The 117,592-nt window shown below is 38.8% G+C and overlaps 3 protein-coding genes across 4 annotated transcripts; 2 read left to right on the plus strand and 1 right to left on the minus strand.

Moving 5' to 3' along the window:
* Nucleotides 1–15,190: 15,190 nt before the first annotated feature.
* PPIC (peptidylprolyl isomerase C) lies at nt 15,191–23,808 on the plus strand. The gene is made up of 5 exons (XM_051789482.1): nt 15,191–15,337; nt 19,490–19,603; nt 20,088–20,181; nt 21,791–21,975; nt 23,245–23,808. Exons 1-5 carry the CDS (start codon nt 15,230–15,232, stop codon nt 23,371–23,373), a joined length of 630 nt encoding a protein of 209 aa, XP_051645442.1. The 5' UTR covers nt 15,191–15,229; the 3' UTR covers nt 23,374–23,808.
* Nucleotides 23,809–25,403: 1,595 nt separating this feature from the next.
* Nucleotides 25,404–113,873, minus strand: SNX24 (sorting nexin 24). 2 transcript variants are annotated; one of them, XR_007904793.1, is made up of 8 exons: nt 113,737–113,873; nt 68,400–68,483; nt 61,522–61,626; nt 32,596–32,690; nt 31,458–31,490; nt 30,532–30,596; nt 28,347–28,468; nt 25,404–26,251 (listed from the first exon to the last, which is right to left on the minus strand). XR_007904793.1 is itself a non-coding variant. In XM_051789492.1 (7 exons), the coding sequence occupies exons 1-7, from the start codon at nt 113,869–113,871 to the stop codon at nt 26,181–26,183; spliced, it is 588 nt and encodes a 195-aa protein (XP_051645452.1). In that variant the 5' UTR covers nt 113,872–113,873; the 3' UTR covers nt 25,404–26,180. The 2 variants fall into 2 exon arrangements, 1 of the variants encoding a protein (XP_051645452.1); XM_051789492.1 differs by lacking the exon at nt 28,347–28,468.
* LOC127471941 (uncharacterized) lies at nt 45,772–73,673 on the plus strand. The gene is made up of 2 exons (XM_051789477.1): nt 45,772–46,694; nt 72,177–73,673. Exons 1-2 carry the CDS (start codon nt 46,632–46,634, stop codon nt 72,768–72,770), a joined length of 657 nt encoding a protein of 218 aa, XP_051645437.1. The 5' UTR covers nt 45,772–46,631; the 3' UTR covers nt 72,771–73,673.
* Nucleotides 113,874–117,592: the final 3,719 nt, after the last annotated feature.

Consider the following 117,592-nt stretch of genomic DNA (forward strand, 5'->3'; position numbering starts at 1 on the left):
CAACTGCCAATATTTTTTATGAGAGAAATGGGACTGTGAGTGCAGCTTCTGCGAGTGTAGCTGGGTCTGGGTTAGAGGTGTCTGCAACAGTGTGCAAAGCCTTTTTCCTGCTCCTCAGTCTAACAATACTCTTACAGGGATTATAATAATTTTGCCTTTTCCAGGACTGGCAGCTGCCAACAACTAAGGTCTGGTACCCTTTAAAGTTTGCAGAGATAATGTTCCTGATAAAACAGCAAATAGCTTATGATCTATAGTTTTCTATGATCATTTCTCCTGAGAAGGAAGCTATTCTTTAAAAGACATCTTCTTCCGCCCCCAAGCTAATTTTGACAAACGCCTCCTTTGAAAGCCTAGAGTTTTGTAAACAAACAATTCTATACAATGACTTCCAAACACATTTGTTATTCACAAAGCAAAATACAGATAATTTGCAAGTGGTTAGTAGGCTACAATTTTAGAATCAGCAAGTCATTTAACTAAATTCAACTATTTGCCCAGAATACTAAGCGTGTGCTCAGTCTTATAGACATCACCTGCATAATATTGCTGACAAGTGATATTCCTCACAGCAGCTGTGATTGCTCGTGCCAGAATCTTGGTTTACTTTGTTGCTTTCCCCATTACCCCTTACAAGGCATCACTTTAGCTTCTGTAACTTTCAGTGTCTGTGAAGATCCTTTGAAAATATGCTTTCTATTAAATTTGCTTGTCTTGCTGACGTTACTGTTGGGTAGACACATAAAGGCAACATTTGCAGGAAACAAAAGAATGAGTCTGGGACAACTGTTTTCTACCTCATTCCACTCATTCAGACAATTCATGACTTTGAGGATGATTCTACTGAAAAAATAGATGCAAAACTGGATCGGAGCTCAGTGGCTGACGGGCTCATCACAGCCTCAGCGAGCCAGCTTCCATTGAAGCAGCCGAAATTGTTCAACATCTTAGCAAACTTCACTGCTTGCTTTATCAGGCTTGCTTTATCAGCCCAGCAGGAAGAGACAAAGTTTCCAAGCAAGACAAATGTTAAATAAAGCAGTTATAGATACTGATGCTGCCTGGTGTGCACCTGGTTATCCAGTTTCAGACAGGATGCCAAGGCTTCACTCAGTGACACAGAGCTCTGTATACTGCTGGAAATTGTATCTCAGAGAGGTAGTCAAAGCATCATCTCACAGCACAGTTTTGACATTACTGTGACTCAGGGTGAGCTAGTTGTACTTGATTTCTTGTCAGCATCATGATGTCTTAATAGATGAGGCAACAGCATCCACGGGAAGACAGAGACACAGTTGTCATTGTACTGCTGGAAGCTGCTTCAGAGGGGACTCACCATTCTCTCTCCCAGTGGTGACTTCTGAAAAATACAGATGGTGCCTGCAACTGATCCGCTGATTAGTGTGTAGAAATGAAGTAGTGATACAAGTCACTATGTAGACAGATGAGCTAAAATTTTTTGTAAATCTCTGAAAAATTCTGTGGGAAAGGAAGAGAAGGGAAGGAAAGGGAATGTGAAGCCTTAACTTTATGTTTATATGAACTCATGCCCATATTCTTAGCTGTCCTTCACAGATGATCTGCTCCCGTTCCAGCTTTCATGAGGACTTCTTTCTAATTATTTTATCTGAAAGCCGTGATCATCTTATTTTCCTCTAGAAACCAGGATTTCTCACCTCTCAATTTTTCTTATTCACATCATGGCTGAAATATGAGTTGTGATTGTACCTACAGTCATGCAGACCTATTCTAGATCTGAAGGAAGAAGCATGAATCACACCTCTGTCTTTGAACTGGCAAGAGTTCAGACACGGCGATGGATAAACTTCATTTAATCAGATCATAGCTGTGAAATGTCTCTTCTACCACTCATACCTTCTGGCAGAAAAGACCACATGTGGACACTCTTAGTCTCACTTGAAAAACATCCTTAGCCAAGTTGATCCTTACAGGCTGCCAAATATATAAATCTTACACTACCAAATGTAAAAATCCTACTCAGACAGAAAATGCAATTAATGGGGAAGCATCACAGACAGAAGACAGAGAGAAGAGAAGGTCAGCCAACAAGGACACCCCTGCTGGAATGCTTCACCAGAGCTGTTCCTGTGCTCTGGAGTATCCTGCTTTGACAGAGGCAAACACCACTTTGTAAGATCTGAGTTTACACTGACGTTAAAGAGGCAGAATAAAGATCCAAGTTGTAATTTACATTTCACTCACTTTTGTGGTGAACTCATTTTGCTTTTGTAAATAGTTTGAATCTAATTTTTTAATGACATTATAATTTATGAACCATACCATTAAAAGACAACACTTTAGCTGTGGATGACATTGTTTATCCTCTAGGGGAACATTTGCTGCATTAGACATCATATACATAGCCAATGTGTTTATGAGACAAGTACCAATTTTGTCTTCGTGTTCAGGAAGATTTACGGGTTCAAATTTACAGATTGGTGTCCTAAGTGTGAAAACAGTAGTTTGCACGTCACATGATATATTGGCCTATTTTTATAGCAATGTATAAGCACAACAGTTGTGAATAAACTCCGGATTAACAACACTACCGAGGTCTTCTAAAAAGAGCTACATATAAAGCTGTTACTTCCCTGACTATGTTGTCTGAAGTTAGAAAATTTTGACACAGAGCATTGCTAAATCTAAAAAAGTCCTGGCTTTTCTGTCAATAGGGAGAGAGACATAGCCCCAAATAGGAAAAAGCTTTCCTGGAACCGAATTTTAAGCATTCACTGTAATCCCTTGTCTTCAGCAGCAGCTACAACTGGCAATTTTAGGGCTGAATTTTTTTCTTACTTGTCAGGTTGATGGAAGGAAAGATGTGAAGGGAGAAATCTGTAAAAAGTGAGTTTCCTAGAAGCCCACGGTACCAATGAAATCATAAGAATGCTAATGTTTAAAGAAGCCTGAACATTTTGGAACAAAGCAATACATGGACTTTATCAATCTGATGTTTTAATGAGAAGAAAAATGCCACCAGTAGTTTGCCAAGCCAAAATTTCTCTATTTCTAAGAATACCATTGACATATCCTTAGATACAATCAGAGAAACATCTGCTTTGTTTCTACTGTGACTCTGCTTCTGCTAGAAACCAGGGCCATATTTTCAGATATGTAAAAACTGACATAAAAATAAATCAGCTTCCAGGTAGCATTTGTGGGATTCCATTTAAATTCACCAAGGTCTATTTTGAACCGAAAACCAATAATCAGTGAGGCCTCTAATGAGGATTATCTAGAATTTAATGCATTAAATAATATAAATGGGACTCTCTAATCTGTTTCACCATCCAAATCATTAGTCTGTCAACCAAAACTCTGTGGGATGTGCCATCCAAAACATTATGATATTAAGGAATGCTCCCAGACACAGAGAAAATATGGCATCCAGCAAAGTATAAGCAATCTAAAGACTGAAGGAATGACAATTATTTTAGCAGTGTTAACAGTTACACTAAGTATTTTGGCACATAAAACACAATGTGAAGTCATATTTCTGAAAGCATTTCCCAGTAAAATGCTATTATGATCCATAAGCTATTTATCCCAGGTTGTTTTGCTTGCAGTCACAAATTTGATTGCTAATCATAGAATCATAAAACAGTCTGGATTGGAAGGGACCTTCAAAGGTAGCTAGTCCAACTCCCTGCCATGAGCAGACATCTTCAACTAGACCAGAGATCTGCTCTGTTTCTTCAGACCAATTTCAATTTCCCAAACTGTTCCCACTTTTTCATGACATATTACAGTGCTTCATATTATTGGGTGACAAAACTAAAAACCAGAAAAATATTGAATCACAACATACCAAGAAAAAAAAATACTTACACTTAAGACTTAGCAGTCTTGCTTCACAGGAAAAATGGTAGACTGGTAAAGATGCTATCAGCATCAGTTTCTGATGAATTAAATATTGAGAAGTGACAGCAGCAGGAGGAAATTTTCATTCCAGATGATTACATTTCCATACATTATGCATATTCTATGTATTTCATAAGAAATTCTTGTTTTCAAATGCTTTGTGTAGTCTTCAGGGCTTAGGGGGGTTGCTGACACTTTAAAAAAATCATTAAACCACGACTCTCTAACTAGCTTAACAGTGAAGTCTAAAACCAATACTGAACATTTCCACAATGGCTGAAAGCTCCTTTCCCAAAAGTGAGTAAGGTGTTCAAAATCCCCAGCTTTTCATGTCAGACCTCTTGGTCCCTCTTTTGATAATGGGAATTCAATGCTGAGATTCTTCACATGCCTTTGACCATCAGAGTTGTAAATACATGTGTGTGGGGCCTGGCTGAGATGGAGGTAATGTTCCCTCCCTATGCTGTGCATTGGTCACTGGAAAGGTGTTGATGACACAGCGGTGCTCTGGCTCCCATAGCATCAGCACTGTCTCTCCAACATTCTACCTCCCTCAACTGCAAGAAACTAGTAGGTGTACTGAAGCCCTAATTCCCAGGAAGTGGCTGGATATTGCCTGCAGATGAGAAGTAGAGAATTAATCTTTTGTTTTCCTTTGCTTCTGTGCACAGTCTTTCCTTCTGTTTTATTAAACTGCCCTTATCTTAACCCATGAGGGTTTTTTTCCACCTTATTTTCTACCCTTTCATCCTGCTGAGAAGGGCAGTGATAGAGTGGCTTGATGAGCATTTTGTACCCAGCCATGGCCAACCTACCACACAAAAGGGTCCTATTGTCATCAGTGCAGCTCTCCAACACCAAGAATCATAATTATTTCCAAATTACCTAGAGTTTCTCTACCAAAAATAACACACTCATGCTACCATTCATTACAAGCACTACAAAAAAAGTCTATGATAAAACATAAGGGTGACTGCTATAATAAGTTATGGGCACAAAACGTAGAATTTGCAATTTCCTATAAAGTAAATTACTTAGAAAAAGGAGAATCAACTTAGCATAGACAATGGTAAGGGAAAGAAGAATGGTGTTAATTGGCATTTGTTAATGTTACAAAACCCACACAAACATCACTAAAATGTCACTACGTGCAGAGTTATTGTATAATGCTCATCAGAGTACCACTTTTTTTTTTCAAGTGGGAGAAACCATCACACTTTCCTAGATACTGTGACATTGAAATTCTTAATGAGGATTGGTGTACAGTGTGACTGTAACACTGTACAAAAAAAAGATATTAAGTAAAAACACCACTATATATACTTGCTAACATCATTAACAACTTTATGCTCATCTTGTAAGCAGGACAAGCATCTTTCCTAGATCCTTGCATAATTCTGGCAGATCCTGTAGATCCTTAGAAATCTGATCACTGATTGATAACATCTACAAGAACAATATTACAGCTCTAATAAAGCATTTACTTCAGTGTATATTGTTATAAAGACCTGAAACATGCAACGAATAGTGTGGTATCTAAGTCAAGTGTGTGCTGTTAATTGTATATAGAGGAATAGCATCTCAATCAAAGTTAAAAGTAAATATGGAGGTAAAGAACTGGACATAGATTTTTATAGGTAGCTTAAGATATCGTTTTTACATAGTGTAGTCTGTCAGATAGCAAATTAATACATCTTTTCAGTAACACTGCATCTTAATGATTAGAAACCAGAAAGAAACTAGACAGATGAGGTCCTTGACCAGACAATACTTTTAGCGGGTAATAGCTATGCAGAACTTCAGGGACATTGAAATTACACATAACTTTTTTCTCTGTATCTTCTAACCCATATTTCCTGTACTAATGAGGCCAGTTTTGTTCTTCTGTCAGCACAGCAGGCTCTAGAGTGAGTTGGAGAGAGAAATATCATGTATCCTCACCTTTCACTCATCTTGAAACAAACCATCAACATATTTTTCTCCATTTAAAACTATTCTGGCAGTAGCTTTCTCCGTTGATCTAGATACTCAGAACTTTTCTAAAATTATCTGTTTTCATATAAAATCTCTCTAAATATCTGACTGCTTTCATTATGATTTGTAAAGGAAAAACTCTTGTACTTGTCATTGTCACTTACCTTTTGAACAGCTGCAAGTTTCATTTTCCCTCTTGATTACTATTACAATCTAATCCGCTATTTGTAAGGTGAGGACCCAACCCACCCACATGCCTTAGCAATGCAGAGTACGTTCATCATCTTCTGAACGTTATTTCTTGGTTGCTATTTATCTCCTAAACTAGGCAGCCTCATCTCCTCGGATGGTAAGATTGACGGGGAGATAGACAACAGGTTAGCAAAGGCATATAGTGCTTTTGGAAAACTCCACAAAAGAGTATGGCGTAATAAACACTTGAAGAAAAGTACCAAGATCAGTGTTTACAGAGCCATAGTGCTGTCTACACTCCTGTATGGTTCGAATCATGGGTCATCTACCGCCACTACCTGCATCTCCTAGAACGCTTCCATCAACGCTGCCTCTGTACAATCCTAAACATCCACTGGTCAGATTATGTGACCAATACATCTGTTCTAGAACAAGCAGCTGTCACAAGCATTGAGGTCATGTTGCTGAGAACACAGCTGCGATGGGCAGGGCACATCTCCAGGATGAAGGACCACCGCCTCCCTAAGATCTTGCTTTATGGTGAACTTGCCACCGGCTGCTGCGTGAGAGGAGCCCTGAAGAAAAGATACAAGGACTCCCTGAAACAACATCTCAGCCTTGGCCATATTGATCACCATAACTGGTCTACTCTGGCCTCCAATCAGGAGGCCTGGAGACACACCATCTATAACGCTGCTGCTTCCTTTGAGAACACACGCAGGATCACTCTCGAGGAGAAAAGGCAACGCAGAAAGAACCATGTTTTGCAGAATACACCATCTAAGGAGTCCTTCTGCTGTGCCTTTTGCAATCGGATATGTCTGTCTCGTATTGGCCTCATAAGCCACCAGCGTGCCTGTAACAAATGTGGATAGAGCCTTCCCAAATCTTCGTTCGCGAAGCCGAGCCATGAATGAATGAATTTATCTCCTAAGCAATTAATGAGCTTTCACTGTTTCACTCTTTCAACTTCCTTCTTTCCCTGCCTTTACCTTGGTCCCCTCCTCCATCATCACCACCAATAATAATAATTGAAAATCTCCCATGAAAACAACAAATCCATATAAAATTTTAACCACAGTCACATGAAGGGATGTTACTTTTTCAATTAACTAATTTTCATTTTTAAGGATGGAATTATGTTTTTTCTTAAGAGCCAAGAGATCCGGGCTGTATATTCTGATTTGCACCTCTGGTTATTATCAGGCTAGAAGTATCGATTACTGGAACTTAAATTTATTGACAAAGGCATTCTTTTCAAACACCTATGTACTTTCCTTTAGGTGCGAGTAGTTCCATGCAAGAGACACCACAGCCATAGTTAAGGGATGTGCCATAGTGCTCGGAGAACTATAATCTTTATTGTAAGTAATAACCAGAGAAAGAAAAAAAAAAGGAATTTTAGGATGCTATGCAGTTTTAGATTTTTTTTCCCCCTCCTAAGTTTTAGCATTTTTGCCTTGAAAAAAAAAGAAATCTGATACTACATTTTCTTACAGCCAGGCTTTACTGCTAGTTCTTAAATTTTCCCCTAAGAGATCTTATGCAACCGCAGATGCTATGAATAACAGGCTTTAAATGAAGGACTATGTGCTAAATGCTCACTGCAGTGAGATGTGCAATTACAGATAGCTCTGATATCCTGTAAACATATGTGCTCAAAATGGTGCTGGCTCCAGCTGCACTATTTTGAAAACACATTGCTGGTATCACCTAAATAAATGCTTTGACCATTAGAGTGGAAAGGGTGACACTTCAAATTGTGTTTGGATACAAAATTTAAAAAGCTTAAAAACTATTCACCAAAAGGAAGACACTTATCCGGAGCATAGGACACATTTATTTTGCATAAGTGCACCAGATGACAGGAGAAGTATAAGCCATTTTACAAGTGGTTTAATAGAAGAGACAGCACATACAATACACTCCATCTTTCTGAAGTCACATAAAGGAAAAGACCAAAAAATACAAACAAAACTCCCCATAAACCTCTTTCTTCATTATTCATGAAGGCCATATACAGTGACTTACTATTTGTGGACCTTAAGTTGTTTTTTTTAACTGTGGTATCTTAGAACCATATGTAATCACAATGGCCTATATATTTCATGGCTTTTAACCATTTTATAATTCAGCCGATGTATAAGATGAAGTGGTGGCATTTCTGAGTCTTTATGGGATTAAAGTTTGGCTTTAAACATATGACTTGATTCTGCCAGTGATACATTAAAAACCCAGTACAAGTAACACAATGGCAATGTGAAACTATGTGGACAAATATCAACCCTGGGAGGGATGATACACTTTCAGTGATTCAGGCTTGAGAATCAAAAACCCATTTCAAAGTGAGAAAATAAAAATAAAAGCTCAGTTAGAGCACCCTTACAGGACACAATGCTTACTCCAAGTTTTATCCTGGCAGCTGTCAAGCAGTTAACATCAATGAAAGTGCCTATAGAACCATAAAACATTATTATTACATATATCATGGTCAGAATTCTTTTTACCTGTATAACGTGACATACTAGAGCAATTTGGATATGAAATATTTCTGTATCACTACAATAAATCATAGCTCATGTCATGCCACAGTGCTGAAGGCAAGTGCTAGAATTACTGCAATGGTAGTACTACTAGAAATCAAAATCTGTCAAATGCTATATTCTCAATAGATGTCTCTTCTGCACCCATTCTAAATGGTAAAGAGCCCATCAGAAGCAATGAAACATCTCATTACAGACACTATTACTTAAATTGAAGACTGTCAAACAGTTCCAAATTATTTTTTTAAAAGCTTAGTGACTTCAAAAGACAGCAAGCTCCAAAATAATGCATGTCTGCTAGCTCTAAAATACAATGTGTCTTGTGCACCATGTTACAAACGCAAGATAGCCTGAACATGTTCTTTGAATGGGCTACATAATTTTTGTCACAATAGCCTCATGTCACTTGATCAACTTTAAAAAGGAAAAAAAAAAAAAGCAAGAAATGACAAAATGCGCTTATCTGTAGCTTCTACTCACATTTAAGGACAAAGGTAATATTTCAACTGAAAACTACACAGCCGGATGACGCCTGCTTTAATATTTGACCCATGTGGCAAGATTGAAGGAATTGGGGTTGTTTAGTCTACAGAAAAGAAAACTGAAGGGAGAAATGATAACAGTCTTCAAATCAGCTGCACCGAAGAGGTGAACAAGACGGAACAGGAAAGAGCAGTTTTCAGTTGCAGAACCTCTACTGATTTTACACCTTTTTTTCTTTTTTTTTAATATGTGCAAAGCCATAGTGAATTCAGTGTAGTTCTCAGCAGACTGTATCCAGTTTGTGTAAAGAGTTTGCAAAGACCTCCAAAATATGCAAGATAATTATTAATACACAAAGCAGAAAAATAAAGAGTTTGTAACAGGTTTTACATATTGTTCCCTAGTTTCATTGCAAGGATTTCTTTCTTTTCACAGCTAGTATGAAGTCTACTGTTTATCTGGTTTGTGTGTACTTTCAGTTTGAAAGTCATGACATCAAATTCCTACAAAAAGAACAAGTACTTCTTTCAGCATCAGGAAGAGATTTTCTGTGTAAAATTGAGTTTTCATTGAACATATTAAGTTTCTGTCTCTTTTCAAGATTTCCTCTTTAAACATTGTTTTATCTTCTTCCAAAAATTATTTAGCAACATCACTAGTGTGCATAAACTTTCCAAGATAATGTAAACCAGATCCTGTCTCATCTTGCTGTTTTTAAATCTCCTCAGTGCTATCAGCCACTCCTTTAATTCTTCCTGCCTTATACTGCCATCTTGTACATGGATAAAACATATTTACACTTCAATAAACAGGGAAGTCGTCCTTGCAAACACCAACATTTTTATTGAGAGAGAGTGAAAGTGAACTCTGGGGGGTAATGTGGCTAGATAGTGCTGTTCAGCATACCTACACCAAATAGGCTCTTCTGTATTAAGGAGTATTAAATCAAGGAGCTGCCCAGACAGTCCATTTTTTGTGTTCTTCCCAGCTCCTTGCTTGTTCTTCTGCACCTCATGATTTGAATCACTGTACTGCTCTGAATTACTCTGAGACAATACATTCTCATCAGCCAGCACTGGTCTTCTTTCAAATTCAAAACTTAGAATTAGTCATGGCTCCACCTTTTTGCATATTTTTGTCAACATTCACCTAGTGACTTGCATGCAGTTGGAGTATCAAAAATATTCTGTCTCCTTCACTCCAAAACTAAGAATATTTCCTTCAGAGAGCTGAAAAATTTCAACATGCCCCCATATACATTTCAAGATGAACTTTCTTCCATTTTCATCATATTCCCCTGAACATCCCAAAGTCTGCATGGTTTCTTGTTTAGTGTGGGGACAGTGACTACAGTTTCAGGCCAGACAAATACTGAATATGTAGTTGTAACAAAGGTAAACTGTAGTGACAGGACTTGGGGAATGTCTTCAAACTAAAAGACTAAAAGATTTAAATTAGACTTTAGGATGAAGTTCTTCACTGTGAGGGTGATGAGGCACTGAAACAGGTTGCCCAGAAAAGTTGTGAAAGCCCAGTCCCTGGAAGTGTTCAAGGTCATGTTGACAGAGCTCTCAGCAACTTGGTCTAGTGTGAGGTGTCCCTGCCCACGGCAGGGGAGTTGGAACTGGGTGGTCTTTAAGGTCTTCTCTTCCAAACCAAACCATTCTGTAATTCTCTAAAAAGACATAAAAATGGTAAGTTTACACCTTCTGGGTTTTTACTATTGCTATTTAGGTGATTAGGTACATATGCGGACTGCAAAAGTTTTCTGTGAGTATTTAGATAAAATAGTTAACTATTTTAATCCTTAACTATTTTCTAATATATTTGTACAGAAATACAGACCTTTTATACTTTATTTCCAACTACTGCAACAAATCAGTAAAACTTTGTTACATTTCTGCAGTAAATCTTTACTCCAGAGTTAGTCAAACACCATAATTATGTGTTTGCACTGCATGGAAGGCAGTTGAATTATAATATTAAATTCTTGGTACCTTATCAAACTGGCAGAGAAAATTAACACATAGTTTACTCTGAGTAAACTCTCATACTCACATACTCATTGAATGTGCACTGACATATCAAAGAATCTAGCATAAGAGACAGTAAAGTTTTGGGCCTGTTTTGATGTTGAAAGAAGAATGTGACTGTGAAATATGATGCTCACCAGCAATGGGATCAGAGAAGTGCTTTAGCCATCTCTACAGACAAGAATAGTTTTGATTCACTAAAACAAACAGATCTAAATAGCTGCAGGATAAATGTCTTGAACCATGCCCTGAAGCCCCAGAGCCGTCAATAACCACAGTCCTCATGAGCAGGGCTCTGGTAAAGCCTTCAGTTTTACAAAATGCCAGCACGCAGATGAGGTGTCAAAGTTAAGCCCTAGATTAGTTCAGGTGGGTCTTTGACTCAGGAAATACAACTGCATGTATTTTATATCTCTTAAGGAAAGAGGATCTATTTGTATCAGTCATCAGTTAAGGAAGGTGATCATTTGGTGTTTCTGCTTATGTGCCATGTAATGTAGAATCAGTAACTGCCACTCTCTGCTCTGCCTGTGAAATTAATTTTTACTACAAACACCTGATGAGAAATCTCATTGAACTCAGATACACTAGTGTAGGCAGTATGTGAGGCAGAATGGAAAAGAGCAGAAAAGTGACATCACCCATGAAAAATAGCCTGTGACCACCCTATATTCAAAAATGGGCATTAGGGTACACCTATGGTATGTTTTAGACTGGATGAGGAATTAATTTTTAATTTTTTTCAACATGCCAACTTACTGTGTTTTGGTTTGTAACACAGGGAGGCCTTTCCATGCCCAAACCACATATCTGTCAAATGAAACTACACCAGAGGATGTGCTTCACAAGCATGCCCAGCACTCTTCAACTGCTAGTATGCATTTGATCAGCTGGACAGACCACATGAAAAGCACACAGTGCAGACACTGTCCCTTCATGGTTTGGACAGGTGCACCCTTTCCTGGGAAAATCTGGCTGGATAGCCAGACTCAGAGAGTGGTGGTGAATGAAGGTAGATCCAGCTGGTGGCCAGTCACCAGTTTTATTTCCCAGGGCTCAGTGTTGGTGATAGCCTTGTTCAATATCTTCATCCATGATCTGGACAAGAGGATCAAGTGCACTTTCTGTCAGTTGGCTGATGACACTAAGTTGGGCAGGAGTCTTGATCTGCTGGAGAGTGGGAAGTTTCTACAGAAGGATATGGACAGGCTGGATCAATGTGCTGAGGCTGATTGTATGAGGTTCAGCAAGGCCAGGTACTGGGTCCTGCATTTGGGCCACAACAACCCTGTGAAGAGCTACAGACTGGGGGAGGAGTCTCTGGAAAGCAGATCAGTGGAAAAGGACCTGGGCATGCTAGTTGACAGTGGCTGAATCCGAGCCAGCAGCGTGTCCAGTTGGCCAAGAAGGCCAAAGGCTTCCGGGCCTGTATCAAAAATTACGTGGCCAGAAGGACCAAGAAAGAGATTGTCCCTGTGTACTGGGCACTGGTGAGGCCAACCTTAAATCCTATGTTCAGTTCAGCCTCTCACTACAAGAAAGACATTGAGGTACTGGAGTATATTCAGAGAAGGGCAATGAAGGTGGGGAACAATCTGAAGCACAAATCTCATGTGGAGAGGTTGAGGAAGCTGGGGATGTTCAGCCTGGAGAAAAGGAGACTCGAGGGAGACCTTATTGCTCTCTACAACTACCAGAAAGGAGGTAGTTGCGAGGTGGGGGTCGCCCTCTTTTCCCAAGTAACAAGCCATAGGACAAGAGGAAACATCTTCAAATCATGCCAGGGGAGGTGTAAGTTGGATATTAGGAAAACATTTTTCCTGGAAAGAGTTGTCAAGCACTGGAACAGGCTGTCCAGGGAATATTTAAATACCCCCCTGGTATTTAAATGACCTTACAGGTCTTTTCCCACCTAAACAATTCTATGATTCTATGGCTATCAAGTCTACTCCTTGTGAACTGAGGCACAGACTCAAGTTGAGAGGTTCAGCAGCAGTGACAGTGTACATGCGGCAGTGCAGAGCACATTCTCTCTCGGGCACTGCACCTGAGCTCTGGGCTGGCTTTGCAACCAGCACCAAATGCTCTGCGTAGATGCTATGCCATACATCCAGAAACACAGCACTGCTGGGTTTAATCCCGAATGTGTTTAAATAAAACACTGCCAGCCTTCTGTTTGCAGCATATTGTTGGGGAACACAGAGCTGAATGGGAAGAGTTTCAAGCCTGGCGTAAGATCTACAGCCCTGAATGAGACACTCTACACTGGATAAGACACAACCTCACTGAAATGAACTTCTATTTACTGGATTTGACATTGTACCGGACTGGACAGTTTTCTTGTTATCCCCAGTTTTCCCAGTTTGTTGTTATACTGTTATATGGTTGTGTGTACCCCCAGTTGTTGTTTTTAAATTTACCCTCCATATTGTCTCCTTCTTCCCCTCACAGTTTTCCCGCCTTAACCCTGTTTTCCCGCTCCTCTGCCTGCCATTGGCTGATCTTTGGTGCAGTGCAGAGGCAGCTACCATTGGCCCGTTTCCCCGGTTACCCCCAAACTCCTCCCCTCCTTACCCAGTTATCCAATCACATTCATCCCTGAGTTGCCAGTCCTATGCTCCTCCCAAACCCAAACTCCACCCCTAAACTTACCCTTTATAAGTTACTGTTTCCCTAATGAAGTTTGGCATTGCTTCACGAGACTTTCTACTGTGTCCCGAACCCTTCTTGCAGTGCCGCGTCCCTATCCCTTTTTCCCCGCGGGTCCTGGCAGCATATCAGTATACATAACTTCTCTTTCCTATGCTGGCACTTGAGAGGCCACAAAATTTCAGTGTATGTACAATTTGCAAAAATTCTAGGGACTGCAGCAGCAACACTATTTGAGACAGGTTACGAACGCAAACAATTTTTGAACAGAGAAAGTAACAAGTCAAAGCCAAAGACAATTTGCCAGGTTGGGATCCCTCTTCCCCATATTGGTAGGTCATGGCCTGGGAGAGACATTTGTGTTTGATGAATTCCTTTAGTACTGCTGCTTATTGTTCAAAGTCAGGGATGTTGACATGGGTCCCAAGCAGTGCACTTCCACCACTAACACAAATGAATGCAGAAGCATTACAAGAGCCTCACAGACTCCTGTTTCTACTCAGCACATTAAATATACCAAACACCAAAATCACAGAATCACAGAATGGGTCAGGTTGTAAAGGACCATAGTGGGGCACCTGGTCCAAGCTCCCTGCTTAATCAAAGTCATCCTAGAGCACAAGGCACAGGATTGCATCCAGATGGTTCTTGAACATCTCCAGTGAGGGAGACTCTACAACCTCTCTGGACAACCTGTTCCAGTGTGTGGTCACCCACACAGTAAAGAAGTTCTTTTTCATATTCTGCTGGAACTTCCTGCACATCATTTTGTGCTCTTTGTCTCTTGTTCTATTGCTTGGCACCACTGAAAAAGCCTAGTTCCATCTTCTTAGCACTTCCCTGCATATACTTATAGACATTGATGAGGTTCCCTCTCAGTCATTTCTTCTCGAGGCTGAACAGGCACAGCTCTCTCAGCCTTTCCTTGTAAGAGAGATGTTCCAGTCCCTTAATCACCCTTGTCGCCCTTTGCTAGACCCACTCCAGCAGCTCCATGTCTCTCATACTGAGGAGCCCAGAACTGGACAGAGCACTCAAGGTGCGTGTCACTAGGGGTGAGTAGAAGGGTCACCTAATGGGGTGATCGCTCCCCCAGATGGGTGATCGCTGGCCCGGGATGGGTGAACTCTCCCCCCGGGTAGTTTGTCGCTGGCCCGGGATGGGTGACTCTCCCCCCGGCAGGTCGGTCGCTGGCCCGGGATGGGTGACTCTCCCCCCGGGAGGTCGGTCGCTGGCCCGGGATGGGTGACTCTCCCCCCGGGAGGTCGGTCGCTGGCCCGGGATGGGTGACTCTCCCCCCGGGAGGTCGGTCGCTGGCCCGGGATGGGTGACTCTCCCCCCGGGAGGTCGGTCGCTGGCCCGGGACGGGTGCCCGCCCTCCCTGCCGCGTTGCCGCTCCCGCCGCCCCCCCGCGCTGGGCCGGGCGGGGCCGCGCCGGGCCGGGCGCAGGCGCCTCAGCGCTCAGCCAGCGCCATGGCCCGCGGGGCGCCGGCGGCGCTGCTGGGCGCCGCGGCCTGTCTGTGCCTCCTGGCCCCGGCGGCACAGGCCTTCAGGAGGAGGGGACCCAGCGTGACAGCCAAGGTGACTCTCGCCCGCGGCCGGGACGCCTCGGGATCGGTCGGAGCCCCCCCGCCGGGGGTGTCCCCGCGGCCGCTGCCGGCGGTGCCGGGGTGGGTGGCGGCCACCCCGCTTCCACAGTCGGTCCTGCTCCGGCTCCCTCCTTCTCGCGCCGCATCCCGGGCACAGAGGGTTTGGGGAGGCTTTGGACGAACGCCGTAACTTTACCGTTTTATAAGGGTTGGGGGTTTTTTGTTTGATTGGTTTTTTTAGCCCCTCTGGGCATGCCGCCTTTCTGTAGGTGCTGGCACATCGCGCAGTTCGGGCCAGCGAAGCGTCCCTCTGTCTTGCAGAAATGGAAACCTTCACATTCCTTCCCCCGCCAGCGCTGCTGCAGCCGCTGCTGCTGCCAGGAGCAGTTCGGAACTGCTGGTGGTACCAGGCTGCCTCAGGCAGGGGCTGTAACCTGGGGGGGCTCGGGGTGTGCAGTGGGTTGTTTTCCCTCCTCCCTGCCCTTTTTGTGAAAGTCTTGGAGCGGGTCTAGCAGAGGTCACAAAATTGATCAAGCGACTGGAGCATCTCTTGTACAAGGAAAGGCTGAGGGAACGACTGAGAGGGACCTCATCAGTGTCCTTAAGTATCTGAAGGGGGGGTGTCAATAGACGGAGCAAGGCTCTTCTCGGTGGTGCCAAGCAGTAGGATGAGGCAACGGGCAGAAACTGGTGCACAGGAAGTTCCACCTGAATATGAGGAAGAACTTCTCTACTGTGGGGCTGCACTGAAACAGACTGCCCAGAGAGGTTGTGGAGTCTCCCTCAATGGAGATATTCAGGAACCGTCTGGACACAATCTTCTGTCATGTGCTCTGGGATGGCCTGCTTGAGGACCAGATGTGGACCACTGTGCTCCCTTCCAACCCGACCCATTCTGTGAAATGCTTGGTGTTGAGCTGACACTTTATTGCCCCCTTGTTTCCTGCTCCCTTGTCATTCCTGCTGGCGATAGGCTTGGATGCCCGGTGGCTTGGAGCGTGCTGCCAGCAGAGCCATGGGCAGGGCGTTGGCAAGGCTCCTTCTTAGGCAGGACAGGCTGTGCGCCAGGGGCACGTGTGGCCCTCGCAGATGGTGCTGCCCAAGAGATGAACTCGTGGGCTGTGGTGCCTGCCAGCAGGTGGGGATTCACCTGGTTATTGCAACACACCAGCATCTCTTTCCAAAAAGTATTTGCTTGGTGCAGGAGATGGGATGTCTCATCCAACTTTGGACAAAGCAGAGATTATGTGTTTTTGCCCCCAAGTACCTTTTCACCTAGACTCGAGACAATGCTCCCAAAGACACCTGCTGTCATGAAAATGTAACAGGGCAGGACAGGGGCAGAGCTGTTTCCTCTGGCATGGCCTTAGCTAAGTCAGGGACTATGCCTGTGTCTCTGAACTTCATTGCCATTGGTGTCTACAGCTGCCTGCAGTTTCATTACTATGGACTTCTAGACCACAGATTTGATTTCTGGGTTTGATAAATTTAATACACTTTTACCTTCAGGTAATCTTCTGGCAATATATTCAAGTTTAGTTGTGCATAAAGTATTTTCCTTCATCAGACCTGCCTGGGATATAATTTTATGCCCTTTTCTGATTGTTGTGGCACATCAAGAATCTCAGCTGCCAATTTTCCTTATCTTAGGCAGTGGTAACTTTATGAAGCTCATCAAATCGCACCAGTTTCTTCTCTTCCAGCTTGCATATAATCTTTCTTCATATAAAAGGTATTCCATATCTTTTGAGCATCTGTTCTGCTCATTTTTCTACATTTTTTAAGGTTGGTTTTATCATTCTGCAGTAGAGAAGCCAGAACTACTTGCAGCACTCAGGGTGTGAACACACAGTACAGAGGTATGCAATGGTGTAATTATGCTCATCTCCTGTCTGTATCCATTTTTAATTATTTCTAACATTCTTCTCTGACCTTCACAAGCCAAATTTTTCATTAAACTGCTCACGGTGACTCCAGATGTCATTTTTGAGTGGTAGCCAATTTTGGACCCCTTGTTGTGGCTGTATACCATATAGAGTATTTTTGCATTTATCAGGAGTCCATTTGTCATTATATTACCTGGTCTCTAAGAATCATGAGCTTATCCTTTCACAGTCAGCTTTTTTTTTTTTTTTCTGAATGATTGAATACTCTTGTCCATATTTTTCAATTAGATGTATACCATCTTGTCTAAGTTATATATGAATATGTTAATGAGAACCAGCCACCCTTACTGGTGTGTTCTTTTTTCATTTCAGTCTTGAAATTCTTGACAGGCAAATTGTAAATAAGATTAAATATTTTTATAAATATTAATAAGACTGAAAATTTATGTTTGTTTCCTTTCAGAGTTTTTGGTGAAGAATCTGGTCAGCTGTTTTTTGAGATTTGAAAGTGCTGTATTGACCAGCTCACTAGTGTCTACATGCTTATTGACTTTTCAGAGAACTTGAGGAAATATGCTTACATGGCTTTTCTATGCAGAAATAGTGTGTAGGACTACCAAATGCTTCTGTACTTGATTTTGTGGCCAGAAATGTGCACAGATACATAATGTGGTGCATAATTAAAAAGCTCATAGATTTCAAAAAATCACCAAGCGTGTAAAGCAGGTTTGTGGTGTGCTAACAGGAAGCCAGGAACTTGCTGTTTTTTCTCAAATGCAGAATAAGCTGAAGCAATGCTCTTTGGAAGTACTGGGTTTACTGCCTAGGCGAGCAGCAGTGCCATGTATGATGCTTTCTTTTGAGCTGGGTTTACAACATGTGATGGACTTGTCTCCGTCTGCTCTGTGAAAGTGCTGATGTTACTGATATCTGGGGTGATCATTTGGTAGCCTCAGTTGTGATAGTTATATATCTGCTTACGTATTTCAGGCAGTCCTACTAGAACAACATTTTCAGGCATAATAGGCTGCGTTTAGAAAACGTAGGCAGGCAATACCCCTTACCTAGGTAATCCTGGCAGCAAAATTCAGAGAGGCTTGTAGAAATGTTAAAAAGTTAGTGAAAGTGTGCTGTTAGTACTTTAGGAGCCACACATCTAAGGAGTATGTTATTAAGTGCCAAGGAAATGAATGAGGTGTATCAAAAAGAATTTTATTTTCTTTATAGTGCTTTTATAGCATTAGCCAAAAGTTCAACAGTCAAAACCACATGGAAGATCAAGAAATGGTAGAAATGTTTAGTAGGAGAGCGTGAAAGAGGCATTCACGTTGGAGAGACTGTGGCCATTTATTATCATTATTGGACTAATTTTTTAGCATTGCAGACAAGTCATACTTGGTTGAGTGCCACAAGGAACAGCAAATACCACATCATAGGAATACACATTGCTGTTTCCTAGAAGCTGTAATAGCCTTTATGTAACTTTTTCAGAACTTCAAAATGCCTCATTTCCTGACAGCTGTTCCTGTTTTCAGTAATTATTGGAACATTCTTGCACGTTCAAATAGGCATTCATAGATTCTGAACTATAAAAAAATGCCTTATAACTCATTTGCCTTTTTGAGCTTGCTTTTCAGCAACATATACATTGAAGCTTTTAGGCATTCAGCTGAATAATTTGGCCTGGTTATTTATTTGTCAGGTTTGAATTCATATTTAGGAAAGTGATGACTTGCTTGAGCCATAGGATTTTCTTTCCACTGTTTGTCAATTTAAAGAAATTTAGGCTTTTGTCTATACTTACATACAGGAGATGAAGGAAGATTATGAGTGGATAGCAAACTATCATTTGTGGGGAGTGTCAGTACTACAATTCCTTGTTATTTTTCACCACACGGGAATAGCATCATTGTTCTTCCTAACTTTCATATTTCATCTTTTCCATAGAGCTTTAAAGACATGCATGTCTGGGAAAAATCTTCAACACTACCTTCAAACTTCTGATACAGCAGTCCCACCAACCTTTAAAAGCAATAAGAATCAAACATAGAGTCACCAGTTCTCAAAAAGTTTTCTGTATAATCTGATTTTGGTGGCTCCGAAAGGATTTTTCTCAAACAGCATCCTTAGGAAATCAGAGGATACTATTGATACAGAACAGGCAGAAGTAGTTCCTTACCACCTGATGCTTTGAAAAGCTTGGTTGTTTGTTGCACTCACATTTGTATCACTTTTGTTCTCTTCACAAAAATATTCAGGTGTTCTTTGATGTGAAGATTGGAGACAAAGATGTGGGCAGAATTGTAATTGGATTGTTTGGAAAAGTTGTCCCAAAGACCGTGGAAAACTTCATTGCGTTGGCAACTGGAGAAGTACGTTTGTGGTTTTCTTCCACTGTGTACTCACTTAGTTTTGGATTGGGAAGGCAATGTGTGTTTAATGCTGTTTCAGTTGTGAACTGTTGATCTTATTTCACTGGAGACTGTGGAAGAGTGCCATCCCCAAGGCTGTGCACTGGTGTGTGTCTTCAGGTCCTTGGTTCACAAGATGTAATTATGAGATGCTGGATATCACCATCGCCATCTGTCCCTGCCTTGTAGGTCTAGCATGTAAAGTTACTGTGGTCAGATACCAGTGAAGTAAAGACAATGGCTTTGATCACCTGAATAATACCTGCTTTGTGGCAGTGCAGTCCAGCTGCATTCATCTGCACCTCAGTTTAATGTGTTTCTTGCCAGTATTATATCCGTTGGTGCTATATTCTATGAAATCTAGCCATTCACAACTTGTGTATTTCCATATGAACTGTAAGAACTGGATGTTATATTCATTTAAAGAATTATTTCATTTTCTTAGAGAGGATATGGATACAAAGGAAGTAAATTCCATCGTGTGATCAAAGACTTCATGATTCAAGGAGGAGACTTTACAGTAGGAGATGGATCAGGAGGTAACACGCTTAGTATCTTCCAGGTTCCCTTTCTTTGTTCGAATGTCTGCTGAAAAGACGGGCAAAACAGCATATTCCTTCATTCTTTCAGCTCACATAAATGAAAAAAAAAACCAACCCACATTTGTTTTAGAGCATTTAGTACTTTTCCAAGCATCTTGGAACATAAGATGCATTTATTTGGATTATCTGATTATAAGTATGTGTAGCTCTTCCTTTGTCCTCAATTTTTGCAGATAGCTCTTTTCTGTCTGTGACTTGTCCCCCTTCAAGAAGCATGGCTTTGTGTGCTGGGCTGGAGCCACGTGACCAGCTGAGCTGCTCCTACAACTTACCGTCTCCAAAAGATGGATGTCTCCACCCTTCCCCTGCTCTGGCTTTGTGACAGCGCTCCCTGGTTGCATGTGGTGAAACAGTGAAAAAGCGCGTAGAGGGAAGGCAGGTAGGGAAGGAGGAGGCCGTCCTTGCTGCCCTCAGCTCAGCCAGGTCTGAGGAACCTTCTGAAATGTGCTGCGAGAGGGAATTTCAGCACAGGGAGAGAAAAATTAGAAAATGAGGGTCATGCCCTCTCCTTTTTTTTCTCTTACCAGAATTGAAACCACAAACTCATTGGTGGTATGAGTCCTGGCTGTGTGTATCAGTTCTCCCTCCTGAGCCCCCAGGAGACCAGTTCAGTCCACTGAGGAGACCAGTCCCAGCTCAGCACCTCTTGCATTGCATGCACTCTGGCTTCGGATTTCTTCTCTTCCTTTCCGTGCACGTTATTCGCGTGCTACGAGTTGAACTGTCTGCATACAGTGCAGTGATTTCCCTGCTGGGGTAGAATGGAACACACATTCCTCTTCCTTGCAGCCAGCAATGGGGAAGACTAAAATACCAAAGACACAGTTTTAACATTAAAGATAGGCAGCGTTTATTTGCCTGCTGATGCTGTTCATTGGGACAGTATTTGATGGTGTTGGAAGCAAGGTCCCTGTTGTGCTAGGCACTGCATAAGTAAAGAATGAGACAGACAGCCTTCTCTTTTCAAAGTGATGGTGTTTAAATCATGAATGAAGTGTTTTCTAAATTTATTTTAGAAACATCAAAATCTTTATGTTGGAGTTGTACAAAGCCACACCCAGTATTTTAGTCTAACTTCCATCTGGTCTTCCTTTGTTTCTAAACATGTCTGAAGCAATTTCTTATTAGGAGGAAAAGGTGTAAATACTGAAATTGTCACAAAACACAGCAGCCTTGCTGTTACTGACCATAATTATGTAAGTTAAATTTGTTGAACAGGATGAAGTATATTATTGTTCAGTGGTGTCTGTAAGCACTGAAGATACTCAGGTTGCTTGTTAAAGTGAAAGGATAAAGCATCATCAGCTTTAACTATTCTCTGCTTATATGGGGTGGTTTAGCTTACTTTTATTTCTTTACAAGCAAATTGGTTTTAGTTATGGAATCACTGATGATGGAACAGTGATGTTGCTGTGCTTACTGAAACAATGAATCTTCAAGTCCTGAATTCATACTTTGTTTTTCCCCTTTTTGAACAAAAAAGGCTTTTTGATTGTTGTTGTTGTTGGGGTTTTTTTTAAGTTTGCTTTCTTATTTTTTGTCATAGGAAGAAGCATCTATGGAGAAAAGTTTCCAGATGAGAACTTCAAGCTCAAACACTATGGAATTGGATGGGTTAGCATGGCTAATTCTGGCCCAGACACCAACGGATCCCAGTTCTTCATCAGTGTGACAAAGCCCTCCTGGTTAGATGGAAAACATGTAGTATTTGGCAAAGTCCTTGATGGAATGGTAAGTTGAAAGTAGTGGCAAGGTTAATACAAAAAATCTGGACAAACTCTGCCACGTTATATCTGTATTACCATAACTTACACAGTTGTGGTTCAAAACTGTTGAGTGTTCATCTAATACGTACATGGTAGAAAATGATTGTGAAGAGCTCCAGCTGGACAATTTAGAACTGAAATAGCAAATGCTAACTGCAGAAATTGAAACTTAAATCATGCTTTTGGCTTTCACAGCCCTTGTTTCAGACCACTAGCTACTGAAATACACACTGACACCTTTACAGATTACAAATGGAGTAAGTTCAGGTCCTCCTTTCACTAACACTGTTAGCCATGAAATAACTGTATTTCTGCAAGCTAAAATCTGATTTTGTACATGTGCTAGTTCTGGGTAACACTTTCACTGTTAGGGTTTTTAGAAGCATGTGAATATAAAGTATAAAAACACATATATTCAGATCTCTTTAAAAAGAAAAAAAAAATCAGTTAATTCTCTGAAACTGTACACAGCTGCAAAACTGATGAAAGGCCAGACAGAATTTTAAGTTTAAAAATGGTACTTTCAACTGAATATATTAGGCTGGTTTTTCTTTTAAATTATTCCTTTTTAATCTTTGTTTTGAAATTAATGGGGAAAACGAGCTCCTGGACAGAACAGTTCTTTGAGGAATTTGAAAATCTCATCAGAACACTTGTCCCCCTCTCCCACATTCATATTGAATTCAATTTTCATGACCTACAGTAGTAGCTGAAAAATTTTGAGAAGAGACTTAGACTAAATTTTAGTTTAGTCAGATTGATGGACAAATATCCAAAGCCAGGTAGTCAATATACCTAACTGAATTTTGTGTGTGTCATATGCTAAAAGTAAAAGCAGTAAGCAGGAAGCACAGTTATGCTATACATTTAGAAATTATCCTTACAGTTAGATTATCCTTTCTGTATGTGCTAGAACCCTGTATGTGCTGGGTGGGTCAGCTAAACATACATTTTCACTTGCCCCTTCATAATGCTTTTGTTGGCTCAAAGTTCTTCTAGAGGACAAACAGCCTTCCCTGTCGACTGTGTGTGAGTTGCAGAGTGGCATAACTATTAATGTGGGGGGAAAAAAGCATGTGGGAATTCAGCAGGGTAAAGGTCTTTGTTCATAAGTTGGTTAATAAACAGCAATGCTGCGAGCACTTAGTTGTTTATGTGCTACCAGACTTCAGCCACTGGAGTTTCCTTGGCTAAACTGAACTCTTCTGTTTGTTTGTTTGTTTCTGTTTAACAGTCTGTGGTGCACTCCATTGAACTCCAGCAGACAGATGAGCATGACCGGCCCCTTCAGGACTGTGTGATTGTGAATAGTGGCAAAATAGTTGTAAAGGAACCATTTGTAGTTGAAGTAGATGACTGGTGAGATCAACAGAAAGAAAAGTAAAACTTAATCATTTTTCTTTAACACCTGTTTTTTGCTGATCTCCACTGTCCATTCAGTTTTCTTCTCAAAACATATGAGGCTACATTTAGGCAGTACTTAGCATTTGCCAAATACATAAAAGATATGACCATTTCTATAACAACTTGATGGAGCTTTCACTCCTTAAAATTCAAGACATACCCCACTAAATTCTAGACCTTGCAGAAAAAGTTTTTCATGAAAAAGTATAGCAGTAATTCTATTTTTCTCAAGGCTTAAAACAAAATCCTTTGTTTTCTTTGGAAATTTTAGCAATATTTGTTTCCATCTTTTCAACTGAAAATATGTTCTGTAACACTACCAGCATTTTTAAAAATTAAAAAAAAAGTAAAATACATAAGTGTTTTGAATAAATAAACTTTGATTTCAAATAAATATTTGAAACTCTTTTTTTTCTCCCCCCCCCAGTCTTTTTTCTCACCTCAGTTGATTCTGCAAAATATGCAGGGGGTTCTGCTTTCCAGAAGTATGGTTACAAGGTTAGAGCACGGATGGTAAATTTACCTAATCTTAACATGTCAGATAAAGTCCCTGCTGTCTTTCAAAGAACCACAGTGTTCAGATACCATTCTGTAATCAAGAAAGAGCAGCTTTTCTGTCTGTTATTCAATAAGATAATCAGTTAGAAACTGATGAAAACAGGGGAGTCCTTGTTTTATAGCATGGTGAATTTTGTAACCTAGCTGATGTTACTTATTAGATAGCTCAAGTGCCTTTTTTTTGGTTTTTTTTAAGTTTTGCTGTAGGTCAGAGATGCAACTTTAGGTTCATTATTTTTGTCATGCTTTGTAAGTAACTTTTAAGCTGACAACTTAACTGGTAGCTTTTAAACAAGGTCAGTGTAAGGTAACACTTTGAGACACCTATGTCAATTAAGTTCTTTAACAAGTTACATAATACTCTACAGGACAAGAGATGGGGATTTTTTTCTTTTGAGTTTACAGTGTTTTAGAACTTGACACAGAAGAGCCAATGCCAAATTTCATGAAGGACTCATCCCCCTGTGCAGCAGACAGCACACCACCCTCTTTGTTGTGACTAGTTCCTGAAGCATGTCCTGGAGTCCATGTGAGATATCCAGACTTTCAGTGGTGCAGAGTAGGAGCTACAGAACAGAGCTTGTACCTACTGACATTCCATCTGCAAGGAAATGGGAAACTGTTGGCAGGGATTTATCCCATGTCTTCCTGACATGTACTCTGCAGTTACAGGGATGCTCCTGGTTCATCATCCACAGCTCTGGGGCCTCTCCTGAGGGTAAATACTGACACTTATTTTCAGAGACCTGTGAAAGGATTACTGTCCTCTTTAAACAGAGCTAGAGGAGAACTTGGCAATGGCTCCTAAATTTGCCTAGTGCTAGGCAATCAAGACGTTCCTTTTACCCATGCAAGTTTTTCTTTCTACTAACTGTTTAAAGTAGAATTCTCTGAAAAGCAGCACTGGGAAGCAGGGTTAGGAAGTAGGAGCAAGAATGCCTCAGACTCCCGTGCCCAAATAGCTTTCTGCTAGTAGCTGAAAGCTTTCCTGGAGGTTGATCGTGCAGACAGCATAGAGTTCTGCTACCTGAACAAGTGCTGTAGTCACAGGCCTACCTTTTGTCCAAGTGCCAGCCTTTCACTCTCCCCAGGTGGCTTCCAAACACATTTAGTAGTCAGAGGAGGCAACCCTCATGTCAGGCTCCTGTTTGTGCTTAGGTTTGCCCTTGCTGCTTTTGTGCAACACTCCTTCCACCGATGAGCCCAGTGGCTAACTGGCTGTTCAATTACACTGAATTCACCACGATATAACACTTTCGTAAGCCTAGCATGGTCAGATGGTGTGGTGCTAAGAGCTTTAAATGAGCACACACACAGGTATTTTCTCATGCTTCACATGGAGACATCTGTGAGACCCATTTCTGGTGACAGCAGCTCAGAGAAATGTTTTGCTTCAAGAGAAAAGCACAAAAAAGATACCAAAGCAGTACATTCATGTCCTAGTAATTTATTTTGTAATGTCCAGTAGCACACATACAAATTTCCAGTTAAATCTGAACATATGTATCAGTTTTAGTTTGATCATAATCTTAATCATATTCTTGCTTCACTTTACCACAGAGTTGTATGCTCTGTGACTTATAAAATGTTAAGATATGGAATACAATCTGCAAGTTGATGTTGAGAGTAAACATACACACAGGTTAGATGTTGTAACTGGAGGGAGATACATAAATGCCACATGAAAGTTCCTGGTAAGTAAAATAATTTCAACTGAAATCTAGAAAATTTCCTCAGAGAGTGCCATGTGTTTCAGAATGTGAAAGCATGTTTTCCAATTCCTCACACACTCTCTTCAGTGCTTTTAATCCATTCAGTGCCAGCCATGGGTAATGCGTTTGGAAGAATTCTGGTGCAAAAAGGTTTAGTGTTTGCTTTGATAAAAATTATAGAAATAATTAGTAAAAGTTTTCAAAGGTTAGCGCAATTCAGTGTATGACTTAGAACATTTAGTGTTAAATAGTTAGAGCATGTCAATATATATAAGGTATAAATAACTTCAATACTGTTGTTTCCATATCTATTTTTTTAAAAGCAGCAACTGTAATGACAGTGATTTTATTTAAAAAGATACAATGCTTGAAATTAATCTGAGGTTGTGCCTCTTGCTTCTGAGCATAATTTTCACATCACAGAATTTTATTCCTGTTAATTCTATTAAATGTGACTCAGAGACTTGCTTCAGCTTCTTCTCCCCACACATCACTTCTACCTAGGCAGTAAATGAGGATAAAATATTCCATGTAGAATGCCATCTATAACTACGTTTGGGAAGTCATCTGAAAAAAAAAAGAAAAAGAAAAAAGAAATAAACTTACTTTCTTATCCATGTCAGTACAATATAAATGTTTTTGTGGAACTTAACTAGGCAAGGCCTGCTACACTTTAGGTTAATGTTTATCCATGTTGGGATGTGCTATTAGTAATGCTGTTTCAGCACTAAAGCCACTTTAGGGTAGCACTGGGCATTGCATGAATGCGCTGCCAGATTTGTAGCTTATTGATTTAAAGGGATGTTCTAATACTTAATGCTGCTAGGCTCCAGCTCTTTATCTGAATCTTTTCTCACAAGGAAGATGGATTACACTGGCAATTCAATTTCTAACAAAATCTCAATATACTTGAAGAAATTTCAAGATTGCTACTGGCAATACTTCAAAACTGTTTTTTTGATTGTGGTTTACAGCAGTGTTTAGACTGAGAAGACAGAGATGATTATTTGAGGCAGGAAATTTTCAGGTTGTCCAACATAAAATGTCACATGTTACAAAAAGTCATCCTATAATATTTGAAGGAAAAAAATCCCCACTATTTTGTTATCACAGATGCAGAGAAAACTGGCAGTTAATTTTCACGTTCAATTTGACATGAAAGAATTGACTGACAGAACACAGTAAAAGATCCAAGCAGAGGAATGGCAGGATGTACATCATTGAAGTGAAAAGATTTTTGAAATGTACCTGAGTTTTTAATGAAGGGATTACTTAAATGACCAGGCATTAATAGTAAGAATTTCTGATCACATCTTACAACCTTAAAATTGCTAGTGCACTAGGAAATGGGTTTGCCTTTAAGAATACACTATTTCTGATACAGAATTTTCACGCTAACCAAATCTTCAACTATCAGCTGACAGGATATTCACAAAGGGGAGGTCAAACTTTTATAAGAATCATTAGATACTAGACATATTAGATCGCCTAATGTGAATGGGAATTAGGTTTTGCCACTAATTCTTTCACAAAAATAATTTTGGGGGTAAAAATACGGAGCAAAAAGTAGATTCGGACTTTATTAAAAAAATCCTTATTAGCTTAAATATGTTATTTCATTGGTATTAATGAGGTGATTCTAGAGTATTAAAGATGTTACAAACAGATATTTTAGGATGTTTTAACAAACTGTAATCTCCACTGTAAACAAAACACACATAATTCTCCCCAATTTCTCACAGTAAGTCATAATTACAAATGACTTGTTAATATGTTGAATCCAGTAATGTTTCCTCAAATCGTGCAAGTTCAGCTGTCTCAAATTACCCTGGAAGAATAACCCTATGCACTTGTCATGAATGGTATTAAAAATACACTTGTAAAGGCAATCAGATGCTTTCCTTCTAAACTAAAGGCTGCAGTTCCAGAAGTCAGGTTTTATTGGTTCTTTTATAATGTACAGTATATATAGAAAAATAAAGATTGATTTAAAAAATTATACAACTCTGCAACATTAGAGTTACTGTGATCCTTTGCTGCTTAAAAAAATCAGGCATATCAATTCAAGTTAAATGTATAAATACATCAAAGCACAGTCTTACAGATCTGTGATATTTGCATGGCTTAAAGAATCATCATAATTTTCAAACAAGTGACAGTAAATCTCAGATTCCATTTTTTTTTAGCTTCTGAGGTATCATCTTCAATTTGCAGAATATTAGGTTTTTCCTTTATTTTTTTTAAGAATATTACTTTTTTTTTTTTCTCCCCACACCCTTACACAAAAAGCAATGTGCACCCAGACTGTTAGATACATCATGAAAAAGGGAATCTGAAAGTCAATGAGGTTTGTAACCATGAATCTTATTTTTGGAACGTTGTTTTGCAACTCAACAGTGCTTAAAGCTTGGTCATCAGAATAATGGCAAGACTATATTTTATAAAGACAAGTAACAGTGCAATGAGAGGGTAAAAATATCCTTGGAGCATTATGTTCCAGAAAGAGCTATTTATTTTGTTTAAAACTCACACTATTTCCTATTTTATGGAAATATGTTAACACAGGCATTCCTGTATCCAGGAAAGACTTCTGATTGAAACAATGGTTCACCTTCTTCAAAGAAAACATACAACAAATAGTTATTTGTTAATGGACACTTACTTTTGGTCATAGGTTGAACAACCTTGGCTGTTTTTACAAGGGAATCAGAATCTATCAAAGTAAGAACTGATCTGAGAGGGAAAATTTTAGAAAGCTCATCTATATTTTCTCTGTGCTGCAAACTAAAAACAAAGAAAAAGAATTAAAGGCAATGGCAGTTGTGTAAAATCTGTGTTTCTTTCTAACTAGACTTGAGTCAAGTAGTAGAGCCTCTAGACTTAAAATTTGGTTTTCTTCTTTCTTTTTTAAACCACAACTCACTTTCTAATTTGTGTTTGAATTCATTAAGTTAAAAATAGCTTGCAAATGAATTTGATGTTTTAGGGTTTTCAAACACAAGAATATTCACCTGCCATATAAAATTCTAAATATTTTGATTCAAGGCCAGAAAATGCCTTGGCAAAAGTCTGAAATGTCCATTGTTTCAGATGTCATTAAGGAGGCCAACCTTATAATTAAACATCTTACACATTAAAAGAAGCTTTTATCTTAATCCAAGAAAAACACTACTTAAAAGAATAGTTACAAAATGAATTACAAAATTAGGTTCCTAATGATTTCACAAAGAGGAAGCTTAGCCTTCCTTGGAGTACATGTTATGGAAGATAAATATCATCACAGAACTGCAAAATCCTGAACAGAAATCTTACAGCAAAATGTTACATGTGCGCTGCAAATATTAAGTACCATCACAGTTTTTCAGGATAACTGTATATGAAATCCATTTTATCTGTTCAGAATGGTACGGAATTAAATGATTTTCATAATTTATACCATGTTCTCAAGGAATCAAGTATGCAATTAGGAGGAGCATTAAACAGGTTAATACATGCCATGTGTCTCATTCATATGAGTAACAAATTTTAAACAGAGGTAACTCTGTGGGTGCTTCTTCATCACTGTTGTCACTTGCGTCAGAACTGGCCTTGTGAAGGGACCCTCTCCCCTTACTGTGCTTTGATTCATTGAGTTCGTGATTTGCACTCCAGCCTCAAATGGACGTTCAGTACATGTGAGCAGACTAGTGCTAAGTCAAAGTAAAAACTAAACAACCCTGTAATGTGTCTTCTAATGTGGACTGGGTCACAAAGGACTGTCCAGACAGCTTCAGAGTATCTCCAGGGATGGAGACTTCACCACCACTCTGGGCAAACTGTGTTGGTGAAAAAGTGCTTCCTCATATTCCTGCTATTCTAGTCCTGTCACTGGGCAGCACTGAAAAGAGACTGGCTTTGTCCTCTTTACGCCCTCCCTTCAGGTATTGATACGCATTTTGAGAAACTGCAAGCAAAAAAGTGTTCGTTCAAAAATTTACTCTTAAAAAATTTAATGATTTTCAAGGCAGTGCAAGAATCTGACTATTGATTTCTACACAGTATTTTGTAAAATCAAACAAAATGCCACATTAAAAAAGAATCCTAATGTACAGCTCAGGGAGAAAATTCTCTCATGAAAGCTATTACAATTTTAATAAAAAATTTAGTAGAAATAACAGTTCAAGCAAGTAAAATGACAAACCCAGGAGGAACACGCTCTGAAAATGGTACTTTTTTTTTCCCTGCACACATTTATTTAAGAGAGGGTAAATTTTCTGAATTAATAATTCAAAGAACTTTTTTTTTTTTTATGAAAGGGGGTTATAACAAGCTATTTCAAACACTCTTTTGAACCATGTATTATGAGATGAAGGCTAATGTAAATGTCCTGTGAAACACATCAATTATACTTAAAGTATACATTTTTTCCCCCGGAAAGATCTCTAGAGGTTATAAATGATAAGAAATAGTAATAATCCAAATGGAATTACAAACATGGTTGCAGAAGATCGACTGGTGTTTAGGGAAAAAGCACTTACAAAGGACTAGGCCTCTAAGTTCAAATCCTTCAGGCAAAATAGCCCAAAGGGTCAACAACAAGAAAGGAAAAGCAATGTTCTTCATCTTTTGATTTGAATTCTCAGTAGGTTTGTCTGGGAGAAAAACTGGGGAAGAAAATTCCAGCCTTTTATAAATCACCCATCCCACTTAGTGTTTTAATGGTTTCTTACACAAGAACTATTGTTTTATTGGCAGGTTATTAGATTTTTGGACCAGTGTCATTTGACCAGGCTTGTATTAATAACGTGGTTTATGTGGTGCAGGGTCAGATCAGCAAAGTTCTGTTAACAGATGACAGGTTTGATTACCGTTGGCTTTAGGCAAGACATATGGATCCCTTAGGAACAGCAGCACAGGCTGGTGGGACAGTTTGCTGGAAAGGTCAAGAACAGGGATGTCAGTATCAAGGGACACCACACAGAATATTCTACAAACTAGCTTTGATAAAGCGAGGTGGTCGAGCTGCACAGGAGCCACAAGGTGCATTTCCACACACCAGCACTGCCCAACAGGGCAGGCTCCGTCTCCTGGAAGCAAAGCTTGCTGGTCCTCAGCCACACAGTGAAACCCTCAACGTGAAGTTGGAGGTAAAGGGGCTGGATCCTGGAGGGGTGGCTTGCAGCTGGCTTTGAAACCTCCCGATCCTGCTCTGCTCCCTGGCACTTGGTGTAATGCAGGCTACAAGATCATCTGCAACCAGGCTCCATGTCTATAGGTTCTTCAGGACACCAAACAGACTCAAAATGTGACCATGTTCTTGCAGCCTCTAAAGCAGTAGCTGTACCCCTCACTCACAAAGTCCTTGTAAACCCCTCACAGGCCTGACTCCCACCCTGGTCATGGTACAGCCACCCTCTCCCAGCCCCCTCCTCTCTGCCTACACATGCCAAGCAGTGAAACCAGATACATACAAACACATCAAACACATCAGGAACAACCCAAACCTTTAATTTCTTCTGCTAAATCTTCTTGCTATGAAAAATACATTCCCAGGTATATTTCAGAGCTAGCAATATTCTACTAGTTTTATAAGGAATTTCTCAAAACTAGCATAACAATGCTCAATTCACACTACAAATGGACAGATCTAACAGAGCTGATGAAACTAGCCATTACATTTAAAAAACATATCTAATTTTAATGCTAAACTACTGCTAATTCATCAGCTGCAAGGACCAAATAAACTCCAGTAATTTCAAGTAGTTGTCCTAGAAAGAGTAGGAATCAAGCTCACCTTGATTCTTCAGATTCTGTTTCATCAAAAGAGCTGCAAGTAAAGTGAGAGAAAACTTTAGTTCCAACAAAATTAATTTTATAATTAAAAAACCCAAATTCTTTAAGAGTCACCAAAGGGAGTGATCTTTTTCTGGCCATTGGCTTTATGATGCAGTTTAACGAGATGAATATGGGAGATTGCATCATTTTACAACCACCACTACTTGAAAAAGATAGTAACAGGTTCACAATCATTTCCATCTATCTGTCTATGAAGTGTTGGGGTATAGTCTCACGGAGGATACTGGCTGATATCATTAACTACAAGTGACAACTACAAGTCTGTTAGCTTCTGAATCCCTCCAGACAATGCCTTGGGTCACAGATACCTTCAAGTGTAAGAGGGCCTCAAAATTATCTTCAAGTCAATTAGCCTTCGTGCCACTGCAGACACAAAGAGCCTCCTGCAAAGTGGAAGAGGGCCATGCAGCTTTCTGGGGATTCTGGTAATGCTTCTGGACTACCAACCACATCAGCTTATATAGCAAAAAAAATTCTCCCTACAAAGCTCACAGCTGCAGAGGTAACAGAGCTTCCAGTTACACTGTTTTGGGTATTTCTATAGTCATTGCACTAATCATACTAAGATTCCCTCCTGCCACCCTGATTAAGAACCCTTCCCAGGGGAAGGGCAGTTGGGTCATTGGGGTAGATGTCATCAGAAGGGTGAAAGACTTCATTTTTGAACACTCAGAGAGAGATCATAAAATGATCGCAGAATGAACTTCTTTTTTGCCCAGATACTATGACTCTAAAACACATGCACAGGCTTTCTATGCAATTTTAGTGAGTGTTTATGAAAATCTTACATTTCAGTAGATACTTCAAGATCTATGAGAAAATCATATTTTTCTCATCTAAACTTCTTTGCTTTCCAAGAATATTACATTAAACTTCACTTCTGTCTTTGAACTGTCTGGATTTATTTTACGACCATTTGGAGATATATAAACATACTTAACATGAACCTAATGCCCATTTATTTTACAGTGTTAAGAGCTGGCAGCAAGACCATTTTAAGTCAATGGAATTGCATCAGCACTGAGTGGATATGGGCCTTTTGGCCTCCATGTATTTTTCAGTAAATAAGAGCTTACCCACAGCTTTCTGCTTTTGGCAAAGTAGGTACATGGCGAACGTTCAGAAAATCAAGAAATATTTTAGGGAGCTCTTCATTTTCTAAAATGACTGTCTGTAAAAAAAAAAAAAGAAGGCAAAATAGAATCCTGCATTTTAAAAATATTTTAAATATCGCATACTTCCGTTCAAGCTACCAAAACATTTCACTCTTGCAACACTTTTCAATTGTCCATTTTTTTACACCTATTTTGGAATGCTTCATTTCAACAGGAAAACCACAGTTCTTGATGAATCACATTAAAATACATTCAGCTCACCCTACTAGATTCTCTTTCACCTGCCATCGCTGGTGCCAAGTTAGATGCCTCTCAAGCAGAGATGTCTGATTCTGGAACTAAGTTACTGGCATGCTCATTTGTGAATAAAATTCTGTTTATTTAAAATATAAAATAAAGCAGCCTCAGCTCAATGCTTTCATGCTCACCTCACAAAAGACTCCCCTCTGGCATGTGAGTGGAAAAAGGAAGTCTCCACTTTGTGCAGTTTTATTAGCGCACGCCTTGGTAAATGACAAGGGGAACTCTTTGCTTCGCCTGACAGGTCAGCTTACAGTGTGCTCCTTGTATCTGCACTGTGGCTCTTAATGACAAAGCTCTGATCAAGGAGTTGCTCACTAGACCTGCCACATCCTTCCACACCAATGACATACTGGCCACATAATGGCCAGATGCCATCCTCTGTTTTTTCACTGATGAGATTATTTACAATTTTCACAAGGCAAACAAAAACAGTTCATAAATTCAACCAATGTCTCACCTGAAAGATTAAGCCCCTATTTCTTTACGGTTCATATTGCCATACATTCTGAAAACACATGTACTTCACATGCAAATGAAAGCCACAAGCTCTTCCCTAAAGAGTTTTCCTTCATTAAGTCCTAACCCAAAGTGACTGTATGTATGGAAGAAACTTCACCGGATTTATAAATAGATCGACTCTTAGAAGTAAAGCTATTCATGTTCATCCTGTTCGCTTTCACACCGTATGTTAGAAGAAATACATGTAGAGAAGAAATAAGTCTGGTGATGGGAAGAACCATTACTCTGCTTACATTCGGGAGGTAACTTATCCCTGCATGTGTATTTTTTTTATATTTCAGTATCACAAGGGAGACACAATGATATGTAGAGGATAACAGGATCACAAAAAAAAAAAAAAGGTTGGAAGGGACATCTAGAAGTCATTTAGACCTTATAGCAGGTTTTGTAACAAGGTTATTGGTGTAAGGAAAACCCACTTAGTGTTAAAATTACTTAAGATGTGAATGGACTTAGAGAAAGTAATGCATTTGAAAACCAAGATATTTGAGAACCGGTTCTTTTTTTATGTTACATTTGCAAATGTTCAATTTGCAAATGTCTACACTTCATCAACAGCTGAGGCCATCACCAACAAATTTGAATAAAAGAACAGGGGAAAATGCAGCTTTTAAACTTTTCTGTTCTAGATTTTAATGGATGTAATGATCAAGGAGGTCTGAGATGCTGGCAAGTGTTAAGCCTTTCAGTTCACCTCTATATGAAGATGCATTAAAAAATGCCACTTCATTTGCATTCTGCAAAATCAGCACCTTGCTGCTGCAAAATTTATCCTGTTCCGCATTCAGGTTATGCATAAAAGGAGGGGTGAAGGTGGATGCATATTCAGACAGTGCATGAATTGCATAACAATGCATATCATTGGCTCAAATAAAACCATCTTACTAATTATATGCAATGAAGACCACAAAAAGTTGTATAAAGATGTTTAAGGGCATCCGGTGCTTATATGCAACCTCATACTTACACCTCCTGACTGTTTTTTCCAAAAGTTGAGCTGCCTGCTGAGGCTGCTGAACAGAACAGGAAAGAAGAGAAGGATACATCATTGTATAAAAGGAAAACTCTTGACAGCTCTTACAAACCTATTTGCTTCTACTTCCACTCACTCCAGATTAATACCTCATTCTATTTATTCTTTTTTTTTCACATGTATCAAGTCAACCCAAGTCCTGCTAATCCTGGCCTTGCTCAAATATACTTCACAAAAAGATGTAAGCAAATAGCATCTGTTTCAGTGTGTTAAGCCATACAGTTTGTTACCTGTCAATAACGCTGCTTTGGTGATCACTAAACTTGAAGATGTAGAATTTGCAGAGAAGTAAAGGCAATTTTGCACTCCACTGTATTTGTATGCCACCTCTCTTAACTGGGAATTTTGTCATTTCCAGAATTTTATGAAGGCAGGAATGACTGCATTGAACAGAGGAGAATTTTTCAACTGAGGTAATGTAATGTGACATGCACTTTAAACATTTAAAAAAAAAAAAAAAGGGAAGATACAAGTTATATATCCTAAAAAGGGGGCAAATTATCTTCTGGCTTGACTTCATTGGCTTCGATACAACTAAGGGCGAGAACATAATCTTGCCATTTAAAATACAAGGTGGAAACCAAAGGAAAAGAGAAAAAAAACCCCTGGGAACAACAGGATTAGGTGCATCTGTCTAGATACATTTCCTACCTCTGGTGGTGGCCCGAAGTGGACTTTTAGAAAAAAATGTAAGCATTCTCAACTTCCTATTTAAGTTGTTCCAAAGAATACTCTTAAATTAGAAATCAATGTTACCATAAGTGGCTTAATTTACCTGGAACAATCCTTAATGCAACAGATCTTTTATTTCTGTCTAAAAACTTGTAAGAAATACATATGATGATGATCTTTAAATGACAGCTGAGGAGGAAAGGAACCAGCAGGTAGAGTCTCTCAACCACTATCTATGATTTGTGATGTAATATGCTCAACTGTAGCACTTGTTCAAGTGAATATATAACACTGGCTTGACTACTACCTTGTTTGCTCTGCCATTAGAAAGTTATGAGAAAAATATTTTCAAAGAAATAAAAACTCACACTTAGTTTGATTTTAATGTGAATTTTTATTACATTCAAATTCTACCAAGAGCATAGCAATGAGTTTCAAATATGGGCCCCAGAGTGCTAAGTAGACTAATGTAAGGAAAAAACCCCAAGCATGTGTATTTCCTTCCTAAAATAAATGAAAAACCCCCACAAGTAAAACATCTAACATAACCTCTAGCAAATGATTTGGGAAGTGACTCCAGAAATACATTTTTCAACTCATTGATTTCAGCTGAACTAAGAGTATAAGTGCCATATTTTCTTAGAAAATTGTAAAGTGTTTATCTGTTACTGTCACACTTTAATGAACTACTCTGTGCTTCAGGAAAAAACCCCACAACACAACACAAGGGAGAGCCTGATGTTTACATCAGCAGAAATGTCTTTTTCACTGAAAGGGTGCAATTATTATTATGTAACACAAATAACAAAATCCTCAATTTTTCTACCTTATCAGTTTCATAAAATCATGTTCCCTAAGGATGTAATTGATTAGTTGCACGTTCTTTCAGTGACATCTGAAATACTTAATTGTCGGTTATCTTTTCTCCTTCAGTAAGTAAAATATAGTCACAAAATTGCAAAGGGACTTGTTCTGCCTTAACCTTAGCTAGATGCCATCATGCAGTGGAAAACAGTGCTAAAATATCACAGGATAATGCTCTCCAACAAGGGAGACATATAAACAGCATAATGATTTCCCACGAGTTTCCTTTTTAGAAAATTGTCACTAAAGCCAGGGTAAATGGTGACATATCTTCACAGAGGACACTGTGAAATCGAACACTGGCATTCTAGTTAGGCCCAAACCTACTCATCAGCCAATTATAACAGTAACTGAGCATCTTGCTGAAAACCTGAACAAGACCACTTCCCTAACCTTCAGAGATCATGCCACAGGAATGCATCGTTTCACATCGTTTTATTGTTGTTGTTTTCAATGAAAAAAGATTTTAAAATCAATGTCTTACAGTCATCTATCATACTTTCTTAAGGTTGCTGGAACAGCTGTTAGAAAGAGAGAAATGAGAGTGGGGAGCTGAGTTACAGGGTCCTTACAGACTTTTCCATTCAATCAGGTTTAGTTTGAAATGCAGTACTGTTAGGGTGAAGAAGTTCATGACAGTTTTTCCTCTCTTCACAGGGAAAGATGCTTCACAATACCTAATTCAGTGGTGCAGCTAAAATGGGGGAGAAGAAAATCAATACATTCCAGCTACGGTAAGTAGGCTAGAGTGTCAGTCTCCACTGGGACCAGAATCCACATCTTTTAGAACATTTTAGAGTCTATATTCTTCTATTAACCTGCTTTTCCTGAACTGCTTTACACGATCCCATGAAATGATATAAAGGTTATCAAAAGAACACATTAACTAAAAACCAAGTAGACAAAGGAAGCAGACTTCTAAGAGTAAGCTTTCCTTTTTTTTTTTTTTAAAGTAATAGCGGATAAAATCATGTTTTATATTACCCATTGTAAAGAACTATGAAGAAATTCATTCCCTTCTTCAGTAAGGGTGTTGTTATAGGTTATCAACTAGAATTATTTCTAAATAAGTTGTTGCCTAAGTTGCCATAGTAGAGACTTCCCACCTTTCATTACTACCAAAAATACTCACATTTGTAAGAACAGGAGGAAGTTATCAAACATGCCAAAAATTCTGTATAAAGACACAAGAAGCATGCAAACACACGTAAAACAACACAGAAGTGATGCTCCATATGAAGCACCAGCTTCATATGATATCAAAGGGCAGTCAACAGAAAGAGTGCCATCCATACAGTGGAGCTTGAAAGGGAATAAATATTGACTGTAGGTATTATAAGCCAAAATACTTCCAATGAAGATCCAGAAATTCTAAACCTAAACTATCTGAAAGTTAATGTAAAGTCACAAAAGTTAAAAAAAAAAAAAAAGACAGAGGGGAATTGCACGTCTGAACCTCAAGACTGAAGAATAGTACAAAAATTCCTAAACCAACTTTCAGATCAATTTGTTATACTTCCAGTGACCTTAAAACTTACCTGACAACTCATGAGTGACAAATCTATCTATCACAGCATTCTCAAGCAACATAGAGGATAAATTAACTAGATGAAAAGGAAGTCAAATCAGTTAAACAGCTACTGGATCATCACTGAAAATGTGTATGCAGAAATTCGTGTCTATAACTTATTAACATTCTTACTTAAGCGTTACGTAACCTTACGGCAAAGCACTTTACTCATTTTGATCAAAAATACCACATAGGTCTTAAGGCAGAGAGCACTTCAGTTAGAAAGCTCATTAAAAACACGTTTATAATTCCAACTAATATTTAACCACTAAGTGCAGAGTGGATTGACTTGAGGCTAAGTGTACAAATATAACCCATTTGATGTAAAAAATAAAATATTGAATTTTTTTCAGAAAACTGGTAACATAAATTAGTGGGAGCAAACAGTGAATCCCTCTTCAACAAAACAGGAGACTAGCCCTTGAAAGACCAGAAACAAAGTGCAACTACCGTTCCTTTGAAAAATAAGAATGAAAGGAAGCCGTCAATATAATTTCCTGAGACACTGCTGAAAGGATTGGAGGTTAAGACAAAGCTGGATGAGAAATGAAGAAATCAACAGAGCAAAAGGAAAAGAAGCAGAAGGGCAGGACAAGTTAATGATATTACAAAAAGTTAGTAGGAACAAGAAAGGCTTTTAAAAATAAGTAACAGGAAAAACTAATACAAAGAGTAAGTAGATCCATTAATGGCAAATACAGACACAAAAACAGATGCTGATTTCAAAATGTCTGAATTGAAGTGTCTTTTAGAAGTCAATGGACCACTAAGACAATGGACAATTAACAAGTAATTAAGACCATGTCAATAATGCTGGTGATAACAAACAGGTGCAGGAATACCTTAGACAATAATATAGATATCAATTAGTAGATCCAGAAAACACACATTCTACAATGGAACAGAAATTAGGCAGCTAGGCTTGGAAAAGTCTTCTCAAGAGTACAGGGGAAGAAGGTGGTAAAAAAGCAATCACATTTATAATAATGACACAACAGCAGGTTGCAGTACTGTTTTCTGAAAGCTCAAAGGAACTAAATGCAAATATGCTGCAGCGAAAAAAACCATCCAACATTCAGGGGAAGCAAGGTGCCTCACTCACCATGCCCTCTGCCAGTCCCTCTTCCAGGGAAAGCTCCAACAGGCAGTGTCACGGAGCACCAGCATGCTCACCTGAGACAAGCAGCATCTGAGTCGTCTTACACAACCCCTCAGACTGACATGGCCACTGGAAAATGCCAGAATTTCCTCTTAAAACACTGTAAATACAAAACAGCCACGAGAACTGCACACAGCGCAATTCACATCACCAGAAGCTCATGCATTTTCCGTGTTCAGGAAGTTTCTGTTGTCCACTATCAGAGCTTTATGAGACATCAGTTGTCTATAAATTACTGTTTGAGAAACATTAAGGAAAGGGACCTCTAAGACAACAACAACAACAACAACAAAAGAAATGCAATTGCAAACTACAACACCTAGAAAATAATTGATAGGTTTTTGTTTTCTCTCACAGTCAGGTGCTGCCCTCCTTCTATGCTGATCCTTGTGATCCTTATGCACTGGGAGGAAGGTTACATGGGAAAAAGAAACAAAACCCTGCAACATGATCTGATCACGTAATCAAATATGATCATAAATACATCATCTACTTTAACGAGGATAAGCTGGTACTGGAAATGTCCATTCCAGATTTTCCAAATTTGCAAGTCCTAACCTCTTTAAACATCAGGGTTTAGTGTATGTTTCTTCCTAGTATGCAATAATCCTTTCTTAGAATTGTAGAATCATTTAGGTGGGAAAAGGCCTTTAAGATCATTGAGTCCAACCCTTAACCCAGCACTGTAAAGGCCACCACTAGATCAAGTCCCTAAGTCCCACATCTAAATGTCTTTTAAACACCTCTAGCGATGGTGACTCAACCACTTCCCTGGACAGCCTGTTTCAATGCTTGAGAACCCGTTCCTTGAGGGAATTTTTCCTCTTACCTAATCTAAACCTACCCTGGCACAACAAAAGACCAAATCCTCTCATCCTGTCACTTGTTACCTAGGAAAAGAGGCCGGCCCCCACCTGGCTACAAGCCTACTAGAAGAGTAGCTGTAGAGAGTGATAAAGTCCCCCCCAAGCCTCCTTTTCTCCAGGCTAAACAACTCCAGCTCCCTCGGTCTCCCCTCATACGATCTGTGCTCCAGACCCTTCACCAGCTCTGTTGTCTCTGGACACGCTCCAGCACCTCAGTGTCTTTCTTGCAGTGAGGGGCGCAGAACCGGACACAGGATTTAAGGTGTGGCCTCACCAGTGTCAAGCACAGAGGAACAATCACTGCCCTGGTCCTGCTGGACACACTATTTTTGATACCAGCCAGGAAGCCTTTGGCCTTCTTGGCCACCTGGCCACATGCTGGCTCATGTTCAGCTGGCTGTCAACCAGCACCTCCAGGTCCTTTCCCACCTGGCAAATTTCCAGCCACTCTGCCCCCAGCCTATAGCTCTGCATGGGTTTTTTGTGACTTAAATGTAGGACTCAGCACTTGGCCTTGTTAAACCTCATACAATCAGCCTTGACCCACCAATCCAACCTGTCCAGATCTCTCTGCAGAGCCTTCCTACCCTCCAGCAGATCAACACTCATATCCAACTTGGTGTCATGTAAAAACTGACAGAGGGTGCACTTTATTCCCACATTTAGATCATGGATAAAAACAGCAAACAGAGCTCTCCCTGATACTGACCCCTGGTGATCAGCCACCAACTAGATTTAACTCCATTCACCTCCACTCTCTGGACTCAGCCACCCAGTAAAGAGTATGTCTATCCAAGCCAGAAGCAGCAGATCATAAAATACATAGAAGTGTGTTTGTTTGTTACAGTAACAAGTCAGCAGGATCACACAGTGATCAAAGGGCCTAAGAGAACTGAACTGATGGATTTTCTGAATTAAGAACTCTGTACACCATATTGTTTATGTCTGCTTTAGAACCAGAGAACTAAAAAATTTACAATAATGATTATAACAATGATAATGATGATGATGATGATAATAATAACAACAACAACAGAGTACCATGAGAGAACTGGGTATACCTGTACCAAGGAAGTTAGTAACAATTACAGTAAGGAAGACAATTATTGGGCACAAATATAAATATATCTTAATAGGGCTGCTATGACTGAAACAGAGACTCTGCTTAGATGGTTACTCTATTAGATATTTCAAAAAAAGAGACTCTGTTCAAAAACTTCCTACAACCTCTTAAACAATCAACAAGTACAGATAAAGGTGGCCCTGTTGATAGAGCCTACTTTCATTTCCAAAAGGCTTTTGTCAACCTCCCCCTCCGCCCCCAAAGGCTTTAAGGCAAACTCAGCAGTGATGATCCTTGTGAAGATAAATAAGTTGTTACAATTCTTGAAAGAGAGGACAGGAGAACACATTTCCATGTGATGCATATTGAAAAAAAAAAAAAACATAAAAAACCAGTGGTGGACTTCAGAATGACCATTAGTGATTGGAGGACTGAGATGCTGGGGGCTACAATAGCATTTTCACTTCCTTTTAGCTTCACAGGATATCTCCCACAGCTCTAACTCATTCTGCTGATTTTGCTGAGGAAAAGGAAAGAGTCAGATGGTTGATAAGGTGTAAGTTATCTATGAAAACAAGTCTTGCTCCCCACAAAATGACAATTTCATGCAAATGTCATATAAAAATTTCTAAATCATCTGAGGATGCTTTCCTCATCTGCATTGTTTCCACAAGGTACTGTAACAAACTGCTATTCAGCTCTACAATAACTTCTTATTTTATCTCTCTGATATTTTCTTGTCAGATGTTTTGGGTCAGAGTAAACTCTTGAGAAATGACTCGACATTCCCTTTGAAACTAATTAGACTAAGCAGCAGGTACCCACTCCAAAGTCCAAACAAAAGAATGTAGAAAGGACAACGAATTCACTGCATCTGGGGTTAATGAACTCAATTGTGTCATTTTTGAAGAGGTAAAGCGGGGTAACATAGCTGGTGAAATATATTTAGATTTATACAGTGGTGTTTTTTGGGGGTTTGTTTTTTAGTTTTGAGTGTTCATAGCCCTTTCAGCACAAAATTTGATGTTGAATAAGGACTCTTAAGTTATTCTGTAATGTTGGAAGAGTAATTGTGAGGAAATTATTGAGCTTTATTTTAAAACTCTGAAGCTTAATTAAGTTTTAATCAGCTCTATTTATTAGTAAAAGGAAGGTAAAAATCTGTGTGTGGGACTGTTTCATTTTTTTCCCCTTGAATAGTTAATATACTAGCAATTTATTCTGATATCCTAATTCTGTAGTTAATGAGGTGGTTGCTTACACAATGGCAAAGAAGCACAAAGTAAGTTTTGACCACTAAGAAACTCAGAAATGACAGAGATAGAGGGGCTGAAAAAAACTGGAGTCAGTCCTAACAGGAACAGAATAGATACCACAGGAATAGAACAAGAACATGGATGTATTTGTTTAAATTTGTTTAAAGCAAAGAGCTTTCTCATAGCAACACTGTAGCAGAAAAAAACTTGTTTTAAAACATATGCTTTTCCATGTTCCATTATATTACTTCTGTTTGTAAACATTCTTATGTTTAAAACATTTTCCTAGCCCCACAGGAGAGCAAGACCAAATCAACTTGGAACAATGTGATAAATGCTGTGCTGACAGCACTAGCCATTGATTAAAAAGCATCTGTTTTTTGAAAAAAATCACCAAGGTTTGTTTGCTTTGAAAAACACTCAAAAGAAATCTCTACTCTGGATGGAAACCAACAGGTTAAAGTCAAAGAATCAGACAATCTCTTCTTTCCTGTTTATGCCACAGGAGCAGCATAACAAACGGTCGAGATGTGGGGACACATAACAATATGGACATTAAAAAAGCTTAGACAGCATTTCATAAATTACACAAGCAAGTTGAAATCAATGTCAGAGAACAGAAATTTGAATAGATGAAGTAGGACATTTTTTAACAGACACTAATATGCATGTTTAAATTAAATTCTTGATAAATAACTAGCTACTAACTATGCCGTGAGAATGTTTTGCCAGGGGTCATATCTCATTTTCTATTTTCATTAAAAAGGAATACCACATAAAGAACACAGAGGACAGCAGGGCAGTCATAATGGAGTACACTATTTTATTTCCCCAAATAATATAAGAGCAGGAAGATGCTCAAAACTGTTCAAAAATAACAGTAAGCATTTCTGGCAGCAGGAGTCACTAAAGAACAGTCAGGTGGGCAAGAAAGGCTTTAATATGTGTTGTCAAAACACTTAACAGGTCCAGTTTTGTCATCAAGAGTCTAAATTTGTTAATTCTCATACTACCACACTTGTGGATGTTGACAGATGGGTTATTTCTGTGTTAAAACAGCCTGAATGAGGACTGCACACTGCTCCTCAGTACCACCCACCGTACTACTCTTCCAGAAATCAGACTTTAAATTATCTAAAATAATTTTTTCTAATAAATTTTTGTGTTAGAACAAACATGCCTATACTCTATTTGCTGAAATCCTCTTCTATCACATATTTATCTGCATTTCATTAAAATCTGCCAAAAAATTAAATATCTTGTTCATGCCAAAATTCTGCATTAAATCTCCTTTCACATAAACTTTAAGAGAAAACTGTGTTTGCTCTGTGTCTGTGTGTGTCCCATGACAGAAGAGATACAGCAGCAAATTATTAAATTCTGTATTCTTCAGTGAAATGAAGTGTTCGCAGAATCAAGCTCAGCACACTGCAGGATGATTTTGTCTTGCTACTGAATCAAAAGTAGGAAAAAACATGTAGAATTAAGAAAACACAGCAGCAAAGACTTGTGGTGTGGAGTTTGTGATGCTAAATCCTGGCTGCTTCTTAAAATCCTAAGTACTTGCTTGCTCATGGATTCAATTTGCATCATGAATTAATGCTACCAGAAGTGACAGAACTGAACAAAGTGACTTCCCTTCTCTGCAAACACAGAAACCCTGCTATCTGTTTGCACAGAGTTGCAAGGTTTTCCATGTTTTTTTCTTGTAAAAAAACATGTAACCCCAAAACAATCCTCCAAACCCTCCATCCTTTCTTTTTTCACTCCTGCCACCCTGGCAAAAAAATCTCACCTCTCTTTTAGAGAAATGAGCATGCCTTGTTACATGCTGCTCTGTAACTATAGGAGCAAATCAATAGCAGCTGAATGCCATCTGCTTCGGGCAGCAGAACAGCACCAAAAGTGTGAGCAATGCATCTTCCCTTATTGAAAGGTTATTTTATGCAAGTAAACAATTCATCGTCTTCTTGCACGCTTGATGCTCATTTACCACTTTTGATCAATAAAATATGCAAAACAACAAAAAAATTGAATCCTAAGAGTAGTTCTGATGCCAGTGTGATAGGTAATCAATAACAGGTTTCTGTTCAGTAAGGCAGGCAGTAGGGTAACTCCTTTATTGTATGAACCCAGGAGAAAGTGTGGAAATGTGTCTTGTTACCTAGATAATGCAATAACAGAGTGAGAAACACAACTTCTATTCTGTAAATTAAAAAAAAAGTGCAAAACAGGAAGCACTATTTTAATTGTATTTTCCCCCTAACTATGCAAAGGGTACTAATGCCAACTTGCTTGATCATTCGCTGCAAAGAATCTGCTGTTATATGGTTGATAGAGCTATTCTATTATTAACATAGATATAGAGCTGTTCTATTATTAACATAGATATTTGGTTAAATAATAGTCATTACGAGACAAACTTTGGCCAACAACCCCAATCTGTTTCTTTTTGAAGCTGCTCTACTTTATTAAGCCTCAATTTTCAACGTATTTATGTTTCAGGTGAACTCAGTTTTTCTGTTAAAAACAAACTGCTATGGGAATTTCTTTTGCACTGTGTTTCTTTTAGTCAGACCACAAACTGCCTTATTACATTAAGCCTCTTGACAATTGATTCAAGTAGAATACTTCTCTCCCAACAAAGAAAACGACATCATTTTTAGAGATATTGCAGAACAAAACCTCCAATTTAAACAGTTTCCTAAAATAACACAAAATACTTGAAATAATAGTTGCTACTCACAAAGGCTCTCTACTCTAGTGAGCCAAGTATCCTTATTAAAAAAAAAACCCTTACTCTCCCTTGAACAGTGATTTTGCAGATTGTATCACAAAGCCATAAATTAAGCTGCACGCTGTATGTTCTGATCTGCACTTAATACTGCATTTTCTTCAATCTCCTTTCCTGATTGTTTCTAGAAACAAAATTATTTGGGTATGTAGCCTTTACATCTGAATTGGTTATCTGAATTGAAAAAAAAGCTAAGTATTCTTCTGTAGAAGAATATCTTATACAGGGCTTCCATTTTAGAGAATTAATCAGTGCAAGACTTAAAAAACAAAAAACCTCAACACCCCTCTACTCCCCCATTTTTCTTTATATTTGCAATGAAAGACACTTCCCAATGTACTGGCCATGGACTTGGGGAAAAGATTTATTAAAGTGAAACCAAGCAATACTGAATAAAACCTGATTTCACCATAAAATTAGAACCAAACACTACCTTGCAGTCAAGCAGCAGCACTTCTACACAGGAAAGGCAAAAAATCTCTTGCTCATGGTTCAGTTCTCATAATTCTTGCAAAAACAAGACAACTGGAAGAGCATATCTATAAATCGACTTGTATAGAATTTTTAATGTACTTATTGGTAATTAAAAAAGAACATATTTGTACATATGGAAAAAGTCCTTCTGACCAACCTACGAAACTTAAGGAATATAAGATAGGTTTAGGTTTGGGGTTTATTTAAATCTATGAATTAGAGGCAGATTTGTAAGCAACAGTTCAAGATTTTTTCTTTATAACCTTGGAAGACCTCAAACATTTGTGATTCTAACAGGCAGCTGCCCTTGCTACATAACATAGCTTGGATCATGCTCCTTCTGCATCCCTTCTTCAAAAATGCTTATGAGTTTATATGAACTCCAATATACAGTTTGAACACATTTATAGAAGCCAAAACAATTTTGATCAAATTAATAATACAGAACATAGTAGTGAAAGTGCAGTAGCTTGGAGTCAATGACCCAACTAGCAGCAAGGGTATAATTTAAAGTCAGAAATTTCCAGTGCATGCACCGTTAGCCACAGTGAACCTGTTACTGCTCTAAAGGGAATTGTTTGCCTCTTATTAGATTTTCTACAGCACAGCCATAAGTGATAAATGTACTGCTGTACTCACTGTCAAGTTAATCAATGCTGCCAAAGTTTTGTTGACCTAACAGTAATCCATAAAGTGAGCGGCATTTTCTCTATCCCTATGACATCTCAGTCCTCAGTGGGGATACAAATCTTACAACAGCTTCTTAAAAAAAAAAAAAAGAAAAAACAAAGCAAAGCAGGGGGAAAAATGATATTTTCAAAATTCTGTCTTTAAATTAGCTGACTGTGAGAATGCTTTGCTTCTCTGACAAATTGCTTAAAAATGAAGCCCACACAGTGGATTCAGTTTGATGGCTAAAATACTATCAAATGGATAACTTCACAGAGGATAAAGTCTTGCCTACAAAAAAGAAGGTAAAAAACAGCTTCAGGAGTCTTTCAAGGAAACAGTTGTGAACAGGATTTACATGTAACTATAGATTAGTGTACTGGTTCAAACAAAACACAGTGTAGCAATTCTGAAGACAGTAATGTGAAAACAATAATAAAAAATCACCACCAATAAAACCTGTCTAATGCTGAGTCTAGCTGTGATTCACAGTCCATGAGAGGCATCACCACTGGAAAGAAGAAAAAGTCAGGAAACAATCCTTGGTAAAACAAGCTGCTCTATAAACAAACTGCTGCCATGCTCTCACAAGCAATTATAGACATATGAAATATGAATTGCCATTGATTTTTGTTCTAGAGGTCACTCTGCTCCATGTTTTACGAAGTCTAGGCATTTATTTGGGTGGCAAACTGACAAGTTTTTACAGAATTAACGGAGCAATGTAATCCTTGCTCAATTGCAGGTACTTCATTATGGCTCTGTTCCTTGACACTTGTCCCTCCCAAATCTCACCAGCAAGGGAGTCCTTGATAAAGGTGAGGAACAATGCAATTACTTGTGAAAAGAAACCATCCTAACTTGGTCAGTGAATGCTTATTTACCTTTTCTGTGCTGATGGCAGACAAGCAGCATCAGCTGGACGGCTGCATTTGTCACAGCCGTAGCAATTCTGCAGACAGTGTTCTGATCTGGCTAAAACCTCTCCACATTCTCACTCTTGAAAGAGATGACTTCTTCAGGACAGAGAAATGAGATTGCAATTTAGCTTGCTAACAGAAGCTAAATAACTATCTGTATTTCTCTTAAAAAAATATCATAACATTGAAATAACTGCAAGAATGCTAAGATATTCTCTATAAATCTCATATTTTTGAAGTTATATTCACACTTGGCTTGCTGTTCCTCACTCAGCAACCAGAGAACTACTTAATTACGGTCAGTAAACTCCATAAATGAGGTTGAAATTGAGAATCACAGATTCATGACACATATATACTGGCATTTTTAGACAGCAATCTTCTTTACTTCTATTGTTCATTTTGGCACGAATATTTGGCCTCTGGGTTTCCCATGCAAGAAGAATTTGCAAAAAGGCTGTGTTGCACCCCTCCTTCCCAATGGTTATTCTGTCTCTGAAGGCTCTGGTTTACCCTACCAGAAAGCGTTGGCAACTGAAGCTAAGGTTAAATTGTTATTTAAGTCACATTTCTTGGTGCTTCAATGAAAAGACAGAACAGTACTACCATACTGTGGTACAGAGAGCTTAATCAGACTTAGACTCTATGATGAGCAAATAAAAGTGAGTATGCCATCAGTGCAAGTATGTCTGAAGTATGGGTGCTGCAAATTCAAAGCAGATGTGGACATAATATAAAGGTTCAGAAACAATTTACGACAGAACTGAAACCTACAAAAAACCTCGCATTCTCTGTTGACTGGTCAATGAGATGGTCAAGACACGACCATCAGAAGACAATGCTATGAGTGATATGTAGATTGAATAAACCAGTCAAAGGCACAAAATTTAAATTTTAGGGGAAAAAACAAAACAAGAAAAGGTTGGAAGATGCAGTTGAAAGAATCTGAAATTGAAAGAATATGCTATATATATAGAAAGGATAATATGGTAGTTGTAACCAGTAAATATACCACAGGGAAAATAATCTACATGACTCCATCCACATATTAACAAATACAGCTTCTCCACGTGTCCTGTCTCACGTTGGACTTCTCTCTGACTTCCTTGGTGAACATCACCACTTTGTAAAATTGGACAAAAATAACTTACTAAACTAGAGAAATTTGGATTCTTTTTGTTTCCCCCCTCCCCACTAAATTTTATTTTCGATGCTAGGCCTGGCTGCTGGACCTTTTCACTGAAGTCTGTCCGTACTTGCACATTAATGATACTGTTCTTGAGTATCTGCATTGGACCACAGTTATCAAGAGCCTCCTACATCATTAGAGGGCAAATTCATCACAAAACCCACTAATCTTTATTTCCAATACTACAAAAAGACACCAATATATTACGGTAACTTACTCTTGCAGTACATGTCCTCACGATTCCCGCATTTCAAGCTGGATAACTAGTTCAGGTCACATAATTAAACTTGCCTGAATTTGATTAATTTTTTAAAAAAATCCACCTATGAAGCAGGTAAGCACTACTGCATGGCATATAAATACAGTATCATTACAAAACCACAAACTGATTCTTAATCCTGAAGTTATACAACTGCTGCTGTTCAAAACTATTAGCATAAATCACTGCACGACCTTGACTCAGCCCAAATACAGAGAAACATCTGATGGATGGAGATGTGGAGATGGCAGCTTAAATGCTGGTGGCTGCAAGATGTAGACTCTCAATCCTGTGCATGGTCTTTGCTCCTCTGTAATTTCCTCTGGCTTCATGAGTGCTTTTGAAATGTTGCATGAAGAACCTTTTCCACCTCATGAGGTGTGAGAGCTGGATTCCACTCTGGAAAGCTCACTTGGAGATCTGTATGCCTTGACATCTGGAGAAACTAGGAGAAGTTCCACTTGTCTAACTTCTTCATGATTATTTGGGGATATACAGAATATTTTTCAGAAGCCAGCATTACAGGGAAGTTTCTTGGAAAACCAGTTATTCAGAATACAACTGTGATGTAGTGGCTTGCCAGTAAGGATACAAAGAAAAACACCGTAAATGGCCTGTGTTGAAAGTGTCTGCTAAAGCATGTCTGTTATCATCAGTTCATGAGATGATATGAACCATACTATCACAGTTATGAATGCTGAATTTCTCTAATGATGATGATATTCTGGAAATAAAAAATATGAAACTCAAAAAATGGAGGATGAACTCCCCCAGTGAGATACACATAACTGGAATGACATTTTCTCAGAAGGTTTTATTGGGAAAGTTATCACTGACCTTTTCATTTTCCTAGAATAGACATACCCAGTGGGTTGCAACAGCATAAGAAATAAGATTTTTATCCAACCATTTTAAAACTCTAATTCTACAAAAGCAGACTCCAGCCACATTGCTGCTGTAAAGGCCAGAGATGCACCCCACAAACTGATGTTCTAAGAGAGAAGTTTTAAAAGTTGTGGCAGCTAGTATATTTGTGCTGTCAATTTATGTGAATGCACACAGAGCAGCAATACAACTTACCTCACCAAGGTAGCTCTGCAAAAACTGACTTAAAAATTAGTCTGTTTAGTATGTAACAGAATATGTGTGTCCCCTCCTGCTTTCTTCTTGATGGAGTACATTACTCCAAAGCAGAATATATAAAACACATATCAACAGCTGAACCATCATGTAATATTTTTTGAACATATTAATACTCAAAGCCTGTGAGTTTATTTTAATATCTAAGGGGGTAGAGAGGCATTCTCGTCATGCTGATGCACGCGTTGTTAAAAGGCTGGCACTTAAAGAGAGCATTCAGGTTGTTTTTCTGTTTTTTCATTATGAGAAATATATGGAGGACCCACGTGCAGAATGACGTTTACACCACGTGAAGCAATGCCATTTGGCATGCACAGACAGCTGTAAGAAAGTAACACCCATCAAACAGGTCTAGATACATATGATTAGGAATACCCACCCTAAAAGGGAATCAAAATCCAGTGCACCAGGGCTAACTAAGTCTCTACCGAACACAGAGGTTACTGATTACTAACATAAGCACACCACACTGAGAGATTACCAAATCTAAAGACTCAAACATTGTACTATATGCAGGGTTTTCTTATGCTTTAGACACAATTAGAGTAAATCTTGTGATTGGCTCTGAATTGTAGGATCTGTGATATTCCCTTGTCTTTTGTTTTCGTATCACAGATAAAATTTTCTCCTTTGTGCTTAGTGACTATTCTCAACTCTATTTTGTTGAATCAGTGCTTCTTACTGCTTTACATAAAATTTGCATTCATTGAGAATGTTAGTTCACTCTGACTGTTATACTGAGCTTTGAATTAATTGCTCTCAATTAATCTGTTCCACTCTTTGATAGCTTATTTATCAGATTGGGAAAGATAGATTTAATGGTGCTTGCTGGAAACAAGTTCTTTAATTGGAAATACCTGAGTGCTTAGCTCACTTTGTGCTCTAGCAATTAAGGACAATTTGGAAAAGCGTTTTTCCCCCTACTATTGTCTTCTTGATTAGATATCCAAAGAAGGGAGACAAAACAAATGACAACACCACCTAGCAATATTGGTTCAAATAAAAGCCCTGCAGCTAAATTACTTACTATGAGAAATGTGAACCATCCCCATCAATTCCAATGCTGTGTTACATTCATTTTGCTGTATCTTTGCCTCCCAAGTAGGTAAATGGCAAAATTTCTTTCAAAATGCATGGCTCTATGCTTGCCTCTATACAATTATCCCTTCCCACAAATAAGCCAAATCAACAGAAGAAATTATTTTTCTTGATTAAGCTCCCACATTTCTCTTGGGATGAAACAAAACAAACAATTAATCTTTCCTTATTTGTTCTCAGAAGAACCTGCATCCCTTAAATGTACGATACCAGGGTACCTGTGGCAGGCAGTCGGCAGCAATTAGGCTTGTGCTGAAAACGAATGGACTAGAGTCAGAATGCCTAATCTGCTGAGAGTTTCTACAGGAGGGCAAGGTTAGACCAGGAAAATTCCCTTGCTGTGGAAATACTGTTAAAAATTACCACCTGACTTCAGCATAATTAACAAGGTTTGGGAATTTATATGAACTGAGTAATTGAAAAGAATTAGCAAGAGATATATACATTAATCTTCACCAGTTACAACATGCCTAATGAAATTAAAGGTTCTACTTCTACTTCATGCTTTGTTTCTGAAAACTTTTTTCATCTAAAGAAGAATATATTAGATAAAGACAATGATAATTATTAGAAATTAAAAAGAAGAAACTACATCGCAAACCTCAATTTTTACATTAATACTTCTTGAACATTTTCTTATGTATAATTCACAGTATTTACCATAAGTGACTCTGTGAGTTTTTTATTTTGATGTCCATGTTTTTAAAGTCAACAGAAAAAATCCATGTCAGTAATAAATTTAGGCATTATTTGGTAATGTGTATTTGTTTGTAAATGTACCTTCACAGAAATTCAAGTCTCAGTCAAGAAATTCTACAAAGAACGGTTTTAGTGTAAAACAAGGTTTTTTATGCTTAACTAAATCCATATTATATTCAGATTACAGACACAATAAGCAGGTGAAAAGAAAAACAAAGACAATCAATGGTGATGTGTGTGGACATAGACAATGTTAGTGAAGATAACAAGATAACAAGATAACAAGCCTTTATTATTCTCCCAGGCTACCCATGAGCACAGGACCTTCTCCCCTTAGTTCACTCTAAAATCCTTCAACATATCTTTCAGAAAGGAGTCATACAGGATTGCATAAATGCCAAGAAAAGGCAGCATACACACATACACATGGGAATTATGTCTAATGCAGGAGAGTCCAATTTAATGCAGAACCAAAGGAGAAGGCTCACTGACCACCTTTCCACAACCTATCTGAGGAAGACTGGTCACTAGTTGTCTCCTCCTCCACTCACCTGTCTCAGCTACTGACAGAAGCTCTTACTTCTTCCTTAAGCAGCCCTTCTCACAAAAAACTTTTCTGTTCCTATGCTCTTTCCTTTCAACATGTCTAAAGCAGAAGGTCAGGAATTACTTATTTCAGTATCTTTCTGGAAAACCCTTGCGATTAGTCCCACAGGCTGGTTTTTTTTTCCTTCAGAATGGTCTGTGCTAAATGATACAAACAATGTTAGACAAAGTTATTATGGCACACTACAATCAAGCTTTAATTCAGCTTCCCTATATATAAGGATTTATTTAATGTTGCTTACATATGTAGCCTCATCCTATACTACTCTTTCCCCCCAGAATGAGTTCTTCATCCAAAGCACAGAATGAATGGTTCAGCATATATTCCATATTTTGTTTTCTTCCTCTGGCTTCCAAGTGTGGCCTGTGCCTTATGTGCAGATTCAAATCCTACTGTAAAGATAGAATTCTTCACTTCTTTATGAACTTTTTTTTTCCCCTGGCCCTCATGTGCAATTTATAATTGTGTAAAGAATATTTATGGTCGATTTTTACTCACACAAAAAGTGTATGCAGAATAACACTATCAAATTGCATAAAGTCACTGATTTGGCAAACCTAGGTCTAAACTACATGCTAATTTAGTGCTGTACACTACTGAACAACCTTAACAAAACACAGTGTGTTACATTACACATGCAATAATAAAATACTCTTTCACTAGAAAATAAATTTTTCCCTTCACTGGTAATTCATTAAGTAATTTTACAGACTAATTTTGAATAAAAAGCCTATAAGATTTAACTTGCCTTGAATGTCCAATTTAAAAAAGCAATAGCCATTCGCACACCAAAATACAAAAATTACCTTATGATAAACAACACAAAATAGGAACTGAAAATGTGTTTGAAATGCTATTGGTTGATTAGAAAGGTGGGAAAAACTTGAGTCTTTCTACCATATTTCAGGTGGTGATAATAAGACTCTGCAGGAATTACAGCTCCCTCCCCTCCCTCTTTCTTCACTATAATGGACAAAAATTTTTTGACTCCCCTCTGCCTTCCCCAGAGAAGTTCAAACAAATCTATTAAATATCAAGGAAAAAGAAAATTTAATGCCTACACATCAAACGAGGAGCTGCATTCAGGATAAGGAAGCTAATCACTTTTTCCTTCATCATGGCTAAATGAAATAAGTATCTCATACTTTATATGGCTCTAGAAGGAATTATGGCTATTAGAACAGTTGGTCATCAGCAGACAACAACAGTGTGCCAGCACTTGGGTTTTAATATCCCCAGCTCTGCTTTAACAGGCTGTGACTTCCTAGACAAATAATTTCTTTCTCCCTCTTAAAATATCTTGCAGTCATTCTGAGCATATGCAGGTCATGAAAGAGACCATTTCTCACTGTACAGAAATGCACAATTAGTACAGTTCGATGTTCATCTTAACTTGGGCAAAAGTATGTCATACAATATCATTATGACACACAGTATAATGAAAAGAGAACAAGCACTTAGACATGGCTTCTAAACCTGTCATGACTTCCAATGTAAATTCTGCATTTAACTGAGAAAAATTTATTTTGATCAGCTCTAACATGTAAGACTAAAATGAGAGAGAAGTTCATGCAGCGCAGTTCTATCCAGCAAAACCAAACAGACTATTGAAGACAAAGGAAAAAAAAAAGAACCACAAATCAAAACACAGCAACACTTGAAAAGCAAAAAAAATTAACTCTTAAAACACAAACCAGGCAATTTTCTAAGCATGCTTGAAAAATGCTTCAAATAGTTCTTCAGGAAACATCTCTGCAGACAAACAGTCTTTATAAATGTCTCTCCTTTAAATTATCTATACATTTATTTTGCTTTTCCGTTTTCTTTTGCTTTCTGCTTCTTCTTAACAAATATGCAATCCTGCATGTGTCAGGCACAGTCCTTTAAAATCTACAGACATCTAAACCCAGCTATGTATCTGTACCACTAAAGAAACACGTATGCACAACAGAATCTTAAAAAAGCTGGTAGCAGCATTGATGGATTTAAGTTATTAACCGATCAAAAAAAGATGGATGGTGGTCTGCTTTTCTTAATCTACATCATCATCTAGATCTATTTAAAGATATGTGGTACACTAACAAACTTAGTTAAGGTTTCGATAAAATCAGTAGAATAATCTGCCCTGTTACACTGAGACTGTATCGATCAATAAAATCACTTGTACTAGGAAAGTACTGTTAAGTACTGACAATCCCAGCCATTAATATTATTTAACACTCTGCTCACAATCTTTAATGAGGACAAAGAACATTTTGTCTTTTTATACTTATCATATCATTGCTTTTAGAACTCCTTACAGGTACGGTTCAACCTTGATTACTGCAGATTAAATAGAATTAGAGAAGGAAGACACTGAATAATTTTGGATAATAGAGAGAATTTTCAATGTGATTAATAGATGTGGGTGATTCAACAGACTTCCCAGTTAAACATCAGTTAAATCTTATTTCATTGAATCCAACTTTTACTTGCAACTTTGTAATGCTAGACTCTTTCTTCCCAATGTATTCACCTGAATTTAAAATAAAACTGATTTCCCGAAACAGCAATCAGGAAGATAAGGATCTGTTCTGGACTTGATGGGATTTATTTTTTTTTTTCTGCATATAAGCCAATTTGGTCTTAAATTAGTTAGAAATAGATCCCAACAGCGAATGTGCACATAGGACAAAGTGAAAGACTGCCTGTGCAGAAACCTTTGTGGTGCCTAATGAATGACAAAAGGAAGTCAAAGTGCTTTCTATCCAGCTCCTGCTCTGAGATATGGGGAATGGTCAAACAGAAGCCTAGTGGGAAAAGCCCACAGGTCAGGCACACACAGAAAAAGGTGAAGAAGAATAAAAATAGGCCCACATTTTGCACAAAAGTTTTATAGCTTAAAATTTCAACCTCTGAATTCAGCCTTTAAGTATATAACCAATTACCTCCCATGAGTAAAGTATTTAGTCTGAAAAGGTATTAGCCTTTACAAGGGGCTTTGCACAGTGGCATCTGACCTGCATATCTCTTCATTATATATATTCAGCTATGTCTTCTCAGCCATACAATTAACTCTTTTTGCCTTTACTGAAACAGAATACTGATACTGTTCATGATACATACAGGGTTTGGTTCTTGAAAACACATTAATGATTAAACAAACCTAATAACAAGCTGAAACACAAATATGTGTCTAACTATTTTAACTGTCTAAAATTATTTTAAGGATTATATAAGAAAGGTCATAATGGTTCAGACCAAAGATCCATTTAGCACAGTATTCTATATCCCAAAATGGCTACAAATGGATACCAAGGAAGAGTATAAATGAACAAGACTAACATGAGACATCTTTCTTTAAAACCCTAGCAGCCTTGAAAGTCATTTCCAGCTAGGGGACCTTCTATGCTCGATACAAACTCCTCCAAAATTTTGAACCAAGTCAAAATTTTGCATTCACAATACCCTTTGGCAAAGATACACAGGTATATGGGAATAACTAAATGCTTGATAAAGAATGCCTTTCTGAGAGTATAAAAGAAGAACAATTGTAATGAATATTAACACTGACAGAACGGATAAATGTGATGAATGTGAACTGCACAGAAACAGAATTTAAAACGCTGAACAATCATTGAATAATTTTAAGATCATTTTGCCGCTGCATTTTCAAAATTAAATAGTAACCCATTCAATTTATTTTTATTGGCCAAAAGCAAACAAATGTTTCATGAAAGTGCACGTATCACAGAGATCTCAATACTTCTAAACAGCTCCAACAGCACCAGTTCAAAAACTGCTACATCTACAGACAATACACTTTTTTTCCTTCTTTTATACTGAAAATGGAACATCAAGAACTGTTCTACTTAGAAAGCACTTACAGGTTGCTTCTGATCCTAGAGAGTTATGTCAGCTTCAAAGAAATCAAGATCTCCCTGTCTTTATATGGATCTCCCTGTCTTTATATGAAGTCCTAGTTTTTGTTCTGCCTAGCAGTGCTCAGGATAACTTTTATGTACTACTGTGGGACATTTTTTCCTCCACTTCACAAAGAGAAGAGAATACAGTGAAAAACCATGTACATTTCTTTTCCCCACTTTCTGATCCTACTTCAGACAAGAGAGCTCTGAAGCAGGATTTCAGCCACATTTCCAGAACAGGAGTAACAGGCCATTGAAAGGCAAAGCTCTAGCAAACACACTATGTGGAGTACTTGTAGACTGGCATCAGGAGCCTAGATGTCTCAGACCAGAGACATCTCCAGCCTTCTTGACAATGGACAAGGTTATAAATGGCTGAGTTCACATTCCTTCTTGTCACCTGCAAGGTGATGGAAAACTCTTTTTCTTCACAATTAGATAAAAAACCCTGAGAAACCAAATTAACTGAGTTCCCAGAATGATAGAAAAAAGGGGCAATGAATGACACTCAAAGAAAGCACAAGATTCTTATCCTCAGCTGCAATATGAAATACTGTACTAGCTCCAAAATGCTTTGCAACAAAGCAAAAGCTTTGTTCATACCTATTGTCCAGCCAGAAAAGACTATTTATTTATTTATTTAAACATTATTACAACAAATTCTGTATCAATGCTTACTGAAGTAATTAAAGAAAATCATCATGGCCCATGAAGAAATGACACTCTGGGCCAAATTTTCTGTATGATAGTTTTTCTTCTGCAGACATTAGCTACAGAAATAGCCCATTTGTCTTCATTTTTTTCAGTTGCAGTTGAACCGTTCTCCGAAAAAAGATTAAAAACTTGCAATATAATAATGGGTGCTTTTCTTCTTTATATTTCTGATGAACTTACTCGTAAAGCAACTACACGCTATTCATTACTCCATCCACTGTTTTCCTAACTCCACCCAGCTGGAAACTAAGAAAGTGAAGAAGTATAGGATTGGATTCTAATTTCTTAAGAGTAAAATTGTAACAGATATGGTTTTACTTATGTTTTTCAGGAAGGATTGGTAGTTAAAATATTTTTAAAGAGAATTGCATTTTGAAGAATACTGAAGTATAAGTCAAAGTGCTACTCAGATTTCCAGATTATTTCCTTAAATGGAAAACAAAACTCTAGTCCAGTTTCATAAACGCCATAATTCATTTTTAAGATTTGGATTCCTGAAACTGCTGGAATGCTGAAGTTCATCAAGTCTTCAAGTCTCACAGCCAAGCAGCACTTTAACCGACCTTATCTCCAGGAATCAGGACTATTCCCTTTGTAAAAAGTTCAAGGATAAATAAAAGGCAAGTATGTTTTCTTGACCTCGGCCAAGAGAGAAATATTAGCTCTACATATTAACTCTGGTTAGAGACATATGTACATACAGACCCTACATACATACAGAGCGCTTCAGAAGGTCTGCAACACACTGTTTTATATTAGAGCCTTGCCAATCACATGAAGAATTTCTCCAGGTCACCCAGACCACATGAAATGAGTTACTATCCTGAAGCTCATCAAAAATGGGCCTCCTTCAAAATCTCTCTCTATAAGGAAATAATTTCAGTGAAGACTAGCAGCAGCCACACAGTCTCATGCTGAGATATGGGTGCCACTTCACAGTGAATTCTGTTAAAGATGCCTGTTAACTTGTTGGACTGATGATATCAGCAAATGATGTGATTTCTTCTGCCCAAGGGGGCTAGAAAATATCTATTCCATTGAACTTTAAAAGGCAGACCTGTCAAAGGGCAAGTCCCTAGGGCAGACACACTGGATGGCAATAACATCCACCATCAGCTTACCGGGACAAGAATATGACCTAACTTCAAATTAGTAGAGAGTAGGTGGCTAGACCAAATTCTTCCCCATTACCAATTCACTGGAAATAAGCTCTGTAAAAACTGCTCTTCCAAGAGTACATCATATAAAATCTATTTGTAACAAATACCGCTTTAATAACCAACTGGATAAGGTCCCTCCAGTGCCGCCCTTTGGAATCCCAACAATATCTTCAATGTCCAAAATAAAAGTACGTGTTTACTTCGTGCATCCACAAGACGACTCACTCAACTTGTACCCAATAATAACTGTGGAAGAGGGAGTTTTTCAAGTGATTTATATCTCCTTTAAATACACTTCCAAAACAAATTTCATTTCTGTAAACAGTCAGTTCAAGATTACACAGTGGATGAAAAAAACTAAACAATCATTGACCATCTGGAAGCTACAATGCTGATTATCAATCTGCCCCACCGTCTCCCATACTTACCTTCGACCTTCTGGTACTTTCAAGCAAATGTATTTCTCCATGCTCACTACTATCAGGAGTCACAGACTTTCAATGCAGGTCCATTTGGCAGCCCTTCTCAAATTATAGGCTCCTTATAAAACCAGCTACTTAAAATCCGTACCTTCTACCTTTCCTCAACACAAAGCTCTTCAGGAAATGCATCAAGAGAAGGTGTTTCTAACCATAAACAAGGATCATCTACGTTCTAATCTTTTTACAATCTAGAACTACTATCAGAGAGATTTTTGTCAGCAATAGCATAATCCAATGATTCATTTTACAAATTTTAAATCAAAACCACCTGTCTTCTCATCTCTGCTGTATGGCAAGCTACAAGCTCAGATATACAAGTAAGCAACTATAAAGTTACCAAGTTGATGGCCACCACAAGGTAACTAGAGCTGGTTTAGTGTTCTTCCACTGTCAGTAACAGGTATTTGGAGGAGACTGAGGGGAGACCTCACTGCAGTCTTCAGTATCTTTGTGAGGGGAAGCAGAGGGGCATCTCTTCACTCGTGACCAGTGAGAAGACTTGAGAAAATGTTATGAAGCTCAGGCAGGACAGGTTTAGGTTGGATATCAGAAAAAAGTTTTTCACCCAAAGGGTGGCTGGGTGCTGGAACGAGCCCCAGAGAAGTAGATACAGAACCAAGCCTGACAAGAGTTCAAGAAACATTTGGACAATGCTTTAAGGTAAATGGTGTGACTCTTGGGGTGTCCCACGCTGGGCTTAGAGCTGGACTCGATGATTCTTGTGGGTCCCTTCCAACTCAGGATATTCTATGATTCTATGATTTTCTTATTTAGCAAAGACTAAATCAGGTCAACTTAAGTTCTGTGTGCTGTAGTTTAAGATCATGCACAGACACATTTACCATGCTCAGAAGAGGAGCAATAGCCTATTCTTTCATACTAATTTGCTTGAATGTTTGGGGCCACATTCTGTCATTCACTTATCTTTGCATCTGTTTCCTCATTAATAAATTAAACATAATCCTTCTTTCCTTCTGTCAGTCAGTTGATTGTTCTCAGTATTCACAAGGGTACTGTATATATTATTATACATGCAGTTGAAATACTATGCATATTAGTGCTTCTAGTCAATTGCTTCACAGTATTAAAAACAAAAGTTGTAAATTCCAGTCAAACTTGCAAAATATGGAAGTCACATAAAATAGTACAGATAAATCATTCTTTCACAATTCCATGAAAATTGGTCTACTACAACAAAAAAAAATCCCTAGTCAATTTTTTAAAAACGTAAGTAATAAGCAATCTGATGAATATTAGTTGGTAGTGGATACTAATAAATTTAGGAAAATTACTCTTTGTAACTTACAATTTAATAATATTTGTTTTTTTCATAATTAATAATTTTTTTCATAATTTCTTCAGAAAGATATAATGAAATGTTTCTGAGCTCCTGTCCATCCACCACGAGAAACAAACAACCTATGCTGAAAGGATTTAAAAGGGCGGTTTCATCATGAAAAGGTCACAAAGTAACAAGGTCCTGGCAACTGCAGCACCTTCTGGCTTAGGCAGGGGAATGTCTTGCTTTCTTTATTATTTGATAGAGACTGATTATACTATTCTCATTTCATATAATAAGTTTTATCTGCACTTAACTACTGAAGACTACTTAATTAAAAATATATTAGGAACTCAACACAATAAGACTATGTCAGGTACAGGTCTGTAATTGACAGCTATCTGCATGGCATTTTACCTCTTTCCTGTACAGGTTTTCAGGATGCAAAGTGGAACAGAAAGAAAAAACATATTGCATAACACAAATTCTCTGAATGCAACATTTGTGTAATTGCTCAATCTTTGCATTAGGTTCTGGCTGGTTTTATAAAAACAGTTAATGACTGCCATGGCTTCGTAAGAGTTTACCAGCTGCACAAATGGCTGGCTACTAGTACCACCACTGACTAGTGACACTAGTAGCCAAGCTGCTCTTACAGAATAACTCTCAATAGTACCACCTGAAAGGATGTTTGTACTATTTTACAGACATGGTGTTAAATTAAAAACAGACCATGTCTTCTGAAATTGTAGCATGTTCCTACACTGCGTCTTGGAAACTGCTTGGCAGTATTAAAAAAAGTCTGATAACTGAAGTACCTTAAAATGAACTTTTCATTGTCTAAAACAAGGCTCTAATTATTTTAAAAATTAAAATTTCACTGATGATTAGTTCTGTTTTCTGCTAGCAGACACAGAAATTAACGACTTACAAAAATATTATGACTTTTCTTCTTGTTTTATTTAGTATGCACATTAGTACCGATATAACTTAGAGGCTTGTTATGTTTAAAATGGATGGTGTCCAGCAGTCCCTTCCAACCTAAAGCACTGCATATTCCTATGACAGCCAGCGGTGATAGAAGAGAGGACGAGTTAATTAAATGTACAAGACGGCACAAGAACGAGAGTTGACTAACTCTTCCAGTAGGGGGGGATGTTCTTTTACAGTTTATCAGCAATTAAAAAGTGATAACCAAATTACATCTGCATCTTTTTAACAAAATCAACTGCATAAGACAAATTGGTACATGTGCCTTGGTGGCAATTATCTCCAAAAGAAAGTTGCATGAAAATCGGAAAAAAAAAAAAATTCACTGCAAATGGCTGATGTGAGTAAAAATACAATATTGTCACTCTTGTCTTCCTCCCAAAATAATTATGTTTTGATCTAGGTGATTTCTGTGATCCCCTTCAATAAAACAGCACCTACATTAGTACAGCTGAAGGTGCAGTGAACTGGGAACATGTTTAGACTAACATCTTCATCTGGTTTTGTCACCAGAAAAACAGCTGTGAATCTACACCACTGGACATTTTTTAAAGCAATTATAGTGACAATAAAAATTCTGCTTATTAAAAATGGATGGGATTCATTACTGATATATTTAGATATCTGTATAACTGAGTCATTCCTGAAGACTCCTTTTATTGTCTTTATCAAAATCAGAACTCATCTAGGTAGAATCTAAGACTTAAAATATAAATTTCCAAATCGAGTTTAATATGGCATGAGAGGTGCCTATTTCAACTAGATGAACAATTCATGTACAGGCATGTACAGCAGAGGGATATGAATTTGATGAGGTGATTCTTCCCTAGTCTGTCTAAACAGAGGTGAGCTAAAGCCTCCTTGTACCTCTTCTGCAACACTTTTGATCAGAACGACTTTGAAAAGAATAACATTATTTTTCCCATTTTAGGCAGAGGAAAATGAAGTACTAGTAGGTTCACCAAAGTCAGTCAGCAGCTTCCACAAGAATTACAAAAAAACTGCAAAACAGTCTGGTTTTCTAGCTGCTAGCCTAGCTAAGTGAACAGAAATCTTTCCTGCTGGCTAAGTATCCAGGTCATTTCCCACCTCTAAAACTGCCCATCAGTAAAGCACCACATTTCACACCTTCTGATGCTTTGGATGCTAGCACTCTGAAAACAGATGCCACTTTTACTTTAATAGAGCCGTGAGGAGACTCACTTGCAAGTACAACTCCAAGCCTTGTCGTCTCTGCTCCAGGACCTTAGGGACCCAGTTTCTCACATGCTTTGAAGGGATCTCTGGAGTTCTTATGAACTTCTTGAGCTGCAAACAAAAAGAAACACAGACAGAAACAAATTATAATAGTGTCTCTTTCAATTAAGCATGTTTATGTTAGAGATGAGGCAGTACAGGTGAAATAACCACGCATAAAGGACAAGAGCATGGAAATGAAGTTACTATCAGTTCTCTGAAGTAACAGCAGACATCATACCTACAGAGTGCAGTTAAAAATCTCCACGTCTAGTTGCCCTGGACAGCCAAGAGGAACCTACTAAAAATTTTTTGTGACTGACAGCCTGAAAACAAAATAGCAACAACTACATGAGAAAACTAGAAATTTGAATTCCCCATTAGCCAACCTGGGATAATACCTCACAACAGCACTGCAACATACCCAGACACTACCTTGCTAAGTGCAGTGATAACACACCATGACAACTTCTATCTCTAGACTTAGGCAACTATGACCAGGTGTGAGAAGTACAGGCGACAGAGCTAACCATTTCTGTGGAGAGCTGGTAATCAAGTGAGCAAAATATCTGTGCTCTCAAATTGCACTAACAGATTGACAGCCTGTGTTTAATATCCTATACAGAGAAACAGCAAGATTGCCACTGTATATATTTCAAAGAGAGTTCCATAACTATTCCTCTAAAGAAAACCACAGGAAAGTTTTTACATATATATATATATATATATGAGTGTATATAGACAGACACAAACATACAACCCAATAACACTAAAAATCCTCCTGCTGGAGCAACACATTTTTTCAAAACCAAAAAATACTAATGCTTTCCTTAAAACTACAGAGCAAAAGTAAACACTGAAATAGCCTCCATAACATTTTAATAGATGGTGGCACTAGACATCCTTTCTGTTGGATATTGCCTCTGAGTAAATCTGAGGCAAAGAATGCAAGGAAAGAAACTCAAAATCGACTTTGACATGCATACCCATGGGAGACTAAGAATTTACATTTCATCTTTGAGCTTGCTGAGATGTCACTACAGGAAAAAGCAGTGGCAACACATCAACGTCTCCACAATCACAAGTGTTGAAGCTGCAGCAGGGGAACTTCAATTGCTCTGGAAACATTTTGCAACTTCCTTAATTCTTAACAGTGTTAAATTACAATTAAAAGTGAAGTGAGAAAAACAACACTCCGAAACAAAACTCCAAACCCATGTACTTCAACTGACTGATCCTAAAGACAGAATATAACCACATCTAAATTTTCCCTCTAAATTGATTGAGGATCTTGAAGAAACTATGGTCGCTGCTGTTGCAAACTGTGACAGCACGTGCAGATGAGGAACAAGTGAAGAGAATGTTCCAGATAAGTGGAGACAAATCTGATACTACACAAGGATTCACCAAGACCTAGATGCTTACAAGATAAACACTCTGTGGCTGGTAACTCAGCTGATGATTAACAATCCTTTCGTGCTGTGTGGCCCTGTTTTATGTAAAACATCCAAAAAACAATTACTTAATGTGCAAGCATAGGTACTATGTGTAGGTACAAAGCCCATATAGATGTATAAAGAATACATTAAAAGCCCACTTTCTTATGCTTACAGTAATCCAATAATATATATTGCTGCAAATTATCATTACAATGTCAAGGAATATTAACCAAAACAACACCTGCATTAGCTGTATTGCTTCACACTTGTCTCTACACAATAAATATTTATCTGAGGACAAATATTGCCTATAATATCTTCCTGTCCATAACACTGTTCATAATGCCTGTCAACATCCTGTAGTTGCTATTTCCTGAAAGACTAAAAGATGGCTTAAATTATCCAGTGAAGAATTATTTGTCCAACTGTGAAAAGTTAATATGATTTAGAGTGTATACTAATTAATCTAAAATTATAAACAAATTGCAAAACAAGATGTATATAGCTTCAGATCATTGCATATTTCACTGCAGTAGTTGTAACACTGTCACCTAGCGTTATTGTAGCTAAAAAACCCTACCAATACTTAAAAATGTATAAGAAAAGAAGTATTAAAAGATATTTGGGGATAAAGATGGACAAATGTTTGTATTTTCCACTGTTATACACCTAGAAAGAATTTAATTCTTTCTAAAAATCCTCTCCACATGAGAATAATAGCATTTTCGTTCAAACTTAAATATAATACTGTAATGTGAATGGTGCATAATCTGAAAGGCAAGGTTTGTTGCTCATAATCAGAGTGAAGTACAATGGCCTATGAAAACTAGTTCAAAGACGCCAACAGCCATGGATGGTTTCTGTCAAGGGAATAATTTGTATTCCTGGTGTAGCATGGTAGTCTTCAAAAGGTTTTAAACCTTTTCCACTACAGCCAGATTGCATAGGAAGTGGGGCTTTACTTTTTTACACAACTAGAACCTATGAAAGGTTGAACCCAGGAAGGAGGCAAATCCAGACATATTCTTGGAAATGGTTTTGTTTAAAAAAAATAAATTAAGAAAACCCACCAAACCACAGATTGGCATTTGATGAATTATATGAGCAGTGGAGTCCTCCATAGAATGTCAATGAGGCATGTTCTTCTCCAGTGAAAGGCACAATCTCCCCATCAGCCTCTAAGGCCATTTTCTACCACAGTTGTTCTCTACAGAAGCTTTGTTTCTCCTGTTCACTACAGACATCTCCAACACTAAGGGCACCTTGAATATGCATTAAGTCTGAAGAGCCCTTTCCAGTTGCCATGTTCTTACAGCAACTTAGAAGGAAACTTACATTTTAAATTAAAGGGGAAGAGAGGAACAAAAGATAAATACCGTATTGGCATGCTGAAAGCAAACTGATGCAAATGCTTTCTCCAGGATTTCTGTAATACTGAAAGCACTAAGCAAGGTTCAGAGTATGAGCTGTTCAATCACACTTAATGAAATTTTACTACAACTTCAAAATGTAAAACTTAAGAAAAAAGTATATTGTTGCCAAAATATGCTGGATGCTTTGCATTTGTACAGGGAACAAGTAAGAAAGTCTCCACCTGTTTGCAGAGTAATATGAACAGACAGCAAGTGGATGAAAAGATGAAACAAATTGAAGAGTGGTGTAAAGTGCCTGGTTACAATACCCGTTTTTCAGGTTTGTTTTGCTGCTATTTCTGCAGAGAGAGAAAGGGAGCATCATTTATGTTTTTTCTGGTATTCTAAGGAGAAGTCTCTGCAAGGGAAGTTACTCCAGAGGAAGTGGTGTACAACAAAGACAAATCTGAAAGCAAGATTGCAGCCATTCATGACTGTTATGTGGAGTAATTTTGTAACTCCAGAAATTACAGTGAAGTTGGACAACGACTGTCCCATCTGACTGGACAACTGGGAGGAGGCCAGTTATGTGATGCCATGCCTCCACCACTTCTGCTCCCTGTCCATCCTGCAGTGGGCTGAGAACAAGCCCAAGCGCCCCCTCCGCAACATGAGGATATTATCATTCCTGCAATTGGTGCAGGTGGATGATGACTATGTGGAGTATGTCATCACACCATCTATGACACAACCAGAAGTCATCTGCCAGGCAGGAGCAGCTCCAAGATATCCAACTGCCCAGAATCTCCATCATCCTGGAGTACCGCAAAGATGAGCTGCAGAGGGAGTGCCCAGGTGTCCTGGGGGGGTCATCCAGCCCCTGAGCCAGATGAACCACACAATGTTCCTCCAGACACTGCAGCCCTGGATCCATCAGGAGATGGAGATGTTTGGCACCAGCATTGGAGGCAGTCATGGTGGAGGATACCATTCCAACCAATCACAGGATGGATGCCGAGCTGCTGGGCAGGACACTGGGGCTGTCCCTCTAAAACTGCACAGTGACATTCATCAGGAGTGTGCACGTGTCACTGTGCAACACAGCAGCAGAAAGGCCCCCTTCCCTGCTTCTGTTGGTGGGGTCCTGGCAGCCACCCTTGGGCTCCCATTGCCATCACTGCAGAGGAAGAAGAGGCCCAGGAGGAGCCAGATGAGGCTGTGTCCAGGCCCTCCACTTCCAGATGGAGCAGTAAATGCTCCCCTGAGGGGCCACAGCAAACCCTGAAGAGAAGGGAAAGAGAGCCCCAAGCCCTCTCCAGCAAACAAGAGGCCAGCACCAGGTTGGTGATGTTGGAATGCCTTGGGACATGGCTAAATGAGCACTGGGCCATCAGCTGGGGCAAGTGCCAGCCCTCAAAGCTCCCAGCCCTAACTATCCAACTATCCAAACAAATTAAATGCACAGAAACTACAGGAAAAGTCTAAATGTTACTAACAGTGCAGGTGGCATTGCTATCTTCACCCTTTTTTCCTGGAAGGATGGGTTGTTAATGCTGATGGGTCCTTCTGCTTGCACCAGGTACTGTTCTGTTGTTCCCCTAAAGGCAAATACTGCCCAGTTCCAGGCCTGCATCTCTGCAGGTGGTTCTGGGACAGGATTTCCACACGGGGTCTCCAGGGCCAGCTCGTGCCCCCCTGCTCATCACCTCAGGCATGGCCTCCTCTTTACCACACCCTCTGCCCCATGTCCCTGGGCTCCGCTCTCCTACCAGCCTGCACTGTCCAGTGCACCCTCGCTATGGTGGTGCCCAAAAAACCCCTACTGCCTGGAGTCAAAATTTGGTGCTGCTCTCTACATCACCCCCCAGGATCGCATCTTCTTAAGGCTGGATTCCCAAGAAGGGGAACTGCGAAGTCCTACCCCTGGGAAAGGACAACTACACATGCAGCAGCTGCCCAGATGGTGAGCAGCCTGGGAAAGGTGGCAAGGCTGCTGCCCTCAATCACAGGTTTTCTTCCTCCTCTTCCAGATCCAGCCTTGGTGCTTGCATTTCTTCTCCTCTGCTTGTAAAGGATCCATCTTCGGCATGTGCTTGGCAGGTGGATGCCAAGTGGCTGACGACACTGGGCTTGCTTAGTTTGGAGTAAAGGATGCTGAGGGGTGACCTCATTGCTCTACAGCTTCCTGAGGAGGGGAAGTGGAGAGGAAAGTGCTGAGCGTTTCTCCTTGAGATCCAGTGACAGAACATTTGGGAATGGCTCAAAGCTGTGTCAGAAAGGTACAGACTGGACATCAGGAAGAATTTGTTTACCAAGAGAACGTTCAAACACTGGAACAGGCTTCCTCAAGGGGAGGTCAATGCCTCAAGCCTGTCAGAGTTTAAGGGACATTTGAACAATGCCCTTAATAACATGCTTTAACTTCTGGTCAGCCGTGGACTGCATAGGCAGTTGGACTAGACAATCACTGTAGGTCTTTTCTAATTGACAGTATTCTATATTTCTAATTCTAATTCTAAACTACATTGCATTATACAATACTATACTATTCTAACAATAAGAGACGGTATCCTTGGGTAAGGATAAGGACATAAATCCTGATTTTTCCCTCATAATGTTTCCTAACCTATTTTGTTGCATAAATTCTATTCATCTGCTTTACTTTCAATTGCATGATTACTCTCACCTGTAAAATAAAGTACACATATATTGCAAGGCTTGGTGGTGAGTGAGTGAGTTATACTACCGATTCTGACACTGTTGCTCATGTTTTCATATTCAATGTCAACATGAGGGAGAAAATATCTGAGACAGATCTGAATTAAAACAATAAACATGGAATTGAGTATTAAAAAGTGGTAGAGGATACCACTACTGGGGCAAGAAGCACTAGTACGTCCCAATTAAATTGCAGTAAAGCAAAATGTTTTCTTGTCTTCGGACTTTTGATGGCCAACACACAGACGGGTCAATAGTTGCATTTTCTTCAGCCAAGTTTGCTTGTATCTATACATCTAACAAGGCTGTCAAAATCATCCATTCTGGCACCAGGATAATGTTTCTTCCGTGAAAGAGATGATTCCTGAGATAATTCAGGATCACCAGCAAACATGCTGGTGTGTATAAGCTCCTCTGACATTGCACTGGTAGAAGGTGTAAATACATGTGCCTGTCTTTGTTGTTTGCAGAGGAAGTTTTTCTGTACTGAAGACTAACAGAATCACTCAGAGCAGTTGTGTCTGACCACACTGCACTGCCACTGAGACCTACGCACCAAGAGATGTTTAGTTCACCCAGATCCCAGGAATGAAGGACTGAAGCTCTTTATTGCAGCCCCACTGCTGTTAACAGGCTGCAATGCTCTTGAAGAATTCTCCTTCACAATAGTTGGCCTCCATAAGGCAGGAAAACTGCAAAACTTGCCTTTCAGCAGCATTCAGTTCAGCTTGGAGAGAAGAAATCATACTTTTCCTTTAACAGTGATCAAAACATTTAAAGAACAATTTTTGGATAACTAGCCTCAAAAGTACTGAGTTCCCATCTATATTTACTAAGATGATTCAGTAGAAGGCTTATCAGACATTTTATATTATAATAATTGTATGAAGTGCAGCAGAGTGAGATGTTTACTCAGTCTTTATCATGTCTAGTTTCTTCGTATACACAACTTGTTTCCTCAGCTCAACATATGGTAGGCTAGCAACACAATTTATAGAACTAACAAATAATTGGATTTAAAAACCCACTGCATTTATTTGCTATTGCAATGTGCCTTATTTTGTGACTTTACAAGAAGACAAAAGCATACTACAGACAGCATTTTAGCAATGTAGCATGTAAACAATAACCAGAAAGGAGAATTAGTTACATGTGAGAAGTCATCACCCCTTTCTACAAAACACAAAAAACTGAGTTAGTTAGGAATTAATTTCTAGAGACATGAATCACAAGATGTATTTAAGATAAACCATGTATAACAACAATTACAAGAGAGAGGAAAATGTCACAACTGAGGCAAAATAAAGATACATCTTATCAAGAAAATGATAAATACCTTTTTATGAAGAGCATGGAATTCACTATACCTCTTCTCCACAAAATGTTTCCTTCCACTCATCAACACTTCTATTTTAAAGACCTGAAAATTTTAAATAATAAAAAAGAGATTAATGTTACTTGCACAAACAGTTCTGTGACATGGCTGTGATGGCACATTTTACCACAGTCATTCTAGTAAGTGGTCCCAAAAAACCCAAGGTTTCTCATGAGATGCAGAAGTACAACAGCGATTAATGTAAGTACAGATCAATCTTCTATTAATAAGTTTGTTCAACAAACATACAAACAGACAGCTTAAGCCTGGACTGTATATTGTACACTACAAACTAAGCATTAAAGCACTTCCTTTCAGAAATATTCAATACACTTTGAAGTAATTAAAAAAAAAAAGAATGGTAGGAACAGAAAAAAACAGAAAAAAAAAGTTATCTTCTGCACAGTCTTCTTTTCTTTAAATCTTTTCCTCTTCTTACAACACAGCATACTAACACACTCATGCTTGTTCAGCAAGAACTGGATAATACATGCATTATGTTATGCATGCAGAAGGAGAAATAAATGCAAACACTAGGTTAATTTCCTCCTAAACGACAAATTCATCTATAGTCTCAAGTGGGCTTGTGCCACTATGTACACCATAGGAAAAAACAAAACAAAAGGCAAACATGGCAAATGCTTATTTTCTTTGTATGATACATGTGACAGGTTTTGTTGCTGCCTCTGGAAGGTTGAAAGGCCAGGAAAAGCAGCTCTCTGGACCCACTAATTAGTAGCCACTAACGTGACATTTTTTGAATTCTCAGGTCACCGTGTCAGTTCTGAGGGCAAGTGATGAGAAATTTTGAGGTTCTCAAGAACACACAGTCTATTAAATGAAGACAAAATCAGCAGAGAAGTATTACAGAAAAGGTGCCTGGTCTACTTAGGAGTTCTTTGTTTTCCGTTTCACTCAAAAAAATGCTGGAAATAATTATTTCCAGGACAATGAAAAACAATGCTCAGCACAGATGATCACATCAAGACCCCAAACTTATGCCAAATAAAAAGTTCTTTGAAATAAATTTGCAAACAGTGTTTATGCTTGAATGCAGAAAAAAAGGGTTTTCTGTCACAATATGCCCAGGCTAGCACTGATCAGAGCAAATATACAGAAACTATACTGTATAAAAACTTCTATTGTCCACTAGAACCTGCCTTTCAAACAGGTTAAAATGCTATGGTTTCCACTGGCTAGCCAAACCACATTAAAAACAGACAGCATTTTATTTAATCCAGACTGAAATGCTTCTACTTTTGTTTGAATGCAGTATGGATAGGACTGCAGTCATTTCACACCAATGTTTACATTTCCAAAATTAGTTTGGATCACTGTAATAACCTGTGCTACATTCTACCTCTTTGAATAGGACTGTTTCTGTGTCCTAATCACTGCAAGCAGACGACCTTATTTGAGTGCTTTGACTTCTTTTGTCCCTCCTATCTATTTGGAGTACCCTGGAAGAACAGCCAGGGACTATTAAACAATTTTCCTCTACACATGAAAAAACTTCCAAGGCACCCTCAGGAATATGTTGTAAGTTCAGAGTTGTAAAGAGAATCATATGCAAGAGAAAATCAATGTAGGCTTTTTTTCTGTTGAGACTTAATAACCTAATTATATGAGAGGAAAACATTATTTACATCTCATATTCTACACTCTGTAGGACAGAAATAGTTCTGCAAGGAACAAAATGCTTTGGATTGCACAGGAAAGCCACTGCATTGAAGGAATTTCAAGGAAGACTTTTTGGGAATAATAACAAGAAAATATAAAACTAGTTAAGTTAGAAGTGACCATGAGTCTCTAGCTAAGATGTGCAACAGTTTTGAATTTCCTTGATATTAAATCTCCAGGAACTACAAGCAACTCATAACACCCAGTTACACCTCAGTCAGCTAAGAGCCACTGATCACTCTAAGTTCAGCATCTCTGCTGCAGGGTTTGCCAAGCAATTTGGAGAGTCTAAGGGGCTCCTGCCTCAGCTATAAGCACTCCCTTGACACTATTTCATATAACAATATAGTTTTGTGTAAAAGACAGAAAGATACATTAGGTTTTGAGAGAGATAGGATCTCTTCATGGATTCAAAATAGCTATAGGCAAATCTCACACAAATTTAACTGAGCAACTACAGGCCCTGACAGAAAAACAATGTAAGGAAACTGGTGAACATAGATGAAAGTGCCAAAATAAAGACGGAAGAACTATAGGGGGAAAAATGCAACACTGCTCGGAAATTACTTTTCTTGTAAAAATGTTAATGTTCTATGAACAGATAACTCTGAAAAGATAGATGACTTACTATAAGTGACAGATAGTTCAATGAAAAATGCAAGAATTAATCTCTGAGTAAGACAAGCAAAATACTTTTCCCATAGTCATTGAAATACCACAAATTACACTGCACTGAAAGATTTGGAGTTCATCCTGACTGGGACACAAGGGACAACAGATATGAAGACACCACCTAGAAAACTCTACAAGTACTCTGCAACTAGAAACGTCTCACTGTTCTTGGTTGCTGCCACAATAGTTATCAACGATGTCTGCACATAGCCAGAAGATAATTATCCATTAAAAGCATTCTTCCAACAGACTTTAACCCATATAAATGATATATGGGGCAAAAATCTCTGGATTGGATATCAGTGAATAATGCTGATCTTTCGCCTAGCAGAACTGCAGATCTGCCACTGCAACTCATAACCATCAAATCTGTGAAGGAAACTTCAAAAAGAATTCCTAAGGTTCTTGTTAATAAAACAATAAAAACTTTCAGGTCCAACTACAAAACAGATTTACATGTAATTTTTTTCCCTTTCCACTATGTTCCAATTATATGGATTATTTTCAGATCCTGGAAACCATTTTCTTGATTTCTTATTTTTTAATTTCTTATTTTGCCATTTTCCTGAACTTATCTGGTCCTTAGCAAACCTCTAATTTTCAAGAAGAATACACACATTTATTTTCCTGCTGCAGAAACTGGGCAGTAGTACATGGTAACAGAACTGAATTACGTACGGGCAAACAATTGGTACTGTATCACTGTGAATTTTGAAGGCAGAAAGCACAAACGAAGAAAACAGGAATCAGTATGATGTACAAGAACTGCCCATGGTGCTCGGCGGTGATGTAAGTGCACATCAAGAACTGTGTGGTAACACTGACACTGCCCCCCTTCAGTTCTTACCTGTGTCACATGCGTACACTGGATACAAAAGGACATCTTTTATCTGATAATCTGATGCAAAAATATGCAGCTTCAGTAACTTAGTCTCAAAAAACCTAAGAGCGATCAGTTTAACAAAAAAAACAGACAAGAATGACAAACATGTCCATGAGTAGGGACAAAAACTAATGAGATTAGTAATATCTTAGCTTGGCTTTCTATTACATAAGAAATACACAGATGACTTATATTTACTTATGGAAATTACATTAACTACATAATTTATAATTACGGTAAGTTAATACTATCTTATTGTATATATTTACATATGCAAAAATGAATTGCAAAACTTCTGAAAACTTATAGTTGAGAAAGAGATTTGGGGCAGCCTTGTTTAGAATGAGGAGATACAAAAAACAGAAGTAGAAAAAGGGAAATTTACAAAAACGAGATACATTTGTCTAACCAGGAAAGAAAATCCCACAAAATTCTAGTGTTGTGCTTTTATCTCTCAAGACCAAGCTTACTGACCCTAATTCTATTTAATATATTACTTACAGAAATTGTTGTCTACTCTCCTGTATGGTTTCAAATCATGGGTCATCTACCGCCACCACCTGCGTCTCCTAGAACGCTTCCATCAACGCTGCCTCTGTACAGTCTTAAACATCCACTGGTCAGATGTTGTGACCAATACATCTGTTCTAGAGCAAGCAGCAGTTACAAGTATTGAGGCCATGTTGATGAGAACACAGCTGCGTTGGGCAGGGCATGTCTCCAGGATGAAGGACCACCACCTCCCTAAGATCCTGCTTTATGGTGAACTTGCCACCGGCTGCCGCAAGAGAGGAGCCCTGAAGAGAAGATACAAGGACTCCCTGAAACAACATCTCAGCCTTGGCCATATTGATCAACATAACTGGTCTACTCTGACCTCCAATCGGGAGGCCTGGAGACACACCATCTATAACGCAGCTGTCTCCTTTGAGAACACACGCAGGATCACTCTCGAGGAGAAAAGGCAACGCAGAAAGAACCGTGTCTTGCAGAAGATACCATTTAAGGAGTCTTTCTGCTGTGCCTTTTGCAATCGGATATGTCTGTCTCGTATTGGCCTCATAAGTCACCAAAGTGCCTGTAACAAATGTGGATAGAGCCTTCCCAAATCTTTGTTCGCGAAGCCCAGCCATGACTGACTGACTGACTGATGACTGACAGAAATAAATACATCCCTTCAGATGCTTCGCTATACTTGACAGACTTTTGTTTGAGGAACAGGCTAATGCATTCAAAGTGTTGAGAAAACTCAACCTTAAACCTTTGTCATGGCCGTACGGAAGGAATTTCAGAGCAAATGAAATGACAGCTACGGTCCATGAAACACTAATAGGATTTCCACGTGTTTAGTGTCTCATTATTGTTCAGACAATTGTACATTTTCTCAGTTGTGCTACAACTACTACTAGAACAAGACTACAGAAAATAGCAGAGATCAAACGACGACTTTAAGCCTATTTCCATACTACTGTTCCAGGGGAAAATAATATTCCATACAATCAGTAAGAGCACGTGGGTGATGGTGGTAACCAGAGCTGCATGTAGCTGCAGCAGCAATTTGGCATCTTAGGGGCGTAAGTGCCTCATGGCAATGATCCATACTCCTGAATGCCCTCCACAGCAGAGGTGGAGACGAGGACAGTATTCAGAGCCAACTCAAACTTCAGAGCAGCCTTGATAAAACTGAATCTCACTATCCCCCAGATGAAAACAAACTCACTTATTCTGATTTCATCTTTTGGAAAGCAGGGTAGCAAAACTCAGCTCTACAGCAGGCACAGGGCAGTTCAAGGGCACAGAGGCTGGCTGACATGGGTCACAGGCAAGGCAAGGGAAATCTCCCTTCTGCTCTCCAATCATATTGCCCCCAGTTCTAGTTCTCCTTTGTCTAACACCCAGTGTTTACTTTGGGTTATTCCCACCATGTCCAGTAGTTGAGACTTAAGACCGTCTGTTTCCTAAGCAGGTTGCTTAAAGTCATATCTTGTGCCTTCTCTTGCTCTTCCCCTCCTACACAAGGAGTCCTAACACGAGCTGCTGCACGGTCTGCCTGTAACGAAAGGGCCCCCTTTCTGCTGCAGAACTGGGAAACGAGTTGGGCCACAGTGAAGAAGGAAGCAGTATTACCCTGAAGAGACTAGTTTGTTCCGCTTGGTTTTGCTGGGGTCTTAAGAAGACATGAAAGTGTCTGTAAGAGGCAGTAAAGGAAAAGAAGAGAATGTCTGAGAGGAATGAGAGTGCTGGGAGGCTGGATGAAGTCAGCTCAAAGGTTAGGTTAGACCCATAAACAGCTCCTTACGCCCAGCCCAAGCACCGTCATGTCTGTTACATGAAATCAGACTGTTTCACTTAGCCCAAGTACAATGTACTAAGCTACAGCAAAAGGACAAAAGTACAGATTTTTACTGACTATGGAAATCAAAGCTTGACATTATGGAATTATGACATTGCTTTCTCCAGAGTCTGTGAAGGGAAAAGACCACGACAGAAAAGTGAAATATTCACTACAGGATTTCCAGAGAGTATTCCCAACAGCTCCGGCCTGTGTGAAGCAGTTACCCGACCCATCCTGGCCCAGAAAAGCAGCCTCATTGTTTTTATAAGACACAAAAATAGATTTTCTACAGTAACATAAGTCCATTCAGAGGACAAGTATGTAATTTCACTGACGACTTCTGTTAAATCTCATGTTTCTACAATTTAACTTGGGTTTTCATTGATTAAAAGAAAAAAAGAAAAAGCGTACATAAGAACAATCACAAGTACGTGTTCTTACATGTTTTTATAAACGTGGCTCCTAATTCAAATGCCTCCTTACAAATTTATGCAACCCTCAGCCATTTATTAACTGAAAGAGTTTTCTCTTCCCTAACAGTTACCAGTGTTACTGGTACCAGTATCTACCTAAATCAGATTACAGTCTCTTCAAGAACCTTTCAGCATGCAGTTTGTCTTTTCCACCAATAATACAAAATAATTAAGGATGTTCCATCTCCTACATTCTTTTGCAGTATGGGGCTCTCCCTGTCATAAAATGGCACAGTCTTAGCAGGAATTATGTTCAAAAGGCATTCATAGGAGTCAGGGATATTCTTTCTGAAGATGGCTTTTTAGAAGTGTATGTCATATTTCTTAGGGTTTAGAGGAAGAGGTAGTAAAACAATTCATACTGCAACCCAGTCAGGTGGTTTTGTAATTCTTATAGCATGGGAAGCTCGAGGGAGGCTTCTACAGAACTGCCACTGTTGAATGAAAGAGTAGCTGACATGTAAGAGTAAGTAGTTTTCTGATTTTTTCAACTCTCTTTAAACCAATCTTTTCTAAACACATGGTTCATAAAATCCCATAGGAACTTTGCTGTCATTTCCTGAAAAATAACTTACTTGGCTTTCCAAACTAAAAAGTCTCTCCCTTGCCAGCGACACACTGGCTATGGAAATTTGATTTGTAAACAAACCAAGATGCTAGGAGATCTGACTTGGTTTTGGTATTTTTCCTTATTGGCCCTGCAGAGAACAACTGTTACAGAGATGACAGTATTTTAAAATCTCCTTGTCACTGTGGTCACCTATTTGGCTTCCTTACAATCAAACTTAAGGAAAAGTGTGTTGATCTTTTACTGGAAAAGGAAAAAGTTTATAACTCATGCTAAAGCCTATGGTTATACAGACAAAAAAAATAAGCCTGATCTGTTCTATTTGTTCATCTGGATCATCTCAATGTCTCTTATTGGAAATGTTCTAGTAATAAAACCACCATGAGGCTTTTTATGGAAAATATGAGCTTTCCAATAGAAATGGTACATTGGGATAAAATATTAGAATACTGCACAAAATAACTGACTGCAGAAGTATATTTACAAGAAACAGATTAATTCTAAGTTAGATAAAATAAACAGAATCTTCTATTTTGCCATAAAATCCTTTGCTATTTTATCTGGAGAGTCTGTAACAAGTCCTCTGAGTTCCCAAGGCAGGATGCAAATCCTGACCACAATGATAGTGCCCTCTATATTGCAGCCAACTGGCTGCAAGAAGCTCCTTTTTGTGAGACACTAGACACAAGACTAAGTTTTCTACTAGAAACTTTGAGTCTGTGTTACTCTGCTTGCACTTGTATTTGCTGTCTGAAGAACACCTGGGTGACCTAAGACCTCCAAAGCACAGATGTTTTGTTTATAAACAAAAATGAAAAGGTGTCAAAGAACACATCAAAAAGTATACAAGCAGCAGGGTGATGAGTATTTCAAAGGAGCTGACTTTCTACTGTCTCTTTTTCCATGTTATGTCCACCATGGTATATGAAATCAGCCTTTTCCTTTGCTAGTGACTAACAAAACACATATGTACACGAAACACAACAGTATTTAGTCAAGATACCATATACACAAGCTATTAAAAACAAGCTCCACATTCTTCATGGTGATTAAATACCAGGGCAAAGAAATAATGCATATCCACCTTGCGTCATCTCTTACTAGGGTCTCTGCAGTAATCTATCAGAGAAGCCTCTGCTCCTCTTTACCTGTCCACATAAGTAGTTCATCCAAATAAATTTTTAAGAGCAGTAGTCAAAGGAGGCAGCTTTTCTAAATGTCTGTGAAGCTTAGCAAAGATCCTTCATATATTACATTTAAATATTGGGATTAGCCTATCTTCAGTCCCAAAATGGAGGATTCATATGCTATTCTGTTAATAACAAAGATGAGCAGTCAGGATCTATGTAACATTTTCAGGCACTTCCTTTCAAAGAGTTAAATCATCCAAACTTTCATTAAATTAGCATTGGTCTGCCTTCCAAAATGGAAACCAAATTAGCTCTCCTATTGCCTGCCATCTGTGTTATACTTGCATTCAACTGACAAAGCTATTTCAAACATCAGCACCTGCTGCTGGAAAGAAGAGTCATCACATTAATTTACCAAAGAATGCCATCCTGCTCACTAAAGGGTTCCCTTGCCAGGTCAATCTCTTTGAATGGTAATTCAAAGTGGGACAAAGAAATAAGCTCAAATAGATATAAGACAATTTCATTTCTTACTGGACTAAGCCTGCTGTGACTGAGACAAGACCTTAAACAGGTTACCAGGATGTGGTTATCGACGGATCCAGCTGCAAAAAACCAGATCTTTCACATGCAAGGAAGGTGAAGAGAATGGAAGCAACAAACTCTGTGCAACTGCTGAAGAAAATGCAACAGCAGCTACCACAAACACTGCTCAAAAATAATAACATACTATTATGCCCAAATAAGATTTAAATTTTTAAGCTTCTGAATTTACATGCTGTGATTAACAGAGCATTCATATTGTAGTTGGCTACAATATAAATAGTTGACTCTACAGTGAATGTAGATATTCCTGAGCGCGATATAAGATAGCTCAGGTACTGGTGGCAACATTAATGGTGGCAGCAGCATGGGCAGCACACACTGCAAAACTCATGGCAAAGTTTGGACAAAGCTCACTGCTAGCCTGGCTCTATCCCAGGTATGTCTGTGGGAACTGCAGTCAGCGAGGTCCAAGTATCCTGCAAAAGGAGCAGGGTGAGTGTAAAGTTCAGAGTATGGCTTGGATTTGACTTGAACATAAGGGAATAACACAGGGAAGAGAGAAAAATATTTCCTAATTTGCTTTCCTTCGAGTTACAGTATAAAACATGGAATGTAGGTAAACCACGGATACTTCAGGCAGAGTATACTGGCAATAGTGGAAGAGTTAAGGCAACATAGAATCTGACTTAAAAAGCCATGCCTGAGAAAAGGCAACATTTAAACCGCTTACAGAGACTACCTCCAGTACAATTATGTCAACAGATTGTATAGGCTCAAAGGCAGAAGAAATATTAACACAAACCAATATCCAGTACAATATATATAATTAAAGCAACCTATTAGCAATTTAGCAATTCAAGACTGAATAACCTATCAGAGAACACTGGTTGTACAATTACATATTTATCATTTCAAAGACATGAAAATTGATTCAGTGAGAATTATGTTATTTTGCAACTGGTCTCTCAATCACTTGGAATATGGTGAGACAAACATCAAGTAATTACATGCCTGAACATGTATTCAGCCAGATAAGATATTATGTATCCAACACATACCAGAGAGATTTTAAAGAAGTTATAAAATGAGTCTGATGCTGGAAAAGTGGAAATAAAAGCATGCATACTGCAAACAAAGCAACAGAACACAGATGACTGAAAATTGTGCTAAATGTTCTACCTGCTGTTTGCTGCTTGAACTGAAGATAACAATGTGCCAATCTCTTCAAATGTTAACTAGAAGCATCAGAATCAAATAATACTATTAACTGGTGTAAAAATGTATGACTGCCTTTTATTCAATGAAGAAAAAATATAAAGACACAGCCAAGCACAGATGACTAAGGAACTAACTTCACTTGAACACTCCAATAAAAAAAGCTAGTAGATTCCTAAAAACAGCACCGCAAGGAAACATTATCCATATACTCATTTTAGTTGAAACTTGAGAGTCACATTTCATGTCCTGGGTTCTTGGGTGTAAAAGAAATACTCGTTTATTGCACTAGAAAACTCTTGATGTTCATCACCTACAGATACCAACCAAGTCACCTATTTAAATACATACAGACTAAATTCAGTTGGACAAATTAACAAATACTATCAAGGAAAAAAATTACAGATACTAATAAGAAGTCTTACAGGTACAACATGATACTGTCACAGCATCTCCCTTATTCTGAGGTTTCAAATTTTCTTTTTGTTTTATTATGAACTTAGTGATCAAATTCCAGCATTTTCCTGGCTCTCACCTTTTGTACTGAAGAGAAAAACTAGTGCCATTTCTAGTCACACAACACACTGCCGTAAATAATTTTTTTCAAATATTTTTCTTTTACAAAGGCTCTATTATTGTAGAACTCCAGTGCCTCCCTGCAGAAGGAATGTAAACTGCTCAGTTTACTCTAAGTTCTTAGTTGCAGCAAAAACTGATTCTCCTATGTATTTATAGAAATTGTCACTTCTCTGTTTACAGGTCAGAAAAAAATGCAACTTACCCTATCCTACAGGTGATTGAGGTTTCATGTTATCTTCAAATGCCTCAGCAAGCAACTGTTCATCTTTCTATACAGCCTCTGTCTCTGCTTACCATTGCTTTCACTCACATCAAGGGATCAGACCCAGCCAGCACGGGTTTAGGAAGGGCAGGTCCTGTCTGACCAACCTGATCTCCTTTTATGATCAGGTGACCCGCCTGGTGGATGAGGGGAAGGCTGTGGATGTGTCTCCCTGGACTTCAGTAAGGCCTTTGATACCATCTCCCACAGCATTCTCCTGAAAAAGCTGGCAGCCCATGGCTTGGACAGGGGCACTCTGTGCTGGGTTAGGAACTGGCTGGAGGCCCAGGCCCTGAGAGTGGTGGGGAACGGGGCTGCATCCACTTGGCAGCACCACCAACTAGTGGTGTCCCCCAGGGATCAGTGTTGGGCCCAGTTCTGTTTAATATCTTTACTGATGATTTAGATGAGGGGATTGAGTCCATCATCAGCAAATTTGCAGATGACACTAAGCTGGGGGGGGAGTGTCAATCAGCTGGAAGGCAGGAGGGCTCTGCAGAGGGACCTGGACAGGCTGGTGAGTTGGGCTGATTCCAACAGGATGAGGTTTCACAAGGCCAAGTGCCGGGTCCTGCACTTTGGCCACAGCAACCCCCTACAGCACTACAGGCTGGGACAGAGTGGCTGGAGAGCAGCCAGGCAGAGAGGGAGCTGGGAGTTTGGATTGGCAAGAAGCTGAACATGAGCCAGAGTGTGCCCAGGTGGCCAAGAAGGCCAATGGCATCCTGGCCTGGAGCAGGAACAGTGTGGCCAACAGGACCAGGGAAGTGATTCTTCCCCTGTACTCAGCACTGGTGAGGCCACACCTGGAGTACTGTGTCCGGTTCTGGGTCCCTCAGTTCAGGAAGGATATTGAGGTGCTGGAGAAGGTCCAGAGAAGAGCAACGAGGCTGGTGAAGGGACTCAAGCACAAGTCCTCTGAGGAGAGGTTGAGGGAGCTGGGGTTGTTCAGCCTGGAGAAGAGGAGGCTCAGGGGAGACCTCATCACTCTCTACAACTCCCTGAAAGGAGGTTGTAGCCAGGTGGGGGTTGGTCTCTTTTCCCAGGCAACTATCAGCAAGTCAAGAGGGCATGGTCTCAAGTTGTGCCAGGGGAGGTTTAGGTTAGATATTAGAAGGAATTTCTTTACAGAGAGGGTGGTCAGACACTGGAATGGGCTGCCCAGGGAAGTAGTGGATTCTCTGTCCCTGGAGGTTTTTAAAAAGAGACTGGATGTGGCACTGAGTGCCATAGTCTAGTAACTGCAGCAGTAGTGTATCAAGGGTTGGACTTGATGATCTCAGAGGTCCCTTCTAACCCAGTTGATTCTATGATTCTATTCTATGATTCTATATTTTTCACAGGTAAGAAATCTAAAGGGATAATGAAGGGGGACATTCACCTTGCATCAGCTAACTCCTGACCCTCATACTTCATGCTGCAGCTCAGACACACTACTGTTATTTTTTATTAACATCTCAATAACATCTGAAGAGGACCTGAGATGGAGGTAATTTAATAAAATGCATTATAGGAGTCAATGGCAGTGCCAGGAGCAATTAGAATAATCTAATATTTTCCATTACAAGACTGTTCTCAGTTACTTATAGTTTTGCCAACCTTTAATTTTTGGGCTTAGATTTTCTGTATCAGCTATGTGATCCAGAAAGAAAATATTTTTAGAAAGTTACAGCTGAGACAGTCCAAACACATACTTAAAGTAAAATATATTTTACTTCACCTATGCCAAAAAACCCAATCAAAAACCCAAAACTCAATCCAAAACAGAACCCAAACCATTTCACTCAAATTCCTCCAAGATGTGGACAAGAAGACCAGGAAGACATCTGGGAGGCAAATTTGGCCAACTCATAAACTTCTGGAAAACTGCCTAACTCCTAACAAAACTTTGCACAGAATTATGTACATAATGCAGGTTTTCCAATAGTATCAGCACTGCTTGTGCTCTGTTATTTTTACAGTGTGTCTGACCTGACCCAAAGTTTAAGGCATCTCCACAAAATTAGGGCAAATTTCAGGCCTACAGAACTCTTTTTCTAGAGTTCAGGAGCAGCTATGATGTCAGGGAGCAGAAAAACAGCTGGAGCACATTTTAAAGTTTTTACAAGAAAGAGATGCTGGACAGGAGTCTGTGCTATGGCACAGGGAAACAACACCTGGAAATACCATGCTGCATTACCCTTAAAGTAAGCAGAAAGAGCAGGAGGAAAGGCCTTTAGTCTGAAGTACTCCTGCTACTATAACCTTAAAGGGAATCCACAATTTTGGTGCATATGAATCAGAAACGTATATAATTGCATTTACTTGCTCTGAAAACCCTTTGGTAAAACACAGCATCCCTCTCTCTCCCTCCACTGCTGGTCAAGCAGCTGGATGACAAAAACTTAAGCACCTCTTAGTCTAGAAGTCTGTATTAGGGACCTAAAAGCACCACATCCATTGGTCATATGTCTGGGGTAGTACTTATACAAATTATATATTTATTCTCTGTTGACTGATCAGGGCTAAAAGAAGAAAAAGGGAAAACCATTAGGAAACAATGGTTGTGAATTTAAATGTTCATAGTGTCATTTAAGCTTTTCACACAATGCAACCCAGCATCCCTGCACACACCCACTTGGAGCATCAGTCACACACTCCTTTTCCCCACTGAGTGTCCCCTTAGCTCAGCATGTGGGACTGACAGTGTTGTAGCAACATGTGAACAAAGGGGCTACATCCTTAGGGGCTATTTCCATGTTAGAACTAAAAAAAACCATTTTAAAAGGCAGGAAAACATATGTACGGAAAAGTATGGCCTCGAGATTAAGGCAAATAGTAACATTATGGTCACTTTTAGATCAAAAATCCAAGTACTTCACAATGTTGAAAAATTTATTTCATGCTTTTCTCTAGAAAAATCTACTTAGAGCATTGTGATTGGGCAAGATTCAAAGGCCTGAGGTTAAAAGCCCAAGCCCTATTCCCATATATTTTTATTTTAATATTCAATTATTCTAATTCTATTTCCATATATTTCTTTGAAAAGAATATTTTCTATCAAATCTTCCATCCTTTCCTTTTAAAGAACCAATAAAAAAATCACTGCATGCAAAGCTCACCCAATTTTTCCAGAAAAATAAGACTATCACCAGATCTGGTGCCAAATTTGGCCTATTTAATAGTTTCAGCAGAAAGTGTATATTACATAGACACTGGAGCCAGGGGCCCAAGAGGGAGTGGAGAAAGCCAAAACGTGATAGGACATGACCCTGCACAATCTGATCTACATTGGCCTTGTTTTGAGCAGGAGTGGTGGGGAGAGTGTGCCTGGACCTCCATGGGCCCCTGCCAACCTAATTGACTCTATGATCCTAAGAAAGCTCTTTCCAAGGCAGGAGGAAAAGTAAAAAGATGGAAAAAAAAATTGCTTCCTTTTCCATGCTCATTTTTTGGAAGACAGTTAGAAGACTCAGTTATACATTCATGACTTTCCTGTCACACGTTTTGCAGTTTTATGTAATCAAGCAGCAATTTGCTCTTCAAGTTTGCAGAGTAACTACTTTGAAAAGTTAAATTTTTTCCAATTTATCAAATGAGATCCTGAACCTGCTATTTCTGTGAAGATCCTGTTGCAATATTTTGAAGAAGGCGGTGGGATAGGAGACAATAAATATTCCCATTAGATTCACACTACTTGTCTTTATAAGACCTTTTGTCTTTCCCACCAGATACAGGAAAAAAAACCCTCAGGTCCTGAAGTTACTGTCCAAACAGCAATTTATTCACAACTGACAAATTCCTCCCAAAATTACAAAAAATGCTGGTTTGTTCATATGGAAATTTCAGGGACCTAGGAAGGAATCTTGAGCATGCCTCACTTTCTGGTTCTATCAATTTCCTCTGTGACATTGGAAGTGCTTTCTTATGCTTTTATTATTTCCATTCCAAACAAGGAAAATATTAGCTTTTATGGGTTCTACAAACAAGACTGAAATTCCTTAGATTGCTGCTGATCTAACAATGTCTTCATTGCTCTTATCACTGCACAGTACAGTACACTGCCTATAGCACCACCGATAACTGGAGCTCTCCGTGTGTCATAAAAGTTTCTGGATTAGTCAAACAGTTTATCAGATTACCAGCATTCATTAATCATAAACTTAAAATTACACAATGATTGATACACGTATATAACACAATGAAAGTTACTATTTAATCCTATTTTTTGTGATTAGGATTCAAGGTGAAGTTCCTAGAGAAGCCTTTTTTATGTTCAGAAGTCCTTCAAGCCATCAACCTACGTTGAACTGAAAGTTCAGCAACATTTTGCAGTAAAATGAATGTAATATCCAATAAACAAACTGTATAAATTTACATAAGGAAAACTCTCATTTTCCATCTTCATCAAAATTGCTCCACAGTGTAATAAAAATCATAGGATCTATGCTCCACTGATGCCCACCAATGCAAATTGCACAGACTCATGCAAAAGCTTCCCAATTCTGTGAATGCATGCTAAAAAGCAGCAGAAGAGAGCATCATGATGTGAAAGTAAACTATTATTAAATGTGCAGCATGGAAGTGGAACTGTACTGTTGGTTAAAAATAAGGGTCTCCAAAAATGCTGAAGCTGTTAAAACAACCTTTGTTAGGCCCAGTGTCTATTTAGCAGATAACTGAAGCAAAGACTAATCTCAAAACACTACAGAAGACCCAAAGATACCTGAATGATCTTTCTCATCAAGAACCATCTCAGCTGTCATACCAACCTCCACAAATATTCTTCCACGGATTATGGCCCAGACTAAAATAAGAACCTAAAATATGTTTCCTCTTCCCCCACCTTGCATTTCAAGGTATTTTAATCAGTGAAAAGTTAGCACTTTCTAGACTTTTGTTAATGTGAAGAAAAAGGTTCTCTGACTAAAAAAAAACTCAAGTGACTTGCTTCCAAATCAGATTTCTACTGTCCCCTCTCAAGACACCTATTTACATGAAATCTCTTATAGTTTCTCTGCCTGTATAAAATGCAGATGCCACTGCACATCAGGCCTGTGTTTGCCTCTTTGCACAGACAGTCCAAAACAGTTTTCCTGATCTGTTTCAACTTGAAATGTTGTCAATATATGGATTGTCTTGCTTTCTAATTCAGTGAAAAATCTAGTTTTCCATTAGTCTCTGCCTTTCTAATTTTCGATACAGCTTTACTAAATGTAATTATTAAAGGCAGATTCAAGAAAGCAATTACTGAGCTACTGGTTTGTATCTCTGAAGTCTTAATAAGGAACAAGAAGTTGAAGTGACAGAAACACTGCAAAATCTGTAAATTAAAAAAAAGAAAGAGAGTCAACAAAAAAACAAACGAAAACAAATTTGTCTATGTGTTTATTATGTACAATACAACAGAGAAAAAAAAGAATACCGTGGAAGACTGCTGTATGTTTGGGACAACTTCACAACTCTCTGTTACCACAAATGAGTTTTAATCTTTTTTTCACTGGGCAGGGTATTAAAATTGCAAGCGTATTTCATAACTGTTACAGAAATAGCTCTAGGAAGAATCTTATAAATATCAGATCAAGAATAGGATTTTGAACAATGGAAAGTGCCATTTTACCCTGTTCATTTGGGGATTTTCAACATATTCTGGAGGTTACAGTACTTGGAGGTGGTGTACTGGGCTATGAGACATATAAACTCACTTACTAGTATAAGAAACTAAGTATTCAAAGTAAAATAAAGCTCATTTTGTAAAAATTAAAAAAAAAAGTAGAAAACACAGTAGATTGGTCTACACCTATAAAATATTCTAAAGCAGAGGCAAACACTAAAATGCAGCAGAGCCCTCTTGCTAGCTTCTAGAGAATTTCAATAACCATTCATAAGATTTAAGTTCAGACATACAAGACTGCATATAGAAAATTTTCCTTCTTTGCAATGATCTCCTCCATCCCACAAGTCAATTACCTCCCCTTTTCCCCCCCACAAAAAAGTGGGTAATATCCTGGTCACAATGAAGTCAGTTACCAAAGTCCCACTTAACAGCTACCCCTTGACATCACTCTTTTTATGACAATTATTGTAAGCACACTAATGCTGTTTGGTTATTTTTTGTATTAAAAAAGTGACAATGGTTTTTTTATTTGTAAGGCAGCAATACTGGCTCTGAGCGACTTCATAAGCCAAATTAGAAATCAACTCAAAATAATTTTCTTATTTATAGTAAGCATCAGCCTACACAGAGCTTTCCAGCAGCCTCCCTTTCATAAGAACAGTTCATAATACACAGTAAATTAATTGAAGTATGCTAGTAGAGTAGCAATTCATCACTAAGCATCACCTACTTAACATTCCATTGTACTTGTTACAAATTTACAATGGCAGATAAACACCAGGCCATTTCCTGCATACAACACAAGGTAAACCACTCTAAATAACTAACAATATAATGGAAAGGTGCAGGTATGACCTGATGTCTGAGAAATCATGGAGTGCATGTAATTTAGAGTGGTTATGCTTGTCTGTTCTTGAGCAAGATTCATGCCAGTTTCAAGAAACTCGTTCTAAGTGTTCCAGTTGAGGACAACTGTTGTCTGAAAGTCCTGTAGAAAACCCTTTAGAGACACAAAGGTGATGGTAACCTGAGAGCCCAGACTGAGGATTCCAGAAGGCAATGGGAATTGTGACACCTGTTCTGAATCCAGGCCTTTCAGCTGAGACATCCTGGTCTATATGAGCAGTACGGCCAATAACTGGTGAAGACCGAATCTTCAGCACCTAAGCATTGACCTCATGGCACATGCACAAAACTTGACACAGCAGAAGCACAGTATTAAATCTCAGGGCTCTTGAAATTTTCTTCATACAAATTATGCTCCAGTGTAGTGGATGAGAACACTAAAGCATGATATTATTAAGGTAGCAAAGACTCAAATGGGTATCACAGAATCACAGAACGGTTTGGGTTGGAAGATCACGGAGTTCTAACTTCCCTGTGGGCAGGGACACCTTCCACTAGACCAGCTTGCTCAGAGCCCCATCCAGCCTGGCCTTGAACACTTCTAGGGATGGGCCATCCACAGCTTCTCTGGGCAGCCTGTGCCAATGCCTCACCACCCTCACAATAAAGGATTTCTTCCTTCTATCTAATCTAAACCTACTCTCAGTTTAATTCCATTGCCCCTTGTTTTATCACTACACACCCTTGTTAAAAAGTCCCTCTTCAGCTTTCTTGTAGGCTCCCTTTAGGTACTGAAAGGCTGCAATAACGTTACCCAGAGCCTTCTCTTCTTCAGGTTGAACAATATCAATTCTCTCAGCCTTCTCCCATAGGAACAGTGCTCCATCTAACTATTTTTGTGTATCTTCTCTGGAGGTGCTCCAACAGTTCAATGTACTCCACAGATCCTGTGCTAGGGACCCCAGAGCCGGATGGAGCACTGCAGGTGGGGTCTCACTAGAGTGGAGTAGAGGGGTGAAGAGCTTCATTACACACCTGCATACACATGCCCACACCATCACACAGGGATACCTCCTCAGCAGTCTCGCCAATGGCCAGGAGAGCAAGATGGAGTGTACCCTGGTATCAGTGACATTGCTACTACAAGTAGGCTGGAGTTCAGATCTCCCTGTTGACACATCAGCAGGTATTACTTTATATTACTAAAACCACTGGTGCTTTTTTTTTTTTTTAATAAACAGATTTCATTTTACTAATGTATATTTAGTTTCTCTTCAAAATCATATCTTCCACATTTTGCTTCTTATATGGCAGCAAATATGGTAAAGATGTTTATACTGCAGAGGAAGGTTTAACCCAACCCTCAAAGATAAAAGGCCAAAGACAATGCTCCTGTTCAAACAGTTTACATGTTTATCTAGCCCCAACCACCTATTACAGAAACCTCCTTTTTTCCCACAAAACTGTGTTTTGGAACTTGTGTTGTAAACTCCTAGTGGTTAAAATTGGAGCAAGTACGTTCGACAGCAGTAACTATAGTAGTAATAAACTCTCTCTGCTTTGTACTAACTCCTACAGCAGTTGATCTTCACTGGAATTATGAAGTATATTAAAAAACTCTTCAAGTTAGCAAAAACCTGTGCATTACAGCTACAATTCCCCACTATGGAATATAACTACTTTCATATTTAGTCCTCTGTTGTCAACTTTGAAAGTTTTTTTAAGCTTCTTCACAATTCAAAAACAACCTAACCAACCAAAACACCTCCATTTTTTTATTCTGTAGTGAAATGTTGAATTCTCTAATGCTTTGCAATAGTATGTTAGAATGAATAGCTATTTTACCTATTGTACACTGCCTAGGAGAACATTTTTAATATTTACATGGTCTTCCTTCATTTTAACATAAAGTAGGAACCAAGATTTAGTATCAAAAGACAAGAATAAAATAAAAGGTAACTTGTAAATAGGCCATTCTGTTCGGTGCTGTCCTGTAATATAAAAATCCTTTTTATTCTCTTCGGCCTTTTCGAATGATTTGACTTGTACAAGTAAGAGTCATTTTGCTGTATGCTTATGAAAAATGAAAAATCTTGTCTGTAGCAATATCAAATCATTTATACACAGCAGACATCAGCTGTCATTTCTGTCTATCCCAGCAGTACACCCCCTCCTCACAGTTCTCTCTTTAGTCTAGGTGAGTTGTCAAGTTTCTAGTTTCTGACGTGTATTTACATCATTCAATGACATCTGACAGTAGTGAAAGGCCACAGAAAACTGCTTATTGATCAGAACAAAACTAGTTGACGGAACAGATGAGGTTGTATCACAGAAATGCAGCCACACTCAGGTGATGACATTTTGCTCCCTTGTATACAAGCGCTTAATGGAATACAACTTCATTATATCATGCCACTAGTGCTTAAAGAATTGCACAGTTCTCATGAGTGTTTTGTCTATGCGGTGATGAGGACAATCTATTTGTAGTGGTACCAATGTATTACTAACCTGTTTTGCTCATGAACACTTGCAAACTACCAGCCAATGTGTCCTGATGAAAATAATAAGAGACACTGAAGACTCAATCTTGCCAAAATCTAATTGAGCTGACCTTTTAAAAAAAGATGGAATTACCATTTAGGGAGCCAGATCTACTTGAGATTTAGTTCTGCAGAATTCTGTGCTGCTTAGTAAAGACATTTTAAATGACCACTTTTATGCTTGGGACCAGTACAGTTTCCCAGTGGAAGTGATAACTCATCATTAGTATTTCAGAGGTTATTATATCAACTTGTATGAGAGTCTTTCAAACTGTATTGATTTAAATGTTGAAGAGTTCATGGGCAGAGGCTCTTCATACAAAATGTCCTGCAGCTAAAATATTAATTTTCTTATTTTCATTACTTTTTTCTTTTGTTATCTTGAGTAGAAAACTCGTTTTTCACAGAGTGACCTGTAAGGATATAATTACAGTATGCAACCATTTCTTACAGGATCTGTGTTTGCTTCACCAGTCCAATTGGAAAACTCAGAGTAGTCTTAGGATGAAGTAAACTGCAGTGATTCAAAAAAAGCCAGTATGTTACAAGTAGTACCTGAATAACTTGAAATCATGAAACTTCTATAGATACACTGATCACAGCACAGACCTCAGAAGAACTTGCTTTCCATTTCATATCTTACAGAAGACAGAAGCAGTAGGTTTTTGTTTCAAAGAAAAAAATCCAGAAGGAGAAAAGATGCCGATGGTCTAAAAGTCTCTCTTCCCAATGGGTAAGTGATGCTCAGCCTTTCTAAGTTAGGCCTTGCATTCAGGCTAACCACTTATAAATGAATACAGTTTTCAGATTCAAAAGAAAAAATCTTTTCACCATCTCAGAGACTCAAAAAATTCTTTCCATTTCAAGGGGAAAGAGATAAAAGACTCAGTTCTCAGAGAAGGTACACTTTCTGTCAGATGCTATGGTTAGCTGTCAGCATTTGTTTGCACATACACAACACCATGCATATTTAATAGGTACAGATCTAAGGGGAAAATGGAAGATAAAGAAACAGTCACACATTCAATGTATGTAATGCCAAATGTCTGAAAAGCAAACTCTCTGTAATCTCCTTGAAGTTAGCGGGAAGGGAAGAGGAAGTACTCCAGACAATGGACAAGTATAGATAGGATGCTATTTTATGTATATTTAAGAAACTTTTTTTAGCCCTGAGGTTTTTTTAAACAAAGAAAACAAAGAAGTGTTTTGCATTCTGTCATGAAATCTTTTACTACATAAGCTTTTACTCATAAGAACTCAAAATTATCAAGAATATCTTTAGACAAGAAGTTGAAGACAAATTACATTGTGTTCCTTCCAAGTCTGGTTCTTGTACTTTGTGCTTATAAAGAAAACAGGAAATTCTCTTCATCTCAGTTGTCTGATATGCATAAATATCTGGGCTCAAACCCTTGACACTGATAGTGATGATGGCAGCAATTCATAACCAATTATGAAAAAAAACCAAAAAAAACCCTAAGTGAACCTACTTTTAGTTTAACTCTGGATCTAAAACTATTTGTTTTATTTGAAGTGCAAAGTATCTGTCCAAGGCACAAGAAGCATCTCTCTCCATTCAATAAAGTCACCCTGAAAATTAAGGACACACTACTCAGTACTAATAATTCCCAAATTGTCCTGATACTTTGGAGTCAGTTTCTCAGGAAAAATATGAAGCCATGCATTTCCACTGTAACAGAATAGAAGCTAAGAGAAAAAGAAACAGACAGGCTTCTGACATAAGGATGCACAGATGATGCGCAGTTTGAAAGTGAATTATAATGAACACACTTCACTCTTTCAGTTTTTAGATAATGTAAAGCAACTTTCACATCTGATAGTGTTACCACTTAATTCCTTTAAGATTCTGCTTTTATTTCCAAAGGCAGATCCTAACTGTAGCATCCAATAATCCGAATTACTTGGTCATATTTAGGGCAGCATTTTAATATTCCTTTATTTCATTACATGAAAACATACATCACAGGCAATTCTTTCTGTTTCAGACGAGAGAAGACTTTTTCTTCCCTGTGAATAATTCACAGAAAGCCACCATCACTTCAAAAGAACAGAAACTGACTCTTTATGACAGGGATATATGAACTGGGTAAATGCCCAAGTCATTGCTCAAAGCATGCCTGTAGCAGTATCATCGCTTCTTTCTAGACAGGCACACTTAGCTGAAGCAATGACTTTTCTGTTTTCTTAGTTAAACTCAACGGAGTTAAAGTCAAAGTCAAAAGAAAAAACTAATACTTAGATTCATTATGCATTAGAGGCATCTTTCTTTGTTAGTGGATAAGTATAGACTAGGGCCATAGACTGTTGTCTTATAAAAGGTTCACAATAAACCAAGAACCTAACATTTCTAAAAGGGATCTTGAAAGACTAAGAAAAACAAATGCATGTAGGCACAAACACAGTATTTACTAATTTTCAGTAATTTACAGTTCTCTTTCTGTAATCTTGAATCCCAAAACATGAAACACTACAACCTGCATCAATCATATAACCAGATCTTTTCATTGGAAAACATCACTAAGGAGGGCTCCTTTGAGCAGGATTCATCTTTGCACTGAAGGCACACCACTCCAAAGGGTCCCACACTAAGGATCTATGACAGCTTCTGCAGTGCACATCCACATCACTTTTGGATCCCTCCTCCAGCTTCAGTCTTCTTACTCTGCTCCTTGGCAAAATTACCAATTTCTGTGCTGTACAAAGTTCAGTGTACAAGAATTAACTTCCAAAATGAGTATCACACTTACTACTGTACAAGGTAATACGTCTTTTCATCCTGTGTAGGTGGATGGACTGATCAATTCTCAGTTACATTACTGTTTGGGTCTGTGATATGCTTCACTTTTTTTTTTGTTTGTTTTGTTTTGTAGTGGGATTTTTGGGGTGTTTTTTGTGTTTGCTTTGTTCTTTTACTTTTTTTTAAAGTTAAGTTTTTAAAGTTTCTTATGTTAAGTACAAGTATACCTGAAAATATTGAGTTTAAAAAAGGTAAATTGATACATCTGTGATTTAAGAAAAGCCTAAGAACCAAAATTTAAAATGTATCTACAAAAAATAATTACACAGAGAAAAAAGGAATCACATGTTTATTTTAAACCACAGCAATATTGTTTCAGTCAATAAAGTAACAAAATATTTTTGTCTTCTCAGATCCTGGAACTTGCTCCCTTTATCTGGTCTGAACATACAAGTGAACATACAAATTTGGTGATCTTGTCACCATACTTTAAAAAATATTTTTTGGATATATATTGAAGAGAGGTGAGTCCATGTTTGCCCTATGCATGAAGAAGCAAAGGGATTGGCTTTTTTTTTTCTCCTGTCTCATTCACCAAGTTGCTGTTTGAAAATATAGTTCAGTATGCTGATATTTTATCATATTCCTAATTCATATCAAACCCTTGAACCTTCCAGGAAAGAGTTTATTTCATTCTGCCTCACAATGAAAGAAAAAGGTGCAAAAATTAATACAATTAATCACTGATTAATACAATCATTTGCCCTAACCAAATACTTCCTTAAAACAAAAAAAAAACCACAAATCCCACAAACCTATAATCTCCTAATTATGACTACTCCTTTATCATTCACCATCAGAATAAACCATGTGTAGGTCATGTTCAGTAATGTGCTATGGCAAGTATTAGCACTACCTAACTGAAACTAATAATTTCTGTTGCTACCATGTGAACAACAATATTATAAAGCTGCTGCAGAATTTTGCTCATCAACCAAATCAACCAAATTTGCTCATCAAACAAAGAGGTGGAAATACTCGTATGTTCAATCTTTTAAAGTTATTATAAGAATAATAAAAGATAATAATGTATTTGAATTAAATTTGAAATTAATTTTGGTAGGGATCTGAGGTTAGACAAGTAGCCATGCCATAGGACACTGGGCTGAATGGAACTGGGTTTGATCCTCACCACCACCTTTGGACTTCTCAGCACAACTGAGACAATGGGCTCCTAGAGTCATCAGGGGACCGAAACATCTCTCTTATGAAGAAAGGTTGAGGGAACTGGGTCTGTTCAGCCTCAAGAAGAGAGAACTGAGAGGGGACCTCATCAATGTCTATGAGTATCTGAAGGAAGGATGGAGCCAGGCTCTTCTCAGTGGTGTCAAGCAATAGGACAAGAGGCAATGGGCAGAAACTGATGCACAGGAAGTTCCACCTGAACATGAGGAAAAACTTCTTTACTGTGATGGTGACTGAGCACTGGAACAGGCGGTTCAGAAAGGTTGTGGAGTCTCCCTCCCTGGACATTCAAAGGCCATCTGGACACAGTTCTGAGTAATTTGCTCTACGGACCCTCCTTGAGCAGGGAGGTTTGACTAAGTGACCTCTAGTGGCCCCTTCCAACTTTAAACATTCCTGATTCTGTGATTCTGTGAAAAGGAAAGCAAACTTTTGTCTCAAAGATCAGTTTTGAAGAAATAAAGGCTACATATAAGGGTGTAAAAATATGTTAGGCTTACATGACCACAACAACCAATACCCCCAGGGGCAGAGAAAAATCAAGAAAAGCTGTGATTGATTTAAGCCATAATGACTTCACCAGAGACGCAGAGAACAAACATTACAAGAAGGAAAAACAAGTAGTCTCACTAAAAAATACTTACACTAAAGCCGAAGTAATTTTGTTAATTCAAGTAACATTTGCTGAAAAGATGTTAATAGTTTTTGTGTTACAGGATTACAAAATATGTTATTCTATTCCAATCAAAAATGCAGCATATTCATTTGAAGACATTTCTGAGCTTGTAAGATACCAATTTTTAGACTACTTAAAGAAGCAAAGTATCAATTTTATGAAATAAGAATACAAGGAAAAGATTGATACTATTTTTTACCACTTGTTTCTTCACCATTCTCTCTCTTCCCAGCCATACAACTCTTAGTAAAGAGATCACAGTTAAAGAAGAAACAAAGACACTCTTTACTATAATGCAAAATTACCAACGTAACTTGAATTTCAACAACTTCACCGAAAAAAAAGGGAGACAGATACACACTTATTCAAATCTTTGATTCTCTTGTTAGAGTGCAATGTGTGCAAAAGTGATCAGCACAAGTTTTCAGATATTCTCATGAATCAAATTAACCAAATCTCAGCAGAAAAACAAGCAAATGCTGCTGCTTACTAACTTGCTATTACTTCTCTTCTGCTCCCATCTGCTCTTGTACCAATATTACTGAAATTAATCACTTTATCCTTACAGAGAGCCTCTAAAGCAAAGATCACAAGTATTACAAATATGCTCTTACTCTCTGTCTCACCTGACTCACCATGGTTATTCATGCATTTCTGAAGTAAACTATCACAGACCACTCTGATTTGCCTGAATCAGAAACTGAACTCGCAGGTCCTGGATTTCAGCTAGGGCACGAGATGTTTCTGCTGGAAACCAGGGCTTTCTCCAAAGACTTACACTGAAGATTCTCAAAGGCTTCAAACTATTTTCAAGTAACGCTTAAGACGCATATGTGAGCTTCTGAAGGCACAACTGTGGCACAGAGTAACACATGTACATGTACTGCTGCAGTAAGTGTGGAAGAGGAGATCATGGGAAGGACAAGAAAATAAACAGCATAGCTAGTTCCTTCTATGTGCAACGCATCCCTCATTAAGAAATCTCAGTCGAGAAAGTATTGCAGACCACAAATCTCAGTCTTCGTATTTCATTTAAAACTGGATAAATGTCCCATTTAAGAAAGGATTAAGATGCTTATGTCCTTTCATCTTTCTTCAATCTTATACAGAAAACATTTTAAATCCTAAGATATAGATTTCAGGGGAGAGCAGGAGGGAAAGATATTTCACAACATTGCCACTGCAGAAAAACTGGAAACAGATGGATCTTATATATTGGTTTGAAGTGACTGCACTGATCATCAACTAGATGCACAATTAACTGCCTGACTCAGAAGAGCAGGATATCATCAGCCATCTATTTCGTTTAATAGATGCACATTTTAGGAGGAAAAAACATGCTTTGTATCTTTCGGCCAGAATTTTTTAAATGGCCTTCAAGTTCAATTTTGCGAGATATGGAAGAAAACATTATTGAAGGATTTTTGTTGCACATCAACCTGCCTCACCAGACCTTCCAGCCTCTTTCATTGTGTTAGGGCATGGAAATATGGTAGCTATAAACTGAACCACTTTGTTTTCAGCACACTCTGATTTCAGCATGCTGTGAAGACTCTCTCAAAGAACCTCCTGAAGCCGTATCATTAGACATCCAGTCTGTGACACAGCCGCGCTTCACAATTAACTTATAAAATGTTAACTATCTTGCATGTTTTGTACAGGTACTCTGAACTCAAAGAAAAAAAGGTAATTTAATAAAACATTAATAGATTCTTCTCTAGGGTTTATTTTTTTTCAAGTGTGCTAGCATATACAATTAAAAAAAGCAATTAAAATTACCTACATATCTCCTAAATACAATGCATATAGTGACCCCTACTGGTCTGCTAGGCACCCCAGCAAAGACACAAACCGACAAGAGCCACCACTCCAAGGAGTGAACCTGAGCTAACTTACATGGACAACCCTCAGACTGAGCATGCATACCTTATTTAAGTTACTGAATGACTAATATTAATAACTTAGGAGAGGAAAAAATACTCTGGTGCTTTCTATGGACTTTTATATGTTAATTCCTCTCTTATTATAAATAACAAAATTATCAAGTAGATAGCTTGTAAAGAACACTTCCTATATACCAGTATCTATAACTGAAAACCATATTATTATGATAAATTTCAATTTTTAAAAAAAATGGCAACTTAAAAAACACCCAGGAGAAACAAACTTCAGTCTACTAGAGGTTTTAAATTAGAAAAATGTACACTTCCTGTACATTCCCAATTAAACATGAACAGCAGTTGTGCCAATAAGCCCCCATGAATCAGAATGTGCTTGCTAATCTTTTATTTTATACATAAAAAGCAAGTCACAAAAGTATCTAATTATTTGTTTAAATATTATCTACTGTGATACACAACTACCTAGTAAGACAGGCAACCAAAAATGTGCTCCATAACACAAACACTTTATTACCTAATACACTATTTTATTAATTTAATGTTGTAGAAGAATCAGTTCAAGACCCTTACATTAATATGAGTACTCCCAAAGAATAATTAAAGAAGAGTATGGCTGCTTACTTGAATGTTCTCTTATTTTTACAAATATATATATTAGACACACATACACATATTTATGTTGGATCAGTACTCAACTAGAATCAACAACAACTAGAAAACAGCAAAGCTTATGCTAAATGTGAATTCTAAATCCATTCCTTTGACTTTGGACTTTCTAGTAACATTGGATTACAACGCAAAGTGCAGGAGACTGAACAAACAAAACAAATATTTGTCTCCTGACTTCATTTCAGCCAGGAATGATCTCAAGAATCTAGTAAGAGTGAGCATGGCTAATTCCCACTCCTGAGAAAAACTTTTGCTTAGAAAGCTTAAGCAATAGAAATAAAAATACACTCTTCTCTCTGCTTCAAAATTCCTGCAAATTACAAGGAATATTGTGTAGTGACTGAAAGTTTCCACTGCATCTAAACCAAGTCAGTCTAATGTTGCTCAATATGGGCTTACACTGGGAGCTTACAAAAGAGGTTGCTCAGGAGTAGCTGGAACCCAGAGCCAAAGCCTGGACCTCAGAGTGTTTCAGTGGCCACCAGCAGGCTGGCCTGCACCCTGTCTCTTACTTCTGATCACCAGTCAAAGTTGTTGAAGCAAATAAGTACAGTCATAAGTTATTTTTAAAACGCATTCAACCAGTTCTAACTTAGCACACCAAATCCCTAGAGCCTTCAACAGGAGCTCAGCATTTTACAGAGATTTTATTTTTGGGAGTATTTAAATATTTACAATGTTACACAAAGGAGAATAAAAGGGAAAAAAAAACCCAACAGTGACATGCCATAAAACATTTAAGAAGCTTGTAACTCAGCTTATTTTTTTTCCAAAACTATACAGTAAACTTTGCTATTGTTTTCACTGAAATACTGAGTACTGCAATATTCACTGTAAAAGTATAATTTTAGACATTATTACGTAAAAAAAAATACAACAGAAAACATTGAGGTTAAAAGTAAAGCACTACAAAGTCACAGAATTCAAGAAATAATCTTGTCCGTGCACAACTTAATCAAGTTGTACAAGACCAAGAAGCCCAAAACTTTTGGGTTTGCCTCAAATGATAATTAAAAAACTTATTCCTCAAGATCTTCATACTATTCAGCAAACAAGCATTCTAGCTTTGTTGTAGTCAGTCTTGCTCATGTTTGATCCCAGGCCTTATAAGTGCCATCTAAACACAGAACTGAATCAAACACTAAGCTGACTGGTGCAGTTGATTTGCTGGAGAGAAGGGACATCATCCAGAGAGACTTTGACAGGCTTGACGAGTAGGATCAGGTGAACTTCGTAAAATTCAACAAGGTCAAGTGCAAGATCCTGTATGTGGGCTGGGGCAACTAATACAGACTGGAGTATGAATGGGTTGAGAGCAGCCCTGCAGAGAAGGATTTAGGAGTACTGGTGAATGAAAAGTTAGACATGAGCTGTCCATGAGCACTTGCAGCCCAGAAAGCCCATCACATCAAAAGCAGTGTGGCCAGCAGGGCAAGGCTGGAGATTCTCCCTCCACGCTATCACAGGATTCCACCTGGAGTACTGCATGCACCCTTGGGGCCCCCAGTACATGAAGACATGGACCAGTTGGAGCAAGTCCAAAGAACGGCCATAGAAATGATCAGAGAGCTGAAATACTCCTGCTGTGAAGACAGGCTGAGGGAGTTGTGTTTGCTCAGCTTGAGATGACAAAGCTCCAGGGAAATCAAGGAGACCACTTTGTGGCCTTTCACTATGTAAAGGGGGTTTATAAATAAGAAAGATTTTTTTAAAAAATAAGACTAATTTTTACCAAGGCCTGTAATGACAGACAAGGGGAACGTAAACATTTAAACTAAAAGATTGCAAATTTATATTGGAAATAAGGAAGAATTTTTTTACGATGAGTGTGGTGAGACACTGGAACAGGTTGTGCAGAGAAGTTGTGGATATACCAGCACTGAAGTGCTAAAGGTCAGGTTGGACGTAATCAGCAACCTGATCTAGTGAAAAGTGTCCCTGCCCCATGGTAAGGGATTGGACTGGATGATTTTTAAAGGTCCCTTTCAGCCCAAACCACTTTGTGATTCTATGTAAGAAGATATTTTACAATTCTGAGTTGTCTATACCAGAAAAAGGGCCCTTGGTCTATTAGAAACCCCAATTCCCTCTCTGTGGTAGTAGGAAGTAAAGTAATGCCAAAGTTGTTGCCAAACCAGCTTCAGTACCAGACGTACTACTCTGACAGTAGGCTGCCTGATCAAACTACAGCTTTTCATCTATATTAGTTTCAAAGTCCAATCTCTGTACAGCAGTGCAAAGCTATTGTTTGACTGCACAGTTGCAAGAACAAATTTGGCTGACTTGGGGATACCCCCACTCAGCTCCTCCTCAAGAGTATGCTCTCATTGCACCTCGTCTCTTCCACCCTCTACCAGCAGTAGAGCAGTCCATGCATGCACAGAGCTCTCAGGTTAAAAACACCCAGGAGGATATTAGCCAGTAATCAAATTTAAATCTTGTGTTTCCAGTGCTAGGGTGATCCAGCACTGGGGACTCCAAAAGGCTGACAGTCAATGTATGCATGCCATCGGATACCTGGCTACTGACTCGCACTCTCTGGAGAATGATAAATTAGTTCTTAATGCTTTGCTGCAAGTCGGCTAATTTGCAAATGGAATCATGCTTTACTGTCTACAAACAAGAAATTAGGAACTGTTGTAATGTAGGAGGTAAAAATGGGTTTATAAGTGGGGACTGAGAAGAAGTAGACTCATGTTGCCTGCTTATTGCACTGCCCACCATAACCTCAGCCTGCTACCTTGAGAAATACAGAAATTACCTGAGCCAGGAGGTGTAAAAAATTTTTACTGTAATCATATTCCTCGCCAGTGACCACAATTCTTGAATACTAGGAATATTTAAATCAATTAGCATCAAACATCCTACTAACACCAATGACAGCAGTGACAGCATTCCGGAAAGTGGGACATCACCATACTGCTGTGCATCCAATATTTTCCATGAAGCCTTCTGTTTTAAGGTATTGCTCTTGCAGGAGCTGCAGAAGATTCTTTGATCATTTCCGTGATGTTAAGGGAAAAAAGCCACATCTAAACATGAGCAGTGAATGAATGACATATGTCAAGAATTAAGTGAAGCTGAACCATCTGTGTATGTCTCCGGCTAAGCATAGCAGGAGAGGACTAGAGTGGCAGGTGGCAGAGCACTACTCCATTGCATTGCTCTGTCTGCAACTTCTGGCAGACCATGTGGTCTGCACAGCAGTGGATCATGTGTCAAAAGGAAGCACATCGGAACAAACAAACAAGAACTTAGTACTGGGAGCCACCAAAAATGCCTCCTGCATCAGGGCAGAGACACGGTCTGTGTTACCAGTGAACAAGAAACACCAGGAAATGGCTATAACAGCAATCTTTGAGCACATATTGACAAGCAGCAGCTCAAAACATGTACCTAATTCATTAACCAAACACAAGACTAGGTGGTACCTACAACAAGTTCTGCAGATATGGTATATGACTTGGCAAAAACTGTTGCACTACAAATCCCCCTGAAATACTATTTTTAAAAACACAATTATTCGATCTGCTTCTGACAATATTCAGGAGTAAGTGGCACAAATTGCTCCATCTTTCTTCTGTTATCTCCATCATTTAGTAAATCTGAAGAGCCTTCTAACTTGTACAGCATACCTTCATGCCTTTTCAGATGAGATAGGATTGGGTTGTTAGCTCTGGGAACAGCTCCTGCATTGCTCTCCTCTCCTACAAAAATGTGCCTGTCTCCCTTTTTAAGAGACATATGGAGACAAAGAGCTGGACTGGGGTTGGAGACCCCAAACTTGGAGAGGAGTCCTAACACTCCTGTCCCAGTGCTGCTTTCTGCTTCGCAGTTAAACCACCATCTAGCCATCTAGGAATTCAAACACTTGGAAAGCTTTCATTTCATGGCAAATATTATACACAGGAAGAAGTGCACTGAATGAGGTAAGAGTGGCAGTACATTTTTGCAGTTTCTTGACTGGCTTATAGAGGGAAATGTGTGCCTAATGTTCTGCACCTCCCTTCATGTCTATGCATATTTACAGTTATGGAACCAGATACAGGCAGTCCAATTCTGAAGTACTAAACAGGATGCACACTAAATGCAAATGGTTTACTGAATAATATTATCTGTGTTTAAAAAGGGGGGGGGGTCAGAGAATTTTTATCTCCTGGGAAGATCTTACAAAAGGCTGTCCTGGACAAACTAACAAACTATTTTTCATCTCCTGCATGCAGAAACGGAGATGGAGAAGCTCATAGTTGTTTCAACAACTGTTCTACTATGAGATGCTTCTACATTTCCCAGGGGAAGAGAAAGAGCTACTCTGGGTAGACTCTCAAGAGTTACAGAAAGCCACAGAATTTCTAAGTGATAAGAGATTAGGGGTTAGGGGATAAATAAAATTTTTGAAATAATGCAAAGGATGGCTGCCAAGTGTCAAGGGGGGCTCACGAAAAGGTGCTTGAGGAAGAATTTGATGGGAGATGGCCAAGTGGGCTTCAAAATGTCCACATAATTTGCTTACATAGGTTTTATGCCTATTATCTCCCAGTACTGAAAGACCTTATGTCTATTCTGGTTCTTTACTTCTAGGAGTTATCTGTCTCTCTGTGCCCTCTCCAGGCAGGACCAACTATACTTCTTAACTTCTGACAGAAACTTCTATGCCTCATACAGACAAAGCCTCCATACCATGTTCCTGAAGGGTGTTCTGGTGCTGTAATATCTTTATTATTCAGCACCATTTCATAATTAGCCCCGTACTTCTAGTGGATAGGACAGGTAATTGCACTGCACAGGGCCACACCACCACCAATTCACAGATCAACTGTCTCATTCTTTCAAGGGTTTTTTGTTGATGAGGATTGTCACGTAGCTTCTACTCAGTGTTTTATTTTTGATCTAAAGAGCCCCTGCTATATTTTATTCTTCACATTGATCAGAGATCCAGAAAGCTCCATGCTTAGCATATATGCCACATCACTGACCTTTTTATTACATTCATCCTTTGAAACCCCAAAATGCCTTGTGACATGGCCATCTTCTGACACACAATAACTCCCAGATCCTTTCAGGAATACCTGTAACCTAATCTATTGGGTCTTGCTCCATGTTACTGATTACCCTTGATAAATACAACACTTGTCACCTATTCCTATTGAATTAGCACCTCATTTTCCTTTCCTGCCAATTCACCAAAATTATTTTGAACTCTACTCATGTTCTCCAGCATGTTCACAGCCACTTCCACCTCGGTGTTGATGGTAAATTTAAATAAGAACATTCTTATTCTATCACTCACATCACTAAAACATCAGGTTGTACTGCAACTCAAACAGACCCTTCAGCAATACATCCCAATAAATCCTTCCCATATTGACATATGCATGTGCTTCTGTGTATCCATGCCTAGAAGCACGTGTGTGCATGCACATGCCTGTTCTGCCCTGCCTGAATATAAGGATATTACACTGACCACAGTACTTTGTCGGTTTTGATGTTTGCTTAGTGGCAACCGATTTAGGTTGCCTTCTGCACAAAAAAACCCCTGTGTTATCAGCACACTCACTGGATTTAAGTAACTTGTACTCTCCACAACAACCCCCTAGGAAATAAGGCAGAGCTGCTTTAGGAAGCACAAGGAACATACACACAGGCTAGTACACTGCAAAAACCTACATTGTTTTAAGAAGTCACCCTACAAAAAAACTTCACCAAGAAATAAAAGCAAGGCATGCTTTCAAAAGTTAATGTCAAGCTTAAAAAGAAACTACTTTTTTCTTTTTATGTGCAAAGGAAACAGTGAGTTCTGATCATAATAGAAACTTCTCTTAGGGATTGTATAAAACAACAGTATTTCTGAACAAATTTGGAAAAAAAAGGAGCAAATGCAGGCTCATTTAAAAAATTTGCTTAGCTATGGAAAACCACTAAGCAATTGTGGAAACTACAGCAGGAAAGAAAGTGGCAGACTTGCAGACTTGCTAGCGGGGTGCTCAGAGTTACACTGCTGTCAGAAATTCCCTAGGTAAACCTAAAAAGAAATAGTTTGTGCTGAGGCATTTTTATAAATTCCTCAGAGATACCTTAAATATTAATATGAACATATTTTAAAACAGTCTTTTAAATATTAAGGCATGTCCATGTATGCTATATTAATGTAAAATTGAATAAAAACCAGTTCTTCCCACAAGATTTACTTATTTTTTTAAAATTATTATTATTTTTTAGCTCTCCAGAGAAATCCCTGTTAACCAAACTAACATGTTCAAAATAGCAAAATTGAATGATCTGCCAGTTTTTAAGAACAGATTACTGACATGGTTTTGAATGTTTCTTAGATGAAATCACTAACTAACACCTTCACATTAATCGATTTGTGTCAGCAGAATTCTGGAGAGCTATGCTGCAGGCTCCAAGACCAAAGTAGTAATCAATTAAGGAAGTCAGCTGAAAAAAATGATGCAAAGATCAGAGTTGTCAATGGCAAAATAATCTCATCTCAGTGGTGTCAAAGGAAGAGTAAAAAAATGCCACATACTTACTTCATAATGTAAGAAAACAATTTCAAACAAAGATTTAGTAATCAAATAATTGTCAAATAAATATAGCAATTAAAATCTATGAAGAAATTCTTCAATAATCTATCTTCTAGGCCATATTTATGTAATTTTATAAAAGATACATGTCAGTATAAATTGTACAAGTCTTTTTTTTTTTACAGTATTAAATAGCATACTTGCTAAAAAAATCCAAGGGATTTTTATTTAGAGTACTAATACTCCAAACAATTAATACAAAGTTAATTACCAAGACAAAGATATATCCAGTTTAGTTCTTGGAAACTAACTAATATTTTTACATGTCTTACAAACTTTTCTTTTGGAATAGGGATAAAAAAAACCCCTCTGTTTTTCTGCTGTATGTTCCATCAATAAACAACTCTGAAGCACAAATAACACTGCTTTGTTGAGCTCCTAAGTTCTTGAACCTGCTGAGTTAGCAAGGATGTCCACAGCAAGGTGTTGAGAAGGGGAGCGTTAAATATCACTCAAAATAGGGTTCTCATTTCTCCATACTCTTTGTTTGGCTATCACCATCATGAGGGCCTCTACCACGCTACATGCCACAGAAAGCTACCTGACACAATCTGTAGTGCATTCTTTACCTTCCACAAGCAAACCATCAGAATCTATTAAAATTACTTTACACCGATAGCACTAGAGACATGACAAATCACAGGCCAAGAGTCAGATACCAAAGAATGTGTCTCAGGGCGTTGGGGCCAGGCCCATTTGCAAGCAAATGATATTGTGCGAAGCTGGCATGCTCAGTGCATGACAAACTGATGCAATTTCAGTACTGTCGGAGAAGCTGGGTGAGATTTCTCTGATGCTGGCTATGGTTAGTGTACAGAATTGTGCAGAGTTCCCAGATTTGAATCACTTGGGGCCTGAAAGGGCTTCACTTGACAAGCCACAAATAATTACACTACACTCCTTCTATTGTACTCTATTACTTTGCCTCTTATCTCTAGGCTTTGAGCACTCATGAACAAGCAAGGTCGCTTCTATTTTGACCATGATGCAACAAAACATTGTTCTTTTGTGATATGATAAATAAAACACAGCCCTGCAGTCTAAACATTTTATCAGGTCCATTTTCCGCTTTTATAAACAACAACAACAACTTTGGGAGCTTGTTAGAAGAGTAGAGGTTGGAAATAACCATGCGGGCAAGTTCATGAGCTTTTCACTTAGGAGTGTGATATAGATATCTCGTTATTGTAAAAACTCATTTGAGAAATGGGGCATTAAGTTCTTAGCCTGTAACAAATAACAGCTGTATCTGTGATTACTTTAAGCAGGTTTTTACCCCCTTTCAAATCAGCAATTTTTGACAATTTAGTTGGCGAGTAGCAAAAAATAGTTTGAATGTGTAGCATGTTACCAGCTCCTTCCTAGACACCAAATACAATTCAAAATTAACATTTGTGTATTAGCTCACAAAATGTATTATTTAAACACTTAGCCAGTTAGGAAAGTTCTGTGTTAGTGGTATTATCGTGGCCACTGCGTTCAAAAAGAGTAATGATATTCATAACATTCACACTTAGGAAAAAAGAAAGAAAAAAAGGCAAAAGCAAAAACAATGGCTTCCATGGTTTAAGGAAGTAACTTCTAGTCATCTTTTCTTAGTTTACGGAACAATTTCTTTCAAAAGAAATTTCCTTTTTTCTCTCCCGTGTTAGGCAAAAATCAATCTTTTAATTTAGAGTTCCAAACTACTAACCAGATGGTACCAGTTTTTTTTCAGCCTTAAAACTATGTTTAGAGGTTTTCTTAAGTTGCAATTAGATACAAAGCAGGAAAGGAAAAACTCAAATATGATGACAAACATGATGCATGTAGACAAAAAATTATTCTTTCCCTCTTCCTGAATGGCACTAAGAATTTATTGCAAAACCTGACTGCCTGATATCAAAACATTCTGAAAAGGGAAGGTAAAACCAAAATTATCAAAAGAACAGATTTCAATATAGAGGACAAATACAGAAAGGAAAAATTTAAAAAAGGCCAAAAACCCCTCCCAGAAATGACTTAAGTTTTCTAATCTCTGTGTCAAACAGAGGAAATAGTGCAAAGACTGTATGTCTACCAATCACACAACTACATACACATTTGCTCAGCAAAAGGCAGTTTCTGTTCAACACCAATAACAGACGTTTTCAGTATTTACTGACTTTTTATGCTCCCTAGCTACAACATAAAACCTGATGCCACGTCTTTAGCTTTTAGCGGGAGAATGAATGTCTAATTAGAAACCAACTTTTAAATGTTCACAAACTTCTTTATGAGAATGGAGCGTTTTGAACTTTAATGGTGAGTATGTCAGCACAGGAAATAATTTTTCTTAGAATTTGGAACAAATGAGAAAAAATAATAGGCTAATACGTTTTCTGATTCTATAATGGCATAACTTTCAACTCCAAAGCTTATCTGAATTTTTTTCCTGAATATCCATTTTTTCACAAAATTAAAGCAAGGCAAATATTTTTCTAGCATTCTCTGACATTATTATAAATGTACTGGTCCATTAATTTATTACTGAACTGAAGTCATGTTCCTTATTTTTCACCACATCTTAAAGGAACAAGAAAGTTAGACTGCAATTACCATCACAGCTCGACTGCAAGGAAGACACATGACCAGGGAGTCCTATTCTTGGAAAGAACTTGACCATCCTGTATAGGGTACCAAAGGGCATCTATACAGAAAGAAAAAGAGTCCTGAGCAAATCCAGAAGTAGAGGCAACTGGCTGAAGTTGCTTACAATGAACTGGCTTTTTCAAAAAAGCCGTTCATTGTAAGCAATACAGACTTGCTGCTGAACAACTGATTGTTTCACTACCTAATCAAGATTCTTTGTTCGTCCCTATGTAAAAGATTATAAGGAAGGAAAGCTTTAGACTTCATTATTTTCCAATTTGGAGATACTGCAGCGCTTGAATGCCTTCTGCCCTGATATAAAAGGGGAATTCAGTTTTTAAAAGTGAATCAATTACAGGAGAGACAAGGAATATAAAAAATAAAATAATGAAGATTTCAGTAATTCTTATCTCACCTTTTTCAAGGTAATCTGGTGGGAGAGAAAAGCTTCACAGAAGTTTTATACTGTTTTCATTCTGTTAAAGAATTAAGCACCCATTTTGGATAGACAATACTTTCCACAGCGTGTCATCAGGCAAACAACTATTATCAAGTGTAGGCAACTTCTTTCAAGAGTAATTTTTGAAACTCTGTGTACCATATACACTATTTCACAACTGTCATGTAGAGGACCTGATCTTAACCAGGACCCACAAACCCTGAGACATACAAACTAATAAAATACTAGGTGTAAGTTGCAGTGGAGGTTTGGCTGTCACTTCTTATAAATTACTGAATTGTAGCTACACTGAGGGAAAATTCAACATTCAAAATCATCTTCACAGATTTCCTATCCATATGCTTTTAGAACTGAAGGTTTTTTTTGAACAGGAGGTGGAGCTCTCACTGCACTGACAGAGGAGGAATGAGAGGAAATAATTATTTCAAACCTGGCATGGAGATGGTGCTCCTTTCTCATGGTATGCTCTTTCTCTCTCATTTCAATGTCTAAAAGTATCCAAACTTTAATGTTTTGCCTTAAATACTTTATTTAAAAAAAGTCCAAGCCTACAACATTTATTGGTTTATGGAACATAAAATATTTATAACACAATATATAGGTTGAAATAATATTTAAAAAAAAGACTGTTCACAGAAAGAGATTAGTCATGTTTTAGCTGCAAGACCTTTATCATCAGGACATCTAGGAATAAATAAGTTTGCTAACAGACTACATACACTTCTCCTTTCATTTTCCATTAAAAATACAATGCCACTTTCAAAGGGAATGACAACACTTCTGTTTTGTCATCAAAATCCCCTTCCAGAATGCTTTACAGTGCTATTTCAGTCTTCTCCAAGCCACAGAAAGTTCAGGCTTAGATAAAACTGAAAAAGAAAAGTTGATACACGTCCTCATATAATTCCCATAAACAGGAAAAATAATGGTTGCTTATAACAAGTGTATTCAGAAAATGGTAGCTGGAAAGCCTCCATTAGCACACTACCTGAAGTATTTCCACTGTACCCAAATGCAGCACTGAAGTTCTAACACTGAGCACTCTGCCACACAAGCATCTCTTAGGTATCATATATGGAAATTCCAAGATAACGTCATAAATGCTATAACAATGGAGACCAATTACCAATTAAACCTGGAAATAATTACATCAGACATGAAAAAATTCAAAGACCAATTAAAATGTGTGCTGCAATAATAAAAAAGTGAGAGATATCTTACATGTTCCCTCATGTTGCATTTTAGAGCCTGGTGTGTTCTCACTTCTAGCAAGTAAACAATGAAATAGGTTTAACATTACCTTTGTTAACAAGATTTTACAATTATCATGACTTGATGCTATATGGGTAGAAAACATGACCAAGAGCAGTGAAGCATGGATCCTCTGATGAAATGATTCCACTGGTGGTATTATATTATTGACAAAATTTTGTCACCAATACCTCTCAAAAATACAATGGAATTCAAATATCTCTACTGTGATGCATGTTTGAATGCCCCACTAACTCCAATCTTTCTGAAAATGTAACTTCCTCATCAAAACTGCAAATCAGTAGATCTTGGGAAAGAAATGGATAATGGATGCTTTGCAGTTGTGGTTTACTGACAGAGAGCGTCAACTTTTGGTCTTTCAGAGGGCAAATTGATATAGGTGATCACACTGCTGTTTCTATATCCAACTGCCGACCCTCACCACAGGAACACAGCAAAAGGGATTTCCTGCTCAGAAAAATCTTATGTGGGCCTTTGAGCAACTGCACAACAATTAGAGAGCAATGGAGCTGTATGTCTCTGTCTAACCCATCTGCACTCTGAAGCAGATTAAACACACAAGAGAGAAAACAGCTTTAACTGATTGCTATGTACACATTCAGTCAGTTTTCTCTTTGGTTTTACGTTTTCCTAGTTTCTGCCTTAGCTCCCATCATGTGCATTGCAAAATTCTTTGTGTCTTATTTTATACACTTCAAGTTCCCACTGCATACAAAGTGATCAGTTTCATAACACTGACAAAGTCTGTCAACAGGAAAGCTGACTGGAGAAAAGACGTTTAATCATCACTGCTGACAAATGCACAAGCTACCACAAAAAAAAAAAAAAAAAATCAGGTCTATTCCCTCCACTAATCCATGCTCCTTCATTGGAACTGCAAAAAAATACCCAAACAAAAATGATCAAAATAGCATTTTTCTGACATTACAGAGTCTGTCAAATTATTGTCTTCATCATCCCTGCAGGAGAGAAACACAGCTGTACAGACCTACTCTGGCTCCCTCGTGGAGTAACTAGGACATTTGAAAATCCTCTATGAAGACACTAAGACTGTAAAATAATCTAATTAGATCTAACAGATCTAATACTTCCATTTAACTTCCTTGAACTTGGAGTGACTGGTGTGTCACTGACTTCAACAGGACTTGTGAGACAAAGTTAACACATGGTGAGCTTGTACAAGCAGATTGGTAAGAAAGTAGTCTTCACACTGGCAGATTTCATACTCAAGGCATTCAAAGGCTGTTCAGATTTTTTTAAACTACCAAGTTTACACAGTTCAGACACTCAGTGAAAGGGTTAAAATAGCAATTCTTCAAAGTGTTTTGACATAAACTCGTAATTACTCCCTCCATGCTTTGTAACTACAACACTTACAAATATTCCCCCTTTATAACTTGCTATTGTGGCTTACTCTTAGGCTTCATATGGAAGAACAAGTAAAAACTTCCCTTTTGTGACTCTATGTACATTTACTTTAACAGTAAAAAATGCTGAAATACATAAAATATAACCAATTTTAAGTCTTTGTGGTTTTATACTTCCATAAAGAAGAGTATAACCTAGTAATTAAACAGCTTCTATGGTAAAGTCTATGGACTTTCAAAAAACCCACAGTATTTTAGGATCTTACACGTCGTATCTTACTTCCACGGCATTTGCAACTCCAGGAAAATTTGGGGAGTAGTATTGGAAGTGTTAATTAAAAACACAGTAGGCACTCGTGTCAGTCAAATATGCCCTCTGCTCTACAACACATTTAAATGTATGTCACCTTGACTTGCAATATACCACTGTAAAATTTTTTTGGTCAATATAAATCAAAGGTACACTAATTTATTCAGTAAGTTTCCTGGGATCTGAATCAACATTAGAAATCTAACTAGTATTTATTATTCTGTTATTGACAAAGGGAGCATATTTAAATGATAACAAGAACACGTGGGTGTCATTTTGAAGTTGAATTGTTCTCTAGGGACATCCTTAGTAAGCGTCTACATTTAAAGGTCATTCACTGCCAAATTATGAACAACTGTTGCATTTATTAGAACAGGCTCAATAGTTTAGAAGCTAGTGTCATCAATTTAAACTGGCAATGAAATTTAATTGTCCACGAGGAAAACAGACATTTTCCTTATTCTGTGTTTCATCATTTTATGTATACTCCAAACAGAACTGGAAAAAGTGCAAGTTTACTCTGGCATTTTGGGTTTTCTTGGTGGTTTTTTTTTTGGGATGGGGGCATAGTCGAGGAAAAAGACTTTCAAGATCTTATATCAGAGGAATAGAGCTTTAGTAAAGCTGAGCTCCTGGAACAAAGACTTTTGAAAGAACCGTGTCTCCCATTTACTTTCTTGACAGAACCCAATCTCAAGAGTTGTATAATAAGACTTTTCCCTAAATTTTCTTTCTAATCTTTTATTTTTGTGGTCAAGACTCCACTCTACTTCTTAATTTCACTGTAGTTTTCAGTCTGAAGCTAGGGAGAAGTTTCCCCTTTCGATGGCAAGTCATTTCCACCCTCTCCCCAGAACTGATGGGTCTCTGCTCATTCCACTTTCCCAGAACTGATGGGACTCCCTGCCCATTCCACTTTGCAAGTGCTGCCTAACAATATTAGGGAGATTATTTTATCTGAAAAAACAGGTTTCAAGGTAAAGTTGAAAACAAACCAGTAAATTGGTAATGAATTTCTTTAAAGAAAAGGACAAACATTCCTTTTGTGTCTTTTCTTTCCGGGGAGTAAGAACATACAGTGGCAGCCTGAATCCAGGGGAACTGGATTCTGCTCTGCTAAAGGTAAGAAACCAGAAAGGAAGAGATGTCAGGAAATCATGCAGAGCCACTACAGAGAGGAACAACTTCCTTTCAGTCTCTCATTTCATGCAGGAGGTGACCACCATCGCTATTTCTAGAAAAGACGCTAGGATGACCATCACCACTCTTCCCAAAAAAACCCTCCCTCAGTTCTGTTTCTCTGCAGTGGCCCCAGCAATCACAGTACAGAAGACATGCCTTGTAACCTCCTGGCAAGTGACTGGGCTGGTGGGCAGCCAGCATGTCAGCAATTTTCTATATGCCCCAAGTTCCATCATCCTTTTCTGCTATTAATTGCATAATCTGATAGTTCCTTGTTTCAGCTATTCCAAGTAAACATTTTAATTTTGAGCAAGATAGCACTTCTGGGAAAGAGAATAGTAAAAGATCGACTGTGTAAAGTAGTACTTCAGTGATCACAGAATCATACAATAGTTTGGGTCGGAAGGGACTTTTAAAGGTCATCTAAACCACCACCCCTGCAATAAGCAGGGACATCATCTAGATCAGGTTGCTCAGAGCCCTGTCCAACCTGACCTTGAATACTTCCAGGGATGAGGCATCTAAAAATCTCTCTGAGCAACCCGTGCAGGTTTCACTACCCTCACTGTAAAAACTGTGCCTACTCCGAATATACCCTCTTTTAGTTTAAAACCATCACTGTTTGTCCTATTGCAACAAAACCCTACCAACAAGCTTGTCCCCATCTTTCTTAAAAGCCCTCCGTATATACTGAAGGACTGCAAAAATGTCTCCCTGAGCCCTCTCTGGTCTGGGCTGGACATGCCAACTCTCTCAACCTTTCTTCACAGCAGAGGTGCTCCATCCCTTTGATCCATTTTTGTGGCCCTTCTCTGAACTCACTCCAACAGTCCCTGTCTTTCCTGTGTTGAGGAACTCAGAGACAGATGCAGCAGACCCCTTCCAGGTGGGACCTCACAAAAGCAGAGAAGAGGGACAGAATCCCCTCCCTTGCCCTGCTGATCATACTGCTTTTGATGCACTCCAGGACACACTTGGCTTTCCGGGCTGTGAGCGAACATTGCTGGCTCATGTCCAGCCTCTCATCCACCAGTAGTACTGGCAAGTCCTTCTCTGTGGGGTTGCTCTCAATTCCTACATCCCCCAGCCTCTACGGATACTAGGTGTTGCCTCAAACCAGGTGCACTTGGCATTTTTGAACCTCATGAGGATCTCATGGACCCACTTCTCCAGCTTGTCCAGGTCCCTCTGGATGGCATTCTGTCCTTCAGGTATGTCAACAGTATCACCCAGCTTGGTGTCATCTGCAAATTTGCTGAGGGTGGACTCGATCCCTCTGTCTGTGTCATTAATGAAGACCTTAAATAACACTGGTCCCAGTGCAGACCACTGAGGGCACCACTTGTCACTGATATCCATCAGGAGTCTAAGCCACTGACGACTACCCTCTGGATCTGACTGTCCAACCAATTCCTTATCCATCTAACAGTCCAGCCATAGAAGCCATCTCTCTCCAATTTAGAGAGAAGGATATTGTGCAGCACTGTGACAAAGTCTTTACAGAAGTCCAGATAAATGACATCTGTAGACCTTCCCTTGCCCACTGATGTAGCTACTCCACCACAGAAGGCCACTGGGTTAGTCAGGCAGGACTCGACCTTGACGAAGCCATGTTGGCTGTCCCAAATCACCTCCCTGTCCTCCACGTGCCTTAGCAGAGCTTCTAGGGGGATCTGTTCCATGAACTTTCTAGGCACAGAAGTTGGTAGTTCCAAGGGTTCTCTTTTCCATCCTTTTTAAAGACCAGTACAATGTTTCCCCTTTTCCAGTCACCTGGGACTTCACGCGACTGCCGTGCCTTTTTGAATCTCATGGAGAGTGGTTGGCAACTACATCAGCCAATTCCCTCGGTATTCTGGAATGCATCTTGTAATGTCCCACAGACTCAGCTATGTTCAGGTTCCTCATGAACCCTACCTCTTATAGTGGGAAGCACTTTGCTCCCCCAGTCCCTGTCTTGCAGTCTATTTACTTGAGAAGTGAGGGAAAAGAAACTGCAAGTGAAGAGCGAGGCAAAAAAAGTTCTTAAATAGCTCAGCCTTTTCTTGTCCATTGTTACCAGTTTGCCTGTTGTGTTCATTGGGAACAGTACACTTTCTTTGACTTTTATCACCAAACTGTTTTAAAAGGTAATACTATACATAAGGCTGATGATGTAAACTAACTAAAGTTGAATTGCCTATATAATTTCATAGAAAAATACCATACTTTACTCAGATATACTGCACCCATCCCCTTTAATGGAAGGTTACATTTCAAAAAGATAATACTTCACAGTGGCACTTACTCCACTTGACTTTTCTAATTCATCAGATTTAGATAGCACAGAAGTGGTGAAACATCTGCTTAATCATAAATACTTGATCACCCTGCAATCCTCAAATTTTAAAGTCATATCTATACTCCTCCTGGCTGTTAACCCCTACAAGAATGAGAGCTAATGCGGTACGGACACAGAAAAATCCACAAGCTCCAACCATCCAAGTGAAACCACCTTGTTCCTCCAAGTAAAATAATTTCTATTGTAAATATGTATGAAAATATATCTGTCTACACAGTATCTCTGCTAGTACAGAGCAATATATTAGCTTTCATTAACCTTAGTTTTGCTGGAAGGAGGGCATGTAGTGTACTCATTTGAATTTCTATATTTGGAACAATACTTATGCAAATTATTTAGCAATATAACAAATCGACAATTACATTGGCATAAGCTTTCCTCATGCATCACTCATAAGTTCTTTAAAACATAAAGGAAATACACAATGTTATTATCATAACAGTTTTCTGTATCCTATCCAATAAGCATGCCTGGTCCAAATGAACTTCAGCTACCACTTCTAGCACAGTTTCCTGGTCAGCACACAGCATGATAATTTTTGTATGGGATGTAGTATAGAGCCCTCTCATCTGACTGCAAAGACAAAAGAATCCTGCAGGAACAACAACAAAATCTGCTGATCTACAGTAAGTTTCAGATCCATGAGTTTGACTCATCACTAGAGAATGACCCAAGAGGAAAAGTGGTACAATGTGTTGTAATCAAAAGTGCTGTACAACAGTGTTGTAATCAAAGATTTTCACTCTCAAGATCATTTTCTTGAAAGACTTCTAGAAAAGATACAGTTTCATTTCTGATTTCTTTGCAGATTAGACAACTTAGCATTTATGAAATTTAAAAAAATTAAACCCTTTAGATAGCAGGATTCACTGACAGAATTACAACTAAATACATAAAAAACACATAAAAACAAATACTAAAAAATAAACACTGCTATGAAAAATCCTATTTGTGTAATATGTGCATCTAAGAAATCACTCTGTCACTTCCAACTAACATACTCAACTAGGACATGGTGGGATTAATCTGTGCTACAGTAACCACACTCAGCAAAATGTTTTAAAGCCAGCTTCATTCCCCAAAATCACACAGATATACTGCAGGGAACCCTTTACACTTAAGTTCACCTAAGAGACAAATATTAATGCAGTTACACTCCCACATTAATGTATCTAAAGTGGTTTACAAGTAGTAGTGAGGACCAAATAATCTACAGCATTAAAAATCAGGCAGATGCACTTGTCTTATGGAACTATGCCTACATGGATCAATCTTCTAGCAATTCACCTGGATTTGATTTTTTTCTTGGTATTTCTCAGCAGCTCCAAACTACTGAATTAATACATTTAATAAAAGAAGCTAGCCTTGAATATCCGCATTCAGTCAAATGCCTTGAGGTCCACATCCTCCCCTGTCTCTACCCAGGAACATGTGGAAGTGTTACAGTCCAGCAGTTTTGTGGGATGAGAAAACCACTGGGAACAAAAAGGACTTCTAAAAACTGTGCAGACTAATTTGCTTGCTCAAGAAGGATAAGCTACACAGCAGGTTGCCCAGGACAATGTCCAGGCAGGTTTAAAGAACCTGCAAGGATGGAGACTTCACAGTCTTCTGGGCAACCTATGCTTGACCAACTTCATGGTAACAAACCAGTCTTGTCTTATGTTTAGATGGTGTTCCCTGTGTTCTGTTTGCCCACTGCCACCTGTATGTCACCAGGCACCAACAAGAAGAGTCTTGCCCCTCACTCTCTTCGTTCAGATCATTTGTACATGTTGATGCAATGTTTCTGTCCCATCTCTTCTAAGGGGCACCCCAGCTCTCTGAGCCTTCTCTCATGCAAGATATACTCCAGTCCCTTCATCATGTTTGGCCCTGCACTGGGCTCACTACAGCTTCTTTTGTGGGAGCCCAGACCTGGACCCAGCACGTGCCTCTCTCAGCAGGGAGCAGCTGCCTCTCCCCTCTCACACTGCACCAGCCTCACAGAGCTCGCCTGGGACAGAGGGTGCCTGGCAGGCTGAGAGCAACTCCCAGTGCAAGAGTAGGGCTGGGCAGGGCAGGGATGGGATGGCATGGCATGGCATGGCATGGACAAGGTTGGGCTGAGCAGGGATGGGATGGGAGGCGATGTGGCCAGCAGGGCTAGGCTGGTCAGGGCAGGGATGGACTGCGCAGGAATCGGCAGGGATGGGCAGGGATGGGCAGGGATGGGATGGGATGGGATGGAATGGGATGGGATGGGATGGGATGGGATGGGATGGGCCGAGTAGGAATGGGCAAGGATGGAATGGGCAGGGCAGGGCAGGGCTGAGCAGAGAATGGGTTGAGCTTGGGCAGGTCAAGGCAGGGCTGGACACAGCTGGGCAGTGCTGGGCTGGGCAGAGATGGGTTAGGCAGGTCAAGGCAGGGCTAGGCACGGGTGGGATAGGATGGGCTGGGCTGAAAAGGGGTGGGCAGGTCGAGGCGGGGGTGGGCAGTGCTGGGCTGAGCGGGGTGGCCCCTCGACGCCCGGCCCCCCGGGGCAGCCCTCGCTAGCCGCCGCCACCTGGCCGTCCCGAGGCCCGGGGGGTGCCCCGCCCCGGCGCACCTCACCGTGTATCCGCGCTCCAGCTCGCTCTCCTCGTATCGGAAGGACGGGATGAACACCTCCATGCCAGTGCCCTCAGCGCGCCGCCGCCATCGGCGCGCGCTCACGTGACGCCCAGCACGTGACGGGGGCGGGGCCATGTCCGGCTGGCCCCGCCCCCGGGTCCCCCCGCGCGCCGCGAGCGTCGGGAACGGCGCGGGATCCTCTGGAAGAAAAGGGTTTAAAAGAAGTGTTTGAGAGTATCGGCTTTCGGTACGGACAGACCTGCAGCGTTACGTCGGAGCACAGAAAAATGAAGAGGAAAAAAATTAACTCCTAGGGGTATGAATTTATCCGGTCCTAAATTCGCACCGCAGCTCAAACCAGAATCACAGAATATTTAGGGTTGGAAGAGATCTCTGGGGATTATCCAGTCCAACACCCCTGCCACAGCAGGACCACCTAGAGCAGGTTACACAGGAACGTGTTCAGGTGGGTTTTGAATGTCTCCATAGGGGGAAACTTGACGACTTCCCTGGGCAGCCTCTTCCAGTGCTGTGCCGCCCTTCGTATGTTGGAGTGGAACTTGTGTTTCAGGTTATGGCCATTGCTCCTTGTCCTGTCGTTGGGCAGCACTGAAAAGAGGCTGGCGCCATCCTCTTGGTACCTGCCTTTGAGATATTTGTTTATGTTGATGAGATCCCTTCTCAGCCTTTTCTCCGGATAAACAGACTCAGGTCTTACAGTCTTCCCTAGTGAGGGAAATGCTCCAGAACCCCTAACCATCTTTGTGACCCCCCACTGAACCCTCTCCAATACCTCCTTGTCTTTCCTTGCTCTGAGGAACCCAGAACTGGACACAGCACTCCAAAGGTGGTCTCACCAGGGCCGAACAGAGGGGGAAGATCACCTCCCTCAACCTGCTGGTCACACTCTTCCAGGATACCATTGGCCCTTCTGGCTACAAGGCCACACTGCCAGCCCATGGTCAGCTTGTCATCCACCAAGACTCCCAGGTCCTCCTCTGCAGAGCTGCTCTCTAGTAGGGCATCACTTAACCCGTGCTAGTACTTGAGGTTATTCATTCCCAGGTGCAGGACCATACACTTGCCTTTGTATGCCTTCATTAGGTTCCTCTCTGCCCAATTCTCCAGCCTACTGAAGTCCTGCTGAATGGCAGCATACGATTCTGCCATGACCAGGTTGGTCAACAAACAAATGCAGCAGGTTTCACAATGCCTGTTGTAAATGGACATGAAAACAAGGGAGGGAGGGGGAAGCAGTGCTGCACAAAGTTGCCCATGTTGTGCCTGTTCCTGAGAAATTCATGTGTATACAGGGTTTGATTTTCCATAAGCAGAGTCAAGTGTAATAACATACCTCAAAAAAGGACAGAAAACAAACTTATGTGATGTCTGTGGTTATGCTATCAGTTTTTTGAAATGTCTTTTGAAAACTAACTTGCTTCCTTCCTTGCTTAGTGACACTGGGAACGGAGAGGGGAACATTACAAGTTCCTTTCCCCTCCATTTCTCTTTATTTTACTGGCAGGTAAATTTAATTATGTTTTGCTCTAAGCAAACACCTGTGACCTTAAGAATTCAATATAATATAGACATTGTCTGACTAAAAACAAGAGGATTAAAGCAAACTAACATGAGTTCACTTTGCTCACCTAAAGCAAAGTAACAGACAAAAATCCTAAAAGGCAGATGGTTCTCGGGCAGCTGTTTCTGTGCATTGTTGCTCCTATGCCAGTGCCCTCAACTGCTGATGGCAAGCAGGACAGTCCAAACACTGCTTTGTGGCAAAGGTGACAAGAGCAGTGTTTCTAGTCCCCTGTGTGCTCTGCACTATGTCCTTGGACAAAAAGGCATGAATAAAAAATCCTATTCTCACCAAAAGCACCCTCTGATTAACATGTTATATTAATCCCAAGGAAAGACTAGCTATACTATGATACTCTTATCAGCCTGGGAAATGTAGGCATGCAAGAGAATAATTATCATGCTATAATTGTTGTTACTTTCTGGCTAAGAATCCAGTCTTTAGGGTTAATTTCTGTTCTTTCCCTAATGCAAAACAGGTGGTAACTCTAATGACACCATTTGTGCCATAATGCATCTATGCTGATGAGAAGCTGATAGAAGAATTTCATAGGAGCACTGTTTGTGGTTGTTTGCAATCTAATAAGCAATAATTTCAAAAAGCTACTTTTCTCCTTAATATCATATAACTTATTAACAAGGAAAAGTTTTAGACATTAATCTGGTTTCAAATTCAATATAATGTAATGGAACTTTTGACTGTGCATCAGCCAAGAGGAACAAGGAAGATTACATGGTGAGCTGAATAAGTCAATATGTATTGGAATGTTAAATACCTAATTTGCACAATATATCATCATTAGTTGGCTAATCTTTAAAGTTATATCTGAAAAAAAAAAGGATTGTCTTTCTGTCTAACACACTGAGGATCAAAAATTTAAGAAACCTTAGTTCATAAAACGCTATCAAAGTGTGTTCAAAACCATCCAGGATTCTTGTCTTTGAAAGCTAACTGCACAAATGACACAATGCTCCCCACAAATAACAAAGCAAGGAGAATATATTTTAAATGTAGCTTGACTTGAACCGGTGTATTAAAACCATGTTAGTAATCTTAAAAGCAAAACTGTAAAAGGATTGAGCTGTACTGGTAACAGTGACACAAACTGTATTCAAATTCATGTGTTGAGCAGGCTCCCAAAAGGACTATAGAAAATGTAGGTGTTGATCTTCAGTGCTGGCTGTTGATTAGTATTAGTTGTTAGGTATTAGTATCTTGGATTATATTCTTAACTTGATCCAGAATGTAAAATAAATTAATAATATACTCCCTCCAGTTGTTAACTGTTACCTGGCATCAGATTCTACCTTAACCTTCTATGATTACAGAAATGAATCAATGAATCAACAATCTCCCCCTTTGTTGACCACTTCTGCATTTCGTTTTTTCCAAAGTAGTCACTGTGCAATTCCTCATACAGGGAGGGAGGACTTAGCATTTGTCATGTTAGAATGGTTCACAGGAGAGAAAAAGGAATGAATATAGGCAAAGCTGAAAGATCAGTTTCCACTAATTCTCATGATTCAAGGACTTTCTAAATGGCTAATTTCCAGAACAGAAGCAAAGAAATCCATATAAAAATAATAGCAAAAGTGATAAGTAAAATACACATCACAACAAGAGGCCAGAATAAAAAAAGAGATACTCCTTAATTATATCACAACCTAAGTTTGTCGATTTTTCAGTTGCAACCAGTAAGACTGGTTTTAAGTAAACTTGCTGGTCAACCATAGATATATGGTTTATCCCAAGTATTTTCTTGCCCTTCCATTTTCATTGCATATTTCTTTTACTTTAGTTTTCATATGAATATCCTGGTAGAAGGATTCTGCCTAAGTTGCTTTGTGTACATTTTGGAGATGTCCTTTCTTAATGATAGATTTTCCTAATGACAGAAAAAAGAGTTGGATTTATATCCCTCCCCTATGTTAGTCATTTCCTCAGTGATCCGGGGAAAAAAAAAAAGAAAGAAAAAGTAGTGTTTTACCAGTGAAGTCAAAAGATTATTAGCAAGTTCACCCCTGATTTAACTATGGAAGACAAGAATTTTAAAAAAAAGTAAAATCATCTTAGCAGGTAACAAGTAACATCCGGAACAACCTGAAACTTCATCTCCTCACCTGTTATAATCCTGAACTTTTTTTTTACATAATTGTAGTGGACTCATATTTTGCCACAGATTAAAATTATTCCACAGCATGTTCTACTCTAAAGTGGAAGAAGAGAAGAAAATGTAAGGGTTTTTTTGTTCCTATTTTTTTTCTTTAGGACAAT

Source organism: Manacus candei, unplaced genomic scaffold (assembly GCF_025592945.1).
Source record: "Manacus candei isolate 608988 ecotype Guabito, Panama unplaced genomic scaffold, ASM2559294v1 h1tg000027l, whole genome shotgun sequence".
Taxonomy (NCBI): domain Eukaryota; kingdom Metazoa; phylum Chordata; class Aves; order Passeriformes; family Pipridae; genus Manacus; species Manacus candei.

What these genes read in the sequence shown, in the direction of transcription:
- PPIC (XM_051789482.1), top strand. Translation starts at nt 15,230, where the DNA reads ATGGCCCGCGGGGCGCCGGCGGCGCTGCTGGGCGCCGCGGCCTGTCTG. An exon ending in TTGCGTTGGCAACTGGAGAA is followed by an intron (nt 19,604 to 20,087) that starts GTACGTTTGTGG and finishes TCATTTTCTTAG; the next exon opens with AGAGGATATGGATACAAAGG. An exon ending in GCAAAGTCCTTGATGGAATG is followed by an intron (nt 21,976 to 23,244) that starts GTAAGTTGAAAG and finishes TCTGTTTAACAG; the next exon opens with TCTGTGGTGCACTCCATTGA.
- LOC127471941 (XM_051789477.1), top strand. Translation starts at nt 46,632, where the DNA reads ATGGCTCTGTTCCTTGACACTTGTCCCTCCCAAATCTCACCAGCAAGG. An exon ending in CAAGGGAGTCCTTGATAAAG is followed by an intron (nt 46,695 to 72,176) that starts GTGAGGAACAAT and finishes TATTACTTACAG; the next exon opens with AAATTGTTGTCTACTCTCCT.
- SNX24 (XM_051789492.1), bottom strand. Translation starts at nt 113,871, where the DNA reads ATGGCCCCGCCCCCGTCACGTGCTGGGCGTCACGTGAGCGCGCGCCGA. An exon ending in TCCATGCTCTTCATAAAAAG is followed by an intron (nt 61,627 to 68,399) that starts GTATTTATCATT and finishes TTTTGTTTGCAG; the next exon opens with CTCAAGAAGTTCATAAGAAC. An exon ending in TGTCTTGCCTAAAGCCAACG is followed by an intron (nt 26,252 to 30,531) that starts GTAATCAAACCT and finishes TTTTTTTTTCAG; the next exon opens with ATGACTTCCCAAACGTAGTT.